Raw genomic sequence first — 143,862 nt, 5'->3', positions numbered from 1 at the left:
CTTCAATGGTCATTTTGCGCCCATAACGATGCTTTTACTTAATTGGTATGGTGTGAAAATGACTTATAAAACAATATCTTTTAAAAACGAAAAAAAGCTGTTTGGAATCAAGAAAGGAAGAACTGTCCCCGAGCACATCGCTAACCGCCAGGGGCGAAGCCTGCGGACCAAAGTGACGTCGTCGTTCTTCGATGAGGCACGGGCATGATACCATGACATGATGGACAGTGAGAACCACACGGCGCCACACTGCTGGCATAGGGGTCTGTCGGCTCCATGCAACAGCTGACGGTGTGTGGCATACATATGCCCAATACGCAACCCGCATAAAGCCACTTCTTCCCATCGCAAACTGTGAGAGCATGACGACCACAAGCCCAACTCGGTTTTTATCGCCCTGAGCTTATTGCCGCCCACCTGGTCCCAACAACGCTGCAATTTGCTTCTCAGGAAGGTCTTGACTGCCGGGTAGAAATCTCTAGCAGGGATAGGCTAAAACCGGGTACCTGGTGCGACCGCTGCTCGCTCAGCAGCGGCATCAGCCAACTCGTTGCCCACGATACCGACGTGACTGGGGATCCAGCACAGGGCAATTCTCTTTCCAACTCGATTCGACTGTGTCAGACGTGATAAAATGTCCTGTATGAGGGGACATGATGGATAAAAAGACTTCAGTGCAGAGAGACTGCTCAGTAAATCAGTAAAAATGGCGTGGGACGATTCTTCACCCACTTCTATGAAACACATCGCCTTGGTGATTGCAAATAATTCCGCTGTGAAAACTGACGAGTGGGCCAGTAGCGAGAACGATTGAGTGACAGAACCGCTGACGAAAGCACAACCCACGTCATCCGAGGTTATGGATCCGTCTGTTGGATCCTTCGTAACACGCCAGAAGCATAAGTGCCCTGGATCCCACTAGGTGTGGTGTGATGCCTTTTTTCCTAAATTCCGTAAGCGAGGCGTCAATGAAGGATGTGGTCACTTGCCAAGAAGGAGAAGCCAGGTGGCTTACTTGCTTTACACCTCGAAGAGGAATTCCACTCTCGAGCAATAAGGTTCTCATTCGGAAACCAAAAGTTAAAGCGTGCTGCTGCGGCCCATGACAAAGGGAACTTACGGCAAACCGTGAAAATATTGCAGAATATGTCGGATGAAGTGGAAACTGCCGCAGCTTCAAGGCATAACGTATGCCAAGCATTTTTCTCCTCGTCGAAAGTGGTGGCTCGTGTGCCTCCGTTAAAAGGCTGACGGAAGGTGATGTGCGGAACGCCCCAGTAGCAATACGAATGGCAGTATGGTGGACGGTGTCAAGAACACGCTTGCTGGATTCAGACGCGCCATCATACACAAAGCATGCATAATCCAGTTTGGAGCGGACGAGGGAACGATATAAAAGCATAAGCGTGCTTCTGTCTGCCCCATATGATGTGCGAGACATACACTTTAGTATGTTGAGAGATTTAAAGCAGCAATCGCGTAAGGTGTGCGTTATATGTAAGGCGGCGGCCAAAGTGTATCCCAAGGTACCTGGCCACGGCCTTACTTGGAATAGAGCGACCATATAGACGGATGTTCAGGTCATCACATCGCTGGCGACGACAAAAATGCATCGCAACGGTCTTGTCGCCTGAAAAACGAACCCATTCATGTCACCCCATCTTTCAACGCGGTCCACAGCCAGCTGGAGACGTCGCTCCATCGATGGCGCCTCGCTGCACTGGTCCAGATAGTAAAATCATCAACAAAAAGGGCACGTCCGATCGACTGAGGGAGCACATCACAAATATTATTTATCATAGCTGCGAACAGCGCTAAACTTAACACGCCGCCATGGGGCACGCCGTTTATTTGTTCGTACCTATCGGAGAGGACGTTGCCGACCCGAAGACGAAAATATCGTTTGGTTAAAAACCTTTGGAGAAAAGTACCCATATGGCCACGTATACCATCTTTAAAAAGCTTTTGAAGAATACCATGGCGCCATTTGGTGTCATAGGCGGCTTCAATGTCAAAGAATACTGTCCCCATATGCGCTTTTCCTTGAAAAGACTTACGAACTGTAGTGTCCAGAGCTAAAAGGTGGTCCACCGTACTACGGTTTTTCCTAAACCCGCACTGCTAATTACTAAAAACATCGTTGTTCTCTAAGAACCAAGTGAGTCGCACGTTTACCATCTTTTCCATGAGCTTGGACAGTGAAGACGTCAGTGAAATGGGTCGGTAATGAAGGGGGTCCATCCCATTCTTTCCCGGTTTTAGGATAGGCACCACAACAACTGCCCGCCAAGCCGGAGGGAACTCACCCCTTGATCACACACTGTTGAAGGCCGCCAATAGTACACGACGCGCACACGGTGGCAGATGTCGGAGCATCTCATGGTGGATATCATCAGGACCTTCCGATACATTACGAAGTTTTGCGATTGCCGACTTCAACTCCACCAAAGTGAAGGGCTCATTGTGCGCCTGTGGTTGCCTTGTGAAAAAGCTCACCACGATTTTTTTCGGATTGTGCTCTTTGCTGTAAAACTGTGGATTCGTGTTTGCACCTTCGCTACGGTGGGAGAGTGTTCGGGCGATCTCGTTAGCCACATCCAACGGATGAGTCACCACCTGGCCGTTAATACGTAGCACAGGAAGTGGCACGGATGAAAACTGCCCAGAGATGCGTTTGATCCGAGCCCAAACCTGTGAAGTTGGCGTGAATCGGTTAAGCGTGCTTATATACACACGCCAGGATTCACGTTTCGCTTCTTCTATCTTGCGACGGGCGAAAGCTCTCGCCTTCTTAAAAGCTACTAAATTCTCCAAGCTACTTCTGACGTCAAATGCCTGGAAAGCACGTTTGCGAACGCGAAATGCGTCACGACACTTCTCTGTCCACCACGGCACAGGAGTACGACGGGGAAACCCAGAAGTGCACGGGATGTAATCGTTAGCGCAATCTAAAAGTCGGTGAGTAAAATCCTCCATAGAGGGTGCCGCCCCTCTCACCTCCGGTTTAACATAATGTGTCCAGTCGAGCCTCAAACTCACTCCAGTCAGCCTTTTTTAAAATTCCAACTTCGTGGTCTTGCACCCAACGTTCCTCTTATCTGGAATCGAAGCCACACTGGGAAATGATCGCTGCCCATTGGATCATCTGCCACAGACCACTCGAGGTTCTCCACCAGCTCGGGACTAGAAAGACTCAGGTCAAGCGCGGAAGTCTGACTAGACGGGAGTGTGAAATGAGTACGAGTCCCTGTGTTTAAAATACAAATTGACGAGTCATGGATAAACGATCGCAAATCCTTCCACGGGTGTTCGTGCTATCACAGCCCCACGCAGTGTGATGAGCGTTAAAGTCGCGCAAAAGAAGACATGGTGAAGGCAACTCGTGCACTAAACGTTTCATCTCTTCCAATGGAAAAGCGACGCCAGTTGGAAGATATAAAGAACATAGCGTGATGTAACGGTGATTAAAATGTAGGAGTGCGGCTACAGCCTGTAACGTAGACCGCAGGTTAAACCTCCTGGCTGGCACGCTGTGGTGGACTGCAAAAAGGACACCGCCATGTGCGATACCGTCGGTTAACACATCGTTGCGAAACAGGGCATATCCCTTCAGTGCGCAGTGGTGACTAGAAGCCAGCTTGGTCTCTTGCAGCGCCACGGCTACAGGACAGTGCCTGCTGACGACAGCCTGGAGATCGAGGGCATTCGCCCTTATTCCTCTACAGTTCCACTGTAAAAAAGGCCTGTAAAGGGGGTGTGTTAAAAAGGCGGTTGGAGGTCACATACTAAAACCGGACACGTCCTAAAAGAACTGGGCTGCGCCAGTTGCAGCAGCAGACGTTTCACACTGAGAGCTACGGTTCGGTTCTGCAGGAACGTGCCCCACTCTGGGACGAATTCTGGGGTTCCTCCCTCCGTGAGATGGAGACGGGGGACCGGCTGGGGCACGCTTCACGCCAGTGTACCCAGTCCGGGGTGGGGGAGGGCCCATCGGCGGGCCTCTGCCGGGCGTCTGGGGGTCAGCAGGGGCCTCCACTGGCCTTCTCGGCGATGGCGTACCACTGCGAGGGGCGGGCTCCTTGCTTGCAACGGACAAACGATTGGCCGCCTTAGCCCTCCCCAACTCCGCCAGGCGGGCCCGCTTGGCGTCGCGGGCGCGCCTGTCCGCCTCATGCCGTTCCATCGTTTCCGCTGCTCGTCCACACACACTCGCCAGCGTCGCCGGAGGCGACGAGGCCAGCGGAGTGACAGACGGCGAGGAAGGCCGAGCCCGCGGACCATGGCCGCGCTTGACCACCGTCTCTCCCTCCTCCCCCGCTTGCGACCCCGACGACACCTGAGGGGTCGGCGGTACAGCGTTGGTCGAGCAGAACGGAGCTGAAGGACCCGGAGGATCCGACTGGGCGGGAGTCGCCCGTCCCGCCGGCACCACAGACAAACCAGAGGATCGCAGGAGCGCGATGAGTTGGACCGCTGACATGCGGGTGATGCTGGTGGACTGTAGTACAGAGGTTTTTGGATTTTTCGGTATAAGATACTTTGGGGTGATGAGCCTCATACTGTTCATGCGCCTCGCGGAAAGAGATGCTCTTTATGGTTTTGAGTGATATAATTTCTTTTTCCTTCATGAAGGCTGGACAACCTTGATCGAAAGTTGTTTGCGGTACCTGCCCCGTACCACAGTTCACGCACCAGGGCTGCACAGAAGTACACTGGTCTCCCGAATGCTCGAAAGGTGCACACTCCCCACAGACAGATCGATGGCGGCAGTGTGGTTTTGTATGATCAAAGCGCTGGCATTGGCATCAAAGCGCTGGCAAACATGGCATCGGATTCGGAACGAAGACTCTGACAACTGCGTAGCCAATGCGAATATCAGACGGTAGATCAGGCCGGTTGAATGTCAGTATAATGTTGTTTGTAGGGATTTGGCCATCACCCTTCCCGGTCGTAATCCTGCGTGTTGCCGTGACCCCAAAGATTCCCAACTCTTCGATGATTTCCTCCTTGCTGATGTCACGAAGGTCATAGCAGTTTATGATGCCTTTTGATAAATTTTTGATGTGGTGCGGTGTGACCGTGACTGGCAGGCTCATGTCTCGCTTTGCACCCTCCGTTCTCGCGACATACACAAATTCAGTGACTGTCAAAACTCGAGTCGCATCAGTGCCGTCTGCGAATTCCACCTCGATCGCGCCGTCTCTCAGCTTGTTACAGCGGGTGACTTTTCCCAACCTGTCGCATCCATTTCGGCGCTGAAACGGTGAAAGCGTCGCCAGGTTCTTCACATCACTCCGGAAGACAAGAACGCGTGGGGCAGGTGGAACCGACTCCTCGCTGCGCCCTAAGTTCATCGCAGTCCGTCCCCCTCTCGGGGGAGGGGGGGGGGGAAGGCGGGTGTTTTGGGGTTTGTAGATGCCATGCAGTGTTGTTCTTAATTTCGGCACCGGGGCTCCCCACCCACCTCGGAGCCCAACTGGGGGACGGCCCACTCACCCAGGGGGTGGTGGTGCCGCTAGGGCTACCTCGGTGCTATACGAGGCGAACGACGCCTCCCACACGTCCAGGTGTAACCGGGGAAACCCCTCCCCGTCCTGACCGTGGTTCAGCGCCGCCGCCCCTTGACCCCTTAAGCCGCTGCACACGGTCAGGCGCTCCAAGCGGAGAACCGCACGGAGCACCCAGCCGCAGCGCGAGCGACAAACCGCTAGACCCGTGTGGGGCCCCACGGGCCCCCCGAGTCCCCGGATATTCTGGCCAAAGTGGAGTGTTGGGACGCGCTGTGACTAATCCGCACGACGCGCCCCTCATTCACCAGGATCCGATCAACCCGGGGACGTGGGCGAGTGGGCACGGTGACCCCGATAAAACGAGGATGAGGATTGGTGATAGGGCCGGATTCGCGAGTGCGGGTAATGTGGAGGGAGCGGGCGGGACAAGGAGCAGGAGCTCACGTACCGGCAGGGCCGCTATGCCATGAGAGGAACAGCTTGCGCTGTCCACCCGTTAACGGAACTGGGACTCGACGGGGCGCTAGTCCCCTACGCCGGGCGAAGCCGGTGCCCCTGCAGGAGAATTTTCATGCCCCTTCTTTTCGCTGGCTGCCTTTGAAGAGATAAGACTTGTCGCAGCATTTTAGGGGGAAGCCAATTCTGGAGCTCGAAACTACTAGAAACAATAACACAAGCCATATTCTGGAGGTTCTCTTTTAAGAATCAAGCCACATAATGAGACCCATGTGCCACATGTTCCTTATCTGGGCCCTGCTCCTGTCCGCCGTCAGTGGCAACTGTCCTGACTCGGATGTCTCCCGCATGGCTGACTGCCAACTGATCGTATGGCTGCTTTGTTGCATACTTTTGGATCAGCGTTACATGGTGTATGAAACATGTGGTGGACACCTGCAACAGGATCTTTTCCGAATTATCCTCCCTCACACCACACCATCGCAGAAAAATAGCCTCCGGGAAGCTGTCTGCCTTAGGTATGACTTGGCCCAACGGACACTTCACTGCCCATCATGCGACGCATGCGACTTGATCTGCTTTTGTGTGTAGGCAGGGGCGTAGCCAGAGCCTTACCAAGGCTGACAAAAGGTGATCTTATCTTATGTTGACCCTTCCCCAAAAATCCCCTGATATAGTTAACTTGTTAACAAGTGACACCGTTTTCTTCGTTTCATTGTTATTTTTTACTCTGTAACCAGCACAGAGACCAAGAGCTACCGTGAGCTCAATTCTGTTTGTATTTTGAGGTCAATAATTTACAGAAATCAAGCGTTGAACGACTGAATGGAATAAATAACCGGCGCCCTTCATTTACAACGATTAGTTGAATCTTTCCAAACCGATAAAATTCAGAAGCCTTGTCAAAATTTTTTGTCTGGTTTCGAAATACATTGAGGACATTGTGAAGTTAGATTGTAGATCGATATGTTTGATCCAAATTTGAAGACAAAAATTTGATTGCAGATCGATTGATCAACAATGTGTATTAACATGGTCAAGCCATGTTTGTCTGAAGATGTTCACCATTCAGTCAAAATCGATTAGTGACACAAATTATGTAACATGCTTTTTAACATGCGCCCTCGCAAATCTTCGCATCAAAAACCTCGAACCCAAACGTTGCAGTCTCCTTAGTCCGCGAAGCGTCAGCCCAGTAGCTAACATTTAGCCGTGGCCCACCGGTGGAAGGAAATGATGACGCTTCTGACATGATCACATTTAAACACTGTAATCGACTAGTGATACAAGTTATGTGATGTGATTTTAAGCGTGCGTAGTCGAAACTTAGAAACACAAGCCTCGACCCCAGGCGTTGCAGTCTCCGTAGGGCGCGCTACGTCGGTCTAGCAGTTAATTTTTAGTTGTGGCCAACGTGTGGACGAAATGACGACGCTCCTGAAAATTATCCTTGAAGGCTTCATGATATCATCTCTTACATTTGGAAGGCAGTCTGAGCGCATATTTCACGTGTGCAATTTTTAGACTGACGAAAAGAACGGGTTGGCCCTTAAAGCACGCGAAGTGGGGCTGGAATCTGGGGGTTGTACTGGAAGAGTGAAGGTAGAATCCCCATTTTTCGTGTTTTTGCAGCTGTTTATCTATCCAGAATATGGATCAACACGGCGCCCACCGTCTGGTGCTCGAAACTTTTCGGTTTTACGAAAGCTGCAACCCAGACCATCCTTGTTCTTGCAGTTGAGGTTGCGGGCGGGCATGCTCAAGCCTTTTAATGTAAAAATGCGTTCTGAAAAATGAACGTTTTCAGGCAAACGTGGCATGACCTTGCTCGTTTTTAAGCACATTTCGACCCACCCTGTTCAACAATAATGAGATACCCTTTTACTCAACAATAATGAGAGCCCCTTTTCATTCCGGGCAAGGGACCTCTTGAGTAGAACACCAGGGGTACATTACCGGTTCCGGTCAAGGGCTGAAGGGCCATTCCGTTCCATCGCAAAGTGTCTTCTAGCTATCATTCTGGTGGCACGGAGGGGATCTCCTGGTCGATCCGGAAGCCATTAGAAATATGTATCATATCACGTTGTTCCCATCCCTGACACAGGGGGGCCTTCTGACCCGCGCACCTGGCCCCGGACCAACACAGGAGCCCTCATTGGCGCCACAACATCCCTGATCACTGCAGGTAGTCCGTTGGTTGTCAAATAGACTCCAGTTCCCTGTTTTTCTGTGCTCTTCAGAGATATGGATTTATCCCTGATTGTAGATTGTAGATGAAATGATATTTTTAAATTGTATCAACATGGCTAACTCATGTTTGTCTTTAAATGCTCAAGATCCTGCCAGAGCGGATCACTGATGAGAAAACCATGTAATATGGTCATGGACACGCGAGCTCACAAGTCACAGCAATAGCAGCCTCGACGCCAGGCGCTGCAGTCTCCACGTCGTGCGGCGCAGACCTTGCAGCAGTAACAGTAAGCGATGGCCAATGAACAAACGAAAAAGATGACGCATTTTAAGGGAGATGGCTGGTGAACTAGGTAAATCGGCATGCATGTTTAATGTAGTGCAAAAGTAAGCCAAAATGCAACCTTAATCTGAAGGGGGGGGGGGCAGTTAACATTGCTGCCCCCCTTAAAAAAGAGGGACATGGTCCCCTTGCCCCCCCCCCCCCCCCCCTGTTCCTACGCCCATGACCACCACTGCATTTATTTCCTTGAGACACCAAATGCAAGTGGGCGATTGCAAGAACAATTGAAGGTGGTCCAAAACTTCCCCATCGAGAGGCACCGGAATATAGGGGGCACAACAATTCCCTTGTCGTACACTCTGACGAAATCCAGGTTTGGCACCTTCGTTGGAAGGCATCAGGAAGCTTGCTTCCTGGGCATGATAACATTTTTTGTCATGAACACCCAGTTTAAATTGGAACAACACAACCAGCCGAAACATTCATTTTAAAACGATGCAAAATTCCAGGGACCACTTAAAATGGCCCCTAAAACTATATTTTCACGAGGAACCAATTTCAACACGACTCCCGCCCACCCCACCTCTTAAGCTGTGAGAGTCTCATGGGTCCCAAGGGTCCTTGCTTGGTCCATTGGGGCCGAAAATCAGGGGCCCGATTAAAGGGTCCGAAGGGCAGGACAGAGGTCGTATGGAGGGATATAGCCCGAAGGCCGGACCCTAAAATGTCAGAGTAGCTTTAACACTGATCGGAGGCCCAGTGCGACTGTCTGTATTTGGTACAGCTGACTGAGAACAGCAATATCGAACAGTCTGTTCCGCGCCATTCTGGGGCCGAGGGGTTATTTCCCGAGCAGGGACAGGGCCAATATCCCTAAATGTCAACCTGAAGGCACCCTACATTGGTCGGGACACCTGAAACAATGAAGGACACACATTTTTGGTCAGTGACCACAGTCCCTTGCAGGAGACCAGGTGTCGGCGATGAGCCTCAGGTCGGCCAGGAGCACATTTGCTGAATAGAGATGATGATGGGACGCCATTTGGGAAAGGGCCTATTGTACTGGTCTGGACCCTCCTGACAATGAAACGATTCATGGGAAATGACAAAAAAGCTCCACATGTACAGTGATACAGTGGTGGGGCCTGTGCCAGTCAGGGACACCAGTGCCGGACGAGGGATCGTCCGCACCATTTCAACCAGGGGCCGATAAGGCAAATAAGTGTCTTGGTACCAATTATTGGACGTCCTGTGCCGGTAAAGAGTCCGTTTGCATCAGCAAAGGCCGAGGGCCCTCACTGATGCAAACGGACTCGGCCCGATCCTCCGGCCCGATCCTCGACGCCTAAAGTGTCGACGATCGGACCGGTTCGTGATGCATCCTTATGAGGGTCTGCACACGGTCCTGGGGGCTATCACCAGAACAAAAGCCGCTGAGAATCCCAGGATTGGACGGAATGCCCTTCAGCTGCTGACCAGAACGTTTTACCAATGTAATTCAGTTGGCTGACCAGTTGATTCTCTGAGCGGATTCAGCAGTTGCACATTGCGAGCAAGAGAGATTGCGCCATTGCGCCTTCCCATTGCACCTTCCCGTAATCCGTCCCGACTACCATTCTAAAAATGCACTAGTGAAACATCCGGCCCGGGAAACCTTTTATGCGCTTTCCCATGGACTTCACAAAGCGTTGGAAAGTACCAATTTCGATACGTGGTTATTTTCAGCCGTCTGTTGACCGCTGCCAGGTGTGGCTGCAAGGTTAGATGGCGTATGTACAACAATGGCGTAACTACAACATTTTTGTTCCGACGTCTCACAGAGCACCTCATGGAGGGTGCGCCCAGAAATCACGTACAGCCTGACCGCAATACGCTGCTCGCGCGTCGAGCGCTTACACAAAACACTGCAATTCTTTCATCTACACACAACACAGTTAAACTCAACATTCTGGATCTATTACTCATCATGACCATAAGCGACTTCTAAGCAGACACTTATGAGTCAAACTACTGAATTATCCCTTTGGAGCAGCATCACAAACATATCACTTGCACCAGGAACCAGACAGCGATGAATGGCACGGGTATTTGGTGATTGGCATGCAGTGTTGTGATTTGCTGTGTTGATTGTGTTATTTACAGTGTGTGGTACTAATGATGTCTTCTGAACGGCTAAATAGTTGTTTGTTCTTGCCAAGGCAGAACGGCAGTGAGTGCTGTGCTATGAAAAGTTTATTTTTGGTTTGCATGCTCGTGTTTTCTGCTCCGATTCAAAGTGTTTAAAGTGCCGAAATGAAATGAAGAGCCAGATATACAGAGAAGTCGGTCGCCAGTCACATACCGTGCAAATTCTGTGAGCTTCGTGTGTAAGCCGTCATAACAGTGTATATATATATATATATATATATATATATATATATATGCATAAATAGATAAACATACATACACACACGCACACACACACACACATATATATATATATATATATCTATATCTATATCTATATTATTAAACCCTCTGTGCGATTCGGGCAAAAACACCGGCCAGAACTAACACCACACCATATCGGAGTGACTGGAAGCAGTAAACTTCACGGTAACTAAATCTCCACATACGTGCACTGCGAAATGCTAGAAGACTCCTTACTGTGTAAGCTCATTAGAGTTCAGGGTTCTATCCACCAAAAATCCTCGTATTCCGGCCATTAAGTTTAAATATTCTTATGTATGCAGTTTGCATACAGGGGCCTAGCTTACTCCGCACAGCCCTAGAAAACTAGGCTTGCTTCGTATGCAAATACATGGAGCTTGTTCATTTTCGTCGGATCATGGTGGGTCCTGTCGTTTCAGGCTAAGTATTTCGGAGAAAACATGGCAACATACACTTAGACCGTCTTCCAGATACCACCAGAATCAATCACAAGATTAATTCCTAGCTTATACATGGTTAGCCGGGTAGTTGATGAGATCAACTGATGGCTGAGGACTAATACGGAGTTTTTGCTTTGTCTGTTGCGAGGGAATACAGAATATCTAACTCTTCAAAATGCATTAAAACGTAACGCGCAAGTATAATAATCGTCACAAATTCAATAAACAACGGAAATAAAATGCACGACGTCGGCGCCGTATAAAATTATGTTCGACAATGACAGGAACAAATTAATCGGCGTGATCGGCATAACCGCGAATTCAGCCACCGATAAGAAGTAAAGCCCTAATAAAAATGATGAATATTTAGGTCCCCGTCCACGGCGTAGGCCCTCCTACAATATGGAAAACTCGAGACCGATAAGGGCGGCACCTGAGCAATCGAAACTACCGTGGCAGGCCAACAAAGAGGCTCTAGAAAACAGTGAAGGGTCCTCATAACAAGCGAGGAGAACCTAACACAAATATGGTGGGACCCCTGAACGATCGGGAACACCCCGGCAGGCTAACTTATAGGGTCTGGCTGGAGTGCTGGATCCTCTGAACAAACGGCAATAACTGAAGATCAGAGTACATGAATTAACGGCCCTGTGTGATCCTGTCTGATGTGATGTGATCCTGTGACCCTGTGTGATTTGAGTGCCCGGGCAGGTTAACAGAGAGAGCTCTGACAAGTGAAGGGTCCTCAGAAAATCAGCCAAAAAGGGAAAGAGCCATAGGTCAATGAAGAGGGCCTCTTAGCATCGAGTGCCCCGGAGCATTGCCTTTTATGGGGCCCCAACAACAGCACAGGGTCCTCCAAATAACTGAAAAGAGCCCGATGCCAATATGAAGGGCCCCTGAGCAACCGAGTGCACCCGGCAATTGGGGCCCAGGCAGCAGCGGCGAGGCGGGAGATCCCGATTACTCCGCGGGCGCGGCGGCCCCTGCCGAGAACCCGCCGCCCGCCGCGTCTCCGACCGCGCCGCCGCTCGGCGCGTCTGCGCCAAGTTCGCTGGTGAGCCCCGGAGCGCGGCCGCGCCCAGGCCGGACACGGTCGTCAGGCGTCTAGGTAATTTATAGTACTTGACTGTACGCATCACGTGATTATCAGTGGAACGCCAGGTTGACTGTGCCATCTGTTGACAGAAGAGGGAAATAGCGGCAGGACTCAAAGATGCTTCTGTAGTGTTATCTAGCGGCAGGAATCCAAACTAGCCTGGTTGCCATGGATACTGGACGCTTCGAACACTGGACTTCACGTCTCTGGATTGTGCGACTGTGGACGTTGCGTCCCTGGACCTTATGGACGCCCCCAATGGGCACGGAACTGGACATTTTCTGGACGTTATGAACGCTGGATGCTACGATCCTGGACGATATGAACACTGGACGCTGCGATCCTGGACGTTTTGATGGCTCCCCGATTTGTATCGCCTTTTCATGCAACCTCAACTTATCTGATACATGGTGCTCTTTCCCGATATTTCCTTGAATTTGTACATTTGGTGAATTAAGAAGGTAGAACATCCATATTGGTTGCAATAATCCAATCAGTGTTGAAATGGTCATTTTCGAAGTAGTCGTCTAATTTGGTTCGTAATTGTTCTTTTTGGATACTTCAAGTTTATTTTTGATAATCGGTTTGTAGAGGCAGGGCTTCTAGGTAAGGCTACGCAGATGTGACGTCACCATGTGAGTAAAATTCGGTAGCCCGCAGTATGGTTTTTGATTAATACTACGAAAAGGTTGGTAAATATTAGTCGCGTGATAAAAAGCAATGACTTCGCCATTGAACTGAACGACAACCCTTTTCTACATATTCATTTTAATTTTATGTGAATGGATCTAATAATTTGGCATTTTAAGCATTCTAAAGAACAGTCAATAGTAGGACCTGATTGCAAAAATAAATTTTCTAAGCCACGCTTTCTAGTTGCAGCACCCACGCCATATTTGTCGAGGCTACAGCGCGTGGCTGCGCGTATACACTCTCCAAAACAGAGGGTGATAACGCACCGGGCTTATATACCCTCTAAAATGGAGGGTGGCTACGCACCGGGCTTACACACCCTCCAAAAAACAGAATCCCGCGCGAAAAGTTTGCTCTGCGTGATAGGCATCAAACGATCACGAAATCTATTAACTTACTCGGAACAAGTCCTATTCTGATCACAAATTTTCGTCAACCGGGCCCGCATCTCAAATGGATGGATGGTTAGCATGCTGGTCTCGCAGGCGATCGCTTAAAGATCATTACGTCGGGTCCGTATCATATTGTCCAAGGTACAGAATGTCCAAAGGTACAGAATATCCAAAGTACAAAATGTCCAAGGTACACAATGTCCAAAATGAGAAATAACTTCCAAAATGGCGCAGAGTGGAAGGGGACCGTTTCATAATGCCCAATGTACAGAATGTCCAAGGTACAGAATGTCCAAAGTACAGAATGTCCAATGTACGTATTGTCCAAGGTACAGAATGTCCAAAGACCAAAGCCTCCAAACTAGTTCCTACAGCGGCCGCCAGGGTATGAATGATCGCCCTTATTGGCAGGCAGCGTTGCCCCGCCCAGCGCCGGCCGCGCGCATACAGTCGACACCATTACGAAGAACGCGCGCGTGAGGCTGGCCGGCCGGATTACTAGCTTAATAACAGATCCATGTCCGCTCCACGACGCGATGGAGCCGGCTGGAGGCGCCGCGCCGAGCATTGGTCGCTGATTGTCAAAGTTGAGCCCGGTGAGGTTTGCCTGCGTTTTGGGCTGCTAAAAAAAACATCGATAGCAGGTGGAATATGAAACGGAATTATAGCCGCACCATGCCCGAAAATATAATTGTCGAAATCGACACCAGCAGTGGGCAATTCTGGATGCCGATCTTGTCTGCTCAATTCTCAGTATAATGCAGACATCATAAGTTCGGGTTAAGAAGTTCAAACAAGTTCAGATAACAAATAAGCTCGAGTTGACCGCTTCTGGCATCATACATTAGCATTGTGGTTTTGTAGCATTGTAGCATAGCACTATGGGATGGGTTTTCAGCAATAGCAAGCTAGCATCAAAAATGTTTCGTGGTCAGTAGTGAGTATCGTTGAATGAGGGTGGAGAATCTTCAATATGGTATTAAAAAAACACCCCATATCCAGCACGTGCGGAAAGCTGATCGAAACGCGGAAGGTTAAATTTGAAGTAACAGATGACCAGCACCAAGAATTAGGTCAAGGTGTTCAAGACAATGACTAAAGCACCATTTCTAGATGCACTTCACATGAAAAACGCTGCTCATGTGACGTCCCAGGATGATGCATGCTTACTTGCCTCGATTAAAGTTGACGATTGCGCGCAACAATTCAAATATATGCATGCTTGTCTCCTGGCGTTAAAATGTCTTCTTTACGACTAGTGTTTCTTATGCAATGCTGCATCTATCAAACTACGCACGCGATGCGATTACTTAATTCGACATTAGGTATACTTAACTTGTTTACCTGCCACGTTTTCCTCGCAACGATGTGCGCACCATCTGTATGTGCGCCACTGAGGTGTCCAATGAACCGGTCTGAAATCTTACGCTTCGATTATCCTACCTGAACTGTCCCTGTTCCTGGAGATTTGATGTCTTATCCCATTTTTTTCATTTTATTTTCAATCCTTTGGTGCATACGTGAGGAACTTTTGCCCCCAACGGGACACTAGGGTTTCCTGGAGCGGTCGACTAAAATGAAATTAGGATGAGGACTGCTGGTCATGCTACCCTAAGGTCATGCATATTGCTTGCGTGAGCCCCGTATTTATTAGTACATACATACATATAAAATGTATATAAATGCACATTTATGCAGAAAATAAATAATTGAAGTATTGGAACCCATGTTATGCTGCGCAGCCCTTAGAAAACGAGGGCTAAAAAAGCAAAAAAGGCTTAAAGCCATCACTAGTTTGGCTACAAAGCTAGGGATGCAAGATACATATCCTTTTTATCTCAAAATTTGACGACAGAATTTGCTTGGATGGAGAGGAACCCAAACTCTAGGGGGCACCACAATGTTGCGTGCTCCCACCCCCCCACCCCCCCTCCTCACGACATACTGGACCCGCCCCTGTTTACAGTCATTTCGCTGTGCAGTGGTAACGCGGTATATCCCTGTTCTCACATTACGTCATCTATGAAGACGTGTTCCACACATGAATAATGCGTTTATTTCACCTTTTTACGGCTTCTTTTTGGGCCTGATGAGGAATTACATAGAGGAGGCGCAATGCAGGCGGCACTGGATTCCCGTTTTTACGGGTATATATTGTCGTGGAAAAAGAGAAGAACTTCCCATTTAATTTAATTTCAAACACATTATGCTCACACGACTGAAGACCAGAAGAAACGCGCAACACTCTTAATATTTGCGATTTCATGGCTGCTTGTTGGTTAGTCATGGGCGTGCCGACGCGAAGTGTAGTATAATCGGGGCACCATGGGCTTGAAGCTATGGTTTGGGTCCCATCTAGCAGTATTACAAATCAGGTGTCGAGGAAGCAATCAACTTTATTGAGCGCTCTGCACCAGTTTGACAGGCATGTTGGGATAGCGTTTCTAATTTTAGCAAAGAAATCTAATCAGTCAGTCTCCTAGGCTCCGATGTAACAAATTTTGTCAGTATATTTGATGTACAACCTTGATTTAAGCCTCATTTCGAAAGAGAGATGAAAGAAAACAAACACTAGAGCTAGGGAGGTACACGGCTATTGCATATAGTTATACGTTCAAGTCATGCACTGAGATTGCGAAGAACACCAGGCTATTGTCAAATATGTAAGATGGTTCTTGGAAACAGTCAGGAAGCACTCAGTTAGTGCGATACCGAAGAATGATATGCTATCAAGTTTTCTTCGATAATGCTCATATTCATTCTGTAAACGGAGTATTCCTACAAGTTGTTGCATTCTTGGTGACGTTTAGTGTTTTCGCGTGTAGTGATAGTATCTGAACTATAATCCTGCTAGCCTTTATTATCTATGCTATGTCTGAATTCATCTTTTCTCCCAGTTGTATGACATATACGACCATGATGGCACATGCGACACGCCGATGACACTTGCGCGTTTTGGTTCATGGAACTAGCTCATGCCAGGCTTCTTTGCCGAAATCGAAAGAAAAAGGACTGTCATAAAAACCTCATCAAGCTTGTCATATACGCCTCAATCAAAGGCGTAGGAACGTTTCAAAAGGTGGGGGCCAAGCTCAGGGTGTACCTCAGCAATTTTTTTTCTGGAAAGCAAGCCCGATGACTGGCGGGAGGGGGTAGAGATGGAGGTTGTCACCGTTCTTTATTCAAATGTCATGCCTGCTACGCTAGATATGCATCTAGAGCTGGTTCTCACTGGTGCACAATATTGCCTATTCGACTCATCTGTCATTTGGCAAATAAGGCTATCCGGCTCCCCGAGATCATTCGTCCATTTAAACATTATCCCTCCTGGGGAAGCAAAATTGCACGAGCGGGTAGGCATTTTAGGTCATTGAGGAGGCATCTACCTCCGCAGTGTAAATGCCAAACTACGGCCTGGAGACTAAACTAGACTAGTTTGAATTTTGAAAGTGGATCGATGGCTCACAATGCTTTTAAGAACCAAGCCACAAAGCCCATCTGCTATATGTTCCTCGTCTGGGCCCTGCTCCTGTCCGCCGTCGGTGGTCACTGCCCTGGACCAGATGCCTCCCGCACGACTGACTGCGAGCTGATCGTGTGGCTACTTTGTTGCATACTTTTGGATCAGCGCTACTACTACATGGTGAAACATGTGCTGGACACCTGCAACAGTATTTTTCCGAATAACCTTCCCTTATACCATACCATCGCAGAAAAATGGCCTCCGCGAAGCTGTCTGCCTTAGGTATGGATTGGCCCAACGGACACTTCATCGTCCATCATGCAACGTACGCAACTTGAGCTGCTTTTGTGTGTCGGCAGGGGCGTAGCCAGAGTGTTGCCAGGGGGGAACACATGGTTGACAAAAGCCCATCTAATGGTGATCCCCCAAAATCCCCGGATATAGCTTACTGGTTAACAAGGGACACGGTTTTCTTCGTTTTATTGTTATTTTTACCTTGTAACCCGCACAGAAACCAGGAGCTACCGCGAGCTGAATTATGTTTGTATTTTGAGGTCAATAAACTGCGGAAATCAGCCGTTGAACAACTGCATGGAATAAATCACCGGAGCTCTCAATTTACAATGGTTTAGCTGACTCTTTCTAAGCCGATAGAATTCAGAAGCCTTGTCAGAATTTTCAGCTTGGTTCTACGGACATTTAGGACACCACGAAGGTAGATTGTAGATCGATGTGTTCGATCCAAATTCGAGGATGAAAATTTGCAGATCGAGTGGTCAACAATGTGTATTAATATGACCAGGCCATGTTCGTCTGGAAGTGTACACCATTCAGTTAGAATCTATTAGTGATATAATTTATGTAACATGCTTTTTAACATGAGCGCTCGCAAATCTAAGCAACAAAAACCTCACCACCAGGCGTTGCAGCCTTCAATATCTGCGGAGCTTTAGCCCAGTGGCTAACTTTTAACCGTGACCCACCGGTGGACGAAAATGATGACGGTTCTGAAATGATTACATTTTAACAATGTAATCGACTATCAATACAAGTTATGTGACGTAGTTTTAAGCATGCGCACTCCAAACTCTTAAAAAATACAACCCTCGACACCAAGTGTTGCAGCCTCCATAGGCTGCGCAACGTCGGCCTAGCAGCTGATACTAAGCTGTGGCCAACGGGTGGACGAAAATGACGGCGCTCCTGAAAAGGTATTCTAAAATATTGTAAAGTATAGTAAAAGTATTGAGCGCATATTTCACGTGTGCAATTTTTTGACTGATGAAAAGAACGGATTTGCGCTTAAAGCACCGTGAAGTGGGGCTGGAATCTGGTGATTGAACTGGAACAGTGAAGGTAGGATCTCTATTTTTCGTTTTTTTTTTGCAAGTATTTATCCATCCAGAAGACAGATTAACACGGCACCCGCCGTCTGGCGGCACTTGCAATGACCGAAACTTTTTGGTTTTACGGAAGCTGCAGCCCAGACCATACTTGCTCTCGAGGTTGCTGGCGGGTATGCTCAAGCCTTTTGATGGAATTTGCTTCACTAATACGTTCTGAAAAAGTAGCGTTCTCAGGCAAACATGGCATGAACTTGCTCGTTTTTAAGCTGATTTCGACCCATCCTATTCAGCAATAATGAAATCCCACTCTTCTCAACAATAATGGGACACCTTTTTCCTTCCGGGTAAGGGCCCCTTGAGAAGAACATCAGGGGTACATCACCGTTTCCGGTCAAGGGCTGAAGGGCCATTCCGTTCTATCGCGAAGTGTCTTCCGGCTATCATTCTGGCGACACGGGGTGGGATCGCTTGGTCGATCCGGAGGCCATTAGAAGGATATAGCATACCACATTGTTCCCACCCCTGACACGGGAGGCCTTCTGACCCGCGCAGGTAGCCCCGGATCAGCACAGGAACCCTCATTGACGCAACAGCACCCCTGATCACCGCAGATAGTCCAAGAATTGTCACATAGACTCTAGTTCCGTGTTTTTCTGTGTTCTTCGAAGATATTGAGTTCTCCCGGATGGTAGATTGTAGATGAAATGGGGTTCCTAATTTCCATCAACATGGCTAACCCATGTTCGTCTTAATATGCTCAAGATCCTGTCATAACCTATTACTGATAAGAAAACTACGTAATATGATCTTAAACATGCGCCCTCCCAAGTCATAGCAACAACAACCTCGACGCCCGGCGTTTCAGTCTCCACCCCGCGCGGCGCCGGCCTTGCGGCTGTAACACTAAGCGACGGCCAATGAGCACACGAAAAAGATGGCGCATCTTAAAGGCAATGTCTGGTGAACTAGGTAGATCGGCACGCATGTTATATGTAGTGTAAAAGTAAGCCAAATGCAAGCTTAATCTGAAAAGTGGAGGAGGGCAGTTAACATTGCAAGCCCCCACCTTGAAAAGTGGGGGATCCATGGTCCCCTGGCCCCCCGTTCCTACACCGATGGTCTCAATGGACCGAAAGTAAAATGCACAGAATAGAGCAGAATACACAATACATGGTATATGGTTCTGTACGCACAGGGTGTACACAAAATGTCTTGTAATCTTTTTTCAGTGAAATTGTATGTGAGAAGAATAATGCATGACACTCAGGCTTGTTTAATGAACACCTGGGGACACATATCTACGGAGAGCGTACGCTCACAATTAGGGGAGGAAGTAGTCGACATACATGCACCAATGGCACACATTATACCATACTTAAACTTTTAGGTGCACATTTCAGCAACGGCATAAGACAATGCGGACCAAGGATATAAGAATCGCTACGTGTCGGTAAACGTTGACAGCGGATAAACTCGCGAGCACCATCGCGAAATACTGATTGTTAGCGCTGCTGTTCACATAAGGTACGTTCAGGAATACTTGTGTGCTGATTGATTTTGACACTGATTTCCTGTAGCGAATTGCCTTCTGATCTGTGATACAGTCCATCAAAACCTTCCGGCCTAACCATTGATGTCCCGTGCAAGCCTTATCATAGTGCCGGGTGCCTTGCATTAGGATATCGAAGCTTGCATGCTTGATTATTTTAATACTTCTCTTGTCAGGATCTGCACAAATTTACAAGAGTTACGACCATTCACAGGCTTTTGAGATTGCGCGTTATGCGTTAACCTTTTCACAGATGACCACGTGCACTACCTGGAACTGTTGATTTGTCATAATATTTTGGAAATATTGGCATAAAATCTTGGCGTAGCCACGGGTCTCCCGGTATACTGACGAACCTGTGTTTTAGCATGGATGTCAAAATTGTGGGGAAAAATCGTGCGTGCGTGCGTGCGTGCGTGCGTGCGTGCGTGCGTGTGTGTGTGCGCGCGTGTGTGTGTAACGGTACTGTTTTAAACACTAACGGTTAACACACGTGTAAGCATTGCCTTTTTCTTTTAACGAGTGATAGATTTCTGGGTTTGCTCCCATGCGATGAACAGAGGCAGTGTCACCGACTTCCCTTGTAGGGCGAACATATCTAAAAAACCGAAGTTGTCCTCATATTTCGCCCATTTTGCAGACTTACTTTCTACATGAAACTAAGAACAGCCACTTCTCAGCCCAGCGGGATCGCATGACTTGTTAATCAGTGCCTCCTATTGGGCTGGTGGGACTTTTAGTAGCAGAAACGCCGCCATAGCTCAATCAGTTAGTGCGTGCTGCCCATGCCACATGTGACGGTGTGGGTAGGTTTGAGTCCCCCGTTATTCGCTCTCAGCGCTCCACATTCGCTATTTGCCCCATTTCCTTTTAGAGTCTCATCTGGGGGAGTATCTGGTTCTTCCGAAGTCTCCTGAGCGTGAGCAATCCGAGTGTGGGTATTCCACGTATAGATCTCCTGGGCATTGAGCCTTCCGAACATAGTTTTTCTGGCCCTCATCTTCCCCAGCTCGGGAGACAAGCTCACCGTTGCTGCTTCGTCAACGGCGACATTGTTTCGTTGCTTTATGAGTTACTGGCTCGGGGGGCGAATGAACAGCCATGGAGGGCAACAGCCATGTTTTGACAATTTGCACGTATTTTTATGCGTTTGGCCCTCCATTTAGGGTTACTAGTTCACGACTTGATCGGTGCCACGTCCACGCAATGAAACTAGACTTCAACACAGTTAAACATTTACGCACTCCCCTACTCTGGCTTTTTCTTGTCGACATTGATTTACATGAATATTAATGCATGATCCAGTTCAATGAGGACCCACATGTCACATTCCTCGGTGCCCGCTTCAAAAGGACCAGGCCTGGAAGCCCCCCCCCCCCTTCTGAAAAGAGACCTCATGTTGGTCAGGAAGTCCTCTGGAAACGCCTCTCCTCAACTTATATCTCCTGGCGCCGCCCCTGACAGACCCCATAAATTGATGTGGGGAATCCACATCAATGAAAAGTCTCCACCAATCTGCTGATGCACCTATCATGTGAAGTATCTTGACCACAAATGGCTATTCATTGAACCATATCCTATGATTTGTAATGTAGCGTGCTTTGAAACATGTTACATCTCTGACCTGATCCCAGTGACAAATGATCAGAAACAGGCTATTAATCCGATAGGAAGCATACATTATTGATGCCCATACTTTACCCTTTCTTGCAAGGTTTGCTCCTTTGGGCGCTGTAGGCTAATTGTGGTGAAAACGTGACAGCGATCGCTAAAAATACAAAGTAGTTGCAACAAGAGGGTCTAGTTTCATAAAGTTATGACCAAACAGCGAACACGCCCCCGGTCAGACACAGAACAAGTTCAACGCCGGCTAAGGGCAACGCTGCGACACTTTCACGGCAGCTCCGCGCGTGTCCAACGCCCCACTCCATGGTACTCGTCTCGCACTCAACGATCACTTGCAAGTCGGGCGCGGCCCCGCCGGCCAACAGCATCCGACACCATCTCTGCACCAGCGTGGGAAATGAATCCGTTGCTATGCGACCCCCCGACCGCATGCTTGCAGTGTTCGCGCTGGCGTCGACCGTATGCCCTCGGCCGACGCTGGGCGAAGCAACGCTGCCTACTAATAAGGACGATATTCACACCCTGGCGGCCGCTCCAAGAACTATTTTGGAAGCTCTGGCTGTTGGACATTCTGTACCTTGGACAATACGTACATTGGACATTTTGTTCTTTGGACATTCTGTACCTTGGACATTCTGTACATTGGGCAGTATGAAACGGGCTCCTTCCACCTTGCGCCACTTTGGAAGTTATTTCTCATCTTGGACATTGTGTGCCTTGGACATTCTGTACTTTGGACTTTCTGTACCTTTGGACATTCTGTACCTTGGACAATATGAACGCCTCCCATTACGTCCCAGCCCGGGGTGTCTAATAGCTGCCATTCTGGCGACATGGAGGCGGGTTCGCCTGATGGGTTCATCCGGAGACCCTCACAGATGTACGTCATACATTGGTACCCTCCCTGGCGCGGAAGGCCCTTTGGCGGCTTCTGGGCGGGCATTTGATCTGGAATAGGCGCAAGAGCCCTCATTGGGGCAACAAGATATCTGATAACCGCAGGTGTTCCAATAACTGGCACAGATACCTATGTTCGGCCAACGATTCCTTGGCTAAGACGGGGTGAAGAGCCCCGCAGGGGTCCCGGGCACATCTGGCCGACTCGGGACTCCTTCCGTCACAGGACCCACTGTTGGACACTGGAGGCCTGACCGTCAAAAGACCACTTATTGTTGTAGGGACTCCGACCAACGCAAATTGCAGGCCTCGGTCTCGTTCCTGCTAGAGAAATGGGGCCGCAGGGCTCAGAACAACACGGACTCAACTATTCGGTGTAGTGGTCTCTGGCCGAAAGAGGTGCCCGCACTGTCCCAGGGGTCCACAATCGGCGAAAGAGGCATATTGGCTGACATTTGGGATCACAGCCATACAGGCCAGGATGACCTGCAGCCTTTCAACCCTTACAGCCATTCAGCCTTCCCATCGGCCCGTTTATCGTCAGTCTTGAAGGGCACATCGGTCCATCTTCAGGCACCTTCGCACACGTCCTGACCAACTCGGGGGCCCTTGTCAACACCGGACCTCCGGTTAGGCGCTGTGTGCTCCTGGCCGACACAGGGGCCCCTCACTGGCTCGGGGTGCGCTGACCAATGTAAATCGCGGGTCCTGACCTTGTCCCTGCTTAGGAAACGGGCTCCCAGGCCCAGGCCGGGGCCAATCGGTGCAACGGGCCCTCTGGCTGGTATTTGAGGGCCCGACCCCGCGCCCCCTTTAACCAGTCCTTCGGGTCCCTTATCGGATTTACAGTTCTCCCATTTGGGATTTCGTCGTGGTCATCTGAATGACACTTCAGGCTTAGGATCAATCACTTTCACCCCACGACAATCCGACATCAAGGGCAAACTGAGTTCGGGGAGGGGCAAAAAAGTGAAAATAACAAAAGTATCATCCAAAACGTCCGGTAACAAGCAGGGCCGGATCCAGAGGGGGGGGGGGGGGCTACGGGCCCCCCTTGGGCCCGGGGAGGCTCCGGGGGCCGATAGCCGGCCGAACAGGTGCAGTCTTTTAACACAAAACGTAACAAAACTGGGTATCTCTGGACTTTCAGGCCGCCAATAAGTTGTAAGCGAAAGTGAGGGGCCTATGAGAAGTTCCAAAAATTACTCAATGATTGGACAAGTTGTGAACTGGAAATTTTAAACCCCATTACACCGTCTAGGGCCCCATGCTGTTTCCGGGGAACCTATACGCCCCTTGCACGTCCCTTTCGGTCGTTTAGGAGCATTCCACGTTGTCCTTCATTTCTTTGCATTTGCTCTGAGGGCCCTGCCCTGTTGTTGGGGCCCTTCCTGTTAGCGTGCCTTTTGTCAATCACGGGCCCTTCCACGGATTATTTCCATTCGCCAGAAAGGCCCCGTGGGCGGTAGCCAGGGTCCCATACCTTAACCTGCCGGGGTATTCTCGGTTGTTCAGGGGTCCTTTACGTGGATATCGGTTAACCTGCTGACACACTTGCGATATGCCCACGGGTCCTCTACATTGGTCTAGGACGTTTCCAATTCTGTCACTTGCTTAGGGCCCTACACCCTTACCGAGGGCCCGTTTAATAGGCTGCCTGGGCACACTCAGTCGTTTGATTGTTGCATACACGCTCAGTGCAGAACGATGGGAGTTTACTGGCTGGGCAGGCTTTCAGGCACAATGCGATACACCTGGTTTGGCGCGTCGCAATCCACTCGTAATTTGGCTATATTTCCAAACGGCGCAACGGAACATGTTGAAACACTGCCGTAACTCACTGCGCTACAATACCACAACTCCTCCAGTCTTGGCAAAAACTAGCTTAACGGTACATACTATAAGTCCAGGCGAACTGGCGGGCGCTGGTTGCGTACCGGACGAGCAGGCGGCGGAGCCAGATCGGCTGTTTGGGTCGTTTGGGGGGGGGGGGGCACTGGGGTGCGGGAGGCTGGTTTCAGATTTCGCGGATGAAGCGGAGGTCGCTGACTGGTTGACAGCTTCCGCGGACGGAGCGAACGTCGCTGGCTTGCTGTCAGTCGGCTGTAGTGCTGTCACGTTCCTGGGCGCAGCCACGAACGGCTGTGAGGTTAGGCTACCAGATGCGAAGTGCTTCTCTGTTTCGAGCAGTCCATCCTCTCCAAACGTATAACGGGGACGGATGTGATCGAAGTGACGACGGAACTGACGGCCATCTTGCAACAGAGCCTGGCAAGATAGTCCGCAGACATCTAGCACGGTTCCTGGGAGCCACTTATAGGCCGAACCAGTCACTTCTGTGATGAAAACTGGGTCCCCCGTACGGAACGACCTGTTGACAAAACCACTCGCTGCGCCGCTGCGGTACTGTCTCTCCTCCGACGGGTGGAGCTGCGTCAGGTGAGTTCTTGGAGCGCGTTTGAACAGCATCTCTGCTGAGGCTTTCCCTGTTGCTGTATGTGGCGTATTCCTGTACTGGAACAACCACCTCTGGAGCTTCGTGAGCAGAGGAGCGGGGCGCTGCTTCTTGATTCCGATTCTCACGACCTTCACCATGTTTTCCGCTTGACCATTAGACGCAGGGTGAAGCGGAGGGGTAAAGACATGGCGGATGCCGTTGGCACTCGTGAAGTCGCTAAATTCTTCACTGGTGAAGCAGCCAACGCTGTCGCTCACGATCACTGTGGGGATCCCATGCGTGGAGAAGGTAATCCGTAAGTGGTCTACGGTCGTTCTTGTGCTGACGTCGTTGGTTATCCAGACGTCTGGCCACTTGCTACACGCATCCACCACGATCAGTAGCATCTTGCCTCTACAGGGCCAGCGTAGTCATCATGTACTCTATCCCACGGAGCGTCTGGGTACCTCCATGGCTGAGAGGGCGCTTTAGGCGCTGCTTTCTGGTGTAGCTGGCATGCATCACAGACTTTGGTGAGTTCGGCAAGGTCTGAGTCCATCCCAGGCTACCAGATCTGACTGCTAGCACGGTGTTTCGTAGAGCAAATGCCGGGATGCCCTTTATGAAGGAACTTGTGCCGTTTGGCGGTACCATGGTGGTATCACCACTCGGCATCCCCAGAGCAAGCAGCCGCCCTGGATACTCAGTCCGGCATTTCGGCACTGGCACGGCAGGAGAGCTGGCGACACCACTGGCGACTTGGGCCATCAGTACCGGGTGTAGTGCAGAACTTCAGAGAGAACGGCATCTCTTCTGGTCCCTTCTCGAACAGCGTCCACAGTTACCAGTTACCAGTTACCAGTCCATTAACAGCTTCAAACATCTGGATGTCTTCCATGAGCAGAGCTACTACAGCCTCTGCCACCGTTTCAGAGGTTGGGAGGCGGCTGAGGGCGTCTGCTGCTGCATGCCGTTCTACATTGCCGGGGACGTGTACAAGCTGGTGCTGGTAGGCGCCCCGCGTGACCTTCCATCTCACCATGCGTGGTGGGACGGCTTCTGGCAGGTTCTTGGTTTTCCCGAGGAGCCCCAGGAGCGGCTTGTGGTCGATTCTGAGCGTGAAGGGTCTTCCACACACGAAGCTGTGGAACCGCTCGACGGCGAAGACCACAGCCAGACTTTCACGGTCGATCCGACTGTAAGTCTTTTCCAGCTTGGTTCAGAGTACAGGAGGCGAAGGCGATTGGGCGTTCTCCTTCTGGTGTCATCTGACACAGCACCTCCTAGGCCATAGGAGCTGGCATCTGCTGACGTGATGACTGGTGCATTACCGTCGAAGTGTGCAAGACAGGGAGCCTCTGAGAGAAGAACCTTCGCTGCCCTGAAGGCGTCCCGCTGCTCTGCGCCCCATCGCCACTCCACGTCCTTCCTCGGGAGTGCATACAACGGTGCGGCAACCGCACTCAGCTTCGGGCAGAGGCGGCTGTAGTGGTTCAGCATATCGAAATACGTCCTCAGTTGTCCGAGACGTTTTCAGGATCTAGGGCGTCTCGCACAGCTGCCACCTTCTGTTCTGTTGGGTGCAGACCTTCCTTGTCAATCCGCAGCCCGAGGTAGGAGACCTCTGGCAGGAACCACCAGCATTTTCTTGGGTTGATTCTCACGTTCTCCTGATCCAGTCGTCTTGTGCTTCCTCCAGGTTAGCGAGATGTGCGGCGTCGTTCGGACCTGTGACACAAATGTCATCAAGAAACGCCGTGGTTTGGGATGCCAGCTAGCAGGGTTTCGATGTGGCGCTGGAAGATAGCAGGACCACTGCTAACTCCATGCACCAGCCTGGGCGTTGGAAGATAGCAGGACCACTGCTAACTCCATACACCAGCCTGGTCGCTTAAAAAATTGTGCGTGTTGGCCACCGTGTAGTCTTGGCTTGACTCTGACAACGGAATCTGCAAGTACGCCTGTTCCAGGTCGATTATTGTGAACTTTTGACTTCCAGCAAGTTGGTTGAGAAGCTCCTCCATATTGGGCAGTGGATATTACTCCAAGTGACTGGCTCTGTTTACAGCTAGGTTGTAGCTACCACAGAGTCTCACTTTGCCATCCAGCTTCAACACTGTCACCAGGGGTGCAGCCTATTGTACTGACTTGCAGGGCTTCAGGATTCCGGCTTTGATTTGACGATCCAGCTCCTCTTCCACCAATCGTCGCAGAGCCAGGGGCACCGGTCGCAGTTCGCAGAACACCGGTTTGACATTCAAACTTATCTCCAGGTGGGCTTCAGTGTTGGCTTTCCCCAACTCGGGCTTCATCAGATTTGGAAACTGTTTCAGCATCTCTTGTGCTGTTTCCTCCAGTGAGGCCTTCAAGTGGAAGATTGCATTCCAGTTGAGTTTCACCTTGGAGAACCTATTTCTACCCAGTAGTGGCTTGCTAGATCCACACACTACAATCAGGGGTAGCTGGACTCTTGTGTTACTTTCTTGCAGCAATCACCTTGACTTCCTCTACCACAGAGATAGATTCACCTGTGTAGGTTTTCAGTCTCTGTCTGGATTCCTCCAATATCCTGTTTGGCCACAGCTTGCGGAACAGCTGTTCCCACATCAATGACACTGTTGCACCAGTATCAACTTCCCACTGCACTGGCTTTCCATCCACTTGCACTGTTGTCTCAACTGGACAGGTTTCACTTGCTGTTGTCTCCTGTGTAGACTTCTTGATCCTCAGGAGGTACTCCTCAGGTGGGCTTTCATGCTGAGCTTGCAGATTTTGTGCTTGGTCCAACTGTCTGACTTTGGTAAATGTTCCATGCCATATATAGGTACCGTATAGTGAGCTTTTATTTAGCCGCCATGTTCTCATTTTCCTTTACATTCCCCACCGAATCCCCCTGGAATCGATCGTCCCGTTGGCGTCGAGGATCAAATTTCATGGATTCTTGTTACCTTGGCCCCGTACATTTCTATGGTTCTTGATGCTGCTTGATGCGCAGTAATGTTGTGACCGCGCACGGTAATGGCGCCGGTGTCGCGGCTGCTGTGTGTTTGCGGCGGTCGGATGTTCGGTATCGTAATTAGTGAAGTTCCAAGGTAAGAGTAAAGATTACCTATTTTACAATTAATTATGATATGTTCAGCTTTTAAAGCAACGATTGATGTAGAATGCTCTTTTGTAACATGAGGTAGGAAAGTACCTGTTTTGTTGAGGTAGGAAAGTACCCTGACCTGTTTTTGCACTACACCTTGTGCCTGGACATTTGCCTGTAGCCCGGCAAATCTGTTTGAATGGCATGCTTCAATGGCACCGGCTTGGGCTCTGACTTACTCCAAGCCTCTTGCAAGTGAGTGCAATTCTTCGAATGTCATTTTCTGTTGCAGGGCCTTTTCCCACACCCTGGGATCTCTGACTCTCATGATCATCTGCTGGTGAGTTTCCCGGGCAGAATCGGTGAAATCATAAGTACTGGCGGGGTGCCTGGGGCGAGCCACAAATGCGTCAGTGGACTCACCTTCCATTTGCATCGTTTGGCGGAACACATCGCACTCGTCTATATTTTTCTGCGGAACAAAATATGACCCGAGCTGCCTGCACATCTTTTTGTATACATCATCTGCGGCTTCTCCCGCGACAGGCGGGGGCTGTGGCAGAGTTTCTTGCAGATCAAACACTGCAGGGCCAGCAAAATGGAGCAAGTAGGTTTTTCCAGGCAGGATCTTCTACTCCCATCGCCAGACACATGCTTACCAGTCGACGGAGCCATTTAGGCTACTGATCGGGGTGCGTTACATAAAACTGCGGCAGTGCCAGCGTCGACAATGCCTGTTCATGTGGGATTGAAGACTTATGGCGGGCAATTGAACGTGAAAATAACAAATCAAAATTAATATCCTTATCGCCAATCTTGTTGAATACACGCTCAGTGCAGAACGACGGGACTCTATTGGCTGGGCGTCACGGGCTGGGTATGCTTTCAGGCCAAGGCCATGTAGTAGGCCATGTTTGTTTGGCCCTTGTTACAAGTCTGTCACAGTCACAAGGGCACAAGTCTGTCAATCTAGCAGCAGATTGATATCCAATTGCCAGTTGGATATTGCGAGGCGTCTCGATTGCCTTGGAATTTGTTGTACAGGGCCTTCTCAACATGCTGATTCCGAAAATCACTGCCTTTGGGGTGGAATTATGCGTAATTTCCGAGTTATACGCCGCGTAACAACCCAATGTGATATTGCGGAGCGTCTCGATTGCCTTGAAATTTGGTGTGCAGGGCCTTCTCAACACGCTGATTCCGAAAATCACTGCCTTTGGGGTGGAATTTTGCGTAGCTCCCGAGTTATACGACGCGTGACACCTCAGATGCGCTCTGGAATATGTGTCTTGGAATTCGCCTTTGGGCCTGTCCGTATCAGTTCACTGGAGAAGGTCAGTTCGCGAAATGTGATTGATAACCGTGTGGTATGTGATATCATTGACTTGGTGGTATCGCCCAGTGGCATCCCTCTCAGCTTTGTTTCGTTTCTGACCTTTAAGGTGGTTGAGTAATAGTCCGATGTAGCCACGAGCATTGTTTGTCCTGACCAAAAACAAACTGACAAGATGTCTCTAATGACCAAACAAATCGTGCTTCACCGTTGGAGCCTGAAGATTTGGGTGATGTCACCGTCTGTCTTATCTCCCAAGAACGCTGGTGACGCTGGTGGAATAGGGCATGCTACTTGTGCACGCCATGCCCATGTTGTTGGCTGGCCGGCAACATCAGCCCGCTGCTGCTGGCCATGGTGGAGACGCTGCACTTCGCGAGCCTGCCGGATGGCGGTGGCGACACCCCGGTGGTCAGGGGGCCCGCCAGCTGATAGCCGGCCGGACGGCGGCGTCGACACACCGGTGGTCAGCGGACCCGCCAGCTGATAGCCGGCCGGCCGGCGGCGTCGACACACCGGTGGTCAGCGTGTTGAGAAGGCACTGCGCACCAAATTTGGAGGCAATCGAGACGCCCCGCAATATCACATTGGGATGTTGCGTAGCGTATAACTCGAAAACTACGCAAAATTCCACCCCAAAGGCAGTGATTTTCGGAATCAGCGTGTTGAGAAGACCCTGCACACCAAATTTGGAGGCAATCGAGACGCCCCGCAATATCACATTGGGATGTTGCGCAGCGTATAACCCGAAAATTAGACAAAATCACACCCCAAAGGCGGTGATTTTCGGTATCAGCGTGTTGAGAAGGCCCTGCACACCAGATTTGGAGGCAATCGAGACGTCCCGCAATATAACATTGGGATGTTACGCAGCGCATAACTAAAAAATTACGCAAAATTCCTCCCAAAGGGAGTGATTTTCGGAATCAGGGTGTTGAGAAGGCCCTGCACACCAAATTTCAAGGCAATCGAAACGCCCCGCAATATCCAACTGGCAATTGGATATCAATCTGCTGCTAGATTGACAGACGTGCACAAGTGCGACACACGCGGCTTGGCGCGTCGCAATTTGTCGCAATCCACTCGTGACTTAGTTATATTTGCAGACGGCGCAGCGGAACATGTTGAAACACTGCCGTAATTCGCTGCGCTACAATACCAGTGATCGTGTGATGTCTATCACGCGTAGAGGCGACTTTTCGCACGGAATTCTGCATTTTTGCACTTTCTTTCCTCCTAGACTGCCAATCCGCATATGCTTGACACGTTCAACCATCTGAAAGATTTTTGGACGGTGTATAAGCCTGGTGCGTAACCGCCCTCCGTTTTTGAGGGTGTATGCACACTGCCAAAGCGCGTGATATCTTTATGTTATGCGTTTTTGTAAAAAGAATATTCATATGTAAACAAATATCATGTAATGCTTACATTGAATTAATCGGCAATGGCTGCCAATACGTTTTCGCACTGCAGTACCAAAATGGAGCGAAATGTGAAAATAAGGTAAGGTGAGGAGGGCAGGTGCCAACAATTTCACTGTTGCTGTGCTATGATCTTCCTAGGCGTCGGTTAACTTGGAAATGTATAATGTTGGATGGATAAGATAAAAATGGTGCGCAGAGAATAATACCACCACTACCCTAAAATATCCATATTAGACTTTTTCGGAGCCGAGATATGGGCCTCAACTCTGTGACTGGCAGACATTGCAACACTTGCCAGAAATCGGCCCATTTTGTAGGAAAATTGTTAGTTTGAACTGAAATGGCGCGCACTCTATTTCAGCCCATGGGGGTTAAGCACACATTTGCAACAATTCACCCTCGTGACCTGCGTTCTTCTTTTCACTATTGTCCACCAGGGAACCGGCGTGAAAAGGTTGACTATATTCGGTCGTAGTGCGCTCGCGTCGTAAACTTATACAGCGTCGTGACCCTGGTCGTGGTCCTTCCGCATCTGCACCTCGTCTCACACTAGCCTGGGCCTTCTAGCTCTCTGTCAGCCGCCCACTACGCAGTATGGGTCAGTTTATATACCGCGGGGCCGCTGGGCGGCGCTGGCGGGCGGGCTCCAAACACAGAGGATGGGGCGTTCTAGAACCTTCGACGGTGCGCAATTCTAGGTGCTCATGTGAGCCCTAACGAAGCAGGAGAAGCCTAACGAGGCAGCAGAGGCGGGCTATGCCACAATCAATTGCATAAATCAGCTACGGATACCAACATCCGGCTTATGTAATAATGAGCACAGAAAAGGAATAAACAAGTGAGCGCATCACACACGCATTCCATCTTCGTTAGCGCTTGGATAGCGTCCCGCTGACGTGTTACACACTTCCCCATAGCGGTTGGCCAACCCTGCACCCACCCTAACCACGCTCCCCCTTAGCCTACAGGATGGACATTCCAATTTCTGCATGCGCGTCCCAGGGTGCTGCGAGCCCGTCTGGCCCGCGGTATCTCATTTCCATTCTATGTTGTCGTTGTTGCTGCATGTCGTACTCTTTTACACAGACTGTTTCTAAGCACATCCGGCATGAGTTCCTTGGGACAAATCACTGGTGAATGGGTAACTGCTGGGGGCATACCGGAAGCGTATTTCAGCAATAAATTTGTAGCCCTGCTGCAAACCGACGTTAGTCAACAGCTGAGATTGTTTCATCAAGTGTGCTAGGTCGAAAAGGTTCGGCTTATGGACATATCTTTGTTTAAATTAGCCCGCAAAGAGCAGCGCTTTCACGCCGCCATAGCATTGGTGCCATATGACTCAGTCCTATGATGACGTCAGAGTAGCTACCCAGAGCTACCCAGAGCTACCAGAGCTACCCAGAATGCAGCAATGCGGCGGCTTGAATAGAGCCCATTTTGGCGGTTGTTTCCAAAAGCGCATGGGAGCTGGGATTGGGAGAGTTGGCCGCGCGTGTATCGTATTTTGGCAGGTTATCGGCAATAAGGTGGCGTATTGTTCTACCTCTTCGGTCCAGAGATCAACGTAAGGTGAGTTTGTCATGACGGATGACGACAGCCATGTGCTGTCGTCATCCTTAGCCTTTGTGCCTTCGCACAAAGGCTAAATAATTACATTTTCACCTTTGTCGCGTACGATTATCACGGACGATGCGTTCGGACAATTGCAACCATGGTGGTCAGGATGTACTTTCCTACCTAACGTTAGAAAAAATCATTGCACACCATTCGTCGTGTTTAAGGCAGGAAATGTAGTAAATAATCACAAAACAGGTAGATTCATGGTCTTACCGTCGAATTTTTCACAATTACGATGGCGAACTCCCGAGCGCCGCACACGCACAGCAGCCGCGACGCCGGCACCATTACTGCGCGCGGTCACAACATTACTGCGCATCAAGCAGCATCAAGAACCATAGAAATGTATGGGGCCAAGGTAACAAGAATCCATGAAATTTGATGTGTTATCCTAAACATGTCTGGCAGCAGCAATGTATTGGCCAAGACAGCTATTTCAGCTCATAGTTATTTAAATCAGAGCACTTTGTGTTTAGTGCATGATCATCACCAATTACAGTGCATGTAGCCAATGTACTTACAGAGTCATTATGCTTAAAGGTAATTCCAGTCAAAAGTACCCCACACAAATCAGTAAATGGCTAGCTGAAAATTCTGTGCAAATTGGCCTAGCCTCAGTGAGATGCACACATGTTTGAAGTTTAGTGCATTAATGCTATATATGTGTCTAGTGCATTGATATTTTTTGCAGACTGCCATATCAGTCACGAGTTGTAAAGCACCTAAGCCTTTCACAAAACTTGCTTAGATAGGGGGTGTAAAGGTTACTGCTTGACATCTACATACGTGCATGATCCAGTTCACATCTGGGTAAAACAATGCATTGCATACCAAATGTCTAAAAAGCCCTGCGCGGGCAAGGGTTGAACAAGCTGCTGATGGCAATTGGATTGTCTTTTCAGGTAAGGAAAGAGAAACAGTTTGTTTAATTGAGGTGGATGGCATGCATGAATATGGTATATTTTAAGAGTTCTTGCACATTTATGAACAGCTCATACCTTTATATTATACTTCATTCTACTTACTGTTACTGTTATCATTGTACTTATATTCTGCTTCTATCTTGCATCCATTATTCACATTTTGTGTTGATTTATTGCCACAATATAGCAAACACAAACAATATTTGTAATAAATGTTATCTGCAAATGGCATAACTCATGTCATAGCTAAGTGAATTGACACAAAACATTTTATTGTTTTGTAAAACATGCATAATGAATATGAGATCAGCTTTGCAGAACTTGAAACCATTGCCAGTGGCATAGCCAGGATTTTACCCAGGAATGTAGGGTGTCAATAGGGGGTATGAGGGGGGGGGGGGCTCCTGCCAAGCCCCAAGGGGCGATGTTCATTGCTTAGTAGCCCTGTTTTTGCATTGCGTATGCCCTTTGAGACCTATATAGTCCCATGTTGCCATCTTAGGTTTCCCATTTTTTGATGATTTAGAAGGCCCAGGGGATCTGAAAACTGCCTAATAAGTATTCAGGTCACTTGCCCCTGCCACATCTAAAGGGCAGTTGGGAGCATTGCTCCTAGAGTGCTTTGCCATTGGTCATCATTTTTGTTTTGTTCTGGTCTGGGAAAAGCTGCTCAGTTCAGAACCATCTCCATTGTCCAGTGAGATGCATGCAAGGTTTTTGCCCAAAGTTTTGCCCTTTGCCTGCAGGCAAAGTTTTCAGTTGGTGAATTCAGGTTGGCATTGCCCCACAATCATGTGGTATCTGAGCACCATTCCACCTTTTTGAACATACCTGTATCTGCGTCACCAATAATTGTCAAGCTAGCTTATAACTGCACCTCAGAGTGACTACATAGACACATAAAATTAAGTAATGTGATCCTAGACAGACATACAAGATCAAGCTATGCTATAACACTGGAGCGTATGAAATGCTTGATGGACATTTGAACATGAACAACAATGCGCATCATGCACTGCTGTTTGGGTGTTTGCAACCATCTGTGCAGTGGGGTGGTTGTCATCACAACACTTTGAAGTCATTTGCATTAGACAAGAGTCCTTTGTGATCTGTACAGCGCAGATACGCGGCGAGCATTACCAGCCTCAGCTTGATTTGCTATGATTATCATGTGATTGATGCTCATCAAGGCGGTTGATGCTCTTGGCAGTCATGAACATGTATATATGAGGTGCCAATAGTGCAGTGTTAACCACTGCCCACGTAGGAATCAGAGGTTCGGGGTTCGATTCCCCGCGGTGTCAGACCGTCCTGCCAGGGTGAAAGGCGGGCGACGCCGTACGGCCTCGACAGCTGGGTGCGTCGTAAAGCCCCTATGGCAACAACATGTATAGGTGAATTAAGAGGGGCATTTTCCAAAGCTGATCACGGTTGCAAACAGACATAATTTAAGTCTGGTTGTGATGCCAAAAGTTGTGGAAAATGACATAACATTCTTGTATAGTTTTGTCTTTTACTGTTGTCTTTTTTCTTTTGCTGTTTACTTCCACTATTTTAATGTTGTACACTAGCAGCCAACCCTTTGCATTGTTAACTTATAATTGAAATCACCCTAGGTGGAAGACCTCTGCCTGCACTAAGTCTGCATATTGGGTATTACCGCTATTGCCATCCCCAGCATCTGATGTGTTGCCTCTGTCTCCAACCAGAGGCTGAGTCCGCGGCAGCCAGCCCATGGATAGCTATACGGTTGTGGTGTGGACGGGTCCGGCGGCGGCAGCTGGGCCCGCGCTGCGGCTCGGCGTCGCCGACACACTCCGCCAGCTTAAGGACGAGCCGGCCGGGGCCACGGGCCGGGCGTTCGTCGCGCTGGCCGCCGGCTCGGCCGGCCGACCGGCGTGGCGCCGGCTGGACGTCGTGTCCGACGTCGCCGATCTGGAGCAGAGCTGTGACAAAGGCGGCGGCGCGGCTGAGGCGCTGGACCGCCTGGCCGACCAGCTGCCTGATCACGACCCGACAGTGAGCGTGGTGTGGCTGTACGGCGCCGGCGAGCGGCCAGCTGGCGACGGCCGCCTGCTGGCCGCACTACTCCGCTGGCGGCTCTGGCACGGCGCCGTGCTGCGACTGCGGCCAACCGCGCCCCACGGCGCCGCATCGCTGCCCCACTTGGCCGCCTGGCGCCGCCTGCTCGGCTCGGACGAGACGGCGTCGCTGCGGCCGACGCTGCGCGCCAGCCTCCGCCTTCAGCCGGACGGGCCGCCGGCGGCCCGGCTCTGCCTGCAGGCCGCCTGCGGCGCCGATAGCTGGGAGCGTTTGACGGCCGCCGCCGCGGCGGCGCACGGCCGCGCCGCCTCCGAAGCTCGCCAGGTGGCGTTCTGTCTGCACGAAGGCGCTGACGCAGTGGCCGAGGTGGCGCTCGGATCCGTGCCGGCTGCCGCGCTCACAGCCTGCTCGCTGCGGGTGTCACTCCTCGGTGCCGGTGGCCGGCGGTCGAGCTGGGGCGACGGCCACACCGCGTTTCTGGTGCGCGTGCTGCACGCGCCGCGCCCGACGGAGCGGCGCGACTCGACCGACTGGGCGCGTGAGGCGCGGCTGCTAGTGGACGGCCGGGCACCCGTCCGCCGTCAGCCGCCGCCAGGCAGTCGTCTCCTGCACTTCCTCATCACAGCCGATAGCGAGGACGCAGACAGCGGCTGCATGACGCTTCTAGCATCTAACGCCGCCAACGTGCTGCCGCCGGAGCCAGCGCTGCCAGAGCTCAGCCTGGCCGAGCTGCAGGCGCTGGCCGCGCAGGCCCAGGCCAGCCAGGACCCATGGCGGGCCGTCATTGAGCGCCTGGCGCGGCCGATACGGTCGTGCGAGGAGCCGAGTGTCTGGCCGGAGCGTCGCGGGCTGGTGTTCTGGCAGACGCTGCACCGGCTGGCCGCGGCTGGGCGCGACGGCCGGTCGGTGGTCGATTTGCTCGTCCTGGACGCCGACGGCATTTTGGGCGCGTTGGCCGGCGCCGCGGCGCTCGAGCCGTCGGCGGCCGGCGACGGCGACCACAGCTGGATGGAGGAGGTAACGCGGCTGGCCTGGCCCGACGCGGCCGCCCTCACCGCGCCCGGCGTGCACTACAACACATCGCTGGCGGCCGAGCGGCGCGAGGGGCGCGGCACCCAGCTGAAGGAGCGCTGTGTTGCTAACGAGACGGCCTGCACGTGCTCCGTGTGGCGTTCCGACGCTGTGTCGGTGACGACGGGCGTGCGCGGCGCGCCGCCTTTGGGCACGCTCCGCTCGCCGCGCCGGCGCCGCGCGGCTGCGGTTGTCGACGCCGGCCGAGCCGAGCGGCGGCCGCCAGCTGCCGACACCCGGCCTGCCGCCGACTTCAAGCAGCGTCTGAGCAAGGCCGTCGTCGCGGCGCTCTCTGAGCGCGGTGTCAGCAGCCGGGACCCTGTGTTTCGTGGTTGCGCGCGCAAACTGTCCACCATCGTGCGCGCATACGTGGAGGACGTGAAGGTGGCCGGCGGACCCACCACGCGCCAGATGCTGCAGTTCGCCCGAGTGCACGTGCGCCACGTGATACAGGTCCAGCAGGAGCTACAGGCTGGCAGTGACTCGTGAAGTGATGCATGGGTTCCACTTTTTCTGCTTGTTTGCGGGTTGTTGACGACTATTACCATAGATGCAGACCTGCAACGTTCTTCAAAGTTGTCGCCAAGCTGTCAGGAAAAATGAAATCGATTTTATCTGATGCATTGCGTTAGATATTCGTCCCGTTGCTGACAACTCGGAAGTCGACACGTCATGTACAAGTCTGTTAAGAAGTCCGTGTATGTGCTATCCATGCCGCGGTGAAGTATTCGCCGGGACATTTGCGTGAGGTGGCGCTGTGCCGTTTTGAAAAGCTCCATAGTTGGCTGATAGCCTGGCGTTTCATGTTGCTGCTATGAATACACTATTTTACTACTACTAGTGTTATCAATGTATTACTATGACGCATAGTTTCTCGCGTCTCTGATGTGCCATGTTACGCCCTACCTTTTAGCCGCTTCATTCCTCACTGGAGGTCTATAGAAAATGCTCGTAAGACGTAATCGATATATCCGGATCATGTTGGGCGTGGGACGTGAACACGTAACGTGAGAATGGGAATTTGGATCTTGAATTTTCTGATGGGAGTTGACCTTTGCCGACCAGGTCAGACCAAGCTTTTATTTCCGTTTCCATATGCCGAGTGACAAGACGAAGCTTGTGCTTGGAGGCATTACAGTCTCCTAGCAAAATCGACGTTCAAGAGGCAGGCCGCATTCGGTGGCATATGTTTGTTACTAAAACAAAAGATTCCCCTCTCAAGTTGGAATCATGGAAAGTTTCCCAGTTTTGTTACTTTCTGCGGGATTGTAGCTGCATGGGTATATGCCTGCCACGCATATTCTGGAAATGCCATCTATTTTGGGTGATGACATGGTGCTGTAGTCTTAGAAACGGACGGGTTAAGCAGTGGGGTACGGGCGAAAGATTCAGTCATAAACGCCCAAAAATCTTGCAAAATTCAGCTCTCCTCCGCGTCACCATGCCGTCACCCTGTACAACAAAACTGCCTTGACGTTACTTGGGAGAATGGACGCGGTTAATATAGGCACATCAGTTCATGTGTAACAACAAGTTAAATGAAAAGGACGTCACATTGATTATGACACTCTGTATAGCTTGGTCTCGAGTGTAATAAGTACCAGCATACGGCCGGGCGAGATCGCTTGACCTGCTCAGTTGTGCGATATACTAACGCGTGAGGTTGGTGTCTGGTTTGGGTACCAAGCGTTCCCCTGTACGACACAACGCTGGCCAACTGCGGATTCTGGGCAATGCTCCTGGAGACCCACGCGACCGGCTTCGGCGCCTTAGACACGATTCTAGACAAGGTTGGCGCGTAGGACGTGTGCAACGCTATGCACTGCCATCGTGCAGGAGGAGGGGGGGGGGGGGGGGGGGAGGAGGGCACGGCATGTGCCAGAGGCCATGACGTCATGAAGTCTATGGCTGATAGTGTGACACCGGCTGACGGGCAACACCCAACAAGGCCTTGCAACTGAAGCGCTGGTGCCGACGGATGGGACGACGTGCGTGAACGCTTGTGAAAGCATCACTGGAGGTCGTATGGCGGCGGATTTTTTTTGCGGTGTGCGCTTTTGCGGTACTTCTTGCCAAGTGTGAACTGTGAATCATAGCTGTGTGGTTTGTGTGCGATTTTGAGCATAGAAATCGTTAATTTACTTATTTCGTTGGAATGAGTTGCATGCGTTTATTTACTGACTGAGCCAGCCGTAAAACCAAAATTTTGCCATCGGAAGCAAATTACCAATGTCGCCCCAACTCCTGCAAATTTGCACTAAATTCTTATGAAGCCTCCCAGTATGTCGTGTAAACCGCTTGGTTCGGGGGGAGGGGCATAGTCGCTTAGTCTTCCCCCTTAACTACGTTTCAGGACCGAACAAATGTCTGCATCGTCATGCAAAAGTCGTTTCGTTTCTGCGCTTCCCTATTTAACTGGACCATGACGAGGTAAGGAAACAACGTAGTATGCATAAGCGCATGCACACGACCCCACCAACTAGCGAATGGCGCGATCCCCGCAGCAGAGTAAGATACATTGGTAGTATTTGGCTCCCCGCTCCTAAAAAATGACTACGCACGGGGAATGAATTTTTGGGTGAGGGCGAGAAACCGCGACGGGTCATGAGGCTTTTTACCGCCACGGTCGGATTGTCTGCCCGATTGTGCGATATCGTATCGTGCCGCACCAGCGTGACTCATCCCTAGCGTGACGCGTTGCGCCCGTCCGTGCCGCCAGGTGTGAGCTGCTGCTGGGCGCCATGTCGGCCGAGGACGACTCGCTCTCCTCGTCGGTGGATGTTATCCCAGCGTCACCGGAGCCGGAACGGCCGGCGGCGGGCGTCAGCCGCCTGCTGGCCTGGCGCTCACCGGCGCCGCCGCCTGGCCGCAGCACCAGCCCGCTCCTCATCTCATCCGACGAGTCGGAGGAGTCGTACGGGTCGGAAAAGTTGCACGGGTCGGAAAAGTCGGAAGGGTCAGACGAGGTGGAAAGGTCCGACGAGCCGGAAAAGTCGGACGAGGTGGAAGAGTCGGATGAGTCGGCCGTGTTGGAGAAGTCGGGCAAGTCGGACGATTTAGACAAGTCGGACAAGTTGGACAAGTGGGACGATTCAGAAGAGTCGGACGCCACGACGCCGGAGTCCCCCGCCCGCCGCTCGCTGTCGCCTGACATCATCGAGGAGTCGTTCGAGGAGACAGAGCACCCCGCGTTGAATGAGCTCTGGCGGGCCGCGCCGCCGCATCGTCGTGACGTGTCCAGCGAGTTTTCGGTGCCCGACTCCGGGCGTCCGTCTTCGAATGACGTCACGCCGCCGTCGCTCGTGTCGGAGGGTGCGACGAGGCGCATTACCGGTGACTCAAGCGGCTGCGCGTCGACTAAGCAGAGCCCTCAGGGGTGGGCAGGCACCAGAAATGTGGGCCGAGGCGGCAGCTCACGCCGCAATGTCGCCGACGGGGAGGACGCCAGAGGTCGTGCGCAGCGCCTGTACAGCCAGTACGTCGTCAAGAAGCGGGCCTGTCCGCCCCCGGAGCAGACCAGCGGCGAATCAGGTGGTGCTCAGGCCGACGGCGCGCCGGGCGCCGGCACCGGCCGAGCGTCCGACGAGAGTCGCACCAGTTGGGGACACGACGGCCGTGACCGTCTCACTGCCAGCACATCGCCCGACCCGTCCTGCCTCGACGTGCTGTCCCTCGCAGAACTGGAGCAGCAGCTGCGACAGAAGGAGGTCAGTTGCCCATCTTGCAGACAGGTGCGTTCGGGAGGTGCAGAAATTCGCCTTCGTTTCGCGGACTGGCTATGAATACCCGCTGTTGTGCCGCGTGCAGAAGACCAGCGTGTCTGTCATTGCTTAATTGTGTATAACTTGCACGCGTGTGGTACACACATGCACAGACACACACACACGCACACACACGCGCATGCGCACACGTGCACGCGCATGCACACGCAAGCACGCACGCACGCACGCACGCACGCACGCACGCACGCACGCACGCACGCACGCACGCACGCACGCACGCACGCACGCACGCACGCACATACTCACGCACACGAAGAAGTTGTCGAAATGGCTCCACTAGCTTCCTCGTCGAAGAATGTTCGTCCAGTGAAAGCTCTGCTCGGCTTTGCTTCACCACCAGACAAGACAAATATGTTGGGCCCCATTTCGGGAGCTCGTTGAAGGTCGCAATAAACGGTTTAATGCTGGGAGCCGAATAGAGTTGTTGCCTTATTTTTGTTGTGTTGCGTTGTGGTCAGCGACGTGGCGCCTTACCCCTTAGACGGTACCTTGTGTGCTCAAAGTTCCCTGGTGTGCGCATGTCAGCCTCGCGGCGTCCTCCCCAGATGGTGCGCCGCGTGTCCAACACGTCAGCACTGCCGGACGGCGGCCGCCGGCTGCAGGCGCAGATCCGCCAGCTGCGCGAAGCGCTGGTCCGCAGACGGGCCAGCGCTCCGGCCAGCGCTCTGACCAGCGCTCCGGCCAGCGCTCCGAACAACGCTCCGACGGTCAGCGCGCGACACGACCCGAACCAAGTGCAGCAGCTCTTGGCTCAGATCCAGCGGAAAAGGGTAGGTACCATCGCCTTGGCCAAAGTCGACAGTGATGAAGCTCGGCTTCGCAAGTTTTTGTTTCAGGCCGTTTGGCGCGCTGCTTATGCGGAAAATGGTGTCCACGAGCGGCAATTGAAGTACGTGTATTGCTGCCTCCACCGAGCTGGCTGGAACCAGTCAACAGGCGGCTGGAATTTCGTTAGTCTAGCCGGTTATGAACTGCGTTCGGTTTAAGACGTAGAGAAGAAACAATGTTTCCCGATATGGTGCATTGTAAGTGAGCATTACTGGAACGTCATGACATAGTATGACATAAAACACTCTTTCTCATAGCGCCTGGTTGCTGGTGTTAGAACAGCAGGGACGTGCGCCTGGGATTACAGATATGGATGCAGGTGGAGACAATGGACACCGTGCCCCCGCAGTGTCCAGCGCGGCGCGCTGAATGCGGCTCATGGGGAGAGTTCCGGGCGTGTACGCAGCAAACAGGGGGCCAGCGCAAGGAAAACCACCAGGACTGACGTAGTGACTTACTACAACATCAGTTGGGTACGATAACTTGACAAGGTCCCGATTTTGTTGCGTTGGTTAATAAAACTGGGGGTGACATGCGCCTTTTGCAACGCATCACCTTCACACCACCAGACGACGCAAAAGCACCCTGCACCGACTTAAATGAGTATTTTTCACATTTGGTTGGTTTGGTGCCAGTTTACTTGTGTCTCGTTAATCAAGGGCGTGGTAGGAGGGGGGAGGGGGGGGGGGGACAATGCGATCTCACCACTAAGGTTTTTTTAGGCTTGTGCCCCTGTGCCTCTCATACTGGCCGCTGTGTCCCTGTTCCTCTCATACTGGCCACTCTGTCCCTGTGCCTCTCATACTGGCTGTGATGCCCCTGTGCCTCTCATACTAGCCGCTATGGCGCTGTGCCTCTCATACTGGATGTTGTGGCCCTGTGCCTCTCATACTGGCCGCTATGCCACTGTGCCTCTCATACTGGATGTTATGGCCCTGTGCCTCTCATACTGGCTGTGATGCCCCTGTGCCTCTCATACTGGTCGCTATGGCCCTGTGCCTCTCATGCTGGATGTTGTGGCCCCGTGTCTCTCATACTGGCCGTGATGCCCCTGTGCCTCTCATACTGGCTGCTATGCCCCTGCGCCTCTCATACTGGACATTGTGGCCCCGTGTCTCTCATACTGGCCGTGGTGTCCCTGTGCCTCTCACCCTGCCGCTCGCCGCCCAGCCTTGCGTGCCGTGTCCGTCAGATGCAGTACAGCACCACGTCGTCTCGGTCTGAGCCGGGGCGGCTGGCCCAGCTGCAGCGAGACATCATCCGGCTGGAGGCGGAGATGATGCGGCTCCAGATGCGCACCGCCGCTGCCAGCAACGGTGCGGTATCAGCGCGCCCGGCGGTGCTGCCCAATAGGACCTTCGCGTCGGCCCCCCCTCCCCCCCCCTCACCCGTTCTGTTGACGCGACCTGACGGAGAGTTGTGTGTCTGGCAACTTAGTCTATATTCCGTGCCCCCAGGCGCGAGTTGTTGTCGGCAGCTTGCTGGTTATGCTGTGCTTCGAGTCCTGAATGGTTTTTCACATTTCCTTGGCCAAGATATCTTTTTTAAGGATCCCCCCCCCCCTCAACCTAAGAAACTGTCAGCCTGTCTGTTGTTGGAAACACTTGGCTTCGAACTCTTCATTGCGAACAATTCAATGTTGAAGTGGTGATATTGCTTCCCACTTGTAACAACAGCATGGTTGATCTGATTAACTTTTATGAGCAAACAGAATAACGTCTCACGATGCCATCATCACCGGACGTCATCTCAGAAACGATCGAGATCCTTCACTGGAGCTCCCGTTTCCTAGTGTGACTACGCGCGAATCCAGGTGCATCTGAGATGTCGTTCTGTTGATTACGGGACGCCCTTGTGTCTTCAGTTAGCGTCGGGAAGAATCCGTTCAAACCGTTCAGCGTAACCGGCCGACCTGCGCCCCTCAACAAGCCGCGAGATGCCGCCCGGCAGGCGGCAGCCGCCAGCCGGCAGACGGTCAGTGCGCCGCCTGACGCTGACGTGGTCTGGTGGGCCTTCAGTCTGACGTTGGTGCGGTCCGGTGGGCCTTCAGCCTGACACTGGCGCCGTCCGGTGGGCCTTCAGTCTGACGCTGGCGCGGTCCGGTGGGCCTTCAGCCTGACACTGGCGCCGTCCGGTGGGCCTTCAGTCTGACGCTGGCGCCGTCCGATGGGCCTTCAGCCTGACGCTGGCGCCGTCCGATGGGCCTTCAGTCTGACGCTGGCGCGGTCCGGTGGGCCTTCAGCCTGACGCTGGCGCCGTCCGGTGGGCCTTCAGCCTGACGCCGGCGCCGTCCGGTGGGCCTTCAGCCTGACGCTGGCGCCGTCCGATGGGCCTTCAGCCTGACGCTGGCGCGGTCCGATGGGCCTTCAGTCTGACGCTGGCGCCGTCCGGTGGGCCTTCAGCCTGACGCTGGCGCGGTCCGATGGGCCTTCAGTCTGACGCTGGCGCCGTCCGGTGGGCCTTCTCCCTGACGCTGGTGCCGTCCGGTGGGCCTTCAGCCTGACGCTGGCGCGGTCCGGCGAACCTTGTGCCCGACACGTGCCGTCCGTTGGCTCGCCCAGGTGTGACCTGTTGAACCCCAGCGACCGCTCAACGCCGAGCTCGCCTGACCACTAGACGCGTCGTGACCCGCCTACTGACCGCACGTGACCTGGACTGACCTTACCCTGCGCATGCTGACCACCGCTCTGGCTGTCCGCGTCCGGCAGACATCGCTGGAGGCGTCGCTGAGGCGTGGCGAGCCGACGACGGCGGTGGTGACGGACAGGCAGCGCCGCCTGGAGGCCGAGGCCCGCGAGTCACTACTCGATTTCGGCAACATCCGGCCAGAGCTGGCCGCCGCGCTCATGGCCTCCAATCCGGAGCTGGGCCGACTGTACGGCGGCCGCATGACCGAGGGTGAGCATTCTGACGAGGTTCACCAGGCGGGGGTGGGAGTGCGCGTGAGCGAGGGTGAGCATTCTGACGAGGTTCACCAGGCGGGGGTGGGAGTGTGCATGACCGAGGGTGAGCATTCTGGCGGGGTTCACCAGGCGGGGGTGGGAGTGCGCGTGAGCGAGGGTGAGCATTCTGGCGGGGTTCACCAGGCGGGGGTGGGAGTGCGCGTGAGCGAGGGTGAGCATTCTGACGAGGTTCACCAGGCGGGGGTGGGAGTGTGCATGACCGAGGGTGAGCATTCTGGCGGGGTTCGCCAGGCGGGGGTGGGAGTGCGCGTGAGCGAGGGTGAGCATTCTGACGAGGTTCACCAGGCGGGGGTGGGAGTGCGCGTGAGCGAGGGTGAGCATTCTGGCGGGGTTCACCAGGCGGGGGTGGGAGTGTGCATGACCGAGGGTGAGCATTCTGGCGGGGTTCACCAGGCGGGGGTGGGAGTGCGCGTGAGCGAGGGTGAGCATTCTGGCGGGGTTCACCAGGCGGGGGTGGGAGTGCGCGTGAGCGAGGGTGAGCATTCTGGCGGGGTTCACCAGGCGGGGGTGGGAGTGCGCGTGAGCGAGGGTGAGCATTCTAGCGGGGTTCACCAGGCGGGGGTGGGAGTGCGCGTGAGCGAGGGTGAGCATTCTGGCGGGGTTCACCAGGCGGGGGTGGGAGTGCGCGTGAGCGAGGGTGAGCATTCTGGCGGGGTTCACCAGGCGGGGGTGGGAGTGCGCGTGAGCGAGGGTGCGCATTCTGGTGGGGTTCACCAGGCGGGGGTGGGAGTGCGCGTGAGCGAGGGTGAGCATTCTGGCGGGGTTCACCAGGCGGGGGTGGGAGTGCGCGTGAGCGAGGGTGAGCATTCCGGGGTTCACCAGGCGGGGGTGGGAGTGCGCGTGAGCGAGGGTGAGCATTCTGGCGGGGTTCACCAGGCGGGGGTGGGAGTGCGCGTGAGCGAGGGTGAGCATTCTGGCGGGGTTCACCAGGCGGGGGTGGGAGTGTGCATGACCGGCGGTGAGCATTCTGGCGGGGTTCACCAGGCGGTGGTGGGAGTGTGCATGACCGGCGGTGAGCATTCTGGCGGGGTTCACCAGGCGGGGGTGGGAGTGTTTATGACCGAGGGTGAGCATTCTGACGAGATTCACCAGGCGAGGCTGTGGACACGGGGTGGGGCACGTGGCCGTTGTAGGGGTCCCTAACAGGAAATATCGACGATCATGGGAGCCGGGTCAGGATGAACACGAGATCGAGTTGAAGGTCGTCTCGGAGCGACGGACGGCTTCGTCACAAAACGCCGGACTTCTGTCGGTCCTACTTCCGGTAGCGTGGGGCTGCATTATATCCATCCCATGATATCTAAGCGCTGCTTTGTTCATTGTATTGGCGCAAGGTCTCGTCAATGCCCGTTTCCGGCTGCGCGTCACTGTGAACGTTGGGGAAGGTCTGACGGGACGGCTCGCTCTCGTGGTGTCCATGCTGAAAGCTGCAGCACCGGCCTGCAGGCGGACCGCACTCAGCTGTCAGAATTTGGCGCTTTACATAGACTGTAAGGTTAGCGAATCGGACGAAGTCACTTCGCCTCGTCTCATGGCTTGGTTCGATCTGGATTGGAGCAGTTTCTGCCGGTATTGACCATTCCAGGGGCGTAGGATGAAAGGGAGGGAGTAATATTGGGTAAAACTACACACACCTGGAGGTTGTCCTCCAAGGCTTAGCCAGCACAGGGACCCTTACGCGCACCTGGAGGTTGTCCGCCAAGGCCTAGCCCGCATAGGGACCCTCACACGGGCCATGCGCCTGGCGCTCGGACGAGCCCCGCCAGGAAGCACTTTAGCCCATCGTGGACCGCTGCATGTGGCCTGCTTCTGATGGACGGCATGTTAGGACGCAGGATACAGTGACAACGAGGAAACAAGGGCGGGTGCGGTGGTGGCATGCAGGACTGAAAACATTGGATAGCTCTGGCCCGGAAAAGGTGTATCCACGTTTTGAATAGGGGTAATACGGCATTAAAACGCCAAGACGCAGGCACTTTGTTGTGACTATAAACACAGGAGTCTTATGCCCATGACAGACTCAAGAACATTCTAAAAACCTTGGACAGACACGAGGTTTATTGTGAGCTCAATTTTACGTCATTCTGCTGATGACGGCATTGTCCACCAGTGAGCTGCCCTACATAACACGTTGCGCCCGCAGCACGGCACCGGGAGGCGTGCAACGTGACGACGGAGGTGCTGGAGCGTCTGCACCGATCGCTAGAGTCGCGTCCGCCGCCGACGTCCACGGAGCCGGCGCCGGCCTGCCTGAACGTGCCGCTGATGGAGCACCAGCAGTACGCCCTCTCATGGCTGCGCTGGCGCGAGAGCCAGCTGCCCTGTGGGGGCATACTAGGTACGCCGCGCCCATCCACCCGTGACCTGCCGCTGCCCGTGCGCCGTCCGGCAACGGGACGGAAGGGGGGGGGGGGGGGGCAGGAGCAATCACCGATGCTGCTCCGATCAGTGTCTGTGCTGTGTCTCCCCCGAACTCGACTGGGTCGAGCCCTGCCAGTCTGATCGATCGGGGGTCGGTGTTACGGCAAGCCGTCGCCGCGCTCAATTCAGTCGTTCATCACGGGATTCCGCTCGTTCTAGGATGTGATGGGAATATATGATTCAGTGGTGCATGTGGTGAGCTGCAGGCTGCCGACCGGGGCGTGGGTCCGCTGCGTCTCTCGTGCCCGGGGCACCTTCCCTCCGGGCGTGGGTCCGCTGCGTCTCTCGTGACCGGGGCACCTTCCCTCCGGGCGTGGGTCCGCTGCGTCTCTCGTGACCGGGGCACCTTCCCTCCGGGCGTGGGTCCGCTGCGCCTCTCGTGACCGGGGCACCTTCCCTCCGGGCGTGGGTCCGCTGCGCCTCTCGTGACCGGGGCACCTCCCCTCCGCAGCCGATGACATGGGCCTCGGCAAGACGCTGACGATGATCTCACACTGCCTGAGAGTGCAGGAGCTAGAGAAGGCCGCAGCCGCCGCCGCCGCCGAGGCCAAGAACGAGAAGGCGGCTAACATAGAGAAGGACGAGAAAGAGCGGGATGACTTTGCTGGGGAGAGCAAGAGAGCTTCCCAGAAAGGCGATGCTGTGTGGCTTTCTAAAGCCAAACAACAAGAAGGTAATAACGAACACACGCTTCTGTATTGTGAAATGCTATTGCTGTAGGTTGTGCGAGTAAGTGGATGCAGGAACCTTTATGCATGCGTATAATGTAACAGTCGAACATTGTGAGAGATGACTGAGTACATGTTGATACAATTACGCATATGAAGTGAATCAGACACTTTCGTCCAATGATATCTACATTGTCACCGGTTCTGAAACATTACAACCGTATGTCTTCCGCTAGCCAGCATTGGCGTTTGGCGTCCACGAGCCGTGCCGGTGTCTGTGTAGTAGACGCGGCCCACCACGCTGTGCTGTTTCCTCTGGTCGACCGGCGGCCGCCGCCTGGCATCAGCGGCAATTGTCGCGGTCGACACCGGTCGGTGCCCCTCCCCTCCTCCCCTCCTCCGCCTCGCGCCGCTGCCGAACGCTGTGCTGTGCTCGCCCGCCCAGCCGGTACATGGAGTGTGTGCGCTGCTCCGGCAGCCGACGCCGGCGCGGTGCCGTCCAACGCCACGCTGGTGGTGTGTCCGGCGTCGGTGCTGCTCCAGTGGGAGGCCGAGGTGAAGCGACGCACCAGCGGCCGCGTCGCCGTCATCGTCTACCACGGGCCGAACCGCAAGACCGATCTGCAGCGGTGAGCGAGCGCCGTCGCCGGACGCTCGCGGGAGCCCATGCTGACCGGCGCGGCGGTGTTCGGGTCTGACCGAAGCGCCTGAGTTATGACAGTGGTGTAGAGGGCGATACAGTCGGTGCAGTCCGTAGACCCATACACAGGCCCGCCAGACAGGGGTCGGGAGAATGCCTGGCGCCCCGGGCGGCGGACCGTACGGTCTCAGACTGAAACCCTACCGCTGATCAGCAGTCGAGCACTGGCATGACATGAGACATTCTTAAACTAATTGTGCCTGCAGTTGATGTATTTTGAGGTATATATTGGTTATAAGCGGCTTAATTGTTTTATTATTATTTTTATTTATTATACTATTTTAGGTATTGATATAATATGTGACGCCTATAATAACTAGGTATTGTGCCATATCTGACTCACATGCAAAGGATGCGTCTTCGCTCTGCTTACTGCACCAGTGTATATCAATATCACCCGTTCTTTGACGCTTTCTTTGCTTCCAGGCTTAAAAAAGCTGATTTTGTGCTCACCACTTACGATCTCGTTCGCCAAGAGGTCGGAAAAGATAACCTTGTCGGAGCAAAGAAGGTAAAGAGTGGCTACTGACCACAAACATTAGTACAGGTGCATTGGATGCGTGAGGCATAAAATCCGAGGGATAGCTTTGCGACATGGGCTTTACCAGTAAACGCGTGCCTGGTCCCAGCAAGGTTGTCGCTGTTGCAAGTACTCACATGTTTGCGCTGTGCTATTTTATAGTCTCACTGTCAGGGATGAGATACTCATCCTGCCTGGTTTCCAGTTCCATTGCTTGGCGCGGTCTTTCAGGCGGCATTTGGGAGCATTATACCTCCACTTTATCACCTAAGCGCCGAACCGTCGCGGTGCATTTTGTGCTGGGCGTGTAACCGGACGTTGGACATCTGACAGATTTCCAATCTTAGTCCCCTCAACGGATCTTATTGAAGACATAAACAGCGCTTCAGGCAATTGTTTGGTAAGGGCGCCAATTGTCAGATTTTTTATGTTGCTGTTCCATATAAGTTAGTCCTTTAGCTCTGCTTTTCGGCATTATGAGATCAGGGTGGTTCAGACCTGTGATTATCAGACCTAGTTCGAAACGTGGAGTGTTGACATTGCAACCAGTGTTTTCCCTATAACGTGCTTAAATCTCCTGGTGTATTGAAGGTCGAAAAGTCGTACAAATCTGAACGTTTAGTTTTTGTTGTTGAATGATTTCTCGTGACTAGTGCTTTGGGTATGGAACTAATGGGCGAACATGGGCTAGTGCTTTGGATATGGAACTAATGGGAAAGCATTGGGGGTGGGGAGGAACCCCCCCCCCCCCCCCGGAGGGATTCAGAACCCCTCACAGGACCAATGGCACCGCTAATGAACGCCATATTTCTCTCACAGCATGTCGAGAAAGCAAGTCGAAAGAGCGCGTATTCATCACGCGCACAATATGTTCCCGTGCTCCTGTTCTGCACGGAATAAGCCCGTCCAGTGCTGTCCGGCCGAGCCGCTAAGCCTCTGCCGCGTTCGCAGGCGCCCCGCTCTCCGCTGGTGGCCATCACCTGGACACGGGTCATTCTGGACGAGGCGCACCAGATCCGCAACCGCAACACCAAGGCAGCCAAGGCCATGTGCGAGTTGCAGGCGCCGCGCCGCTGGCTGCTCTCCGGCACGCCCATCCAGAACAGCCGCGAAGACCTCTACAGCCTGATGCGCTTCCTGCGCGCCGCCCCCTTCCACGAGTACGAGGTACGGCGCCGCCGTCTGTACCCGGAGGTGCGGCGACTGGGGGGCAAGCACGAGGTGTGTTAGTCGTCAGCCGGGGGTGTGAGATACGGCTACTGTCTGATGCGGGCACGAGGTGTGGAAGCCGCCAAGCGGGGGTGTAAGATGCGGCTACTGTCTGACATTGGCACGAGGTGTGGTAGTCGTCAGCCGGGGGTGTGAGATGCGGCTACTGTCTGACATTGGCACGAGGTGTGGTAGTCGTCAGCCGGGGGTGTGAGATACGGCTACTGTCTGATACTGGCACGAGGTGTGGTAGTCAGTCAGCCGGGGGTGTGAGATACGGCTACTGTCTGATACTGGCACGAGGTGTGGTAGTCGTCAGCCGGGGGTGTGAGATACGGCTACTGTCTGATACTGGCACGAGGTGTGGTAGTCGTCAGCCGGGGGTGTGAGATACGGCTACTGTCTGGTGCGGGCACGAGGTGTGGTAGTCGTCAGCCGGGGGTGTGAGATGCGGCTACTGTCTGATACTGGCACGAGGTGTGGTAGTCGTCAGCCGGGGGTGTGAGATACGGCTACTGTCTGATACTGGCACGAGGTGTGGTAGTCGTCAGCCGGGGGTGTGAGATACGGCTACTGTCTGATACTGGCACGAGGTGTGGTAGTCGTCAGCCGGGGGTGTGAGATACGGCTACTGTCTGATACTGGCACGAGGTGTGGTAGTCGTTAGCCGAGGGTGTGAGATGCGGCTACCGTCTGGTGCGGGCACGAGGTGTGGTAGTCGTCAGCCGGGGGTGTGAGATGCGGCTACTGTCTGATGTTGGCACGAGGTGTGGTAGTCGTCAGCCGGGGGTGTGAGATACGGCTACTGTCTGATACTGGCACGAGGTGTGGTAGTCCTCAGCCGGGGGTGTGAGATACGGCTACTGTCTGATACTGGCACGAGGTGTGGTAGTCGTCAGCCGGGGGTGTGAGATACGGCTACTGTCTGATACTGGCACGAGGTGTGGTAGTCGTCAGCCGGGGGTGTGAGATACGGCTACTGTCTGATACTGGCACGAGGTGTGGTAGTCGTCAGCCGGGGGTGTGAGATACGGCTACTGTCTGGTGCGGGCACGAGGTGTGGTAGTCGTCAGCCGGGGGTGTGAGATGCGGCTACTGTCTGATACTGGCACGAGGTGTGGTAGTCGTCAGCCGGGGGTGTGAGATACGGCTACTGTCTGATACTGGCACGAGGTGTGGTAGTCGTCAGCCGGGGGTGTGAGATACGGCTACTGTCTGATACTGGCACGAGGTGTGGTAGTCGTCAGCCGGGGGTGTGAGATACGGCTACTGTCTGATACTGGCACGAGGTGTGGTAGTCGTTAGCCGAGGGTGTGAGATGCGGCTACCGTCTGGTGCGGGCACGAGGTGTGGTAGTCGTCAGCCGGGGGTGTGAGATGCGGCTACTGTCTGATGTTGGCACGAGGTGTGGTAGTCGTCAGCCGGGGGTGTGAGATACGGCTACTGTCTGATACTGGCACGAGGTGTGGTAGTCCTCAGCCGGGGGTGTGAGATACGGCTACTGTCTGATGCTGGCACGAGGTGTGGTAGTCCTCAGCCGGGGGTGTGAGATGCGGCTACTGTCTGATGCTGGCACGAGGTGTGGTAGTCGTCAGCCGGGGGTGTGAGATGCGGCTACTGTCTGATGTTGGCACGAGGTGTGGTAGTCGTCAGCCGGGGGTGTGAGATGCGGCTACTGTCTGATGTTGGCACGAGGTGTGGTAGTCGTCAGCCGGGGGTGTGAGATTCGGCTACTGTCTGATGTTGGCACGAGGTGTGGTAGTCGTCAGCCGGGGGTGTGAGATGCGGCTACTGTCTGATGTTGGCACGAGGTGTGGTAGTCGTCAGCCGGGGGTGTGAGATGCGGCTACTGTCTGATGCTGGCACGAGGTGTGGTAGTCGTCAGCCGGGGGTGTGAGATACGGCTACTGGCTGATGCGAGCACGAGGTGTGGTAGTCGTCAGCCGGGGTGTGAGATGCGGCTACTGTCTGATGCTGGCACGAGGTGTGGTAGTCGTCAGCCGGGGGTGTGAGATGCGGCTACTGTCTGATGCTGGCACGAGGTGTGGTAGTCGTCAGCCGGGGGTGTGAGATGCGGCTACTGTCTGGTGCGGGCACGAGGTGTGGTAGTCGTCAGCCGGGGGTGTGAGATACGGCTACTGTCTGATGCGGGCACGAGGTGTGGTAGTCGTCAGCCGGGGGTGTGAGATGCGGCTACTGTCTGATGCGGGCACGAGGTGTGGTAGTCGTCAGCCGGGGGTGTGAGATGCGGCTGCTGTCTGGTGCGGGCACGAGGTGTGGTAGTCGTCAGCCGGGGGTGTGAGATGCGGCTACTGTCTGGTGCGGGCACGAGGCATTATACGACTGCGGTATACTCTGAATGTGAGGTACATCGGTCACTCGGAATGTCAGGGGTACGGTTAGGCTTAAGGGTAAGGGTTAAGGCGTGAGGATAAAGCCTGGGGTTGCGCTGGTGCTCTATGCATTGTAGGCCCCTGGTGAAGAGTGGCCGTGGTTTGATTTGATTCACGCGGGCCTGCCGCTGTGAAGATGGTGTTGCAATGTCTCGCACCATGCGTGGCCCAGGAAGCGTAACAGGTGAGAATGTGTCTGGAACTCACGACCGGTCGGTCAACCCGTAGACACTCTTGCGCTGCACTTCGACATGCCCGGCACACTGGTACAGCGTCATTTACCCCGTTGGCAGGTCCTCGCTCTAGCAAATGCGCCAGTTCTGGAGTGGCTAGCGTCATTTAGGCCCAACTTCGTTGTTTAATACAGAGTAGGAGCTCCGTAAAGGGCATGCCATGTCTCTTGGTATTCATTTCATGCATGTTTGCTGCTGTCAGGTGTGGAAACGGTGGATCGACAATAGCCCGAAAGGCGACGAACGTCTTAGTCTGATTGTGAAGGCTATGGTTTTGCGTCGCACCAAGGATGAAGTCTCGTCCGTGACAGGTACAAGCTACTGCAATGTTTACGTTTCTCTTCCCCGATGTGGTAAATGTTCCTAGGTGATAATCACTCCCATTAACTGAGCATGAAGCGGAGACTCCTAGCTTGCAACCGCCGATAAACATGGCGGTGTGATGACCTCGAAACGCTAGCACACATTCATATAGTCAAAACATCACTTCCCCGTAAAGCCTTATCGTCAGAATTTACGCACATTGCGAGTGGTCATTTGTGGTGGCCTTTCGCTGTCGTGGCCGCCCGGCTCCGGGACCGGAGGTGGCCTGGCTGCCGGCGGTCTGTTCTGGCCCGGAGTGACCCGGCCCGCCCAGGCCGGTCAGTATATCCGGGCTTTGTGTGTGACGAGGCCTGACCCGGCCTTGAGCTGATCTTGTGACCCGCGCGTGGCCGGCCAGGGGAGCCGCTGGTAGCGCTGCCCAACAAACAGAAGCTGCGCCACACCGTCGAGCTGGATGAGCGCGAGCGCGAGGTCTACGACAAGGTGTTTGCCTTTTGCCGGTACGTGCAGCCCCGACGCCCGGCATCGCCCCGTGTCGCACCCCCCGCGTGGCGAAGTTCGGGAACTGCCGACTGTGACGATGTTAGAAGTAAATGGAGCAGGTGTGAATGTAATCCGCTCCCCAAAATACGCCTCCTGGGCGTACCGTCCTCCCGTTCGTGCATGTGTGTGTGTGTGTGTGCATACCGGACCTTGTGCTCGGTGACGGTTGACGGCGGACGGCTGCCGTCGGATGTTCCGCGCACCCGTTGTTGGCTACCCGTCGCCGAAAGGTCCGCTGGTTTCGCGTGGGGCTGCCTGCAGGCTACGTCTGCGCCTCCCCCAGCTCATCACGCTCGACCGGCGGCCTCCCGCTGTGAAGGCGAGGGAGGACTGACCTGGCCCACCCTGCCATACGTTCTACAGAGTGACCTCATCGCATGGTGGCAGTTAAGCATGTGGGAATGTGCGGCTCGTTTGGCCGGCACGCGTGCTCAGTGTCCGTCACTGATGACTGTTGAGACACGGACCTACGGACTGACGTCGCCCGCCCCTTGGGTCGGCAGGTCCTCCCTGCAGGAGTTCATCAAGCTGCAGGAGCAGCGGGAGTACGAGAAAGAGCTGCGCACCAACCCTTACGCCCGCCCCCTGTCACCACAGGTGGTCACCACCCACCTGTCGACCACAGGTCAGTCCAGCACACTCCTCACGCCACACCACGTGACAGTCGGGCCGGCCTGTCCTCGGAAGGAAGTTTGCTGTGTGGACGCCACGTATGTCGTCGCGAACCCTTGTGCGGAGCGCCGGTGGTGCGCCGCCAGGACGGGCGGGGGCAACCGAGATTGAAACTGATACCGAGAGTTGTAATGCATACATGCGGCATGCATGCGAATCGAGAAGATTACGAGTTGCGGTAATGCGAAGAGATGAGCCATAACGGCGTTCTTTATTTGGGCTGTTAGCACGACTTGTATCAAGGTATGCTTCCATTTCTGCGCTACAGCTTATAACGGGATTGCAATACAAATAACAGTCGAAGCTCATATGCGTCGTACAAGTGGAAGATTGCTATTATGTGCATGCATTTTCATAGGCATCTGAACTTGACTTAGAATGCATGAAGCTTCTGTGCACATGCGTTAAACTCAAACGCACCGCTCAGTGTGTTTTTTTTTACTTCTTTCTTTTTTGGGGGCTGTGGCTCAAGATCTAACGGCATTCAGTGTCGACAATTCTCACGCCGATCGCTGCCGTGGGAGGCGGGAGGGGGGGGGGGGAGATGGGTTTCTCGGCCGGTAGCCGAAGGGGGACTGATCTCTCGGTCGGAAACCGCGGGGACGACATTCTCGTTCGGCAGCCGGGGGGGGGGGGGGGGGGGGAGACGGGGACGGAACTCCCGTTCGGAAGCGGGGGAGGGGGACGGGACGCTCGTTCGGGAGCCGGGGGGGGGGGGGGGGGCGGCACTCCCGTTGGGTAGCCGAGGGGGGGACGCAACTCTCATCCGGAAGGTGCGGGATGTTACGGAATTCATCCAAAAGCTAGGTTTGAATCCCATGACTTTCCGCTCGTGGTCACCGGGCGAAAGCTCCCTGCACTGAGCTACCCCATCCTAAACGTGCCGCTCAGCAATTGCTTGCAATCTGCACTGATGTACAGGCTGCGATAAATGCTGTAGCGTAAACGAGATGCTTGTTGATGTGCTGAGTGGTTAAAATGTTGGATGGAACTTTTTATTTATAGTACACAACCACATTACTGGAAGTAATCTGAGTGAAACAAGGAGCCGTTGTTTTGCTTTCCGGTGGCTTCAAAAAGACTGTTACGGCGCGTTACACTCATTTTTGTAGGTTGTATATTTTGTTCGTGCTACCGACAGCCTCGGTGAAGTGAACACACAAAAGGATGCGAGAAACATGGCATACGATGCGGCGCCGGACAGCTCTGCCGGCTGATGGGCCGCCGCTGTGGTTGAGTCACCTCAGGCGTTTGGTGAAACGGTGCTGCGACGAGGCGGGTGCCAGGCGCGCCGCCCTATTTGTCGTCGAAATCGTAGCGGTCGTCGTCATCCGTATCGTACGCGTCGTCGCGGTCTCGGAAGCGGTGCACGCGGTGCGATCCAAAGCCGAAGAAGTTGAACGGCGTGGAGGCGTAGACCTGCGCGTGCTCTGGCCGGAGGCCAGCGGTGGCGGCCGGCTGCACGCGCGCCCCCGCCGCCGTGCGGTACCGGCCGTCATCGTCGTCGTCGTCGATCTCGAAGCAGTCGTCGTGGTCGTCGTTGTCGTACAGGTCGTCGAGGTCGATGCGCGCGCAGCGGGCGACGGGGAGTGCGCGGAAACGACGCCGCCAGCGGCACTGGAGGCCGGCGCCGCAGGGCGGGCTGCAGGCCGGCGCCGGGCAACGGCAGCGCGTGCCGCACGCGCCCGGGCAGCAGAACAGCACGCCGCCGCAGTCGGCGTCCGCCCGGCACCGGTCGTAGCGCGGGCAAGTCAGTAGGCCCGGCAGCGGCGGCGACGGCGGGCACGAGTCCGGCTCGGCGCCCGAGCCTGCAACACGGACGTGGGTCAGACCCGGCGGCGACGGCGAGCACAAGCCTGCAACACGGGGGTGGGTCAGACCCGGCACCGACGGCGAGCACGAGCCTGCAACACGGGCACGGTTCAGACCCGGCGGCGACGGCGGACACGAGTCCGGCTCGGCGCCCGAGCTTGCAACACGGGCACGGGTCAGACCAGGCGGCGACGGCGGACACGAGTCCGGCTCGGCGCCCGAGCTTGCAACACGGGCACGGGTCAGACCCGGCGGCGACGCGCACTCCCGTGTGGAGTTGTGAGGAGTGACCAGAGCCTGCCGGTGTTGGCCGAGGCTCCAATAGGGAACAGGCTCGGCTGCTGACATTTCACAGGACGGCGGTCAGTGATGCGGGCTTTCGGGCTATGTATGCAATGATTCGAAAGTGTGGTCTTAGGCCGGGGACCTGTGGCGTGGGAAAGCAACCTGAACTGGTGCTGGGAAGCATCAACATGGTCAGTTTACAGGACATCAAAATCACAAACATACACAAACATCCTTTGCTAGGAAACATGACATTTTCGAGAAAGCACGGCGAAATTTGCGAACGCGTGTGACAAAGCGGTGACCATAAGTATTGCGGTCATCCTTCAACCTTTTACATGAGGCCCTGGTGACAGCGCACCATTCGGCACGTCTCGGTAAACTGAGTTCGAGTGTGTTTTTAACAAAGAAATTATAAATTTGGGACCGCTTAAGGTGTTTCAATTATACGCTGTCAGACCGAAATTCTCTTTTGCGATACATTGCTGAGTTTTAACGAAACGAATTCCTCAAGTGGTTTGACATTGATTCCTTGCGCATTTGTGGGCTGTTCATGTCTCACCTGATTGTGGCATGTGTATGGACTGTCAAAAAAAAAAAAAATCAGGGTCCCTTATCTTGTGCGACTTCGTGTATTTATGGCGTGGATAACCGAAGTACTGGAGGGCTTATCCTTATCATAGGTAATATATAGATTACAACAATAATGTACAAACAATAATACAATAGCAAATAAAGCTGATAAAAGTGCACTTGGTGGTACCCAAAATGGGTCACGATTCAATATGGGGTCTTTTGAATTTTTCGAACGTACGAGATTAACTGGCCTGTTTTCAAAATGGGGCTGGGTGTAAGGGATTATAACGTAATCTGATATTAGCCGCCTTAATCATGTCATATCGCGGGTTCAAAGGGCACTTTCAAACTCAAGTCATTGACCCAACTGTGTCGAATGGTACTCCCAAGCAAAGTTCCAAACACAATCAATGATGGAGCAACTATGTGGACATGCCGTACTGCGCTATCAGAGTGCCGCGTTTAGAGGGTGGGTTGCTGTTGATGTATTTACGTCGCGTGGCTACACGTCTGTGCTGCAGTTTTACCTAGGTGGTGTGTTTTAATAGCTGCTGGCTAAGCGGGAGCATGGCAAATGACTGCATGAAAACGGGACTTGCGGTCATATTCCGTCCCCTGTAGCTCGCTCGAAGTTCGATATGACCAGATTTCGAGTTTTATTCATGGTCGACTGGCGTGCGCATATACTTTTTCATCTAGCATATGCCGCTATACTTAAGTGGGAAGTATAACTATATGGGTGTGAGACATGTTGTAGGGGATGCCAAAACCCCTATATCAGAATATAAGGATTGACAGCAGAGTCTAGGACTGCGCTGGATCTTAGCGTGTTGCTTTATTTGTTCGCGTTTTGTGAACGTGTGGCCGACCAGCAATCTCTCCGCATTAGCGCGTCAAAATCCAACATTATTTCATCACATCCATGCCGCCATGCGTTCAGGGATTTACCTTCACTGACTGACGCCGGGAGGTGTCCGGTGTCGGCGCGGGCCGGGCCGCCGTCGACCGCACCGGCGTCGGCCGACACGCATGTCACGGTTAGCTGGGACTGACCTGGCGGCGGGGCGGCAGGCTGGGACGCCACCTGCGCGCCCAGCAGCGGACACAGCGTCAGCAGCACCAGCACTCGCATCGCGGCCGACTGTGCGCTGCCGGCGGCGGCCACCGCTTTTATGCCGGCGGCGGCGGCGGCGGCCCAGGGACTCCGGCCAGCCGTAAAAAGCGGTCCGGTTTGTTTGACCGGACGCGGTTCGTCGTCGCGCGTCGCACCCCCCCCCCCCCCCCCCCGGAGACATCAGCCACTCACCCGTCCCCTGTCCGCCGTGTCCAGTAACCCGGACTGTCCACAGCTTATGGACGCTTGTTAGATACTGCCGGGTGGCTGAGAACAGCACCAGTAGATGATTGGGTACACCTTGAAGGGAATGCTCCACAGTTGATGATATAGAAGCAAGCATCATATATGATGAAATACGCTTACTTACAGCTGTTGGTGGGCGGGTAAGTGGACTAGACTGCTCCAGGCAACAAAATCTCTTTTCAGTAAATATTCTCCCCATTACATGACTTGGTTGTGTCATGAAACGTTCGTATGACAACACTGGCTTCCTCAATCTCGCCAGACACGGCAGCACGGACTGGAAGTGTTTGCTGAACCAAATATCGTTTTGTGCTCATGTCTTGGATCTTTTTTGTGGTTTTCTTGCACACTTATCCGTGAGTTTAAGATATTAACTTGTATTCACATGCTGGGTTATAAAACGATTCTTAACTTATTCGATCGCAGGTCTATTTCCGTAGCAACTGGGAAGAATGCATAACTTCTTGTGTTATGTAGCAAAAAACGTCATCCGTGTTAGTGTCTTGCTTGGCTTGCGCAACACTGGCTGAGTGTCATTTGACGGCCGCTGTACCTGAGAATCGTGAGTACGAACGCCAAGTATGAACGACTCGACAATTCTTTTGTATCGTGACCTTGAGGGCTGTAAGACCAATGAAATGACAAGGACAGCGTTTCATTTCAACTGCTGTATTATTGGTAGACGAACACAAGCCCCGCCCACTCGAATGCTAGGCTGTTTCATACCAGCTACTGACTACTGGAATGCGATACATTAGCTGCGCATCTGTGACCATCAAATTTGGGAAGAAAAATAAGTTTGTGAGTGGGCGGCAGCGTGACGGCAGTCAAAACATTCTTGTAGATGAAGATATAAGTAACGGGAAAGTTCTTGTGTGCTTGTCATTCATACTCAAAAGACGTACACGGGAATGGAAGCATTCATCTGTGATGAATTACAGAGAGAAGTTGCCCCAGTGGCTCCATTAGGCGACGACCCACTTGAAATCATCCATTACCACGATCTACACGGGTGAGTTGCATCAGATATGATAAATGATAATGCCAGGGGTGCAGTTTCGGAAAATACTTTCCCGCTTTCCATCAGACTTGAGGGGAGGTGAAGCCCAAGTTGGGGGTGGGTGGGCTGAAGACCCCCCCCCCCCCTCCCAGCGGAACAGGAGCTGCACCCTTGGATTAGGATTTGATGAACTCTAAGCCATGCGTTTTTGCTGCTCTGGACAAGCTTGTGTGATAACATTGGGTGGTGAGAATGTCCATTGGCTTCTGCCTAAAATATTGAACATGGCGTTTCTGTTGGTGATACTTTCCTGATGCTTTCCTGGCGTATGTCTGCAGACCTTACCTGCTCCTACTGGTGTTAATTTTCCAATCTAACAACACTCCACATGTTGCAGGGAAGTTAAGGGCCGAAGGAGTTTGGAAAAAATGAAGACTTTTATGAAAAAAACAGTGCCACTACTAACGGACAAGCAGTACGTGGAACAGTTCAGACTGAACAGGGGCATGGTCAGGAGGATTGTTGGACTCTTGGGTGAAAGGGATGAAAATCCATGTGGACAGGGGCGGGAACCTTGTCCCAGAGAGAAACAAGTACTCATCACTCTTTGGTACCTGGGAAGCATCATCAGCTTCAGAAAAGTGGCAATGCCCTGTGGTTTGACAACATGCACTGCTTGGGGGTTTGTGGATGAAGTTATTGAAGACCTGGTTGCAATGAGGGATTTGTTCATCAACATACCTCCTTTGGAAGGCATGGCACGAGTGATGGAGGGGTTCAGGTCGCTGAAGCGGGCCCCCAATGTGTGTGGTGCTCTGGATGGGTGTCATGTAGGAATACTACAGCCTCATAATCATCCTGAGGCATACATCAACAGAAGGGGCTTCTTCTCAGTTGATCTGATGGCCCTCTGGAATTCATCCCACAAGTTCATGGACATCTGTGTGGGGTGGCCAGGGTCAGTTCATGACTCGCGTGTGTTTAGCAAGAGTACCCTGGGTAGGAGGCTGGCAGACCCCATCACTAGACATGCAATCCTGCCACAAAATGGTTTCATCTTTGGTGATTCTGCCTTTGAACTACAGAGATAGCTCAAGACACCGTTTCGGGAAAATCAAGTGGCAGAAAATAGGGAAAAGAAAGAGAAGTATAACTATCTTATCTCAAGCACACGTGTGGTAGTGGAGAAAACCTTTGGCACTCTGAAGGCAGGATTTCGGCGTCTCTCCTGTTTGGAAGCCCAGTCAGTTCACAAAGTTGTAAAGCTCATAGTGGCAGCCTGTGTACTTCACAACATTTCACTTCAGGAGCATGACTTTTGGAAGGAGGGTGGTGAAAATGAGGTCACTGAAAGCGTATATGCCCATGAAGAGATGCGACTGAGAGCTGGAGGACTGCGGGAGCGTACGAATCCGGTACTCGTTGAACCATCCGCTGTCGTGGTGCGTAATGAGCTAGTGGAAAGGCTTTGGGTGCTGTAGCAAGGCTGATGGTGCTGCTGGATGATCACTGGCTGTGTTGCAGTGTCTATGGTATTTCCGTTATGGCGTTCGCTGTAGGTCAGCGTGATGTAGATTTTGCAATGCTGTGGAAGTCTGAAGGGCAGTGAACAAAGTGCTTTTTGCTGGCAGGAAATGCAACATTTGTGTGATCTATGTGTGTTCCAAACTAAGTCCATACTGCAGTGACTGAAACTGCTTCCAAGTGAAATGTTACAATGAGAACAGGGGTCATCCAGAGACAGGTTAGAGTACGGTTCTCTGGGGGCACATATATGCACACACATTGATGACTGGAGTTAAGGCATTGCATGAGCATTAGAAACACATCATATTCATATCACATTGTACCACAACTCACTCCTTTCTGTGTTAAATAGGCTTCACCTTTGTTGGGACACCCGCAAAGCTTATTGCACAGACATCCAGCTGATGCTTTAAATGATAAAGGGCACTGCATGAACACCATGTTTGCACGGTGCTGGGTTCCTGGCTGAATGTTATACCCTCAGCAGGTCTTAAAAACAAAATGTCTGAACTTCTCCACAGGAAATACAGCTAAAACACTTCACTTCTTGATGTTGACTTCCATCACATCCACCAATTGGGCAAGTAGTTCCAGCCTTTTCTCTTCAGCAGCAACCCTCCTCTCTTCTATCGTCAGCCTGTACCTCTCAGGATCATTTCCCTCCATCAGGTATTCGCCAGTGCTGGCCTCCTTGAAGCACCCCTTTCGCCCACGGTGGTCACGGCCCTGGTCTCCACTGCTACTGCTATCACTGGCGATTGGTGACATGGGGATTCTGGGGGATTGGTGGGTGCACTCCTCAACACAATGCTCATATGTTACCTGAAGTCTTTCAATATTACCCAGGCATTTATTCAAGTGGGTAGTGACAAAATTTTAAAGGCCTGCTAGTGCTCCCTTGAATACACAATTAGGTGTATTACAAACATTTACTTAGGAATATAGATGGTAACACAAAGATCACTGATAAATGAATGTTATTCTGCTCTATATCCCCAAGTGGGATGAAATTTCAGGGACTAGGTCATCATAAGATCGGGCCAAATTCATGAAACTGGGGGAGGAGACCCACTTCTGAGGGAAACCTTGGCATGCAAATGATATTTCTCAATGATGGGTTTAATACATGTACTCAGCAGCACCAATTCAGAGGTACATCAGACATCATCTGTTAAGACATTGGGGCATATCCCCCACCTCACTAAGATAATACTTATCACTGTACTCTTAACCAATTTTTTAGACAAATGGTCGTGCTTGGCTGCCCAGCAGCCCGGTCCCAGCAACAAAGCGAACACAGCATTGTCAGCTTATATTCGGCTGGCCTCGATGAGCCCTAGGGACCATTTTTCAGCCCCCCCCCCCCCCCCCTCTTAGAAGCAGTCAATTGTCATCAAGTCACAAGCTTAAAAAAATAATGTCCCGCTGAATCCCTAGTAGCCCGCACATTAACTAAAAGATCCAAAGCACTAACGCGATGTCGCCCGCACTGCGCGCCGCCATGTTCGTGGACGCCCCGCCGGCTACCGAGATGTTAAAAGGTTTTGCCAGTCCAGTAGTCGACAAGTGTGACGTCACACCCTCTATGTTACGAATCCATCACGGCCGCCCGACCAGTCATAGAGCAAGATTTCGACTATTGATAGTACGATAGTTAAGGTGGAACGCGCCCAAGATTTGAATGGCGTTATTACGGCGCAATGGATGCTTCGGCAACCTTGAAATAGTGTGGACACCTGGGTCTTAGAAGTGCAGGGATGCGAACTGCCCTGAATGGTCTTCAAAATGGATGTTTCAGTTCAAAACCCCATATAAATGTGAAACACTCCTTTTAACCGTAAAAGGTTGTTAAGATGCCAGTAACGTTCTCGTGCGGTATCATAACATTACAGTTATTGGCCTCTTGTGAGCCGCACCAGCCGATGTCAGTAAGGTTGTTATACATGACGCTACAGTTATGGGGCTGTTGGAAGCCAGGGAGGTGCTTTGTACTTTTTCAGCCACTACCCAACAATCAACGAATCTTAGTCCTGAATCGCGTACAACGAATTGGGACTACAATCTATTCTGATACTGGGCATTCTCAACTGCTGGATTACATGCACACAGTAACTAATCATACGAGCACGCTTTTCGTGGGTTAACGTATGGGTTTTTTAAACTGAAATAGCCATATTGGAAATCATTCGGTGCAGTTCACAGCCCTGCCCTTCTTAAGACCTAAACTCCTCTAGTTTTTTAGCTCACGCCCGCAAAGTTGTGCAGACTATTTCGGGAAGTATTTTTCAAGGTCACCGAGGTATCCATGACGCCATAATAACGTCATTCAAATCCCACCGTTCCATTGGCCATTGACGATCAAGGCCAAACAAAACATATTGTCGGGCGTGCATATCTGGCGTTCGTGAGCACGCTTTCCAGGTATAACGGTCGTTAATTGGCTCTCAATCAATGTGCAAGGTGCGATGGCGTAATCAGAGAACGAGTCATTGGGGAGCATATTTACAAAGTAGAGAAGCTGCGTTGTTTAGCGCAGTGTTTTCCGCGTAAAAGTATACTCAAACTTATAAGTGGGCTCATTTCATCAAATCTAATGCTTGCTTCAGTGTCTTCAAATGTCCTCTTATACGGCTATCTATAGAAGTCCTCTTATACGGCTCATCACGATATGACATGGTCTTGCGGCTTTTGCGGCTCATGACGATATGACATGGTCTTGCGGCTCTTGCGGCTCATGTTGTGCCTGCCACAGAGGTCGCTTACGCTGGGCTCTGGACTACTGCGTCGATGGGAGACGGCAGCTGCCAACCTAAATGGTCGCATATGCTCTGGGACAGGTGTCAGCGTCCAGCCCGCTGTCAGAATTCTCTGGACGTGCGCTGGGCGGTGTCTGCGGTGGGATGGTCTTGCGTAAGGCGCTGCCGAATGTTTAATGATTTCAGTGTGTTTTTCCCTGTGGTCTTGCATTGCACGAGTCAAGCAGAGCTTGCGGTGCTCCATCAGGCTGGTGACAGCAAACGGCCCTAGCGAGTGTGTTAGGATTTTCCCGAAACAACAGTCACCCCCTTTACGCCGGCAAAGCAAGGGTTGCTAACCATTGGCACCTATTCCACTGTTGTGGCACCAGTGTAGGTGGACGTAGCAGTTTCAGAAAAATATTTCAGATCGTGAGATTTAACCGTCAAACTAGGAGTACCGGTCCGTGCATTTAGTCGCACATGCTGGTAGGACGGCCTTGCAGAGGCCCTTATAGTATAGCGATTACGTTGCGCGTCTGGGAAACTGGAGGCACGGGGTTCTTCACGGTGTCCGACCTTCCTGCCAAGGTGAGGGCAGGCGATATATATATATATATATATATATATATATATATCTATATATCTATATAAATTATATATATATATATATATATATATATATATATATATATACGTATACATATCCGATTCAAGAAACACTATTAAATTCTTTTTCCATGTCAAATTTCCATTTTGGAACAGCAGGGCTACCGAATTGCAACGTCTACATATTGTCAAGGCAATGCAAAAAACACACGCTGTCTTCGTCTTATTTTAATCAGCGCTGAATTTTTTCCACCATAAAATTTCTTCTGAATTTCTTCCACTACACACGTCATTACCAGCGTGCGATTAAATGAACAGCAGGTATCAACACATACTGTAACATTTACTGTTCTTACTTCCGATCGGCCCACAGTATCAGCATGATGCTTAACTAAAGCTATGTGATCAGAGCTGGGGAGAGGCGCATAAATAAACGTAGCCTTAAGAGGCATCAGCTTCCTGGCGTCGTCGCATGTTGCCAAGGTGATATTTTTAGTGAGATGTTCTCTTCTGATGACAGTGCGAAGCTGTTGGTGCATATGGTCGTGCATATAGTGGGCACCTTCCTTCAGATGCATCGCCGACTGTCGAGATAGCGTAGTGGTGGTGGTGGTGCCGATGCCCACGGAATAAGGCTTGTATTCTCCGCGGTGGCATGGGCATTGGTACACCATATGACTGTGTTTTAGGTCATTATTCTTGACACGCGCCCGGGTGGCCGGTTAGATGCCCTGCGTTGGGGTGGGATGGGGGAGTTTGATCCCCTGATATCTCAAAAATAAGAGAACTAGAAACACCAAATTTACAGGGTGTGCTAGTCTGTGCGTGAACTCACTTCGGTCAAAGTTTGATGTTCCTAGGTCTGACCTTCGGGTCAAATAGCGACAAACTGCAGGTTGGTGTCCAACATGCCCGCGGAACCTAAATACCTGTCGCAAGTAGAAGGTCGCATGCTCTTTTAAGGTCAGTGACCATTTTCGACCTCTCGAATGTTATGGTTACCAAAATCATTCAAGACTGCTGTGAATTTTGTGTTTGAATAAGCGACAAAGATTACGCTTGACAGTATGTTCCGAAAACAAAATGTTGACCTGGGTCGTCGTAGGTCAGTGACCTGTTGTGATCTTTGAGAAGTCCATGGAAGATGTATAATGCGGTACCTATTATTGATAAATTCGAAATGAACACCAAAAACTATTTCATGCAGCAATCCCTAGAGTGATAAAACAGTCAAGTTTTGATTTTGGTCTGATCTTCACACATGACTAGGTCAATGCACTTTGTTCATTTAATTGTGGTACTATCAAGAAAGTATCTCAGAGATTAATACACTCCGTTGTTGCGTCACATTGGGCGATTCCCTAGAAATTGTCTTCGCTGAATCCATGACCTGGCTTTGACCTACTGTAGGTCAGCGACCTCACAAGGCACATCTAATTGTTTGATGCCAAACGATCCGATATGCAATTGTCTACAACTACGCAAAATTTGACTGCGCCGCGCTGTTCGGAAATCATTCCGGTTAAAACATTTGGGGAGCGGGCAAATTGTCCCTCACCCGAATGCGTGTGAAGGGTTTGTTTTCTTTTTTTGACAATGGCGCGCATCGTGTTCCTGTAATATATGGTTAGTCTTGATTGTTGGTTGTTATCAGTGCAGTTGACATGTGCGGATATAATATCACGTTGCGCTCTTTCATCGACTTGATGCGCGTAGTTCATCCGGCTTTTCTGGAAGAGGATGATGTCTGTAACCTTGGTATGGTTGGTTTGTTCGCTGAACTGTCGATCCAACTGTGGGCGATTTTCTTTACCTACTTCGTTGTTTGAACAGTCATGATTGACTAGGATCCTCTGAAGTCTTAAAAACTCGTTGTGGATGGATTTCCAGGTGGAGCCAGTAATGGTGGTCCATTCAACAAAGGCGTTGACAACGTTACCTTTGTGGCGACCCGGGCACTTACGGACCACGTTTATGTGTATTGCACGATTGGTGAGCTCGGTGAGAGGTTTTACTCGCCATTTCATTATTGCATTTTTGAAATTTGGTCATTTGGATTTCTATGCAAAGCCTTGAAAACATGCACATTTATGTGGTTGATACTTGACAGTTAAATTTAATTGAAAATCCAGCCCCGGCTATTCACTTCACATTTATCAAAGAACAACCCATGTGCCTTGCTTTAAAAAGTAGATGTTTTGTGTTTCGCTTCGCCCACCTGTCCCACTTCGCCCACCTGTCTCCCTGTATCCACCGGTGTCATTCAGCTACCTGTGTCACTGTACCCACCTGTCTTATTGTACCCACCTGTCTCGCTGTACTCACCTGTGTCGCTGCAGCTACCTGTCTCATAGTACCCACCTGACTAACTGCACCCACGTGTCTGACGGCACCCCATTTTATGGTAATAATCATCAGGTACCTTTGCTGAAACAGCGCTTCAAAAGATGAGCTGGATGACGCCACGTTGTGCAAACGCCGCAACACAAAATCCATGGCCAGCCTAGTCATAATGGCCTTGTGTTCTCGTTTTCCGTTTCGTTTTCCTCGTTTCCCCATGCTGAAGTTGTATTCTTAAAGGAAATGTTCCACATTTGAAGATATTGAAGCAAACATCAGATGTGCTGAAAGAAGCTCACGTAGAACTGTCGACAAATTTTTAAGTAGAAAAAACTTCTCTAGACAACACGATTTCTTTATTTAATAAACATGCCCCTCAATACGACATTGTTTGATTGCGTCATCGCAGCCGGCACAGCATTGATTGGGAGCCAATTACGGCGGTTTTACATGGAAATCGTGCTCACAAACGCCAGATATGAACAAATCGACAATCATACTTTTCTTGGCCTTGGATCGCCGCATGGCCAGTGGAACGGCAAACTTTGAATGACGTTATTAAGGTGTCATGGATGCCTGGGTGACCTTGGACAGTTTGCACGAAAAAGCACATCTTCGCGATTGCGTGGCGCAGAAACTAGAAGCGTTTAGGTCTTAAGAAGGCAGCGCTGTGAACTGCACCAAACAATCTTCAAGATGGCCAATTCCAGAGGTCAGAAAAGCTTACGCCTGTCTTTCACGAATGCAAATCGTCTGATCTGTCTTCTTAACCCTCACCCTGATTCACTGTTTTTCATAACGCCGACTGATAAACGGGAGTGGATGATGTGACCCCCGCCACCTGGCGTTTCCAAAGTAATGAAGATAGAGCTTAGCAGAGAACACCAGTGGATTGATCTGAACGAGATCTCACGATTGGCGCTGGCTTTTATGTTGTTAGCTAAAACAATTCCATAAATGCTTTTCGAATTCCATGACGCCTCGAATTCCCTGAAGCCCCAGCTGTTTGTGGTCTTACGAAGAACAAGTCCACAGCCGCCATTTGCTTAGGAGTGTCGTCTCATTCCTCATGCCATTTAGTTAGAACCAAATTCTACTAGCACTTTATAAAGTAGCGGGGCTTCCGAAATTTGCGAACATGCGTGTAAAAAGCGCTAGGCGAAACCACCTGCTTTCAGGTCACAGCCCTACATCCCAGGCATTAAACTCCAAAACGAGTTTTGGTAGGCCGGGAGAATGATGGTGCCTAACGATCAACAATTTTGGGTCAAATGGGCGGAAAGTTGCGCTGTACTCCGATGTTCCCGTGGGTCGGTTTCCTTCGTGAAGAGTTTCATGTGAACGCCGTGATCATTACGTAACATTTTGCCCTTAGCGTGGGTTGTGGGAGGTGAATATGCGTTTTTCGTTCGTGATGATGTCATTTTGCGGTCAGGTCACGGTAACGGTGTGGCGTAACCGCGGAAAATGAAGTTTAAAGTGCAAATTTTTCAGGTGTTCTGATCTTGGAGTGTGAAAACTGCCCTTGGAAATCATTAGTTCTCACTCGTTCTTGGAAAAAACATGGCAAATTTGGAGATACACATAATCTGTCCGAAGGGCACATGAAAACGTAGGCTCCTTTCGCTTCCTCAGTAAGTCCCGATGTCTGACGCCCAGCCCGGTGAGTTTTCACCTTTCCATATGTCGCTAAGCAATTTCATAAACGGATCAGAGTCATATCTGACAGTCATATTTGAAGTGCTACTTCCCTACACGGATTATCGTCATTCGTCGAGGCAAAAGGCAACGCCCCGTTCACCAGTGTGGATTGTGTTAATGAATATCCGATTATACATTCCACATCGCTCCTTGAGCCGAGTGTCACAGCTTGTTCACAGAACAGACTATCAAGTAACGGGTCAGATGGCCCACATCTCCAAGACTGTCAAACCTTTCTCCCGTGACCGGGTTCTTCACTGATACGGGCAGCCAGTCTGTGAGGGGGCTGAGCACTGCGTGGTGACCGGTGGTGACCGCTTTGCGTGTGGCGGACAGTGCCAAACCCGCTCCTCCGCCGGTGGACGGAGCGATCCGGCCGGCCGCCCGACCTGTCCGGGTCGTCGGCCTGGAATGTGACGGCCGCTGCTGTTTGCCGCCGGTGGCGAGACACTCGAGATAGGAGCGTGGCCGGCGCGAGGCTGGGCTAGTCAGAGCACCGGGGCTGCGCTCGGACGACCCGAGAAAAAGGCGGCCGATTCGGTCGGCCGGCAGGGTCGTGACCCCGCCAGTAATCGGCCTCCGTAACGGGGCTTATTAAACTAGTGTATATGAGCCACCTTGCTTCGAATATATCGCCAATGCGAAGCGTAGTCGCGGCAACTGCGCCCATGTAATTGTCTGAGTTTCCTCAGTTTATTTGAATAAAGCAAACTCGCAACGATTCTTTCAAGAAGGATCACTTGATCAAGCATCAAAGTTGAGACTCTAAACACGCCGCCCCCTGACGGGTGGAGGTTGTTGATTCAAATGTTGAATCAAATTCAAACGAGGCCGTGTCCTCTAATCATGGGTCGCATTCCTCTTGTGCTGCCTGGGGAATAGGATTTTGGTCGCACCTCTTAAGTTTTCACGGTCATATTTACGTGTCAAATTTTGCATTTGAATTTGCTTGAGCCCATGCAGACTAATGATTTGGCACAGCTCATGCAAGAGAACTACATTTGGGTGACCAGGGCAAAGCTCAGCAAATTTTCAATGCTCTAGGCATAATTTATCTTGCGCGAAGCTGTTGTAATCAAGTAAGCTGCGGCAGATGAGAATAATGACAATGTAAGCTGCATTAGCTTAGAATAGTCTAAATTTGAAACAGCAATGTACTTAACGTCGCCACGGGCCAATTCTGCGTGGGATAATGTTGATTTATGGTGTTTTGCACATTCAGTATTTCGTAACGTCGAGCTGCTGAATGCTGAATGCAAACTCTGAGGGTTACAGAGTGTTTCGAAAGTAACGCCTCCACGCCTTCACATTTACGTAGGCTGACCGTCCGCCGGACCGAAATCCTTAGTTCTATGAGGTACCAAGACAAACAGGCGCGAGTATGGTTGAAGCACTTCCATTCAATTAAGATGAGAAATATACAGTTTTCAAATATCGGAAAAAACCGAAGAGCGGGTCGAGAGCGGGCCTACATTTCGATGCGCAGGGTCGCATCGACACCATACCAATCGGTTCTGGCGGATGAGCGAACTTACAATTACATGAGTGTTTGTCGATTAGAAAGAGTGTCAGCCGTTTGACGTAGACGGGTCGATTAGACAAGAGTGTTAGCCGTTTGATGCAGACGGGTCGATTAGACGGGAGTGTCAGCCGTTTGATGCAGACGGGTCGATTAGACAGGAGTGCCAGCCGTTTGATGCAGAAGGGTCGATTAGGCGGGAGTGTCAGCCGTTTGATGCAGTGATGCAGAAGGGTCGCGCACTCTCGCGCGCAAACCATGGCCTCACCCGTTTTTTTCAATTGTTTTTAACGACTGATGTCATATTTCGGCAAACAGAGCACATAGAGACGTGAAATGAAATGCACGGTGTTGGGAAATGTACGGGTTGTAACTCCCAACAAATATCAGAACTACAGCCTTGTTCGACGTACAGCTTGGCCAGTAGCGACCGGAAAGCGGCGGGTGTCACCTGTTCCGAGACTGATCTGATGTAGAAGACACTGCCCTAAACAGACGTAGGTTGGGCCATGACAGCTACATGGCGTATAGCCTTTGCTATTGTGTAACCATGCAAGCCATTGTTATTGTAACCGATGCTCACCCAGACTGTCTCCTTTTTCGCAGTACATTGGGCAAGCAGGTAAAAGTCTTAAAAGCCATAAGGGCGCGTTTGGTTAGTGTAGCATGGCATGGAGGCCACAGCAGTGGATTTTTAAACGTTGTGCAGAGCCGACCAGTTTCGTTTCTAGAGTGCATCTTGCCGACAGTCAAAGCAAAAGTTGTACAGAGCCCACCAGTTTCATTTCTAGAGTGCACCTTGCCGACATTCATACCAAAAGTCGTACATAGCCCACCAGTTTCGTTTCTAGAGTGCATCTTGCCGACAGTCATACCAAAGTCGTGCAGAGCCCACCAGTTTTGTTTCTAGAGTGCATCTTGCCGACAGTCATACCAAAAGTCGTACATAGCCCACCAGTTTCGTTTCTAGAGTGCATCTTGCCGACAGTCATACCAAAAGTCGTACATAGCCCACCAGTTTCGTTTCTAGAGTGCATCTTGCCGACAGTCATACCAAACGTTCAACAAAGGCCGGTGGCCTATGAGGACCTCAAAATGTCACTCGCATGCAAAGAGATATTCCTGTTGGGATGTAAAGCGAAAGGGCGAAGGAATGTCTATGATGAGATGTTTTAATCACGCCAAATACGGTGTTGAAACAAGCGTCGACGAACATGACTTGCGCTGAGATACGTCATTGGCCTGAGTTGACCTTGTACAAAATGTGGTAGATTAACTGCAGGCTGATGTGACATGAGGCACCAAAGCTTCTTATTTTCCGCCCCTGCTTGTCAGTTACTTGCAGTGCCTTTATTCGGTTTCACTTATCCGCAGTAGGTTGGGTTCTAGTCGCTTTAATTGCTCGCTATTCGCCTCTGGCTGTAATGCCTGCAGCCGGTGGCAGAGGCTGCGTTTATGGTTAGGTGACGTCAGAGGGCAGGATGCACCATTGCGCCTTGTCGAACCTTTGCCACAACATTCTGCCGTTGACGTGGAATCGGATGGCGAGGCCAGAGCTTGTTGGACAGGCCCTGCTCAGCGTGGGCTCTGTTCTCAGAAATCCAGCCAATTAGAAGATGCGGACTAAATTTGAGAAAAAGTTTCTGCACCTCCGCCGACAAAATGTCAGGAATGGCGGGATGCTCAGCCAGCCTTGTCATGACAAGAGCTAAGTACACAAACCATGCGAACAGTACACGAACACGAACAGTACACGAACCATGCGAACGAAGCAGAGCCGTTTAGGCTTACCCAGTCTACGCCATGCTTAAACACTGCCACGCTGGCAATATCAGGGCTTGTCCGTGCAGGTCCGCGCTCAGTATCTGTCTGGTTGAGATTGCAAAGATATAAGGTTTTTGGTGGATGTGTTTGCCAACTGTCCAGCTGAGATTCGAAGTGGTCACTCATCTCGAGAGGGTACAACTATCTTGATGCTCTCATTCCTGTGAGATCGTCTGTGTTTGTACCAGCATCAGGCGGCGGGCATAGGAGGGTCGAAAAAATAAAGGAGACTTCAACTCTGAAACAAACGTTTTCCTCGAAATCTGGACCTCAATGTCTTCCAAGTGATCATCACATTTTTGTTCGATGCTCGGCGAAATCTTATTCTTATGCGACATGAGGAGTTGAAATGCCACCGCACATTTCATTTTCAAGACAACTTCGGAAGTGGATCGGTCTTCTAAGCAGTGATAGCGGCACTCATCAATCTGGAACTGGTGTACCTTCGTGGTCATTGCCTTCAACGTCTGCCTTGAACTGATGCCTTTTTGTTCCTGCTAACGTCAATCAAAATAAAATGGTTCCGTCACCAGGCCTCTATTTTTGGCCCCTACAAAAACTGGCCCGGGGAGGGGAATGCTTACACGTGTATCGCTTGTAACCCAGAGGCTGGTCATCGGGAGCTGGCAGATGGGCCGTCGCCTGTCTGTCCCATTCCCAGCGCGTTTTTCGTGCCATCCTTTGTGGAGCGGCGCCCGTCGAGGTTGCGATGTGAGAGGAGGACCGACGTCCGTCCATGGCGTGACGGCCTTGGCGTGTTGATTGTTTTAGGGCCCGGACCGCGGCCGTCGGCGCGTAACATCAATGTCAAAAACGGCCGCGGCCAGCCGACCGAAACACACACACACACACACACACACACACACACACACACACACACACACACACACACACACACACGCACACGCACACGCACACGCACACGCACACGCACACGCACACGCACACGCACACGCACACGCACACGCGCACGCGCACGCGCACGCGCACGCACACACGCACACACGCACACACGCACACACGCACACACGCACACACACGCACACACGCACACACACCCACACACACATGCTGTCCACGCGGATAATTGGATAATTGGCATCCACCTTTTGTCGCGCCAGTGCCGGCTTGATGGATCTCGACAATTCGGTTACGCTAAGCAGCGTTCTGTATGCTGTCGCCGTCTCGTCCACCTGCCGGGCTGGTCTGTGGTCGCTTCCGCAGAAGTGAAGTGGCCCGATAGTTCGTGTTTTAGGTTTGACAGGGCGCCCGGGAAGCCGCGAATCTCATGGGAGGCGTGGCTAAAATTGGGGGCAGCAGTGACTGGCCGCACGATATAGGGCGCAGCATTTTGGTGTTTTACCCGCTCACCAGCTGATCCCTGGGTGTGTGGTGTCCACTTCTCTCATAAAACCATTCCAGACCATTGTGTGGTGGTGCACTTGGATGCCCTCGATTATTTACATGCACTGGCTTATTCACGTTTTTAACATGGATTACAAGACAAAACGCTATTGGAGCTACTCGCTGGCGGCATTTTATTACCTGTGGGCGTAATTCAGGGTTATGAAAGAGGTCACGAAGGACGCAAGCGAATCGAATATTGATTTGTCCTAGAAGGTGACCCTTGTGACCGGCGACCCTCCTGACCCTCAAAGTTAACGACAGCCGGAATACCAACAGACCTGCGGAAAAAGTGAGGCTCCTGGTGTGTTACATTCATTACTAATCTGATTCGGAAGCAGCGAAACCTTAGGGCGAGGGAGTCCTACTTGAGCCATGTGAAGAATGCCACTGCAGCTCAGATTCTTCCGGCTCTGCCTGTCGCCATGGTTTTAAAGACGTATCTTCAATTAATCAACCAACCCCCTGCATTTGTACCTGTCATCCAAAGCGTAAAACTTGCAGATTGCGAAAAAAACGTACATCCTGGTTGGAAACCACGCCCAGAGCTCTACAGCCGACGTTGGCAGCGGCACGCAACCAACACTATTCTACCGGAAGGGGGACCGCAGCAACGCAGACTGCTGGGCACCGCTAGTGGCAGGTCGCGCGCAGTGGAGCCCAAGGCGTGGATCAGCCGGCTTCGGGCGCGTGTTAGTGGCAGTTTCAGTAACAGGAACAGTTCAGGATTCAAAAGCGGGTGCGCGATGTAGTTGGCTGTACGGTCAACAGTGCCCCTACTGCGACCAGACCATTGGCCAGTCGCGAGTTGGCCGTCAAAGATGAGCCTCATAAACACAGTTGCTGGGTATCGACATACTTTAACATACAACGCATTGCTCTCCACACACAAGCATTAAGGCACAACGCTTAGGCTAGAGTCGCGAAACAGAAACCAGCGGTGAGTCTGATGTGTAAGGAACCAAAAGCTACCGGCTCGATGCGATCCATTCAGGTCGACGAATCATCTTCCAGGTACGATCATTGGTAACTCTTGACAACAAAAATAAGAAAAGTCATGACTCTGGGACATTGACGAGCCATTTTCATTGCAAATAGACAAAACGTCGTGTTCGGAATCATATGTACGGCAAACAGTGGTGTAGGACAGATGTTAGGTAAACAAGTAAACATACGTAATTTACCAGCTGATTTCGACGCTGTGACCCGTCATTGACCTAGCCGAAAAGCCGCTTGACCACTGTATAAGGACCATCACTCTGCACTGCTTGCATGCTCAAAGCTGTTATTTTTTCCAGTGGACAGCAAAATAGCCAATAGTTGTACCGGCGTTTTGCATGCTCTCAGAGATACCATAGCTTAGTGACGTGACGTGGAATATTTTATCCTGCAAAATATGTGTGACGAGTGTGTCCTCACCTCGTATAAACGAAATGTCTAATTTGAGCTATTGGTGCAGGCGTGCGTTACTTTTAGGCGCACACGTCCGTATAAAGGTGCCTGGTCTCGCTCTTGGGGATCACTGGACTGCTTATACACCCTAATGTGGTGAAGACATGTGTTTAACTCCAGGATGTTTGACATTATTGTTTGACCTATCATTAAACATCAACTATATGATGTAGCTTACTCGTAACTCCGTTTATTTTAATGATTAAGTAGTCATTCAAGAAAGAGAGAGCGTAGGGTCGTTTCAATTTTTAGCCCTCGGCTCCCCAAGTTCCAGCTCGCCCCCCCCCCCCTCCACCCCTCCGCCCCCGAACTTCGCAGAGGGCCCTTGTTTCCTCAAATACCGGACCATAAAAACCCAGCGAAAGCAAAAGCAAACCAAGCCATGACCGATATTCGAATTTTTCCAGGTGTGGGAGTACGGTGGACTCGGTCTGATGAGAAAGTAGCGTTTGGGGCGATATTGCTTATTGCGGTGGTCCGGTAGATGGCGGGTGGAGTGTGACAGATGTCGCCGGCGTAGGGGTGGGTACGGGCCCATCTGAGCCTTTACCAACAGCCAGATTTGGTGAGGCGCCGACAGATGTGCCCGGTTAACAGTGAAGCTCATTCAAGTCGTCCACCTATTAAAAGCAAGCAAAATAAGATTTACTGAGAGTGTGCCCAGGGCGTTTTAGCACATAAAACACCTTGTCCGGGTCGCAGAAGTAATAGATCGTAGTTATAGTAGATTGTAGCTTATTTACGTTGTGCTTTTTGGATGCATCAGTTTCTAAAGGCGTGCATGGGTGGCTTTGAGCTCCGAGGACCTGTTAAGTAGAGCTCGTTACAAGCACCCTGAGCCTCGCCTCGCCACTCGCACTGCGCGGCTGTCTCCTGCATTTTATCAGGGCAGAACTGCGGACGATTCTGCGCGCCGGGCAGCACTACGACACGGCTGCCACAACTGTTACGCCACGTCTAATGGCGTTACGTTCGCTGCCAGCTAAAGAGCATTTTCGTGTCAGGTTGTCACATCTCTGCTAGCGGCCAAAAAGGCGGGTCGTCGTCAGGCTCCTTCGGCCTGTCCAGATCCGCGCCATTAGATTGAGCTAAGATGCCATTACAGTTGAGTCATGCTGTAACAGGTCCGTACTTACCGTGGACGTTGAGCTATAGCTGGTAGGAAATCCGGTTGGGTTTTTGTCAGGTCCCTCGGGTGCTCAGGACTGCACCGAGGCGCGAGACGACCCGACACGGAATACCGCCAGGAGCTCCAGCTGTAGTGCATTCCTGCTGTGTTGTTTTGGTTGATCGGGTTTGAGTGCGGCGTATTGAGATGTGCAGGGACGCTGAACCGAACCAAGTGGCCAAGAAGAAGAATGCAATGTTTGTTTGGTGTATGCCAAACGTGTGTAAGCTGCGTGTCTGGAGTGACCACGCCGAGTCGCTTGTGCCCTTGGCCAGACGCCTGGGGCCAGCCGCCCATGGCCAGACGCCGGGCCCCGACTCTGACCTCCACTCCAGCCCTTGTCAGGATGCACCACGCCAGAGCAGATTTGGGGGACGTCAAGAGAGTGTGTCTAGGACCGGTCGGCCTCGGCCGTAGCTCAGCTTGAAGGGGGGGGGGAGGGGGCGGTACGGCGCCGCTGGCGATCGCCGTCGCCCACAGTACGGTCTGATAGAGCCGGGACGGTCTGACAGAGCCGGGACGGTCCAACAGAGCCGGGACGGTCCAACAGAGCCGGGACGGTCTGACAGAGCCGGGACGGTCCAACAGAGCCGGGACGGTCCGACAGAGCCGGGACGGTCCAACAGAGCCGGGACGGGGACGGTCTGACAGAGCCGGGACGGTCCAACAGGGCCGGGACGGTCCAACATAGCCGGGACGGTCCGGCAGAGCCGGGACGGTCCGACACGGGACTGCCTTCCCGAGTCGGGACGGTCTGGCAGAGCCTGATGGTCCAACAGAACCAGGACGGCGCGACAGAGCCGGAACGCAGAGCCTGGGCGGCGGTCATATCCGAATGACAACGGTGGTAGACTGCGGAACGTGCTTGGTCGGATGGGTCTCCCCATCGGTTGAAAGCCTTGCTGAAAGCGAGTGGTTTGTGTGGAGGTTTGTGGTTTGTGTGTGGTTATTTGTTCTAATCAATGTATGGTGTGAGTATTGTAGCACGTGTGAGCTGACTTTGCTGAGGCCGACGGCCGTAAGCTGCGCAGTTGTAGAGCCCTGTCCAGATGCATGCAAGCCAAGCACGTTTAATAATACTGCAAACACTTTATCTTCCTGATCATCAAGTTGAAATGCCTCTACTAAATAACATTCAACGTCTTCAGTTTATAGCCAATAGGAGCCTATGTTTTGAAGCTACGGTTTATAGGTTTTTCTTTGGTCGGGCATATGCTCTGTTACATAACGTTGTATGACTGCACTCTTTGGTTGTGAATGACACCACGTGTAGCCGAACATGCTATCTGGAACATCTTCATGCATTTCACTGTCTCGCGTATTGCCATGTAAAAACCTCATCACTTCGCGCACGTTATCGCTGCTGCCGAAGTTGGACTCCAAAGTGCGGAAATGTCGCCGCCGCCTTGGCCTGCCGCGCGGCGCGTTGCTTATCCGTTGGCGGTGGCGTCGGCGCCAGCTCCGGTCCTGCCGCAGTGCCGTTTGGGCAGTGGGGGCGGAGCCAGCTCCGGTCCTGCCGCAGTGCCGTTGGGCGGTGGGGACGGCGGCAACTCCGGTCCTGCCGCAGTGCCGTTGGGCGGTGGGGGCGGTGCCAGCTCCGGTCCTGCCGCAGTGCCGTTTGGGCGGTGGGGTCGGCGCCGGCTCCGGTCCTGCCGCAGTGCCGTTTGGGCGGTGGGGGCGGCGCCTGCTCCGGTCCTGCCGTAGTGTTTATGTGCGCCGGCCATGGCTGGGTGCCGGGTCTGGCGCTGGGCCGCGCCGGGACGGCGGTGACCGGGCGCGGCCCGCCCCGCTCGCGCCTCAACCCTTCGGGGAGGCTGACGCTGTCGGGAAGTCCGGACCGGCGGCCCGTCGACGAGCTCGCCGCTCCGGGCCGCCGCCGGCTCCCGCAGCGGGCGGCTCTTGCGGTGGGCTCTTGTGGTCACCTCCCACGCCAGCCCAGGGAAGTGAGGGCTTTCATGGAAAGTCTAGCTCAACTTATTGTAGATGACGCTACGTGCAAAAACTGACCAACACCACCCGTCCAGCTTGCCCCATATAATGCATGTCACTCAAGGCAGGAGCTCCATGACCTGAAAAGGCACCTGACATTGAAGACGAATAGATAGGCCAAAATGATACTCAAGAAATATTTGTGTTTAATCCACATCCTCATTGGCCACGTTAGTCGTGACTCACTCACGGCCTTGGCTTTACCAATGGATCTTCTAAGTTACGTCTGACGTCTGCTGCGGCCAGTACTTACCTAAGCGTGTTCTGTGGGGAGCAAGAATGGCGGGGTGCTGTATCTCATGCCACAGGACTCCATGAAGAAAGGAGAAGGACGGCGCGATATTCTCGCGAAGAAAACAAAAGGTAAAAAGGAAACTTGTTGGAAGCTATGTCGGTAATTTCACTGGTAGATTCCCCTTAAAAAACGTTGCGGTGACGTAATAGTTCCACGTCGTCACACGTGTCCATGGGCGCCGCCAAAGGGGGAAACCCCTTAAACCCGCATTTTATCTTAGCACCTTGAATGGCCTAACAAAACGGTGAAAATCGGCGCGGTGAGTTCTCAATGAGGTCCGCTCTTTCCCTCAAGAAAATCTTGGCGTTGCTTCATGCACGTGCCTCTCCTGAAAATGGAACGCATGTGTCGTATGTCATGCTACGCTTTCTTATGTACTGTGTGTTATGTCATCTTTTCCATAGCAGATAGCATACTCCCGTAGCAGCAGTGGCCATGGTTCTCTTATGCATGAGTGGAAAAGTCTTGAAACAGTGACGTCATCACCATGTTCTGCAGTGAAGTTTGGGAACTTATCACGCAGAGGCACCTAGCGAGAGTTACTCGCGGGATTGTCCAATTGAACCCGGTTTTGTGACTTTGATTGAGATAACAGTTTGCTCACATTTAACGCATCCATGTGTCATCAACTTATGTCATTGCGGGGGGTGGGGCGAAGGTAAGTTGCCATAGCCAGGTGGGTTCCGAGTCAACACAAAACGCCTTATGACGCCTTTAGGTATTTCATAGACGACATGCGTTATTCGACATTATCGCTGCCATCGGTAGTCTGATTGACCCCTTTGCCCTCAAGGTTCCCTCGCGATGTCGCGGTTTTCTAAAATATTCGCCGCGAGCACGGCCAGCCTTGCCGTGCGCATAAATATTTATGAGCCCGATTAGCTTTGTCGGGACCGGTTTTGCGATGTGTCGTGGCATCCTCGCAGCAAAGCGCTCACGGCTGGGCTGCTCTAGGCGTGATGGTACAGGCCGACCATTGGCTGCCAGGGATAGGACGGAGTTACTGGTCTGCGGCCGCTCCTTTCCGCTGGCCGTTCTCTTGGGATTGACGCCCGTCTAGACCTAGGCGCAACGTTTATGATGGCGTTGAACATAATCGGATTTGAAGCGTTCTTTGGCTGTAGGATCACGTTCCACCTGGTGACGATGTGTGTTAACTAGTCGGCATCGCCACATGCACGCGTGCATGGCTATGTGCCTGCATACACGCTCGTAAGCATACATACATGCATACGAGCACACGCATGTACGCATACGCGAGTATTGGTGTAGATACTAAAATCTAGGCTTGTGAGTTCCAAGCGCGGCAACATCAAGGTGAGGGAGGACTGCCTCTGTCCATTTCCAGTCCAGCGGGCCACTGTTGACAGCGGGAAGGACTCCCGCTGCCACTGTTGACAGCGGAGAGGACTCCCGCTGCCCGACCGGTCACTGCCGAGCTAACGCGACCGCCTTAATTTGGCGTCGCTTTACGTAACGCCAGTGGTGCAAAACACCTCGCAGGGATGCTTGACAACCACATTCCAATGCCCTTTGGGGTCAGGACCTGCGCGTAAACAAGGGGCGGATGGTGGAAACTGGGTCATCCGATGGTTATTGGAACTACTATGCGCGGCGGACATGCAGATAATACCAAATGTTTGGCGTTGCTCGTTCAGGAATGTGTAAATACCGGTAGTTCAGCCAACACTCCTGGAGGGTCTGGGTAAACATCAGCGCGGTGTGAATACCAGTACGTCAGCCCACACCCCTGGAGTGTCTGGGTAAACATCAGCGCGGTGTGAATACCAGTACGTCAGCCCACACCCCTGGAGTGTCTGGGTAAACATCAATGCGGTGTGAATACCAGTACGTCAGCCCATACTCCTGGAGTGTCGGGGTAAACATCAGCGCGGTGTGAATACCGATACTTCAGCCCACACTCCTGGAGTGTCAGGGTAAACACGCACGCGGTGTGAATGTCGGTACTACAGCTGGCACTTCTCAAGTGTCTGTGTAAACATGAGCGCAGCGGACGAGGATCGTTTTGTCGCGCTCCCTCCTGATTGGCGGGAAATTAGTCGAATGATTTGTCAACTTGGAGTCACAATCAAGTGCTTTGCATAAAAGACATAAGTGATCCTCCCATGATGACCAAACGGACCGCCAAGATGCCTTCCACGGACTCTTGTATCCACGCTTGTCACGCAAGCGACGGGTCGGACTTGCCTCGAAGCGAAACAAATGGTACCAGGTGACGTCTGTAATCGACGTCTGTAATCGCTCCGCGTAAATGCAGCGGGTCATGTTATTGGTGAAGCTCATCAAAAGCTATCGCAGATGCATTCCTTGCGAGGGTACAAATGCTGCAGGATATCGACGTTCCGCCTGTGTAGTGCACCTCTTGTTTATGTCGCCGTATCAGCACGTTTTCCAGAAACAGACAGTTCTGTCGGCATAACTATATTATGGCAACATGTAATACAGACACATGGTACAGAGTGGCTCCTCACTCACTATGTCAACAAAGGACAAAGGCGAGCAGCTCGCTGCCCGACACCGTTCTGAGTTCGGAACAAATTTACCCGACCCCTTCCATGGTCCGTCACCGTCGGAAGGGACTATCCCGTCTAGAACGGCCTACAGACGACCGCCGTAACGTGAACGCTCTGTCTAGGTTAGAAGAGATATGGCGGTCGCAGGTGCCCGTCACGGTCAGCTAGACCCGCGTAGGACAGGCCTGACGTGCCTGCACTCTGGCGCGCCCCGTCGGGGGGACCAGCTGCGCAAATGCCATAGTCGTGTGGGTGGGGAGGCGCTAGTCGCGTATGTCACGTGGTCGTGTGTTTGGGGCGGGGGGGAGGCACCAATCGCGCGTGCCACGTCACGGAGGAGAGCGGCGGCCCGTCGGCGCTGGCGCGAGTGACGGGGCCAGCCGGCCGGCGCCGGTCGCGGAGCCCGGTCAGTGCGGGATGGGCCAGCAGACCGGCGTGTCGGGCCGGCCCGGCAGCAGCTTACACTCGCGGTCGGGCCGGCAGCCCTTGGGACACACGGGGCGGCACTGGCGCTGGCAGCCGTGCAGGCAGCACCGCGTCGAGCTCGGGCAGTCGCTGTCCTCGCGGCACTGGTCGACCGAGCCGTTGTCGAAGCAGATGGCCGACTGCACCTGCGGGTCGTTGACGGGACAGGAACCGGCGCGCGCCGGGGGACGGGCACCGCCGCCGACACCGCCGCCGCCGCCGCCGAAGCTGCCGGGACGTGACGCTCCACCGGGACGAGCGTTGGCTGCAGCGTCGCCGGCACCAGCGACGGAAACGCTGGTAGTGGGACGACCGGCGTCGCCGAAGGGCGGGCGAGAGACTTTATCTTCCGGGAGCTGCTGCTGATTCTTGGGCGGGGGCCTGGGCGGGAATCTCTCGCGGTTAGCCTCGTTCGGTCGGAGCGGCGGCAGGACGGTATCCTCCGACTCCTCCGGCTCGGCCGCCAGACACTGCGCTACCTTGGGGCAAGGGGAGCCGATGCAGCGCACCTCGACCAGGCGGCACTCCTCGCCAGCGGCACAGCCGCGCCGGCACGTCGGCAGGCAGGTGTTACCGCAGCCACGCTGGCAACAGTGCCGCTTGTCACCACAATCCGAGTGCTGCTGACACTGGTCCAGCCGGTCCGAGCAGAAGGCTGGGCTCGACAGTTTGCGTAGGTCGTCCAGTGGACAGACGTCACGGTTGCCGGCGCTACCGAACCGCTGGCCCAGCTGCAGACCGAGCCCCAGTACCGGCTCCGGCTGCGGCGCTGCGGTTGGCTCGCTGGACACGCAGGTCGGCTTCAGCGGGCACGGCCCGTGCTCGCACAGCGCCTCTAGCATGCGGCAGACGTGGCCCTGGCCGCACCACGTCACAGAGCAGTCGTCCACGCAGACCGGTATGGTGATGCACTCGCGCTTCTGGCGGCACACGGTGGTCATCATACAGGCGGAGGCCGGCCGGCATGGGTTGGCGTCAGCCGGGCAGGCGTCCCGCACGGCCCGCGCCGCCGGCTGCCGGCGCGCCGTTACCAGCTGGTGGCTGGGCACGCACACGTGCTGCTCGCGGCACGGCGGCGTCCGGCACGGCTGCACGTGGCTCATGCAGAGTTCGTCGGGCAGGCAGCGGCCGCGGCAGGCGTCGGGCGCCCGCCGGCAGCGCGGCTGCAGCGGGCACGGCTCGCGCACGCAAGGCACCACCTCCATCCGACACTCGGCGCCGGCCGGACACGGCAGAGGGCAGTCGATGGGGCGGCACTCTCCGATGCGTGGGCACGGGCCTGCCTCGCAGACCACGTCGTGCACCACGCACTGCTCGCCTCGCGGGCACTCGTGGAACTGGCACGGGTTGCTCGGTCCTGCGGAACGGGACGGCCCGGTCAGTCACGGCCGCCGACGAGCTGGCGCACGGCTGCTGCGGAGACGGGCCGCCGCACACTGCACAACGTAGCTCAATCTCAGCAGTCGTGACAATTAACCACCGCCGGTGCCACACGAGCGAAGCAGTCGTAGGAATGCAAGTCAGTTCCGGTTATGTCCAAATGACAACGCTTAAACGTCAATGTATCGCTGGTTCGCCCAAGCGGCCTAAGCTGACCTTGGCCCGTCACGGCGGGGGGGGGGGGGGTAGCGTTCTCACGGGTGCTCGAGCTTGCACGGGGGGGGGGGCGTTTCATTGGTACGCTGTGATCTTTAATGCATATATGTTTGCTACATGTGTATTTTTACATTATTTATTATTGAGGACGTCAGGTTTCATTTTTTCAGCGTATTGGCTTATTTATTTACATATTAATTGTACTTTATTGTATTTTTTGATTATTACTTTAGGCTTAGTAGTGGTTCCATAGGTGACTTGCTGTACGGTTAGCAAAACCTCTGGATCTTCTTGCACTCGCCCTAGGTTTTCTTGAAACCCATGGGTATTCTGCGCTTTTGTGGATGTATGCGTGTGTGCGTGTGTATATGTTGTTTAATCATCGCCGATGATAGGCCAGAGTGAACATCACAGATCTCAAAGGAAGCTAATGTATGCATTTGCACCTGTGGGGCATTGTCCCGTGTGCGTCTAGACCGCACCGTAATCCCACAATGAGGCTCATGACACCCGAGGACGTGGCGAGTTGTCGAGTTGTCCGTCCCGTGGTGTGAACTCCCGGTGCATGACGCCCGAGGACGTGGCGAGTTGTCGAGTTGTCCGCCCCGCGGTGTGAATTCCCGGTGCAATTAAACTTGGATTATTCCGTTCTCCACCAGCTATTTCGGCTTTATTATTAGTGCCGATCATCAACACAGGCGACACCTCCTCAGTTCGGCTGCTTTATATTGCCGAACGGGGTTTGAACGGAACAATGCGTCGAACGGGAGCGGGGCCAAACGAGCTGAGTACCACTCGACAAATGCAGAAATGCAGGGCTATGTAGGACGACATGCATAGACGAGAGCCATCTTGACTCGACAAGGCCATCAGCAGGGTTTTGCAATCTTTGGCCATACGATGATTACTACATACGGCCATACGATGATTACATACGATGATGATTGGGTCAAGAGAGAGTGATTACTGTATTGCATAGACAGAGAATGCAACGAATTACCCGAGAAGCTTCGTTGTCAGTCGGAACACCGCTTAATGCGACGGGGAGTTCCGCCGGCCTACCAGCCCTGAGTCTCACCGCCATCCCGGTGACCCCAGTCAACCGATACAGATCACCAGCTGCGACAGCGGTGGCGGGACGGTCCCGGTGACTGATCGGACTTCCCGTCGACCAGCGGGCGGTCCACAGGGCCCGGTTACGGCACGTGGCGAGGCGCTGGTGCCGCACCTCCGCCAGAGCCGGCGGCTGTTGACGTGTCCGGGCGCAGTGGGAGCGCCAAGGCCGCGACGGTCCGGCGCTCCGGCGCTCCGGCGCTCCGGCGGCCGGCGGCGCCGCTTAACGGGACTGGCATTGGTGTGATACCATGCTGCACCGGCGAGGCTTTTGTGAGGGCCACCCATGCATCTCCGCCCGGATAGCCAGTATCGCAAGCCCCTACGGCTGCTGGTGGATGTAGCTTACGATCCAGCATCGCCGTGTTCCACGCTGAGAGTGGCTTGGTGCGAGGCATATCTGCGATGGCTCGAGCTGTCCGTGGCTGAGAGACACATGAACGCCGCGCTCAGTGGCCGCATTAACTGATCACTTTGTGAGCTACGGGTGTGTCCATCGCCCAGCTCACGCCATAGCTCCATCAATCCTAGGCATGACTCAGATGAGGTGCGACCAGGCGAACAACTTGGGGCCGAGCGCCGACTGGCATCCCGCGGAGTTATCCATTTAGTAGGTAACACACACTTGCGAAAGATCATGTCTGCGAAAAGCGTTCTGACTGCTCGATCGTACTATCAAGATGTGGGTGGTCTCCGTCCGACAAAGAAGTAGGCTGAACCGCTGAGATGGAGACTGCGCGCCAGACAGTGGAAGCTTGCCTAGTGGGTCGTCCGGCCTGGTGATGTCTTTACACGGGCGGAAGGTGCTGATCTGAATTGACTATCAAACAATGCTGAGCAAGCTGTGCAAGCTCCAGTTACTGAGCACGTGATGTGCTGCATGATGTAAGAAGTTGGATGTGGCTTCTTCACTCGCTAGTTTTTACGGAAATAAAACTAGTTATCGAGTTCCTCAAGAATTACTCCATAGCCGAGTATGTAAGTACAAGCAAACGTGACGAACTTTCAGATCAATATGCAAGAACATCCGGAGACAGGGCCAAAGCATGAGCACACAACGATATCTGGCCCAGCGAATACGTCCAGCCCGTGCTACCATCTCTTGACGAGAGTCAAGTCCGAAGTTTCAGTAAGTGGCAGTTTGGCAGCACGGCTAGTTTGGCAGCACTGCAACGTCATACCAGCGTTACCGAGCGCAGCGTCATACCAGCGTTACCGAGCGACGCAATCACATAATGGCATTGAGGAGCATATTTTCTAAATAAGGATACGTTGTTGTTTAAAGCAGTCTTTCCTGCTTAAAAGTACACCAATAGTTATAAGCAAGTGTACTTCATTATACCTGATGTTTGCTTCAAGGTCTTTATATGTGGAACATTCCCTTCAAGTACGTGTGCCGCATACGTGGCTGAACATCGTCCAGCCCTTCCGTAAGACAGGAATGATGAGTCATCAACAACGAGCGGTTGCTCACCAGGGGCGTTTACCTTGGTAAGGGGAACTCTGTGGGATGAATATCGTGGAAATCCGCAACTCGCGCAATTACAGTAAGCCGTGTGGTCTTCCTAGTAACTCGTCGCTGAGAGTATGGCTCGGTGCGCTGCGAGGAAGCCCGCGACGGAGCCGCGTGACGAATAACCGTATTGGCCTTCCTTGCAAACCGTTGACTGAGGATATGATCCGGCCGTGCCTTTTTGGATAATCCGGAATAGACCTTAACTCCAAAGGCAGCTTATTAGGGATTTGGAGGCAACGCTGGAGGTCCCAACACTTTCTTTGGCATTTTCATAGTTGGGAAATAGTTGGGAAATATTAATACTATTTTTCCCAACTATGTAAAATAGTCATTTTACATAGTTGGGAAATGTGGGTTACATTTTCCCAACATCTCCTTACATGCTGGTGACTTCTATGAATGTTAACACTTTTTTTACTCAGCTTTCAAACAACGTTTCCCGCACCGGATTGGTAGTTTGTTGTCGGTTAGTCAATTGTGGTACACCTTTTATTATAAGGGTGGACTACGTGACGTAATTCCGGCTGGTATCGCCATCGGTACTTACTACGATTACGAATGTGATTTTTGTGCAATGCTGATGTTTCCTATGAATCGTTATATCGTTGTCCGTCAGATAGAAACATTGCACATACGTTAAAAGAAATGTTCCACATACGAAGCAATCATCAGACATGACAAAATAAGCTCACTTAAAACTATTGATATACTTTTGAATGGGATATACTGCTCCAGAAACAAAATTGCTGTGTTAAGTAAACATGCTTCTCAATACGTCATTGCTTGATTGCGTTATGGAACCTTTCTACGGCGTTCAGGTGATCCCGAATCAGCCGCGCGAAATTGCCACCCGAGCACTCCCTTTTAGTACTTCAATCTCCCGAGAGGTGGCCGTGGCGGTACCGAAGGTGTTCGCTGAACCAATTATGGTTATGTGCTCGTGCTTACGCTTTTCCTCGTGCCGTTCTTGCATATTTATGTAAGTTTAAGATGCTTACTTGTATTCGCGTACTCGATCGTAGCGTAATTCTCAAGTTATTGGATTACAAGCCTTATTTCTGTAATAACTAGTGCCCATATCTAAGTTTGTATCATGTAGCACAAAATACGATTCGCGGTTGAGACTTCCGCAGCCTGCGTAGCGTTAATTGAAAGCCAATTGACGTCCAGTATGCATGGGAATCATGCTAATGAAGACCAGATATGAACGGCTCTACGATTATATTCTTTTCGGCCTTGAGCACCGCGCGGTCGATGGAGTGACAGGATTTGAGTGACATTGCTTTGGCGTCATGCGTGCATGAATGACCTTGAATAGTCTGCACGAAATAGTCTGCGCACCTTTGCAGGTGTGTAGCTGACAAACTAGAGGGTTTTTGGTCTTAAGTGGGTGAGGGCTGTGAACTGCACCGAATGATCTTCAAAATGGCTATTTCGATTCAAGACCCCATACAACTGTCTTCTTAACACTCCCAACTAGCGAAAATGTGTTTTCCTGCCCCATCCCCTGCGGGGAAAATGACAAGTCAGGACACGTGTCTGGACGGGATGTCTCAATTCAATGCTGTTCCACCAGCATTCGAGAACCAACACTTCTCAGACTGTTGGCAGGACCGTGATTCACCTGCCAGATCTGCCAAGGCTACGAGCTAGCTCCGACGCCCGTTAATCCAAGATTGTGTGGCGTTGCAGTCAAACTCACCGGGGTAGTATGCAGCCATAACTCCAAGGCACTTAAGCCTCAGTCCCATATGGTTGGCAGCGAAGACATTTGGCAACAGTGAGCACTATCATAGAAACAAATGTCCGTTATAAAGGCGAGTCAAAACTAACACCAACTGACAATAAACTAGGATCACCGTGTCCGGTTCTCCCTGTGGTTCACCGCCGGGACCCGCCATTCTCCTTTCCCCATTCCCCAATTCTAACTCTCGCTATGCCCCGTAGGCGAGTAAAAAGGAAATAGAGGGACACGATGATACAGTCGTTTTCAATGACTGTATGATCTTTATAAAATACTATTGCAAACTTTCTTGGCGTACACTGATGGCACATGCATATTGTGGAGAACCAGGTTTCTTCATCCTTCAGTTTTTAGTTGTGTTTTGGAGGTCTGCAAAGCTTTTGACAATCGGCGACGTCATGTTTAGAAACAGCCCAGGCAACAGTTACTAAGTACCTCGGTCCCAAGTGGGTTACATTTTGCCACCGATAACATCTAAACCACAATATCTATTCTCGCTCAGTCGGGATAGATTCAGTTCGGCGATTCCGAAGCAACGGCGCACGGTCACAACCCTACAGCTCAGACTTAAACAGGCGGGCAGTCGGGCGGCCTCCGGGGTCCGGACCCGAAGCTGGATTCGCCGTCAGCCGTTCTGCTGTCCCTCGCTTCAGCCGGCGTCGGATCTCACAAAGCTGTTGACCACTTGACAGCGGTTACAAAGTCGATAGCCAGCCAGGACCTGGTTGCCGGCCGAGGCACACTGAGGCTCGCTTCAGTCGTCGGTACCCCTCACCTCTGGCGACGCCGCGGCGTGACGAGGCATCGGCGGCGGTGGTGGTCGCCAGCAGCACGGCCCACAGTACAACCATCGCCCCCATGCTGGCCGGTCCGGGCGGCTGGACGGGCACTACTGCCGTCTCCCGGCGCCCGCGCGCCAAGGTCACCTGCCCGGCCGCCCGAACCTCACCGTCAGGGGCCGCGCGGCTGGAAACCCCGTGCCCGCTGCCGCCGGGCGGCCGGCGGCGCTTCCGAGGCGTCGCGCTGCCCCGCGCCGCCGCTGTCCGGCGCCCGTGCTCTGCGCGGCTGACGTCAGCTGGCGCGGGAATTCCCAGCCGGCGTCGGTGAGAGCGCAGGTCACGGAATTCCGCGTGCGGTGGAAGAGCCAAGGAGCGGTGGGCAACGTCATGCGGTTCACTCACAGCCCGTGCTCTGCTACACTGGGCTGCACGCGGTTTGTGGCTGGACTTTCCACCATCGACCGAAATCCAGTCCTTCACCATTCAGTTTTGGTCCCAATGACGCACACGGTGCTAATTGGCACTCTGAATTTCGCTGTGCGATCTTCAGCTAAATCGACATTACGGTGGCCGTGTTGTAGCACTGGGCACTCGCAGCAGGTGGAGTGACCGTGCGGTGGCCGTATTAGCCGCGTGATTGCCTCAGGTAATCTACAGCTGATGCGGAAACGTGTGGAGTGATTGGAGACGTGGTTTCGTTAAACTGCAGTGCAGTTTGCCGTGCAGTGCAGTGCAGTCAAAACGTGCATTGAGCCGATAGATCGTTTCCACTCTTCGAACCTTTACTTTGAGCCTAGAATTGAAAGTAATCTGATAGCTTGACATGGTGAAAAGTTGTGGATGACCTTTTCGTTACGCCTATTCACAAATATACCGATGACGCGCCTGCATAATACTCCTGTCTCGGGTTTTAATCGAAATGTGCTGTTATTCACGGATTATGTAGTGCTGTCAACCCAGCCTTGCAAATTTTAGCTCGATCAAAGCTTTCTCATATCATCGTAATTCAGAACAGAGCATCTGTTCTTTTCAATGAGAGAATTTAGCATTACCTCGCTTGCATGACACGAATTTATTGCACGCAACTTTCCAATTTTGTATATTTACTCCTCGTTTTCAGGTCATCGATTCCCCGCAGGGGCACCGGCTTCGGCCGGTGTAGGGGACTAGCGCCCCCCCAGGTCCCAGCTCCTGTAACGGGCGGACAGCGCAAGCTGCTCCTCTCAGGGCGTAGCGACCCTGCCGGTACGTGAACTCGCGCTCCTTGTCCCGCCCGCTCCCTCCACATTACCCGCACTCCCGCATCCCGCCCTATCACCACTCCTCATCCTTTTATCGGGGTCGCCGTGCCCCCTCTCCCACGTCCCCGGGTTGATCGGATCCTGGTGGCTGAGGGGCGTGTCGTGTGGGTCAGTCACGGCGCGTCCCAACACTCCACTTTGGCCAGAATATCCGGGGGCGTGGGGGGCCCGTGGGGCCCCACGCGGGTCTAGCGGCTTGTCGCTCGCGTTGCGGTTGGGTGCTCCTCGCGGGTTTCCGCTTGGGACGCCTGGCCGCGCGCAGCGGCTTAAGGGGTCAAGGGGCGGTGGCGCTGAACCACGGTCAGGACGGGGAGAGGTCTCCCCGGTTACACCTGGCCGTGTGGGAGGCGTCGTTCGCCCCGTATAGCACCGGGGTAGCCCTGGCGGTGACCACCTCCCGAGGGAGTGTTGGCCGTCCCCTTGTTGGGCTCCGAGATGGGTGGGGAGCCCCGGTGCCGAAATGAAAACCACCCTTTATGGCTTTTTCTCACCTTAAAAACATCCGTCCTCCGAGAGGGGACGGACCTCGATAGCCCCAGGGTGCAGAGAAGAATTTGTGCTCCCGGTCCACGGATCCTGATCTTCGGTAGTGATGAGATTAAGCTTGCTTCCCTCTCACCGTTTCAGAGGCGGAATGGCTGCGACAGGTTTGGAAAAATCTCCAGATGTGATAACCTCAGGGATGGGAAAACAGAAGTAGAGTTTGCTAGTGGTCTGGAGGCAAGCAGGGCCATGGCAGCCAATGAATTTACGTATACTGTTCGTGATGAGATTGGCAAGCATGAAAGGACCGTGTCAATATGAGCAACATCACATTAAACCAAAAATTCATCTGGGGGCGTACTCAATTGTTTCGATCTTCGTGACGTCGCCGAGGACGAGATGGTCGAAGAGCTCTCAGAGTTTGGTGTGACGAGCGCTCGCTGGACTCTCATCAGAGTCCTGCTGCCCACCAACAACCTCATTCTGTCGTTTAGTTCCACCGATTTTCCGGCCGAGATACGTGTTGGATACGCTCGAGTGAAGGTTCGCCCCTATGTGCCTACCCCATGCGGTGCTACCAGTGCCAGCGATTCGGCCATACCAAGCTCCACTGTCGTAACCGCCCAGCATGTGGTAAATGTACGTCATTCGAGCACACGAGCGAAGTTTGCACCTGTGTCGAACCCCATTGCGTCAACTGCGGCAAGGACCAAATCCCACACACGACGTACAACCGTACGTGCCCGGCCTACGCGAAAGAAAAAGAGATTATATCGATCAAAAGCTCTACAAATGTCTCTTTTCGTGAAGCTCGTGAACTTCACGACAGTCATCCAAAAACATCGTATGCGTCCAAAGTGAAAACTTCGTTGCCCCAAAGTAATGCCATCGAGCACATGACGGCCGCTCAGTTCGTGGAACTTCCGAGGTCGTTTGGCCTGTCGGTTGTTCCCTCGGTCCGAACGCCCGACTCCCAGTCGGCACTCCAAGCTCCTTCTCCGCCGATCGAGCCGACGGCTCGGCGTGGTCGGAGTCCCCGCGCGCCGCCGGCCGTGCCTTCGTCTGCGACCCAACCGGTCCCTTCCCTACATACACCTCCTGCCAGTGCCTGTGAGCGTGTGGCAGAGACGCTGGAGCGTCAGGAAGTTGATAGGCGCGCTCGCGAGGCCAAGCAAGCGCGCTTGACCGAACTGGAGCGCGCTAAGGCGGCAAGCCGTCTGTCCGGGGCAGGCAAAGAACCCGTCCCCCGAAACAGCACTCCATCGCCACGGAAGTCGGTGGGGGCCCCCGCTGGTCCCTCGAACCCCGGTAGAGGCCCACCGATGGGCCCTCTTCCGCCTCCACCCCGGACTGGGTATGCTGGCGTAAAGCGTGCCCCACCCCTTCTCCATTTGACGGACGGAGCCCAAGAATTCGTCCCAGGGTGGGGCACGGCCCCCCAGACCCCCCAGAGTTAAGCCGTGGCTCTCGGTCTGAGGCGTCTGGACATACAACTGGCGCAGCCGAGTTCCTTTCAGCCGGGACTTGTTTTGGCTTTTCACATCTTATCGCTTTTTTAATGCACCCTTTTACAAGCGTTTTTACAGTGGAACTGTAGAGGAGTAAGGGCGAACGCCCTCGATCTCGACGCTGTCGTCAGCAGGGTCTCTCCTGCAGCCGCGGCACTGCAGGAGACCAAGCTAGCCCCCGAGCATTTCTGCTCTTTGAAAGGATATGCGATCTTTCACAACGACGTGTTGACGGAGAGCACTGCTCAGGGTGGCGTCCTCCTGGCAGTTCATCATAGCGTGCCAGCGAAGAGGTTAAGCTTGCGGTCCACACTTCAGTTTGTGGCCGTGCGGCTTTATTTAAACCATCATCACATCACTGTTTGTTCACTTTGCCTTCCACCAGGCATCGCTTTTCCGTTGGTGCACCTTAGATGCCTGCTGGCTGAACTGCCTCCACCACTTCTTCTTCTAGGCGATTTTAATGTGCATCACACCGCATGGGGATGTGACGTTACCAATGCTCGTGGGAGGCTGTGTGAGAATTGTATCCACGGTGCTTCACTATGGATTTTAAACACAGTAACTCGTACGCATTTTACAATGCCGTCCGGTCAGACGTCAGCGCTAGACTTAAGCCTCTCCAGTCCCCAGCTTGTCCAACACCTCGAGTGGAGTGTCGGAGATGACCCCATGGGAAGTGACCACTTCCCAGTGTGGGTCCGGTTTAAGAGAGGTGGAGCGTTGAGTGTTAGACCACAACGCTGAAATTTTAAGAAAGCGGACTGGTGCGAATTTGAGACTCGGCTCGACGAATCGTTTGTGTGGGCGCCAAATGACCACCGCAGTCGGCGCGCCCTAAAACACCAATTAACAACAACAACGAATCGTTTGTAACAAAGCCTGAGAGGACGGTACCCTCTATTGAGGATTTTACTCACAGACTTTTAGTGTGCCAACAGTCGTATCCCACGCACGTCTGGCGCTCCCCGACGTACTCCTGTTCCGTGGTGGACGGAAGAGTGTCGGAGCGCCATCCGGGTGCGTAAACGTGCGCCTCGGGCCTTTGACGCCAGGAGCAGTGTAGAAAATCTCATAGCCTTTAAGGAAGCGAGAGCTTTTGCTCGGTGCACTGTAAGCGAGGCAAAGCGTGCTTCCTGGCGCGCGTACGCGAGCACGCTAAACCGGTTTACGCCGACATCGCAGATCTGGGCCCGGATCAAGCGTGTTTCGGGTCAGTTTTCACCAATAGCTCTGCCGGTGCTGTGTGTTAATGGCCAGGCTGTGACGCGCCCGTTGAATGTCGCGAATGAGGCTGCCCGGGCCCTGGCCCAACGCAGCGTAGGTGGTAACACAAACCCACAGTTTGTGCGGCATATAATGCGATGTGAGCAATCTGCAGTGGACTTTTCGACGAGTGAATTTCTTACATATAATGGCCCTTTCACGCTGGTCGAGTTAGAATCGGCCATCGCCAGGCTTCGCAGCATGTCAGAAGGCCCGGCCACTGTGCACAGTGATATGCTTAAGCATTTGCCGCGTCGCGTGCTTCGCGTTTTATTAGCGATCTTTAATTCGCCTTGGATCAGAGGCGAGTTCCCAGCTTCTTGGCGAGAAGCTATTGTCGTGCCTGTCTTGAAGCCGGGTAAAAGCGGACTAGATGGTTCACATTATAGACCTATTTCTCTCACTTCATCGCTCTCTTAGTTGATGGAAAAGATGGTTTATGTCCGTTTAAGTTGGTTTTTAGAACATCACGGCGTTTTTACAAACGCCCGGTGTGGCTTGAGAAAGAATCGCAGCACAGTGGACAATCTTTTAGTTCTTCACACTACGATTCGTATGGGATTTAAAGCAAACCGATACATAGGCGCAGTGTTCTTTGACATAGAGGGCGCCTATGACACCACATTACATCGGGGCATTCTTCTCAAGCGATACAGGCATGGTATAAGCGGCAATATGGGCACCTTTCTTCAAAACTTTCTAGTTGACCGCTCTTTTCTTGTCTGTATTGGAAACGCGCTCTCTGAGAGGCATCTTCAAGCTAACGGTGTGCCCCAAGGCGGCGTTCTCAGCGAAGCTTTGTTTGCCGTTGTGATTAACGACATCGGGATGGGGCTGCCGCAGTCTGTAGGTCGTGCCCTTTTTTTTGATGATTTTGCTATTTGGACCAGCGTAGCAAAAGCGCCATCGATGGAGCGCTAACTCCAGTTGGCTGTGGACCGTGTTGAGAAGTGGGGTACCATGAACGGGTTCAGGTTTTCAAGTAGCAAGACTGTAGCCATGCAGTTTTGTCGTGGCCCGAAATCCGGTGTCCTGTCGATCCGTCTGTATGGACAATACATTCCAACTGAGCCTGTGGCTATATACATTGGGGTATACTTTGATCGCCGGCTTACATATAAGGCACATCTTAAGACGCTACGTGAACGCTGTTTTAAATCATGGAGCGTATTAAAATGTGTTTCGCGCACATCGTATGGCGGAGATCGGAGCACGCTTTTGCTGCTGTATCGGGCCATTATACGCTCTAATCTGGACTGTGCATGCTTTATTTATGACAGCGCGTTTGATTCCACCAAACGGATCATTGACACCATCTATTACACCGCTATACGTGTCATCACAGGGGCGTTCCGTATATCTCTAACCCGAAGCCTCTTGATAGAATCGCACGAGCAGCCGTGGTCAGAGGGGAGGAAAATGCTCGCATTGCGCTGCCACTTAATGCCACTTAAGCTGCGACAGTTCCCGTGGCATCCCGCATACCACGCAGTCTTTCCGCGGCCTGCTATGCCATTTGTTCGCAATGCACCTCGGGCGCATGCTGTGACCTTTGGTTCCCGGATACAAGCCTTACTGCGGGAAAACGAAATTCCCATTACAAAGGTGAAGCGATCAGATCATCTGTGCACTGCTCCCTGCCATTTGATCTCACCCTTCACAGACATATTTCTGACAGATTTGAAAAAAAAAATGTCCCGCTGCCAGATATAATGAGGTCCAGAGCGCTTGAGCGTTTAGCGCTATATCAGGGCTACACGCATACTTACACGGACAGCTCTAAAACTTTTGATGGTGTAGGCTGTGCGTTTGTGAGCGGCGGCGTCATCCGGTCGTCTTCATTGCCTCCAAGCGCTTCGGTGTTCACATCGGAGCTCATAACAATCACTAAGGCACTATGTTTTATTGAAGTCGGCGACGAACCTTTACATGCCATTTTGACGGACTCTCTGAGCAGTGTTCTGAGCTTGAAATCTTTTTATCCGTCATGTCCCCTTATACAGGACGTTTTATTACGTTTGACTCAACTGGATCAGGTCGGAAAGAAAGTTATGCTATGTTGGGTTTCTAGTCACGTTGGAATGGCGGGCAACGAGTTGGCTGATGCGACTGCCAGGCGAGCAGCGCTGGCTCCATGTGTTCGCTCTTTTTATATTCCTGCCAGACTTTTACCCTGCAATAAAAACCTTCCTGCATAACAAGTGGCAGCGTTGTTGGGATCAGATGGAAGGTAATAAGCTTAAAGAGATAAAACCTAAGCGGGGTCAGTGGTTCTCGTGTTTCCGCTACATGAGGCGAGAAGAGGTGATCCTCTGCTGACTACGTATCGGAGACATGTACGCAACCCACGGCTATATGTTGGAGGAAGCCGATAAACCTATCTGCCATCGATGCGGCGCTGTCCTCACCGTTCGTCATGTCCTTATATCTTGTCCGCGCCTCGTGGAAGAACGCCAACGTTACTTTGGACAGCGTGACTCGCCCCTTACCCTCAGTGATATGATAGGAGACAACTCACAATTTCTTGGAGCTCAACAGATCTTTTTATTTCTCAAACACATCAACTTTGGAACCATTCATGCTGCTCATTAGATAGGTAACACAAAACTCGTTACGGGCGCCAAATGACCTCCGCAGTCGGCGCGCCCCCAAACTTTAATAAACAACAACAAAATCAGGTCACCGATTGATAAATAACATTTACGTGGTTTGTCAATATTAAAGCGTGACCGCTCAATCCTTTTAGGGAGTTCCCCATATATTTATGTAACACATAAACGTTTTCAGGAAGAGCTCGTCCGATGTATTTCGTCATTTCGTAATTTTTCCAATTCCTTCAACATGACAACAGACACGTTCCTTACGCGCATGACGTTAGGAACGGCACTCGTTACATTAGGAATAAGTTATGACAGTCGCAGGCGTCACGCGATGAGCGCGCGTGAGCGAACACGCGGTAACAGCGCGAACAGCGGACTCCAGACCTGATGACGGCGCGCTGTCGGTCTGCGGCGTGTCGCGGGTGTGTTCCACACCGCCCCGACGCGCAGAGGTCGGTGCTGTCTGGACGGCGGCCCACGCCTTCACCGAGCGGAGCTGAGGATAACCGGGTCCGGGTCAGGGTTGTCCGGAGTCCGCGGCCGGACAAGGTCACTGAGCTCACCTGGATCGGCCCGTCGGGGTCAGGGGGTCTGCGGTCGGGCAGGGTCACTGAGCTGATCTGGATCGGCCCGCCGGGGTCATGGGGTTCGCGGTCGGGCAAGGTCACTGAGCTGATCTGCTAGCCCGTCGGGGTCAAGAGCGGTCCGCGTCCGCGGTCACTGAGCTGGCCTGGATCGACCCGTCCGATCCGCCCCTCTTATCCTCTATCTTGCTTCATCCTGCATCCTCGCGACACCCCGCTTGTCCGGGGCAGGCTGCATGCGTCAGCCACGAGTGGGTCGGAAGCCCCATGGGAAGGGGGACCCTGGCCGGGTACCCAGCGCGCATGCGCGGGTGAAAGCCCGGTGGTTGGCCCCCCATGCGGGCGTATGCGAGTCGGCTCCACTGTTAGCCATTTTCCTTCATCCCATAGCCCTGAAATTATCATTTCTGGTCGAAAGGGCTCTAATCCAAAAAACAATTAAGATCGACCCGTCCGGATCATGGCGGACCGGGGTCCTCGGTCGGGCAGGGTTACTGAACTGACCGGGATCGGTCTATCCGGGTTCAGGGCGGTCCAGGGCCCGCGAACGGGCAGAGCCCCGTCCCAGGGCCCTCTCCATAGGCAGGGAGAGTGGCATCTGGATGGTGAGAGCTCTGCACAACTGGACGACGAATTAGTTCCCGTTTAGTTATTCGGAGCCTAAGCGTGGCCACCTCAAAACTGAGGTCACTGCGTGAGGCACTTTTGACATTGATGACATAAATGATGTTTGGTCATTTGGACGTTGATGATTTTGCGCATAAGCGCTTAATGACCACTCGTCTGCCTTGTTGCTAGAAAAGGGAACAAACTACATGCCAGGGCCGCTTACGGCTCAGTGTTAGTAATGAATACCTACCCCGATGCACGAATGAGCTGTAGCAGCTATCTTGTCGGAGAAGCATGAGAAAATCGAGATAGTTTTTTCAGTTCCCCTGCTGTCATCCAACGTCTGCTGTCATGTCATACGCATACGCAAACGCATACGCAAACGTACACCCACATGCAACACCAGCACACTTTTGTGTCCACACGCAACCGCGATGTCTGTTCTTATCATTTCTGGCGCGCTGGGGCACGTCAAGCTGGCTCCAGTGAACTAACAGACAAGGAACGGAGTCATCACAACAATGTCTGACACACGGGCGCTCGCGCCTACGCGGCATCAGTTTCGAAGACCGTTGTCCGTACGGAGACTGCGTCGCCCAGTGAGGCGCCAGCTGCCCGGTATTGTTATCAACACAGACGTTCGGCAAATATCTCAGTTGGGTCTTATGTGTATTGCGAGTGCATGAATCCCCTCCGGAAGACGCTTTACAGTGGCGTGGTGCTGTGTCACACCATGCCAATGAATAAACGCCTTAGTTACATAACGCCCGGCTATGTTACTAGGACCTTTGCTCTGTGTACCACCGCGTGTGCCCGGCAGCTTTTTGCATTGCGCAGTTTGTTCGCAGCCTTTCCCTCCCGGTTCATTTGCATGGTCGTCTTCCCCAGCTGCAGACGTCGCCGAGCCGTCCGGCCTGGGCCACAAGGGCACCATCAAGCAGCACCACCTGCTGGTGCAGCTACTGCGCCTCCGCCAGATCTGCTGCCACCCGGGCCTTGCCAAAACGGTCCGTCCGCCGTCATCGCGGCCGGGGTGGCACGTGCTCATGCCGGGGCCACAGTTGTAGCACGCTCGGCAGTCATACTTTTCTCCCGGTGTCCCGCTGTGACATGAATGGAAACAGGCTGCTTGATTCGCTGCTCCTGTCGGGTTGACTTTAAGTTAACATTGTTGTAGAAGTCTAACTGTGTCATCCAAATCCTTGTCATTCGTTTAAGGTCTTTGCATTGCAGGTTTCCGTTTACCTTCGTCTCGCTTGTTCGCTGACTTCAAAGTCTTCCTCAAGGGGTGTACAGCAGCAATGTCTTACGTTCATGACGCATGCTACAAATCCATCGCATCATTTGTTTTCTGACGCCGATCGTAGCGAAGGAAAACTGGGCCTTAGCCAATGTCCTCCCCACACGTCCTCGCAACTTGGATTGCCACTCCGCCACGCAGCGCCTGCTCCGGCAGCCACTCGCCGTCGCTTCCTCATCCCACCACCAGCGGGCGACTGTCGGCAGGTGATGACGTCAGCGGACCGTGAGGCGGCCGGCGCGGACCCGAACGCCGAGGCGGACGAGCTGGGCGCCCAGCTGCTGGGCCTCACGCTGGACGAGTCGGCCAACCAGCAGCCAGTGGCCGACCAGCAGCGGCCGAGCGTGCTTGCCGCTGACAACCCCGTCTTCAGTCAGGACTGGTGTAGCTCCAAGGTAGCGTGGGCCGCAGCGGCGAACCGGTGCCATTAGTGCTGCTTCGCGAGGTACTGCCACGCGACCGGGAGATGGCGTTTAGTTTCTCCCGTCGTTTTCCATTTAGTTCTGCCAGATAAACGGTGTAGTAAGCATCGTGGCCCTCTGACAGACGAAAGCGAGTCCTCGGTAGTTCGCTAGGCTTTGGATCGAAAAGAGCATCGCCCTCGATAGCCTTGAAGACCACCGCGCACTGCTGGGCGCACGCGGCGTCACTGCCATGAGCCTGACGCCTGGCTCCGGCCTCAGATGGTGCGCCTGCTGAAGGAGATAAACAAGATCATGCGTTCGGGCGCCGACAAGTTGGTAGTCGTGTCCCAGTGGACGTCGATGCTGGACATCGTGCGGGCGCACCTGGGCCGAGCGCGCGTGCCCTCCTGCACCATCTCCGGCTCCGTACGCATGGCCGACCGACAGGCCGTCATCGAAGCGTTCAACAGGTCCGGTGGCGGGCCGCGGGTGCGTGTCGAGTCGTTCGGAGCCTGACTTGCGCCCGTGGTCGGCTCGGCTACCAGCCGACACGGTCCGCGACCACGATCAACACCTTACTGAACGTTGTGCTCGGCAGATTACTGTCGAACTGCCGTCGTGCCGTGCTACTTACGTTCTTCATCTCGCCACGTTTTGTGTGCTTTCACAAATGCAGGTTGAACTGAAGGTTTACAATGCTGTGCGCTTTAGCCCCCCCCCCCCCCCCGCTGTGAGCCTGGCTGATCCGGGCTGACATGCTGATCAGGTGATGCTGCTCTCTCTGCTGGCGGGAGGCGTTGGTCTGAACCTGGTCGGGGGCAACCACCTGTTCATTATGGACCCGCACTGGAACCCACAGCTGGAGGAGCAGGCGGGAGACCGTATCTACCGCGTCGGCCAGCGCAAGGACGTCTTCATTCACCGGTCAGTTGCTGATTCATAGGATTTTTGCGGCATGTTTACGTGATAATGTATGAAGTCGCCGCTGCTGGAGGACTCCAGGCGTCTCTCTGTTTTTCGCTGGATGATTCATGTCAATGTTCCCAGTCCAGCGCTCAATATTTTCGAATAATTGCTCATAGAAAAACCGAGCTGTCTTCCAAATGCAGGTCACAGAGCCTGGAAGCTCTCACACTGCTTAAGGTTCGCCACCACTGCCTCTACTGGACGCGACCCATCGAGGTCGCGTACGGCTCACACCCGATGCCGCCGTCGCAGGTTTGTTTGCAAGGACACGCTGGAGGAGCGCATCGTAGAGCTGCAGGAGAAGAAGCTGCGGATCGCTTGCGGCGTGCTGGCTGGCGACAAGCAACAGGCCTCCAACCGCCTGACGCTCAGCGACCTGAAGACGTTGTTTGGCGTCGCCTGAACACGGGTCGCTCAGCGCGGTACATGACGCTGGCAGCGACGAGTGCAAGATGCGGCGAGTGGATGTGGCGCTTACTTGCGCTACGAGGTACGGAAGGAAGGCCACGTGGTGCTGAACGATGACGTCGATTTCACGCAGCGGCTGAATAATACGCGCTGCCGACTGGCATGGGCATGTCCTGATGACCTTTGCCCTGACCTTTGCCCTCGCTTCGTCCGGCTTCACTTCCCTTCGCGCAGCTTCGCCTCCCTTTGCCGTGCTGAGTATCCCCGCACAGCTCTGGTCGCATAGATCGGACATGTCCAATAAACATTTTATGCCGAAGCGTGTGTGCATGCGCTCCAGAAACAAGTGGTCGAATTTCAGTTATCAACGTCAATCGACAATGCCCGCGTCACTGCACGGGCGCGGAGGCCTCAGATCAATCTTTTCAACTGAGGCCTGTTCACGTATCCTCTCATTTGATGCTACGCAGGCGCCTTCCGTTAGATACTTCGGGACAGGTGCACCGCCGGCCAGCGAGATCGCCCCGGACGACGCACGTACTCGAACTGGCCGCACCTTTCCCAATTGCCCTCGGCGATCAGTGAAGCGGCATGTACTGCTTTGGCTTTGATCTGGATTGGCGGGCCCGTTTTGGGCACAGCACAGTCCGCGAAGCACTTAAATATCTCACGGGGCTCGCCGAACAGCCATAGCAACCCCTAAGGTTGCGCGCCCGGGGCGAGGCACGTCCCGCGATGTCGAGCAGCCCTGTGAGGGCATTCCATGCGATGCCCGATGAGTGCCAGCGAAGCCAGCGCGGTAGACCATCCCTCGAGGTCCCCGTCGCAGGCTCCCGGGGCGCTCCTGTTCCGACTGAGCTCGGAATCACGTCAAGTCATCGAGTGTTAGCCCGCATGCATCGCGGCGTAGCATGAGCCTTCAGGATTTGCAGAGACAGGTTGAAACAGCATGGATCACTAATCAAACATGCCCGGTTACCAAGGACCGCGAGAGATCCTTCACTAGTTGGGCAGCTGTCGTTTTGGGGCGGCGGTCGGCTTTACTTCGGCCGCCCTACCCGGCTTGTATCGTGTAGTGTTCGTTTAAAGATGGATTCGAATGTATATATTGTGGCCTGGGCTCGATGACTCCGCGATAGTCCACAAACACCATTTGGCGTGCGTAATTTCTGACGTTTGCAGTCACCCTTGCCGTGAGACTGATGTTTGCGAGGCAGGGGTGCAAGGCCTTTCAGGCCCTTTTTAACCGAACGCTTAGACCCAAGGCGGGGCCTTTCGCGGCGCATGTTCAGCCACGGCACTGGAGGTGCAGGGAAGCCGTGTGCAATCTCAACGGCAACCTTCAGGTCAATAGACCGCAAAGACGCCGCAACTCTAAGTGCTGCATCTGTGTGGAGATGTAACCCGTTCCGCTCCGCAGCAACTGTTAACGTCAAACTGTATGCATCTGTCGATCACTTATACAGTGGTATCAGAGCGGTTCAATCCAAATACAACGGGCCCGGCACTGTCACCGTCCACTGTGTCTCAGCTCTGCCAGGACCTCCTGAACCGCGCATAAGCCCTGCCTGCGTCCCGGTGGCTCCAGATCACGCCGCCCTGATGCTGCCAGCGCAGCAGGGCGCCCGCCGCCCCTTCAGAGTACCGGCGACCCTGCTCGTTCTCCGAGCTCTCCGAGCTCTCAGACTCCTCGCCCCAGTCCTCGCGCGCCCTCTTCCTCGGCGTGTCCTGTGGGGCGGATCCGTGGTCCCTCTTCCTGCCGCTGCCGCGCCCAGCCGGCGGGCGCTGGCGCTCCTGCCACCCGTGGGTGGCAGGAGCCCGGAGCTCGAGGAGCTCGGCGCAGCCCGGCCCGGTCGCGCTCCAGCCGTTCTGGGCGGGAGCTGGCGCCGGTGCCGGTGCCGGTGCCGGTGCCGGTGCCGGTGCCGGTGCCGCCGCCGCCGCCTCCGCCACCTCGTCGATAGTATTCAGCTGGCGCTGGCACATGCCGCAGTGTGGCGCCCTCTTGGCGTTTGCCAGCATGGTCCTGTACATCTGATCAAGCTCGGGGAAGTGTCCACAGCGCGCCCTCAGCGTCATCATGCTCGGCAGGGGAATCTTCAACTGTTGCCGCACGTACTTTAACACTTTCTCCGAGCTCATCATGCCCAGCTCGAGCGCGCGACGCAAGTCCTCCTCCTGCCACTGCACCAACTTCTTCTTCTCTGCACTGTTCGACGAGTAGTCCCGAACGATGGCTCTGATCTGAGACGGAGTGAGCACTTTGCTGAAGGCCTCTTCCATGACTAGCAGCTCCTGCAGTCGCTTTCGTTTCACCCCCAGGGCGTAGGTCTTCTCTAGGTGGTTCTGTGTGGCCTCGTCCCTCAAGTCGGTCTCCTCTGTTTTTGATAGCCCACCGAACGACGTCGGTCTTCAGGGCCAGGTTCTCGGCTCGCAACCGGTGAATAACGTCCAGAGCCTCCCGCCGACTGGCCGGCGCCAGCGTCTCCACCTGGTCGGCCAGCCTGTGTTTGCGCAGTTTGGCGATGACGCCGAGCGTCGCGGGGGGGGGGGGGGGGGGGGCGGCGCAGCACAGTCAGCAGCGACGGCTCGCCGTCGCTGCCGCCGGTCTCCTGCTTGGCGCCCTCCGGCCGGCAGCCGGTGCCCTGCGAGCCGGGGAGAGAGCAGCCGCTTGTAGCGCTCCTCCAGCCTCACCAGCTTGTTGCGCCGCCGCAGCTCCCTGGAGCGGGTCACGATCGGCGTCTCGCCTATGGCAAAAGTTGTCAGCGTTACGATGGGAAATTGCCAGCTGTTGTCTGTGCACTGTACACATGACATCAAAAGTCAGAATGTACATCGGCGTAGCCGCAACATTCCGTTTAAGACAGCTTTGTGACCGTCATTTTAGGGTTCCGTTCCTAAAACAAACACGTTGATATACGAATCACCAACTTCCTATGTTGGCGCATACTGGTGGCCGGGGACTTCCTGAAAATATTGGCTCTATGGGCGTTTCTGAACGATATCCCGGTATCACAATCACATTCATTATTACAGCACATAACACTACCATGACAAGTGTCGCTTACTCTTTTTCTCTATAATTCCTATACCCTTCCCTAAACGGAATACGCTTAGTGAACAACTTTTGTGAATTACATGCCCAAAAAATTCGGGAATCCACCTCTGAATCCGAGTAGCCCATTTGTTCGTCAATCGCTCAGTTCTTGCGCTGCAATCTACTCGCAGTCTTCTTTCAACATTGGATGTATAACATCCGGTACAACACGGGGAAATTCGCAATGTCCCACAGCTCACTTCTCTGGAATTCAAACCAGGAGCCAATGGACAGAATGTCACAACTATTTTATCCCCGTCGCCACAGGTGCACCACGGTAAACCGTCAATTAATACGAAACCGACATCGCGTGCTTCTAGTCTAACCTTTGTGCGACTGTTTCATTAAGCCCTGTAAAATGTTCAAAATCGCGTCATGCCCATTCGGGCGCTGAATAACTCCACTAGTAGGAGGGATCGGTCACATCTTCGGATGCTCCTGATCGCAGTGCAACAACTCACGGGTGGCCGGGACCAAGGTGCGGTACGGGTCAGCTAGCTGACTGTCCAGGCCCGCCTGCGAGAACACCGCTCGCAGGTGGGACAGGGGCGGACTCTTACGCGTGTGCGGCGTTTCGGGCTCGGCGCTCGGCTGCCGCCGCCTGCTGCCGGCCCCGCCCTCTCCGGCCGAGCGCCCGTCCTCCGCCGGCAGAGCTCGCTTCGGCGCTGCCCCGCCCTGCGCATGGCCGACAGGCCGCGGCGGATGCTCGTCCGCGCCCTGTGTCCGCCCCGGGATCTCTCTGGACGAGGTGCCGGCGTTGGCTGCCCGGGCACCACTGGAAGCTGTGGCAGCAGCCGGCAGGGCCCGTACTGGGCCAACAGACACAGATGGCCGCGGACCCCCGACTACCGCCGACGCGGCTGCTTCCCGACGATACGCAGCAGCCAGAATGGCTTGCTCGGGCCGTATCGCGGCTACGGGCCAATGCGGCTGCAAACCGGGCCGCGTGGGAGAAGAGGTGGCGGTTTGGATCGCATGTTGAGTCGACGGAACGGCGCAGCCGGCAGCCGGTGCCGTCCCTGCCGCAGCGTTCAGCGTCAAGCCGGCCGGCGACATACCGCTTAGTCGAGGTCGTGTTGACTAGTGAGGAATGCACGCCGACTGGACGGTAGACAGTACTGAAATCAGAGTCTGCGCACCAGTCCTGCGCGGACTTGACCGCAGCGCTTGATTGCGTCAGCGCTGTGGCGATGGACGCAGAGTTCCGAGACGGTTCGTCGTCTCCTGAGGTTAAGAAGTTAACGACATCTTCAGCGTCTTCATCATCCGACTCCATTAGCTCACCGCCAGACCGCTCATCGCCCGCAGCTGGCTTTGTCTTCCGCTGTGGCTGCAATCCTGTCGCGGGCGTCGCTTCTTGGCTCTCGGCATCCTCGAATGTGACCACGATGTCCTGCGCCGGCGACGCCGGCTGCGCGTCTGGACGCAGCACAGTGATGATGACGGGCCGTTCAGCCGCGTCCTGCACCGGCGGCGCCGTCTGTGCGTCAGGACCCAGCACAGTGATGATAGGCCGGTCAGCTGTGGCCCGGCCACCGGCCTCCGTCTGGTGTTCCACCCTCAGAGAGTTTGTCTCCTGATCAGCTGCCAGCCGTGCCCGGGCTGTCCTCCGCTTCCTCGTCTGACCGTCTGTCGTCTGGCCGGCCCTCTTTAATCCCAGCGCGCTTCGCCAGACCGTCTGGCACACGGCTCGGCTCCGCCGCACCGGCACCAGCCACGAGCCTGAAATGCCGCGCAGATGGCTGGTAAAAGTAGCTCAACGACACGCGGCGGCTCGCGTACGTCCAGCGTCTCATACAAACGTCCGCACAAGGCGAAGCATGTGCTACCACCGCACAGCTGTTCAAGGGGGTTACAGATCCTCGGACAAACCCTTGATATGCGCATACCTGAAGCGCACCGCTCTTGGTGCAGATCTGTGTCGCTTCGTTTCGAAACGCCATTTGGCACAATACTAACTTGTCAGCAACATTGCGAAATAACACGGGCGCGAGACGTGGGGTTATAAACTTGAAGTCGGGGCTGAACAGACCTCTGAGTGCGTGCCATTTCACACCCAGTACCTGCCGATTTCGGGTACGGGATGCGCCTGCCTCACCTGGCGGTATCGTCGATCCTCTGCCTTCGGAGAAGCTCGTCCACCATGTTCTGCCTGTGCCGCCTGTCCTGTCTGCTCTTCCTGGCCAGAGTTTTCACCACCGCGCTGGAAGGGCCGACTGATCATATATGAACGCCAGTGAGCACAATCTTGGCACTGGCAGCCGAGCTCTGGGGTGCACGCAAACAACAATCAAAACCCACAAGTGGAGAAGCTGACCATGGCCAGATGTATAACTTCGTAAAATAGCCGCGCTCCACTAGCTGCTCGCCTTGCCGAAGACGGGGCTTCAACGCAAGGAGGCATCGGCGATGGGACATTGATACAATGCACATGCAGCGTAATCCCCATCCTACACACCCAGCCACTTTGCGAGGTCAAGTGTGAACATGGCCGTTATGGTTCAACTGAAGTGTACTATTCAATGCACCAAATCCGTGCAAAGAAAACAGCTAGACGTTTATTTACCATTTGATTTCAGTCGAATCACCGACGGCTTTTCATGCAACTTAGTAAAAAAGGGAACATATGTCAAACAGCCGTCTGTACCAGCAAAAAAAAAAAAAACACTTACGGGTTGGCCGCGTTTGACGCAAGATTGACAGATGGAATCACGCCTTCCTTGAGGTGAATATTTTATTTTTTTAAACCCAAGGAAGCTTTGACCATACACGATTCAACATAATCCTCTAAATTGAAATGAAAGCTACACACTTTTGCTTTTTCGACCCTGTCAGGAGGCGTGTTAGTGGGACAGCAACAGGCAATCCAGCCCTTCTTCAGCCCTGGATCTTTAGGAAACCGGTAATAATGCACTTCATCCGAAAGACCCCCACGCCGGCGGTGCTTTGATATCTTGTTTGGACATCCTTTCACCACACCGCACGAGGCTGAAAAACGAAATGTGATCAAGATACTGCCACTTTGCCAATCTCCCACGTGCACACACAGACATCTACGTAAAATAACACACTGCGTGAGCACAGCGCACCATGACACACTGTGCGGGCACCTCCAAAGGCACACTGCCACGCTATAACACGCTGTGCCGAGACACCTCCAAAGGCACACTGTCACACTATAACACGCTATGCCGAGGCACCTCCAAAGGCACACTGTCACACTATAACACGCTATGCCGAGGCACCTCTTCTAAAAGTAATGCTTCCTCACTAGAACTATAAGATTTGAGCAACGCGCATTTCTTTTCACCACCTCCTAGTGCAGGGCATGGACCGCCTCGTTTCCGGCCCGTGCCAGCGGCCGATGCTCAGCTCGCCGCCTCTGGGTCGGCAGGCAGCCCGGCGCCCGGCCCAAAGTGGCGTTTTGGATTCCAGCGCGTGCCGACTGTACCGGGCCAGGACACCTCAATTCGCTCCCGGCGCGCTGTGGTCACGCATCATCTAAGTGTGCACGGAGTTGCAATACAAAGGCGAGACGCCAGCTTTTTAAAAGATTCATTCTAAACTTTTTCAAACGAATGGATTTCTGGGCCAGTGCCCACGACAAGCATTGCTTGTTGTGTCGCAATGCTCGGCACGGTCCGTGCTGCCCGCTAACCCTTCAGCGCGACAGCCGCCACCGGCCGCTGGCCATCCCTGTCCAGAACAAATGGCGAGCGCCTTAAGCAGCTCGAACTCACCCCGCCAGGGGTGGGTGGATCGGAGCACAGGCGCTCTCATCAGTTCAGCTACCGGGGCGGACAACATCTGCATGTCCGTCCAGACATGACATGTTCTATCTATCGTCCGTCATCTATATCTTCCACAGCTATATCGTCCTATGGTTGCGTCTTTCATTAAGTTAGTTCAGTTTCCATTAAGTGCGAAACAAACCCTCACATATGTAACAGGAATAATTCACTCGCGAGAGCCATCGGCGACCAAAGTATTGCAATTTTAGAAAGAAAGGATGAAGCAACGTCACGCCGAGCAGAACACGGCACCGCACCCAGCCAGCCCGCGAGCGGCGACGGCAGCGGGCGGCCAAACTGTGGGCCGCTGCCGTTCACGCGGTAGTCTCCAGTGAAGTGGGAGCTTCATGACATTGTACAACCTGTCGGTAAATCGCATGCAAGCTGAGCAGCCAGGGCGGTGTATGTATTTAACGGAGACACGTGACATATCGGGAGCATCTCCCTGTGAATCACACACCGGCTATCTCAGTTGAAACGCCACACACGCCTGCCAAAGTGTCACGCATGCAAACTAGCTAGCATACGCTATATTGGAAACTGAAGTCGGAATCAACTGCATTCAAACTGAATTCGACTTCCATTAGTACTGTATCTTCACTTATCTCTCCGGATTTCAGTTACCACCCACGTTCGCCGACCAATGACACATGACAAATTTGTTTGGGGTTAATTTGCGTTGATGACTCCTTGTCTTTCCAGCCAGGCTGCCGGGATAGACAACACAGGCAGCTACCCTCATTTCTGTTACGCTCAGGCGCCGGAATGAGCCCCCTGGTCCCACCCCCCGCTGTAATGCGTTGCGACAGGACCTTGACACAGGTGAAGAAATGCAATACGTCTCAACAGTGGTGTTGCCAGGATTTAAGGAGTGAATGAAGGGCGGGGGGGGGGGGGGGGGTTCGGTCCATCAATAGCCACTGGAGTATTTCCAGCCCGATCTCTCCATCTGTCCTGCAGTCCGCGGCGTAAGTTATCGCGCCGGCATTTACCTCGGTAGAAGCATGCTTTGTTTCCTTCGACTTCCACTCTGGACAGTAGACATGCAAGACAGGCAGACAGTAGACATGCAAGACGTCAAAGCCTGGCAGGATTAGACCCTTTTCTTAAAAAATACGATCACCCTTTTATCACCGTCCTGTGAAATACGATCACCCTCAATTACTTCAACAACACAACATCTCTAGAATCTGATAGCATGCGGCATGAAACAATCATTATCAGTATTACATTCAGCAAATGTCCGATGGTTATTTTTGTGTGTGCAGCCCCCACCAACACATACGCATAGTCTGTTTACCTCCCTGCGAGCGGACGTAAACGCTGTTAAGGCTTGTCTTTTGTTCCAGCCGCAGAGAGAGGTGTTCTCCTCGAACCGATGCGAAGTATTGACACATCGGCGAGAGCCTGTCTGAAAACGATGGGGTAGTTGTCCGCGGTTGCCGGCTCGTTATCCAGCTCACTCTCCGTGGAGTTGTGCTCGCCACTCGCCATGACCGCGGCTGGGGAAGACGCCAGAAAGAGCGCGCCAGATTGTATGCTGGTCGGGACTGTCCGCTGATATCGAGAACGTTGCCACGAGCTGTCAACTCGGCCAGCGGGAACTCCCTCTCCCGGCAGAAAGGAACTACCATCCACTATAAGTCAGCTGAGGGACCATTTCGGCATCTCGACCTAGACTTTGCAGAACACGCTGGATGTTGGGACCTGATCGCCGATTATGTTTTCTCCGGATAGCGATTTATCAAGTCACTGGGAAACATCGCTCCAACAAGAGGGTGATGATGATCATTGGGGTTCAGGGCGCGCCGACTACGAAGGTTATCCTGCGCCAACCAATGGGAACTAATCTCTGTGATGAGGGAACTACCTTGTCACGTCGGGGTGCCTGGAGCGATCTTATCTGACGGAGGTCCCCAGTTACGTCTGTCGGGTCCTGTAGTTTCCTCCGTCGTACAGGCGCGGTGCATCGTGGGATGTCACATCACCCCCAATCCAACGGAAGGGCCACATCATCTTGTTTGGCCGGCCCATGCGAGGCCTGATTCGAGCCCAATGGATGAGTGTCGCCCCCCCCCCCCCCTCGGAGTGGCAGCTGACTGCTGACATCGCAGAGGTACGGCGGACCCGGCAGCAGGAGGAGGCGGACAAGACACGTGCAACTGCCGAGCACAGGGCCTGGCGCCGCTGTCTGTCGCAAAGTAGATCGCCATTCAGGGTGACCGAACCGGCCGCTGGGACCGGCATGGAGTGCGTATGAGGTCGGCCCACATTACGGGTACTACATCCGTCTGTCCAACGGACGGGTGATGATGCGTAACCGCCGACACGTGTGGCGTCGCTATCGGCCTGCCGCGCCTGTATGCTGCTGTCGGGGAGCCGGTGTTTGTTGGCGAGGACCCCAGTGTAGTAGCAGTTCCTGTCTGCATGCAGCCGCGCCGACCAGCGCGGACTCACTGGTGACCCCGAAAACTGATTGAAGAAATGGAAGAACTCTACAAACAGCTGGTCCAATACCTCAGGGTAGGGGAGATATATGGATGACACCTGGCACTACAGGCAGCCAGCCTGCCCGGACCACTGCAGGCCACCGCTGACCCCAGTTGGTTACTGGGCACCACCACCATGGGTTAGGGCAAAAACTGGGGTTGCTGGCCCGCCAGCCAGCGCTGGTGCCTGGTGTGTGCTGGATGTAGATACCCTTGCCCACCCAACAGCATTAAATATATCCTTTCAAAGCACATGGTTTATGTTGAGACCAAGTTGTCAGACCTCATGAAACCTATCTCAACCATCTACAATGAATTTCAAACAGCTGGCAATTCTGGGTAACCTAGCCCTCATTTCTCCTATCATTGTCTTGATGCAGATACCACTCTAAAACTAGCAATGTCAATATTTCATTTATCACACTATAATTATACATTTTTTGGTCTTACTAGCCTACACATATCATACTTGGTCTCTTAACCTTTGTCACTTTCTGTGAACCATTTATAAAAGTGGTCTTCACCAGCCCATTTTCAATGGCTAAAATTTGTGTTTAACATAGAGGGGAACCATGGCTTTGATGAAGCACAAAGCACACTGAAGCCATCATGAGATGTTCTGAAACAAGCACAAAAAACAAATGAAAGCCTAATTTGTCCAGTATAGCAGCAACACTGTGCAAAACTTTCATCACATGCATCCCAAATACCAGGGCAAAGCAAGTGTGGCAAACAATGTCAAGCATGGCAAATACAGAGCCAATATTTCAGGGTATCATAGCACTGCAAAGATGTTTCCAAGGATCAAAAATATTTTACTACAGCTTGAAAAATGTGTCCGAATGGAAGCTTTCAACTGATGATTGATTCATTCATCCCAGGAATGTCATCAGTAGGATGCAGGACACCTGTTATCACAAATACCTCCTTGGCTTTTAATGTTGTCATCATAAATGGCTTGGGAATCCCTGTGTTGTCATGAAAAGTAAAAGAGGTCCAATTTTCACATTTCTACCAATGATGTCTCAGGAGCACAAAACTTGTCATTGGGATCATTTACCCGGCCTGGTAGCGATGCTTCATCAGCTGATTAGCAAAATGCTGACAAAAGATTAGCCGGTCCGCATTAGACCGGGTGCGGCTGAAGCCCTGAACTTGGCTCACCACTCAAGAGCATTTTTAGCATCTTTGTAGAGGTGAAAAATATTATGGGAATAAGGAAGTCTTGTTATGGTTCAATCCTAGCGCACAATCGACGTCCGCCTGCTAGCGATTTCACGTTCCGTTGCTCCAAGTCCTTCGTTGGTCATATTGCCTGTTCTATTATTGTCCGGAGGTTACCGGTGCGTCGACCTAAGATCAGCGAGTTTAGTGTTCTGAGCTGCGGATGGGATAGGTCAAATTCAGGAGCTTTCACAATGTGTGATTCGGAAGATGATTTTGCGTCCGCGATGAACAAAAACGTCGCGGAGTCTCCCGATATGTGAGTACATGCCTGCTGAGTTGTGAGGACACCAAATGAGCTTGGGGACTTCTTGCACCGTGTATACTTAAGAAACAGGTGATGTTTTGAAACATAAAACTTATGAATTACCATGTCTGAGAGTTATCAGCCAGTTTTTATCCAATACGCCCTGAGGCAAGATTTTTGGTGGCCAGTCTACGGACATCTACCCACTGCACCAAATGTGCTTTGTATGCACCCAAAATATTGGCAACTATGTGCCAAACTTGTGACTCAGATTTATTGTGCACATGTACTGAAATGGTTCTGAGGATTTCGCTGTTATGCTTGTATGATAACCTGTATTTTTGAAGCCTGGAGCAAGGCTGTCAACCATCTGAATATTTAATAGTAATCCTACAGGCTTGGGCCATCAAAAATGCTTTAAAGTGCAATTCTTTCCCTAACTTAAGAAAGCTGCTTGGGTCTATGAGTGATTGTTCAGTAAATAATATATTTAACCGGAATGCGCCATTCCAAGTGCACACATGTGCAAGATGCCAAATCTGGTTTCGCTCACAGGAGAGCTTAACCTGCCATGAAAAGGAGCAGCATGCCAAGCCAAAGGTATACCTAGTTTCGCATAAGGTTACCATAAAGGCTTGTGAAAATCCTCATTTAGCTGTGTGTTGAATTGCATGAGTGAGTGCATAGTGTGCTTTGGAAGAACGAAAATGTCGTTTGATCTGTTAAGAATCAAGGTGTAGGCTTGCAACTGATTAGTTCCACAGATGAGGCTCTAAGACATTACCTGCCCATGTTTGCTATGTCATTGGTATTGATGTTCCAAGACAAGCACGGGGATATGCTCCATGAGCAGCTGCCAGTTTGTTTTGAAGTAGATTAGCCCAAGGAGAAAAGTGAATGATGGGGCTGTATCATTTTATTTGGAAAACACTATGCCTGTTTTAAGCATGTAAGTGTAGGAGTTGAGTGCTGAAGGCCAACTCTTGTATATGATCCTGATTTCAGTTCTTCCTTGTCAAGACAATATGAAATATGCAGTGTAGATTGACTTTCATTTTATTCATAAGGCAAGAAAGACAATTTTCTCAAATATGTGATGGAATCGAACCCATTCCGTATGATTACCCATGGGTGTAACCAACCCATGAAATCCTTTTGATCAGCCTGTCTGTAGTTGGAGCATGGGTACAATTGGGAGCAGCAGGTTTTCAGTGCAATTTGAGGAAGTACATGATATGGGCCAAGGGCACATAAAAAACTTGAGTAGGTTTTGAGCAAGGACTAAGTAATGGGAATAGCATAGCTATGAGAAGCAGCCCCATGATCATGGAAACAGATTTAAGAGTGAAAATGCACCAAGGTAAGGCAACATGGAGTTCACCTGGTTATATGTCTGTTTCATCAAGGCCAGTTATGAATGTAGTGAAACTGTGCTGTTCATGATGCTTCTCAATTTTTTTTGGAGTTCTTGCAAGAGACAGTTAATGGACATTGCATTTCAGAAGTTTTCACCATGCCTGTGATTGATATGACAATGTCAGCAAGTGTTCACATATGCTGCCTTACATTTCCCTGTATTTCAGAAACTCCAGTGTCAGTACTGTGATTTCCAAGGCAGCGCATTGGTGGTAGGTGTTCATCGTGTAAGATAACATCCGGAGCACTCTCGTGATGAACAGGTAATCTTACCACAGCAATGCTACACAGGTTTCATCAGTGAAGAGCACCTTTGTTTATTTAGTTTCCACTGTGAGATTTTCTGGATGATTTGATGCAATGTGTTTGATTATGCACTGGTGTCTTGTAAATGTAAAATCGCATCACAATTTTTCAAGTCAAAAGTCAAATACCAGTCCCTTTCATAGCGGTCGAGTCCTGATCCAGGTCTGCACAACCGGGTGCTGGGTGTCGCAGTGACAGGAGACAAACACCTGCTGATGGAGGAGGATGTGGGCAACTGTATCTCCAAGTCCTTTTCCATTGTATTGCGAATATTTCGTCCACTCGAATATTTCGTTCGTTTTTCTCCATTACATGCATTTTGCTTCACATATTAATGTTCGTCGGCCTGTCGCTCTTGTGCGGTATATCACGAAGTGAGGGACATCTTGCTCTAATATGTCATGTTCCTGCCTCACCTTATCGTTGCAGCGTTTCCTCCTATATAGCATTCAAATGTCACACCATTTGGTTCCAAAGACTAAATGACTGAAATGGTAGTGTTTGTCCAAAATCCAACATAATGCCTGTCCGAAGGTAAACATAACCTGTGTCTGAAGATCAGCGTTATATCTGTCCGAAAGTCAACATAATGTCTGTCCGAAGACCACCTATTTTCATTTCTCAAAAGGCGTACTGACACCACCGTGATTTTTCAGAGTTTCAAGCCTGGAAGTACCAGTATGAGGCTGACACCGGAGCGGTGTACAACATCGCTTCCAGCCGACCCCGGAGCGGTACAACCGCCCGCTAATTGTGCTCCCGGTCCGGCGTGTACGCACCGGCGGGGACCGGGAAGAGGCGGCTCAAGTCGCAGGGCACGTGCAAGCTGGGCTGCCGCTGCACGTCGGATGTCATGGCGACTATTCAAGAGGACGGCACGGTGCTGGTGACGGTGCACCATTACGGCCACAGCATGGGTATTAACAACATCCCACACGTCAGGATCCCCAGCCTCCACAAAGCTGCCATTAAGGGTGAGAGTTGAGAAATGGTATGCTGATATAAGGGCGTAGGATTGCTCGCCATGACTTCAGTGTTGTGTGAGAACAACTCATGCAAATTGTAGCTGTTAGAATATAAGCTTGTAAGATTTCTCACACTGTCATTGGGGTTAGGTGCCCAGTACAGTGTCAGCTCGTCAGAAGTCATTCACGCATGCAAGTCGAAGTACTGCCAAAGCACTGATCCAAATGGCGTATAAAGACAAATATTAACGCCGTCGTCTTCGCTTCCAGAAAAGCTGCTGACTGGGGTGTCAATGTCTCGCATCATTAAGGATGTCCGTGAGGCGTTCGGGGCTGAAGCGGCAACAGGCACCAGTTCCAGTCGTCCATATTGGCTCCAGCGGCGCGACCTCCACATGTGTCGGTCTGTCGGTATCACGGCAGCGGATGGCAGTGCAGTGAAGAACCGCAATGAAGTCATCAGTGTGCAGATCTTCGCGGAGGAGATACGATCATCGGATCAGGTAAGCAAATTGGCGAAGATTCGCGTCATTGCACGTAGCTGGCATGTCGACAGTGAACATTTGAATTTCATTAGGCCTGTACCCGCGCGGTTAGGGTCATGGGTTTTGGAGCTTCAGGGTCATGGCTATGGGCATGACAATGCTTCGACCAAAACCAGATCAAGATCCGACTAGGCGTGGCACCTACATATTATCAGCCCATTTCCACTGCGCAGGGCACGAACATTCGCAGCTCATTTATTCGTACGCAGTATTTAACAATAAACAGAACGCTTTCGAAACATTTGTACTCCCATGTGAGGTGTGGGTGGGCTTGTGAAGCTGGCTATGCGCAATTGAACGCAAACCGTCGGTGCACCAAAGTTGAGGCGTTCGTAATGATTGATAAGTCGGCAGTAGGGGGAGCAGAACCGTAAAGCCAACTCTGTGTTGTTTGCAAGTCACTAAGCAATATCAACACCGTTCCACGCACGGTGTTAAATCAATATGTACCGAACACAGGCTTGTTTCCCCCCATGTTTTGACAAATGCGCAATCAACATACCAACGTTTTCGAAATCCTTCCATCGCAGCCGCTGTGGACGTGCGTCAGTTTAAATTTCTTTACTTTCTGAATGGAAATCGCGAAGTTAAGTCAATTTTACTGGAATATCACCGGTAAATCTTAAAGCGAACGTTAGGTCGCCTCGAAGCCCCCCAAAAAACTCCTGGCAGGGGAGCAGCCCGTTGCTTTGAAAACCCCTTCATATGGATTATCAACTGCACTTTTACTCCCTTGTATTTTAGTATCGTTTGCATGACATCACTGACGTCCGCTGTGATTTGGGTCGTCCTGCGTCGCGCAGGGTAACCTGCTGGTGGGTATACGTATTTGCTTCAAGCGTGGTTGTCAAGTGGCATTCGCTCTTTATTATTTCAGCAGCACCTGATGGCCTTCAAACTTCCAGGTGAAGCGGACAGCAACGGCGCGCTCCGAGATGAAGACTTCGTGCTTGCCTTCTGCTCACCATCTCAGCTGGCGAAGTTCGTACAGCACGGTGCAAAGGTTGTGTGCATGGATGGCACGCACGGCACCAGCGGTGATGGTTTATTTGCCCTTCACTCGCTAATGGCGCATCCGTCGTTCATTCACTAATGCTTCGTACTTCCTTAATTAGCATAATGCTACTAATGTCTCGTGTAACTGGAGACGTTTTGGATGGTGACAACTTCTCTCAATGCAGTACACTTTATCTGATAGTTGAGACTACTTTCATAACTGGCCATAGGCTACCAGGGGCGCAATATGCAGATATGACGGAATCAAATAGCAACGAGGCTTCAAAATGCAACAAAGCAACGGTATCGTTATTCGTTGGATGTGTGTAATGAAAGCAACGCTACACCTTGACTGCGCGAACCGCTTTTCGTTCACCTTTACGCTAATTGTAAACGATGATGGATACCATGTGTCAGCAGTAGACCAGATCTCCGCGATGCTGTTGGTTGAACGAAGAATGTAAACAGCATCCGTCAGAAAACATACACTTTGTCAGGAACAACCCGCAAGTGTACAGCGTACCAGTCCTTAGATGTAAGGGAGCGGTGTGCTATTGAGTCTCGTTTATTAATTTTTTTTATTTTTTTCACACTTTTTTAACATCACACATCACACACACACATCACAGATCACACATTTCACACATTTCTTCAAGTGTGCATAGCTATTTTGGTACACTGCAGCACGATGTACGCACGCTGTGTGGAATCTCCAAACATGTGTCACTGGGCGAGTTACAGTGTGCGTATTTTTCCACTCTACAGGTCACGATTTTCATCTAATAACGCTACTGGTGGTGACGGAGACGGGAGCCGACATGCCAGTGGCCTGACCCATCTTGAGCAGAGAGGACGAGCCTGCCATATCATCCATGCTGACTGGCCTGGTCCGCACCTGCGAGGAGCTGGAGCTGCCGTTTCCCACCGTCCGGTTTCTTATGACAGACAAGGCCATGGCCTTTTATAACGCCTGGCTGGCGAGCACACGCCAGCATGACACCCAACACATCCTCGGCGCCTGGCACGTCCTGTAAGCATGGAAGGGCAAGCTGGCGATGGTAACCGTAAGTTGTTCTGTTCGCCACGCGAAATTTGGACTGTAATGCTTCAGGCACGCTTTTTGTGCAGTGGACACGGCCGTGACTCCACGAAGTATTTGTAAACCCCAGAGTTAGATTGTGTGATAGTCCGACAGTCCATGGGGACCAGCACTGTCTTCATAACTTTTGCTCGGTGTTCCCTCAGTCAGTATGTTGCTGCGGTGCCAGGTCGCCGATATCGAGACCTGTTTTCGGCCGGTGTACCTCACCTTTTCCATTTTTACCGAATGGGAAGGTGCAGCAACAGTGAGGCTGCAGCGTTCCACAAGTGTTTGTCCAAATAGCTGTTAGTAGCTCAAATGGCTTATTCATATATTTTGCTGGAAACGACATGACCGTGTGGCCGTAAAATGTTACCAGAAGTGTAGCTGACCGTGGCTAGCGGGACTTCCCGTTCAGCTGAGGTGTTGAGTCGCTTCAAAGCGCTGACATCTCTGAAACGCCCGACCTCGTTCGGAGTAACCTGTAGTGATAAATGGCAAGCTCCCTTACCCGATTAACTATAAAAAACCTGTGGGGATCCGTCATGTGGAGAAAAGAGATCGTCAAAGGTTGATGTGCAATCATACGTGCTTCACGGAATGCATAAGTGTGCTCAGTTCAGTCTGCGTGAATTGCATTTGCCCTAAGCACGTGGGTTCGAATCCCACCTTTGGCAATGCTCTACTAGCCAGAGATCGGCGTGCTTTTGGACAATCGCTATGTACGCGGACATAACTAGTGTTTTATCCACGGCGCTAGACATACACTTATAATGAGCATGTACACATCAATGAACTGGGTCAATATTTATGAATGGATGATTTCTGCAACGTGTGCTGCGCAGACGGAAAATCGTACCGTACCGGTAACGGCCCTCCTCGGATGAAGATAGTGGCATTTTTGATGGGAAGATGTTGACCATGCTTACCATATTTAGGCTACGAGCGATAACCTCTGCCCATTTCATGTCCGTCTCGTTTCGTGCACAGAAACTATTAACTTCCGCTCGCCAGACAGCATTAATTGTTATGCTTCCCGAGTTCTTATACATGATATTGTCAAAACTTAAATTCTAACATCCTAATTCTAAGGTTGTGATATTGTCAAAACTCGACGTTTCAAGCTGTGCTTACCATGGTTTGTGACCCTATGACCGCTCGTGATCGTCTCTGTTCACTGATCTGATCGAGCACCCGTAAGCACTGGTTTCAAGTTATGTGTGTAAAATATGGCAAGACTATCAAAGCACCATGACCAGTAACCCCGCCCCTATTCAGTTAAGATGGAAAATTTTCCATTGCCAATTTGTAACAAAATTTTGAGAGCATAGGTTGAAATCAGATACCGATCTTCACCAACCGGCATCACAGCATCATATCAACGCGTAGAAGTATGGGCACATTAGTGCATCAGGCGACGCGCTCGCGAATAACATGGAACCTGCCCGTTTTGTAGTTTTTTTTAAAATTTGTGTGGCCTTCAGGCAACCAGGTCAGGTGGTATCTTGAAAATAGCCGCACATCGCAGGTGGAGGGGCTTCTAAAATTCGTTTAACGATTTAGAGACGTTATAAAGCATAAGGTGTATTGTAGATCACCGGGAGCAGGGCCAGTACCTGGCGGAGGGCATCTGAGATTAACGTCGGTATGGTCTTCCTTGAATGAATTGATTTAGATTGTTTCACGTTACCGAGACCAGAGAAAAAGAGCTTGCAAACAGTGCGGTGCATAGGGACGCAGACATGTAACATAGAGCGAGCCATTGCCTGTCAGACACATTTAGAGGATACGGCCACTTCTAGGTTCAGTGCACTGATGTAGCCTTCCAAAAGGGTTCCCAAAGGCGATTGGCTGCTTTCGCTTTCACTTGCAGGCCTTCTATAACTTGATGCACTCAACTGTGGAAAGGCGTCTTGCTCCTTGAAGGGTACGACAAAAATCAGCGTCATACTTCAGCGCCAACCGGCACCAGAACCCTATCTCACGGCTCGCCACAGCTCGCCGTGGGCAGGCACCCCGAAGTTGTTTCGTGCCCAGGAGTGATTTTAGGTTAAATGGCAAACATGTCGCTGGCGACGACGTTGCGTTTCATAAGCACATCCTACATGCTATCTTGAGCAACCGTAACCCAGACATGAGACTTGGCCAGCACTGTCCAGCTTACTGCTTTACTGTTCGACGGTTCCGCTTATTATCAAACGGCGTATAACCCAAAAGCAGGGTTTGACCTCACGATTCCTGATTTAAAATGTCAAAAGCTACGGCCATTCCTGGCTCAGGACTGGTGCATTGTGTGGTGTTTCAGGCTGCACGAAATCGTTTTCCGCTTTGGAAAAACGCGAATAGTTTTGAAGCTAAAGGAAGACAAACTTACATGTTGTCCCATTGGCTTGGTCAGGTCCATGAAAGGTCATGCGATGCCCGATGATGGCAATCTGATATAGTTTTACGCGTGCTGCCAGATGACACTTTTTTCTTCATTACTTTGTCGACTTTCAGAAATACCAGGGTGTCTGCAGAGCAGTCTGGCCCGGAAAAAACGAGACTAACTCTGGCCCGTGATGCCCAAATGTCCCGTTGCATAATTTGCAAGCCATTTTCCTGCTTCCCTTCCAAGCTCTGAGACCCGTGTTTTTTCCAGTCCGCATCCTCTAGGATCTGGTCGCTGGTCAAGAAGTTTATGATGCCCTCTGGGGTATCATGCACGAACCGGTGGAGGAGAAGGCGGTGACTGCTGCTCACGAGCTGGCCGACAGCCTGATGACGCACGCCAACACCCGGGCCTTCGGCGAATACCTCCGAAACACCTGGGTCGGCTGCACCCGGAAGTGGGCACGGGGACTCCGGAGCGCAGAAGGCATCTCCACGGACATGCACGTGGAGGCCTTCCACCGGGTCTTGAAGTACCAATATCTCAACGGAAGGATCAACAAGAGAGTTGACAAGTAAGTAGCTTTCAAACATGATGCAGTTTCCTTAGTGCCTGCACACAGCGCTCACAGTCCAAATGAGCGTCAGATATGCAGTCCTTATGAAATAACGCCCCGTTTCGTCATAATACCGTTTAAGGCACGGGAACGACCAATATTTTCACCAGGATTATATGTCTGCCAAATAGCTATATGCATATCTGGAGGCCAGCGAGACACTTGCTATGGGCGTCATTGCCCTCGGCAACATCACTGCAACGCCAGAACGTCGCACGTCCCTAACACCTTAGGTTGTTAGAAAAACTACTAGAGCCCTTCTGTAACACCAGGGACACGTGGAAACCGCTTTTTACGGCACATCAGCCAGCAATTATATTCTTCCGTCACGGAATTGCAGTCGATTTGTGAACAGCTGGTACACATATTTCCTGTGATGCATTCCTATGTGTGCGTTGTCTTGCGTTGGTATACCCGCTCGCAACGTCTTGTATTAAACAATATTAGCAGTTCAACATTTACCACTCGATTCCACGCCCCTCATAATGTTTTCTATACAAGGCCCGGCACCCTTTCTAAGCGGTGTATGGTGTCCAACTCTACCATTAAGCTACATATATTGTTTGCCGTAATTCCAACTTCCATGTGTACTTAACATAACCTGGTAGAAAGCATGACACGTGCCATCCAAGAAACATCCATTCAGTCCAGTCATAGATCATACTTACCGGGATTACCATAGAGTGCTGTCCAAAGGTATTGATCACACGAGCACGAGTGATGAGTTGAGACGACACGATATTAGATTAGTTAGAAAGGAATTACTATGATGAAAATCAGGACAGAAATATAAACATTAGGTAGCTCTGGACAAATCAAATACGCTTCCGCCGCGTTTCTTTGATGAGAGCCGCCCACACTTGCGTCCTTTGCCTCAGGTTTAGGCCACTGGCTGCTTTGTCCGATGGACCATATGGAGAACAAAAATCGACAGAAGCCACAACAGTAGAAGGTGGCCGAGAAAATGAGGCAACGTCATAGCATTACACTGCATTCCAGGTGCATCGCAGCTCTTCGCAAGTTCGAAACCGACCAGATGGTGAAGATGGGCCGCAGGCAGTTGCAGCAAGCTCCAAGCCTGCACGGCGAGCAGATCGCCAAACGGCATGCCACAGCAGCGGCCCTAGTGGATTCCGGCAAACCCAGCGCCGTATCCGTTCCGGCCAGTTTGCTGCCTACCTGGAAGGTCGCCAGCGGCGACGCCACGCCGGACCACTCCGTGAAACTGGAACACCGCCGTTGCGCTGATCAGTCAGTATGCAGCCCACGTTCACATCCTGTCGTCAGAAGCGGCCAAGATCGCAGTCTGCCCAAGTTAGACCCGATGGCGCAACAGCTCGGGCCATCGTGGGCTCTCTGTGCGATGGCGATGTTGGCCGGGAGCAAGTCCACTGTATCCACGTGGATCACGCATACCAGGCGGTCAGCAGGTGATAGATGCCAGCTGTTGGCGTGGGCTGGTGTTTGATATGTGTGTGTATGAAACTTCAAGTGTGGTAATACAATTGGGAGTGTACCCATAACTGACAGGTGCATCAGAGTATCATGACACATTGTCATGGTGAGCTGCGGTGAAGTCATGCCAGAATGCAAATTTATGAAGAACAAAGCCATATATCATGCAGAAACCATGCAGAAACAGTCACAACAATAGCTCACTTATCATTAACAAGCCAGTTATATCAGTTGTTATCACCTAGCACAATGTCACTCAGAGCCAGCATATAGCCAACATATCTTACATGCAACAATCTACAGCTACCAACCTGCCAACAGTCCTTCACCAGTCACTTACCATGCAATTTATACTACCACAATGCATATGTTAGTCTACATCATGTTGTATGCAAATACAAAAAGAGTCCAAAGAGTGGCCAACAGTTTGCAATTTTGGTTGCCATTTTAAGCACATACAAAATAAAAGTTGCATAGGTGATATTATGTAACATGAAAAGTGAATAAATCACACAATGCAGCTACATCATTGCACAGTGGGCCAGGGAAGTGAACAGTCAGAGATAATGACCTGGCAGTTGGTCTGCATGGGTCCTTTAAGGAATGGTGGAAAGTTTTACAAGAAGCTAGATGTACACAATTATCCCAGGACAGCATGTTTACATGTTACATGTTCTATCTTCCTAATCATAGATAGGTATTTAGGACAGTGTGGGAAAAACCTCCGTTTTCTGGTGGATGTGACACCAGGAAATTTTGTACTCCAGGCTCTTGACTGGTAAGAATGACAATTTTTGTACTCCAGACAAACACTGCAGCCGCCCCACAAAGCAGACACCATTGCAAATGTATGAGCCTGAGTATAAGTACCAAGGCAGACAGTTTTGCTTTCTTGATAGCCAGGAGGGTGCATGAACTTTGCTTTCATAAAGTGAGTTATAACTTTTATCTGATTTCCAGGGACCAAACATATGGAGCACCAAGAAATGGAGACAAGCATCTGCAATCCTGCAGGAGCTGGCCAATCCAGGGCGTTCATGTTAATGTCCTTCATCATTGTATTACATGGGTTAGATGCACTTGTACAAGCCTATGCAACTCCTGAATGGTGATGACAACCCATGTGAGTTACTTCTGTGGGAATGAAATAAACTGAACTATGAAATGTGCTTGTTTTAAGTACCTACCGCTGCCACATACCTTGCATGTCATTACCTGTGGGGAAAATATATGGCGCACCTGAGTAAGTAAGAAGACCGCATTCTCCACGACGCACACACCCACCGATAACTTTCAAGAAACGGACAAACATATCACGGCTCTGGCTCCCACCACGCAACGAACCCATCGCCTCCCGTACCCGAAACCAGCGGCAGCCCAGCCTCCTGCAACTGACGAGTTATATGGCGCACCTGAGTAAGACCGCATTTTCCACGACGCACACACCTACCGGTACCTTTCAAGAAACGGACAAACGTATCACGGCTCTGGCTCCCACCACGCGACGAACCCATCGCCTCCCGTACCCGAAACCAGCGGCAGCCCAGCCTCCTGCAACTGACGAGTGCATTTTCGAGCAGTGAAGGTCCGCGTCGCAACAGACACCTACAACAATATTCGTTCGACCAGAAATCACTAGCAGCACCAAAATCACCGCTGGCACATCTTTTTCAACTAGGTCATTCAAAGACTCGCCGAGCAAGAAGTCCAGCATGCCAACTATGCTCTTAACTTACCTCATATTAAGATAACATGTTAGCGATTTTACCAAAGGACGTGCATCTTGCAAAAAGTTTGGTGGGAAAATTTCCAAAGATTCCAGCATTGCACATCCTTTTCAAAGCGCTCGTTTCATTCCTGCTCCTGCCATACCAGCCACCAATCACCATCCAACTTGCAATTAAACTCAAAATCATAGCATTCAAACACACCACATATCGGCACTTTTGAGATAGAATCATGACATTAAATGACACCCAAATATCACGTTTGTGGGCGGCACTTTTGGTGGTAACGGCTTCTTTTGGGTTCTTAAATGTCATCGGGAATTACGTTCCCAAAATGGGAGTTTGTGGCATGCAGCATTCCAAAACTTATTACTATCGTATAAATGATAGTAAGTCAACCACTTTTTCAGAAATCGGTAGGTACCGGTCTTTGAAGATTCGAGGATATCTTACTTATTTAACAAGGGTATCACGTCTCCAGGCTCAACCAGTACCTATACTTGTAAGATAGAGATGGTCCATAACCCGGTGGGAAAAAATCGCAGTACTTGGTTGCCCTTCTCACAATGGGGCCTATAGGGAGACCCGGGGAGAACAAGCCGGAGTACAAGCCGGAGAACAGCAAGTTTTTAGCAAAGTTAGCCAAATTTAATTAAAAAATTGACGTGTTTTGGTATCGTCCAGATACGGGCCTTCCTCAGAGGGTGTTGAAATGGCATGATATGCCTTAGAAGGAGAAATATCTATAGATTTGTAGTACAGGTCCTGCATTATCTCGGCGTTGTCTTGCGCCACCAGAAGATAATATATATTTGTAGGTGGAAAATAGCAACTTTAAATGCATGACTGAAAAGCTCTATGATTTTTCTACCGCAAACTTAACAATTTGTGTTGCTGCAATTGCATAAATGTTTTTTCTTAGACTATTCATCACGGCCTGTCATTTCAGGACCGACCCGTGGTACTTGTACTTGGTTGCCCATTGACGAGTGCTAGAATGCCATCACAATGTCTGTGAATGCGCCAGAACTCCTGTGCATGGTTCGGTTGTTTGTCTTGATGTGGTCGGAGTGAGGAGGGCGGAAGGTGAGTGAAGATGCTTGGGATTATGTGCATCGTAGCTGCGAGTTTGAGGTATTCAGTGAGACAAAGTGGAATTGGTTGTCTTCAGTTTTCACACAGCATGTATCCACACTTCTAAAATTACTTGGGATTTAGTTTTGGACCGCTATTAAGTCATTCCAAAAAAGGTAAATAAACACCGGGGGACTGATCTATAAATGTTTACCACTGCAGGCTGGTGCAGAATCACCTTGGTATAACCTGCTGTACCTACAGCATGGTGGGTAGGTATGTAGGTACTAAGGTATCTACATACAACAAATGCTAGGCTTGGGTTTCCCATGTGGGGTCAAATATGAGGCTGGCCTCTTTTCAGCTTGTGGTTATAATTGCTGGAACCTGACAGGAGGCAATGCTGCTATGTTCCTTGCTGTCAGGCATAAGGTCTTGCAGTGGCAGTATTAAAATTGTCCCTACATAAGATCATAGGGAACTTGGAGAAGAGGAGAGGGATAACAGGAGGTGCAGGAAGAGAGGAGGAGCAGAAGTGGAGGAGGAGTGGAAGGAGAAAAGTGACAGAAAGAGAAGGTGAGGAACTGAAAGAGGAGAAGAGCAGAAAGAGAAGGATAGGAAGAGGAACACTTTTGGTATGTTTATATTAATTATGTAAAGGCCAAAAGGACAACATGTTAGTGATGTCACATACATAAGGCTTTCATAGACAGTTGCATCTGCCTAAGACTCATTAAAAAACCAGGGTGTGATGCACAGTGGTTGTCCGCAACTTAGTTTGTCAGTAAGCAGAGGATGCACCTGATTTATCATTTCGATATTGTGTAAGTTTGCATGTAGATAGATAATGATAAGTAACTGAGCTTTGTATGATGCACCTGTGAATGCATATGTATAAAGTTTTGTTGTTAACCTCTCAACTGTATATTTCTTATTAACATGTACCATTAAGCAATCTTTGCATGTATAGGTGAGCTAGTAGCACTACAGAGATATGGATGGGATCAGTGTGGCACCCTCACTCACAAGAAGTGCTCTGTTCCACGGAAATGCAAAATTGCATGCTGACACTAATTTTTGCCAGAAAAACATTGGGAAAATGTTGAACCATTAAAGGCAGTATGTGATGTACTCCAAGCAAGGCCCATTGTGCAGATGCTCATTCCACACTAGACAGACCTTTGCTTGCAGGCAAATTTGTACTCCGACCACAAAAATTTTTGTACTCCGCCACCAGCAAAAAAAAACTAAATTTCCCACCCTGATTTAGGAGCAATGTGACATTGAAATGCATAAGAGAAACATAGTCACGCATCACCAGCAGAGCCAAACAAATCTTACCATGGTGCAATAAATGCCAAAAATATTCTTAAGACAAGTACAACATACATATGATTCCACAAATCTTTGAAGAAGTAATTGGCATGAAGTATTTGCAAATGGCATACAATGTGAGTACATCACTTGCATATGTTACATAATGCAAGTGATCTTATTCTGAAAAGTCATGTTATTATGTGATATAAATTACCTGACAGCCCTAAGGTACAACAAACAAGTGGTTTTGGGATGCCGCCAGGACTGTCTTAAGGAGGCAGATGACAGTGAGCACACAAAAAAATTGCTTTGCCTTTTGAGAAGCTCAGTCTGTAACAAAACAAAAAAGTGTGGTGCAAGGGGGGAGGGAGGGTATGTCACCCTTCTCAGACCACTCACAGGCACTGACAACACTTATGATCAACTACGCGCATTTTTGCTACTTGGAATTTGAATCAGCTGCCTTGCATCTTTATGCTAAATATATGGCTGAAAAACAGATCAAACGCCAGTCTAGTATCACCAGCACCTAGCCAACCCAATTACGAAAATCGCTCATATACAGCGAATATGCATATTTCAGTTTCACTCCCCGTTGTCCTCTCCTATCTCCATGCATTTGCTGTCTGATGTCTGCCAACCGGACGTGGATTGTGCGCTAGGATTGAACCATTACCAAGACTTCCTTATTTCAATAACATTTTTCACCTTTACAGAGTATTAAAGGGGCTAAAAATGCTCTTGAGTGGTGAGCTAATTTCAGAGCTTCAGCCGCACCCAAACGCTCTTCCCTCAGCAGAGCATCGTCGGCCGGAAGATAAGGAACACCGCTTGGACGGTATTTTTTTTGCTGTGGCACCTGTAGGGCCGACGGAGGAAGGAGCACGCTGCACGGTTTTGACAACTGTTGTTCTGGGGAAATGCTGTGGGGCATCGGCTGACATTGTGACGTCACTGAAAATGGTTTTGCATCGATCGGGATCGGGGCTCTTTTGGACCGACTGAAGGCCATAAGACTTTTGCTAGCGATATGTCACTGGTATTCGGCTGGGTATGTGACGTCACTGGTCGTGAGTTTCTTAGGCTCTTTTGGGTCCACTGAATGCCGTAAGGCATCAGCTGGCGATGTGTCGTCACTGGTATCGATTAAACATCAGGCGCAACAGGCTCCATTTCATCTTTACCTTTCGTACCTGTCTGTTGCCAGCATTTTTGTGCCGAATAAATGTTTAACCGAATCACCTGAATGTGTGATGTCACTAATTATCACTTGATACGAGTGCACTTAGGCCCCACGGCCACGGTGTGTTATGGTCGGCGAAGTATTACCGGATAGCGTGACGTCACTGGTATGCTCATAAATACTGGCCGTGCTTCATTTTTACCCTTGTACCCGTCTACTGCAAGCATTGGCGTGCTGGATGAAAGGTGCCGAACCACCTGAGTGTGTGACGTCACTGGTCATGAGTTTCACCAGCGCTTTTGGGCCAACTGAAGGCCACAAGGTGTCAGCTAACGACGTCACTGCTATATGACTGATTGTAACACGTCAATGGTCGTGGGTTTTCACGGGCCCTTTAGGACCGAAGAAATGCCGTAAGGCATCAGCTGGCGACATGACGTCACTGGTATTCGGTTGAACATCAGGCAACGGCCATGCTCCATCTATACCTTTCGTACATGTCTACTGCAAGTATTGGCGGATTTTTTGCGGCCAACTGAAGACCATAAAGCATCAGCTAACGATGTGACATCACTGGCATTCGGCTGTGCGTGATGTCACTGATCATGATATTTTACGACCTCTTTTGGGCCGACGAAAGGCCATACGGCATTAACTGATGATGTGACGTCACTGGTGTTCGAATAAACTTCAGGCGCGACAGGCCATGTTCCACCTTCACCTTTGGTACCTGTCCATTGCAAGGATTGGCATGATGAACGAAGGCTTTGCCGAATTACCTCAGTGTGTAACGTCACCGACCATGAATTTTTATGGACTGTTTTGAACCCATTATAGGCCATACCACATCAGCTGACCATACGACGTCACTGGTATTCGACTAGACATCATGCGCAACAGGCCATGCTCTATCTTTACTTTTCGTACCTGCAGTACACCAAGGCGATGCTGAATCATCTCAGCGTGTGACGTCACTGGTCACGAGTTTATACTGGTTCACCTGGGCCGCCCACGACCACAAAGCACCATATCCGTGGAGTATCACGGGAAGGTATCACATCACTGGTATTCGGCTTAACATCAAGCGCAACAGGTCATGTTCCATCTTTCCCTTCGGTACCTGTCTCTTGGAAGTATTGGCGTGCTGAATGAAGGCTCTGTGGAATCTCCTGAGTGTGTAACGTCACTGGTCAAGAGCTTTTTACGGGATCTTTTGTACCCCCTATACGGTATAATGCATCAGCTAACGATATGGCCTCACTGGCGTTCGACTAAACATCAGGCGCAACAGGTCATGTTCCATTTTTGCCTTTCGTACCTGTAAAACTATTGGCGAGCTGAATGATGGCTCTGTCGAATCACCTGAATGTGCGACGTCTTGAGTTTTTACAGCTTATTTTTGGCTGAGTGAAAGCCATAAAGCATCAACTAACGATATGTCGTCACTGGTAGTCCACTTACTGTGTGACGTCGCTGGCCATGAGTTTTTACGGGCCTTTTTGGACCGACTTTACACCATTAGGCATCAGATAACAATATGACGTCAATGATATTCAACTAAACGTCAGATGTAATAAGCCATGTTTCGTCTGTGCCTTTCGCACCTATGTACTGCAAGTATTCGCACGACACATACAGGCTCCGCCGAATTACCTGAGCGTATGGTGTAACTAGTTGTGAGTTTACGCGGCTTTACTCGGGTTGAGTTCAGGACATAAAGCATCAGCTGACGATATGACGTCACTGGTATTCGACTAAACTCCAGGCGCGGCACGCCATGTTCCATCTCTACCTTTCGTACCTGTCTATTGCCAGCATTGGCGTGCTGAATGAAGGCTCTGTCGAGTCTCCTGAGTGTGTAACGTCACTGGCCAGGAGTTTTTACGGGCTCATTTCAAGCCCCTATACGGCATAGTGCATCAGCTGACGATACGACGTCACTGGTGTCCGACTTAACACCAGGCGCAACAGGCCGTGTTCTATCTTTACCTTTCGTACCTGTCTATTACAAGTATTAGCGCGCTGAATGACGGCTCTGTCGAGTCTCCTGAGTGTGGGTGAATACTCAGGTGAATCGGCAACGCCTTCATATAGCTCACGATGCTTGCAGTAGCCAGGTACGAAAAGTAAAGATGGAACATGGCCTGTTGCGCCTGAGGTTAAGTCAAATACCAATGACGTAATATCGTCAGCTGATGTCTTTTGCCCTATGGGATGTTCAAAACAACCCGCAAAAACTCACGACAAGTGACGTTACACACTCAAGAGACTTCACAGAGTCTTTCCTCAGCACGCCAATGCGTACAATAGACAGGTACGAAAGGTAAAGACGAGCATGGCCTGCCACGCCTGGTGTTTATTTGAATACCAGTGACGTCACATCGTCAGATGATGCTTGATGTCCTTTAATCAGCCCGAGTAAGCCCGTGTAAACTGATGACCAGCTGCATCACACACTCAGGTGACTGGGCAGAGCCTTTGTGTGGCGCGCGAATACTTACAGTAGATAGATGCGAAAGGTAAAGATGAAACATGGCTTATTACACCTGATGCTTAATTGAATACCAGTGACGTCATATCGCTATATGATGCCTAATGGCCTTAGGTCGGCCCAAAAAGGCCCGTAAAAACTCAAGACCAGGGACGTCACACATTCAGTGGATTACCAGTGACGACATACCGTTAGGTGATGCCGTTTGGCTTTCACTCAGCCAAAAATAGCCTGTAAGAACTCATGACCACACACTCAGGTGATTCGGCAGAGCCATCACTCAGCTCACCAATTGTTCAACAGGCGTGAAAGGCAACGATGGAACACGACCTGTTGCGCCTAATATTAAGTCGAACACCAGTGACGTCGTATCGTCAGCTGATGCATTATACCATATAGCGGGCTGAAAAACCCATAACAACTCTTAACCAGTGACGTTACACACTCAGGAGATTCGACAGAGTCTTCATTCAGCACGCCAACGCTTGTAAAAGACAGGTACGAAAGGTAATGATGTTACATAGAACGTTGCGCTTCCTGTTGAGTGGAATCCTAGTGACGTCATATCATCCCGCGATGCTTCACGGGATATAATGCTTTGTCACATTGGGCGGCCCAAGAGCACCTGCATAAACTCATGACCGGTGACGTCACACACTCAGATGGTTCAGCATCGCCTTGATATAGCACGCCAATGCTTGCAGTAGACAGGTGCGAAAGGTAGAGATAGAACATGGCCTGTTACGCATGATGTCTAGTCGAATACCAGTGACGTCGTGTGGTCAGCTGATGTGGTATGGCCTATAGTGGGTTCAAAACAGTCTATAAAAATGCATGGTCAGTGACGTTACACACTGAGGTAATTCGGCAGAGCCTTCCTTCCGCATGCCAATCCCTGCAATGGACAGGTACCAAAGGTAAAGGTGGAGCATGGCCTGTCGCGCCTGACGTTTATTCGAACACCAGTGATGTCACATCGTCAGTTAACGCCGTATGACCTTTCGCCGGCCAAAAAGAGGCCGTCCAATCTCATGACCAGTGACATCACATACGGTCGAATGCCAGTGACGCCACATCGTTAGCTTATGCTTTATGGCCTTCAGGTGGGCCCAAAAAATCCATGAAAACTCATGACCAGTGACGTCACATATACACAGCCCATTCGGCAGAGCCTCCCTTCAGCACGCCAATGCTTGCAGCAGGCAGGTACGGAAGGTAAAGATGAAGCATGGCCTGTTGCCTGATGTTCAGCCAAATACCCGTGACGTCATATCGCCAGCTGATGCCTTACGGCATTCGGCCGGTCCAAAAGAGCCCGCGAAAACCCACGACCACTGACGTCACACAATCAGTCGTACAGCAGTGACGTCGTTAGCCGATACCATGTGGTCTTCAAATGGGCCCAAAAACACCGGTAAAACTCATGACCAGTGACGTCACACTCAGGCGATTTGACAGTTTTCATTCAGCACGCCAATGCTTGCAGTAGACAGGTACGAAGGTAAATTTCTATATTTTTTTTTTTAGAAATTTGATCCGAACCCTTTGAATGGATGGATTTCTGGTATCAGCGCTCACGCTAAGCAGTGCTTGTTGTGTGAGCCCTGACCCTTACCATCCGATCGCGCAATTCCAGGCAACGACAGAATTTAGTGGCGAAAGCTTAACGTGCTACAATGCTCGGCACGGTCCGCCCTGCCCTCTGACGTCAACTGACCTTCAGTGCGACCGCTGCCACCGGTCGCAGGCCATACCTGTCAAGGGCAAATAGCGAGCGCCTAAAGCGACTCGAACCCACCCCGCCACGGGTGGGTGAATCGGGAGGCAGGCGCTCCAACCAACTGAGCCACCGGGACGGACAAATGAAGCACGAAGCAAGCAAGCAGGCAAAATGAAGCATGGCCTGCTGCGACCAATATTAAGTCGAATATCAGAGACGTCACGTTATCCGATGATACTTCACGGAACATGATGCACCGTGGCCGTGGGGCCTAAGTGCATTCATATCAAGTGATAATTAGTGACATCACACATTCAGGTGATTCGGTCAAACATTTATTCGGCAAAAAAATGTTTGCAACAGACAGGTACAAAAGGTAAAGATGGAATGAGGCCTGTTGCGCCTGATGTTTAATGGAATACCAGTGACGGCATATCGTCAGGTGATGTCCTACGGCATTCATTTGACCCGAAAGAGCCCTAAAACCTCACGACCAGTGACGTCATATACCCAGTCAAATACCAGTGACAGCATATCGCCACCGAATGCCTCATGTCCTTCATTCGGCCCAAAAGAACACTGGTCGATGTAAAACCCTTTTCAGTGACGTCACAATGTCAGCTGACGTCTCACAGCATTTCCCCAGTACGACAGTACAAGAACCCTGCAGCCAGCGTAGCTCTTCCCTCCGCCGGCCGTACAGGTGCCAAAGCAAAAAAAGACGCTTAGACAACATCACACTGCACTTCAGTGCGGTTGGAAACCGTGCTTGCTGTTATAAAATGTTTTAAATCCTTAAAACTGGGTGCTGTTGACTTCCCCTTACGACACGCAGCATGCCCAACCTCCATTCGCACCTCCAGCTCAAGTAAGCTTCAAATAGCAGCCAGCAAAATATGCAAGTCTTGTCTTCGAACCTACAAGGCATCACCTTACCTTACCTTACCTTATGGTGATCGGGAATTGTAAAAGGCCACTAGGCCTGTAGGTCCCGGTCTCGTCAGGCTTCCGGTCCGGTAACCAGTCTCAAATTATGGGAAAATTCAGTGTGGGACGTCGTACATGATTCCAGCCCAGTGCGTATCAAGCCTAGCCTCGAACTGTTCAACTGAGGTCAACGACACGACCGGGTGCGGAAGAGCGTTCCAGTCGTTGACGACCCGCGTGCTGAATGAGTCGCGACGGACGAGAGTCCTAGCTCGAGGTTTTCTGAGCTTCCACTGGTGTCCTCTCGTCACCTCCGAGTTGTGCCTCGTCAGGAACTCCTCTTCCGATAGCGACATGCCTCCATGAAATAGCTGGTACACTGTTACCATGTCTCCCCTGCGACGACGTTAGTACAGTGAGGGCAGCTGAAGGAGTCTGAGCCTCTCAGGGTATGACTGGCGCCTCACTTCATAGACAAGCCGGGTAGCTCGTCGCTGAACTCGTTCCAGCCGTTTCTGGTGCAGTTTGCCGAACGGGCCCCAGATAACGTTGCCATACTCTAAGTACGGACGTACTAAGATCTTAAAAAGCAATGGCAACGTGCGAGCATCGATATTGGCAAAAGACCGCCTCACGACCGCCAGCATCTGGTTGGCCTTGGAGATCGCTTCCGCCGTCTGCACGTGGAACTGGAGCCGGTAATCCACGAAGATTCCGAGGTCCTTCTCGGTGGACTCGACCGCGATTTCGGCACCGTCTAAGAAGTACGTCAGCCTCGGGTTGCAGTTCCCGATGTGCATTACTTTGCACTTTGCTGCACTAAAGGGGAGCAGCCACTCCTTTGACCACTTGGCCAGGGCGTCGAGGCCAGCCTGCAGAGGTGAGTGAGTCAGGGGTCTCGGGACACGACAGTAGACCTTGGTGTCATCCGCAAACATCTTGACCACGCTTCGCACTTGCTCTGGTAGATCGTTCACGAAAATAATGAACAACGTTGGTCCAAGCGCTGACCCTTGCGGGATGCCGCTGACGACGTCGGTCCAGTCCGACTTCGAGCCCTGGACCCGCACTCCCTGCACCCGACGAGTAAGAAAAGCCCTGATCCAGCGTAGCAAATTACCTCTCACACCGTAAGCACGAAGCTTGGAGAGCAGACGGTTATGGGGAACAGAATCAAAGGCTTTGCTAAAGTCCAGGTACGCCACGTCCACCGGTTCTCCATCCTCTACCGCGGCGCTCCAATCCTCCATGACCTCTAACAGCTGGGTGGTACAGGACCGTTTAGGGAGAAACCCATGCTGGGCCGCATGAAGAAGTCCACTCTGAGAAGTGATTAAGTAGAGCATCACGGACGAAAGTTTCAAGTATCTTGGAGGGAATAGCAGTAAGGCTCACTGGGCGGTAGCTCGCTGGAGATTGTCGGTTACCCTTCTTGAAAATCGGGACCACCTCGCCAAGCTTCCACTCCAGAGAGAGCCTTCCGGATGCCAAAGATTTTCGGTAAAGCAGGCTGAGGGGTGCTGCCAGGACATCTGCGGACTCGCGAAGAAGCCTTGGATGGAGATCGTCTGGCCCAGGGGCGCTCGAACACTTCAGAGCGGCCAGTTTCTTTGCCACTGCCTGGGTTGAGATGGCCACGTCATCCAGTAACGGTCCAGTAAAGTTACACGGTGACACAGGCATGGCACTAGTCCCTTCGTCCGTGAAAACGCTGGCGAAGAATTTACAGAGGACGTTTGCCTTCCCTTCGCTACTGCTGGTCAACACTCCATCATCGTCAAGAAGGTCTTCTACCCTGCATCTTGTGCGTAGTCTAGAGTTGGCGTACCTCCAAAAGGCATTGGGGTCTCTTTTGATGTCTGCTAATAATTTAATCTCATACTCTTTCCGAAGGTACCTGGTCAACTTCCGCAGGTCATTGCGACAACGCACAAACCTGGCATGGTCCAGAACATCCTGAGTCCGCGTGTAAGTTCGCCATAGTCTTTCCTTAGCCTTCTTTAGTTGCATAGCCCTTGGGTTCATGTATAAGTTCTTCTTAGCTTTAGCCCTTTTCCTGACGGAGCAAACCTCAGTGACCCTGGCGATTCTTTCCTTGAAGAACTTGTAACCCTCTTCGAGGCTGACGCTCTTCATCAGGGACCAGTCCACTGACCTGAGGGTGTCAGCCAGATGCTCGTAAATTGTGTGTGTCAGCTGGCTGGGACGAGGAGTTTGTAGCCCAGAGTAGCAGACCAAAGTAGACCTGATAACGACATGGTCACTGTTACCTAGCCCTGGCAGGTATTTGATTTAGCTCGCCATGCCCTCCTCATTTGTGAAAATTAGGTCCAGAACACTAGGAGCTTCACCAACCCGGTAGCGTGTTGGCTGCCGGACATGCTGAAACAAGAAACAGCCCTGAATGGTGTCTATCAAAGAGTGGGTTGGGTGACTCTCTGGAGCTGACGACCGCTCTGTTGCCCAGTCGATCCGAGGCAAGTTAAAGTCACTTACAACCATCAAGTGAGAGAACTGGGCTCTGCATGCTTTCTGAAGAAGGTCTTCCAGTTGGCTCACACTGTCCTGGATGTTGCCTGATGGACTTCTGTATATGCAGCCAAGTAACAGGGCATCCTTCCCACTCAAGGCCATCTTCAGCCACACTTGCTCCAGAGGACTTGACCCAAATGAGTGCTCAGCTGCATTTAGTAAGTTGGACACATAGACACATATGCCTCTTCTACCACTAGATCCAAGGTTGGGCTGAGAGAGATTCATGTTTGTGTACAGGGTGTACCCGGAAATTGATAGGAGAGGTGGTGCAAAAGGAAGCTTCTGGGCCTTGGGGAGGGCCTCAGTCAACAGCATGATATCTGGCATATCATCAGAAATGAGCATACATAAATCATCCCTTTTACTAAGGAACTGGTCAGTGTTGGTGTACAATATCTTCAGACCTTGCCTACCCCTGCACTGATGAGCATTATGCAGTCATTGCGGACCGGGAGAACCAGCATCAGCCTGAACTTGAGTATGCTGATTTGCGGATCCATCCCCAGTGACTGAGGTCGCTGTGTTGCTATCACTCCTGTCAGAGCCCCTAGAACCCCCGGGAGCCTGAGCGGGGTGACCCACAATACCCCCACCAGCAGGGTCCAATAAAGGGGAACATCCCGCTTCAGTGCCCCTGGAGTTCTCACTTGGGCTTGTTGTAGGTCCAGAGGCAACCGAAAGAACCATGCTGGTGCCTCTGAGACCATCAGCTTGGCAGACAGCTGGAGCTGTTGACGTTTCATCACTTCGCCGGATACCTGGAGCTGCCGCTGGTATGGTAGAGTGAACCACACTGGTGCCTTTGGGTCCATCAGCCACTTGTAACAATGGGGCACTCTGCTTGATGATTTTCCCCTGCCTGATCAGCAGGTTGAGCTCACCTGCCTCCCTTCTCCTGAAGAGTTCCTCTCTCAGTTTCTTATCCTCCTCCCTCTCTTTGCGGGTTTTGTCCTGAGAAATGAACAACCTACTCCAGTTGCTACTATGCCGCAGGTGCGGGGCAAGCTTCAGGAGCTCAGCTCTGGTCTCTGTGTTTTCAAGTGTTGCTGTCATCAGCCTATGCTTGGCTGGACGCTTCTTTCCAGCCCGGAAGGCCCTGACTACGCGGACATTCAGCTTTAATTCTTGTCTCACAATCTCAGAGAACTTGGCCATATCTTGTTGCGTTCTATCACTAAGGGACTCACCTGCCACTTCTGGAAGGTTATGGACAACTACATTGCATTTCCTTTTTTCCTTATCAATGTAGTTGTCAAACATTCCTGAGATTTCCTGAGCAGCTCTGGACCCAATACTAACAGGTGGCTGCAGAGGAACAGACTCCACTTTTTTACAAACTGACCGAACTACTTGGCCACATGAACCTCTCACAATGTCTGCATAAGTATTCTTCAATTTCTCCTGCTCCTTAAAGGAGCGCTCAATAATCTTTGTCTGCCTGATCACAGCCTCCTCCTGTTCCTTCATGGATCCTTGAACCTGTCTCATGTGCTCCCTGAGAGATGTGTCCAAGCCACTGACTTTGGCTTCCAGTTGAGTGATCCTTTCACTCTGCTGCGAGATCTGGTCACACTGACGGTCCGCTTTGGGCTGCTTAAGGAGGGATATCCTACACTCTGCACACAGCCAAGACAATATTGGGAATTTCTTCAGGGCCTTGTAGGCACCTACTGCCACTGTCTGACAGGATGCATGGAACCAATTTGTGCACTTGTCACACTGGACCCCATTTTCTCCATCTTTCACTGGGTTACCACAAAGCAGAAGCCCCGGGCCCCCTCTGCAACAAGCAGAGTCACTGCCAGCATCACTACCCCACAGTCTATATGCGCTTGCACCTAGTTTGCCAACCTCTTTTGGCCTTCCAGCCGCACTCAGGGACTCAGTTGGCTCCAGTAGGGTAACCTGAGAATGAGGAGACAATCCAAGATCTCTCCCGGACAGGTTCAAAGGCCCAAAAATTCCTGGAGCAGCACTTACATGCTTGGTGACTTCTTCCTGCGTGCTTCCAGTGCTCCCCAACTCACCCTCCGACGATTCGCCTCCTGGATTCCCATCCACCACCTTCCCACTTTCTGACGCCTTCGTCGATCTTTCCGTCTTTTCCGTTGGATTTTCCGTCGTGATGGATTCATGTTGACTGGGCTGCGACGATCGCGACGCTGCCTTACGGCCCCTTTGTTTTCCTGCTTCTTGCCGCTGGACGGGCGGGGAGCGCGCCAACGGCATCTTCAGAGCGTTTTAAATTGGTGCCAATATCCCGGATAAATGCAAGTGTTCGGGGTCGCTCTAGCATACAAACAGCACTCAGCACTCATCACAGCAGCACTCTTGTTCCAGCTTCGACCAGCGGCCACGCGACACGAATATTTGCAGGTCGAAAAATACCCTGCCGTGGCAACTTTCGGATCCCGAGCATATTTTTACAACACAGGAATCCCCGCTTTCATCAACATCAAAACTATAAACTTCCCGTCGACGAAAGGGCGCAAATACAAATCCGCCCGCATTGCGTCCGGCCAAGGCTATCTAACGAGGTAGAACCGTCCGGTCCGAAAAAGTGGCAACATAGAGCTTGCTTGAGAAAAGAGGTAGTTTGGAAGTAAAGCCTGCATGACGTCAAGTATACCATATTTGATGACGTCAGTGGCACGGAAGCCTCCCAATTAGCCAGCTGACTGTTACACAACCCATTAGTTTGAATAGTGGGCATGTCTTGGTAGCGTGCGGCTGGCGGTTCCCCGTTGGACTGAGAAGAAATTATCCATCATTTCGCTATTCGCACACATTTCTGGAATGAGCAGTGAGTCATGGAACAGTTAAGCCTCATCAGAATGTACGATTTTTGCACGTATGATGCTATAACATGGATTTATATGCCATGCGGCGTTTGTGGCGTATTGCATTCCATGACCAGGCTTGTCGTTAGATAGCCGTAGACTTGTCTGTGCCGTTTGTGTCTGGTGGCAGAGTTGAACAGCTCAGCTTGCATAATTTACTTTGCCTATAGGTATGATTATATGACCATTTGCAATACTGATTTGCAATAGCTCTCGCTCTTATCACAGTGATGTGAGTGCAGTAAGGAAAGTACAGTAAAACCCTATGATATTGGCTTTATGATGCTAGTATCAAGTGTTTCTTTACATCAGGGTTTGTACACATATGCATAATAAAATGTTCACAGACCGAGCATTTTAAATGCTGCCAATTGTTAAAGACAAACTGCTCAGGAGATCTCTCGTACGAGGCGTAGTCATTGCAACTGGCCACAACCCACTGATATAAAGAGCCAAGCAACTGCGACACGCGATGCGCTGCAAACGCCGCATGACGTTTAGCCCCTAGTTATGTACACCCCACGGAAGAAATAAAATTCTGATGGGGTCAAACTATTCCGAGATTCAATCTCCCTTCCAGAATTGTGTTTGCATGAAAAAACCGTGGACCACTCATTCAGAGTCCAACCGGGAAGCGCCAGCCGCACGCCCCCAAAACATACTCACCATTCAAACTAGTGGGTTGTGTAGCAGTCAGCTGGCTAATTGAGAGGCTTCCGTGCCACTGACGTCATCAAATATGGTATACTTGACGTCATGCAGGCTTTGCTGCCAAAATACCTGTATTCTCACGTAAGCTCGATGTTGCCACTTTTTGATAGTGTTAACCGATGGGAGCGTGTATATCGACTCATGTGTCGATTTACTGAAAACGGCCCTTCTGTGTAAATCACGTCGGATCCGAGTCGATTTACACACAGCTGCACCATTGTGTAAATCGAGTCAGATTTATGACGTCACGTTTGCGCATGCGCACTCGCCTGCGTTTGCGACCGTGTCCGCACCGAAGCGCGGTTTTGAACGCCGGGCGTGTCGAGGTGCGGGTGAGGGTGGATGTGGTGCGCCACAAATGAGGATTAAGGTATGTGCATATTGTGCGTGCATAAAGGTATGTGCATATCGAATCGAGTCACAGATCAATGAAAGTAATTTCATTAAATAGGTACACTTGGCCAGAGACGAGGCGTAGGTCAAAATCAGGGTGCTTTCAACCAGGGACGACGCAGCAATGGCATAGGGGCTGTCCCCGCCCCCCCCCCCCCCCCTCCCACTGCCGGCAGACGGGTAGATGGCAGCAGTTCCGAATCAGGATTTCCTTAAACTTTGAAGACCCCTTTTGTGGATTGAAAGTATGCTGTTCTTGGTGAGAAAGCCCTTTCACGTGCCAGGAGGCCATGTTGTATGGCAGGACATATCGTAAATAATCACAAAACAGATAGATTCATGATCTTGCCTTCAATTTTTTATAATTACGATGGCGAGCTCCCGAGCGTCGCACACACACAGCACCCGCGACACCGGCGCCATTACTGCGCAGGTCACAACATTACTGCGCATTATATTATTATATATATTATAGTTAGTTATAGTTATAGTTATAGATAGATAGATAGGTAGATATATATATATATATATATATATATATATATATATATATATATATATATATGTATGTATGTATGTAGGAAAGCTGTAGGTGTGGCTGACTGACAAGGATCACGCTGAGGAGTTGACCATCACAGAGGTCTTCCCGGACTGCGACCAGTTTCTATGCAGCTTCCATATGCTAGCAAACATGCTGTCTTTTTCAGTTTGTTTTCATAACCTATCAAGGTTGCAAATTGGATTGACTCTCATCATTGCCCTTGTTTGTCTAATATTATTACTTAATGGCTTGATCATCCTCCACAGTGGTAAAAAAGCTGAATGTGTGCTGAGTGATCCCGGCATTATACATCAGTTGTTGAGCCAAACTGGGCTTTAAACATTTTATGTGGTATACAGCCTTGATAACTTTTTCATATAGCACTAATGGTCTGGCTCTTGTCTCTGCCCCTGATAGTCTAATGTAGTACTCCTGCAATCTGGCACCCTGGCCCCTGATGTTCTAGATCAGAAGGCCCAATGTTGTGTTATGGTGAGCCCTTTGCTGGCTTGGCAGGCTGTGTTACAAGCCAGGTAGCCCTGTACTGGATTAAGAGGCACTCTCTATTCAAGAGGCCCCTTTGATGCATCAGATAGCAGCAGTTCAAGGTCAGGGCTTCCCGACCTGATATTACTGCCCTTGAGAGTCTGGCGAGGTGCTCCTACCTCCTGGTACTCTGGCCCCTGGTGGCCAGACCTGGCACTCCTGCCCCCCATGGTCTGACCTGGTACTACTTCCTTCTGGTGGCCTTTCCCGGTACCACAATGCGCTGTGTGAATTGGTACCAGTGCTCCTGGTAGCATAATACTGCTGTCTCATGGTGATCTGACATGGTACTTGTGCCACATGGTAGAAGGACTTGATACCTCTGCCCCTGATGGTCTTATCTGGTACCCATGTGCTTAGTGGTCAGGCCTGGTATTCCTGCCACCTGATAGGGTACCCCCACTATTGATGGTCTGACCTGACACTGCTGCTGCCAGCTGGTCTGACCTGGTACCCATGCCCCCTGCTTGTTTGGCATGGTGCCTTGTGCCTGATGGTCTGACCTGGTGCTACTGATGATCAGACCATCAGTGTGTGGGGTCACCAGATCAGACTTCTGGAGTTAGAATTACCGGGTCAGGCCACCAGGAGGTGGGTACCAGATCTACCCCTGATGATTTGACCTGGTACCCTGATGATTTGACCTGGTACCATGATGATTTGACCTGTTACCATGATGATTTGACCTGGTACCCCTGATGATCTGACCTCTTACTCCTGATGATCTGATCTGGTACCCCTGATGATCTGACCTGGCACCCCTAATGATCTGACCTGTGACTCATGATCTGACCTGTGAATCCTGATGATCTGACCTGTGACTCCTCATGATCTGACCTGTGACTCCTCATGATCTGACCTGGAATCCCTGCTGGTCTGACCTAATATTCCTGCCTCCTTGTGGTTCTTGGTATGCCAGCTGGCAAACTAGCTGGTTGTGCTTTGTGCATGTCTGTGGACATTACTGGGCAGTGCACTTAGCTAACATACTTCGCTATGTTTCAGACATATAGCATCTCAACAAAAGATAGAAGATGCCTGTGTTGAGGAAAGGTGACTGTTTTCATTCCTTTGATGAGCTAGATGCCCATATCCGTGAATTGGAGGCTGAGACGAATGTGAAGTTTTTCAAGTCGAGCTCTGTCACTCTTGGTAAATTTCTTCGGACAAATCCTGGGCACTTCATTTCAAAGTTGGTCGCTGACCGTGCTGACAAGGAGGCGCTTTTGCAGCAGAAAAAGTACCGTCTCGTTAAATTTTCATGCACTCATGATGGGCACCAGTACGAAAGCAAAGCTGGTGATCGTCGTGTCGAAACACGAGAACCAAAAAAGTCGGCTGTCCCGTAAGCATCCTAGTGTTTCTGGACAAGTCATTGCGTTTGGAGATTAGGGACATCTCACTGGAGCATTCCCACCCGGTGTCGAAGGCAAGCTTTCTGCTGCAGCCAGAAAATCGTCGCCTGCCTGCGTCCTAAAGGCAGCGTCACTACAGTCGTGGGATCAGCAAAGAAATAAGGTAAGCTTGCTTGTTGTGAATTGATACGACCTTTCATTGACAATTGTTGGTAAAACCACGTCTCGAACAGTAATGAGTCGGGAAATATGACGGGCTCATATGCGGTGCGTTTCCGGTCATGACTAACTTGTATCGATCAATAGCACATGGTACGGCGTAAAACTAGGTCATAATGTTTCTGCTCAGTGCGTACCATGTCTTGATGTAAGCTTTCTTAACGTGTTCCTTTTTTTTCTTCAGAGTACTGAACAGCAACGGTGGATGGTGGGAGCGCTGGATTACACCGTCCACGTACTCGGCTTTAAACCCGCCATCAGCATGCACCGCGTGGTCACGGTGTTCCATGAATTTGACATAACTTCGTTCATCGGAAACGCCTAGACTTCCCGGATACCTGTAGAGCTCTTAGGCTTCTTCCACTGTAGAGAACAGGCTCGATATCTAAATTCGTTTGCATGGCATGATGTGAATAGCTAGTTTGCCAAGATACATCTTCATGTACATAGATGAGTATTGCAAGCCCATCCAGAGACTCTGAAAGGCTGAAAGCGTTTCCGACCATCTGTGTTGATAGTTTCCAAACTGGATAAGCTTTGTTAAATAGCACCGTTCACCAAGCAATGGTTGCTTACGTCCAACCTGCTGCGTCCCTGGATGTCCTTGCACTATCTCCTCACTAGTCGAGATGAACGTTGAGCGAGCTTAGATCTGTCGTGTACCTGAACTAAGTAGCAGAAGTGAACTAAGTAGCCTCGTCAAATGTCTGATGCGTTCTTCGTCGACAGTTCCACATATGCGAGAACTGACTGGGTAATTATATACTTGCCCCATGCGAGGAAGACGCATACAAATGTATGTACAATTTTGTTTTGTGTTAGTTTAACCAGTGACCGCTAAGGAGAGTGTGTTTTTAAAAATACCAACATGAGAGCATTGCTTTGGCTACTTATTCAATGTGTCGGGCCGCTGTTATATAATTGCTTAGTGCGTTCAACAATTCTCAGCCATGGTTGTTATTGATGTTTTTTGACACTGGTTGTGCTCGCACGCTTTGAATCTAGTCAAGAAGAACGTCGATGATTGTGCGTAGTGGTGAGTTTCCATGCATCTCAGCACTCAGGGTGTGCCTTTGTTAGTGTACGGGATTTATTGGCATGTGAGAAAGTTTTCCTGACATAACGCGGCATGTCTGGCCGCTCCAATGCGGTAAAATACCTGCGCTGTTGTGACATGGTTGCTACTTCTCATTGCATGCATCTGTGATAAGCTCGTACGGCTGCGTGCCCAGAACTGCATGTCGTGTACCTTCCAAGGCTGTGGTTATCCCAGAGAGGTCATTGACCTCAATACTTTAATACATTTAAAGCTGACCAACTCTGCTGAAGTGATTATAGCGCGTTGTGAAAATGCCACGTATCCACAAATACGCCTGAGGAAATCCATCAAATGTCTTGTGAGTTTCATCGGTACGCGCAAGACCACTGGCAGCTCTAATGACACCTCTCATTGCGAATGCGTGGCTGGGTCATGTTCACGCTCATTTCAATCACAAATTATTCAGACAGGTGGGTTGTTTGACTCGATACGCTTGCAACAGTAGTATCGGTGCAATATTTTTTCAAAAAACGGCGCGACCAGATTCGCACGATATCGATCGTCCCTTCGTTCTAACAACTTGGCCAACAATAAATTATGCATCACAATTTAAGCCGTCAGAATATATCGCGAAGCGGTAAACAAGCAATGATTACACAACAGGGCAGTCTACATCGCTCAGACTGACGCAAAACACATTGTTGGCGTAAGAGATGGTGGTGGTCGGCGGCAGCGAGATGAGGCCGCGTAAATACGAAAAGACCTGCGTGCTGTCGATAGGTGAGGGCTGGCAGACCCAGGGCGCCCACCGCTGCCGCGCGGGTGACACGCTGGCGTAAAGCTGTACGTATGTTGAACAGGGACCGAATCTCCAAAGGAACCCACGAGTCATTAAGGGCCCTGAACACAGCGATGCTGCCACGAGGAATGACTAGGTCACCGCGCCAGCCAAGCGCTTGAACGGTCGCCGCCATTGGATCTTGCTGAGGAGCATCGGTGACGATCCTGGCCCCACGGTTAATCACCCCTTGCACTCTATTTAGGTGATGCGCTGCACCCACACCCCAGACCGAGAGGCAGTACAGAAGATGAGAACATGGGACTGGATGATACATTTACGAACCTCGGGTGACGAATCTGTTGATTGTGGTTTGTGGTGGAATTTGTTCATTGTGATTCGTCACAAACAGCCAATATGGTTGGTTGTGGCGAATTTTATGCAAGCGGAAAAGGATGGGGCTGCGCATTTTAACGTAGGATGTGAGCATCTCCCAAGAAAAGGTACCTGCAATAGGACCCCCAGCACCTTCATGGGCGACGAAGGGCTCAATAGGTGTCACGCACTGCCCAGGTGAAAATATAAGGCTTCCTTTCAGGATTGTGGAGTGCCGGGAAGAATAGCTCTTTTAGTCGGCTTCATTTTAAGAGAGTTAGATGTGAAGAAGGAATTAACTACTTGAATGGTTTCTTCCTGTCGTGATTTCAAAACGGATGGTTGGTCTGGATGTGAAGAGTCCAGCAGTTGGGTGTGGTCGGCACAGGATACTAGATATTCGTGAAGGAGGTAAGATAGAGATTCATTCGTAGAAATACTGAATAGGATAGGGTCAACCAAAGATCGCTAAGGGACACCGTAAATCGACAAAAGAGAAAGATTCCGCTTCTCACCATCCACCTTCGACCAGCGAGGTAACTCCCAAACCAATTCGGATCAATACAATATCACTGCAGCTTTATCGGATCTACGCCATGGTTAATACATTAAAGGCACGGCTGAAGTTTACGAAGGTGACGGCCACGACGTGCTTAACCCCAATCCGAGTACAGCTCACTCAGCGGCATCGTCCAGGGCGTTTTTGGTTGAGTGACCGAGGATCATGGGTACCGAGGTTGGACGACAGCTGCATGCACTCAACTTTATCGTGTGTCTTTTACAAAGCAGGCAAAGCTGATGTGCCTACGAAAATGCCAGCGATTTCACGGAAGACATATTTGTGAAGAGCCGAAGGTAGAAGATAGAAGAGCGAAGAGAATATTTATCGCATTTTATTAGTGGCGGTACCCTCATTAGGTGCCGCCAATGACTGTCTTTAACCGTGAGGTTCTTTCGGCACAGACGTCTGCAAGTGACCTAAACCTAAAAAGCGTTTCCCATAACGTTACACAGAAGTGAAGTTCTTGGTTTTAAGTTAGCACCAAGTTGAGCGACTTCGAATTTACAGACGAAAGACTGATCTGGATGTCAAACACACCCATATTGGTACCGCGTGTGAATCAGTTGAGTAGCTTCAGTTGGGTTACTTCACAGTACTAGGTTCAGTTAAGGTACCGAATTGCATGCACAGTGTAGGTTGCATAGGCATGAACGTACGTACGGCCCAAGTTTGGGTTTGCCGATTTCGGTTTCAATTTGTTTTTGTTTTTTGAGTGAGGACTTAACGAAGTCTTCCATACATTTCTCCAGTTTACCTACCGCGCTATTCAACGTTCAATCATTGCGATTTTCCCGCCCAAGGGAGCGCTACTTAAGTTAGGTTTATTTTTCCAAAGATGACATCAAGTAGTCCCATTCGAAAATATAATGGCTAGGGTCGGGCATTTCTTGCCATTGCCCCTTGAATGCTCGGTATTACAGATGTTAATTACAAGACCCTAGGTTCACCGGAAGTGACCTAACAAGACCTCTAAAATCGAGGATACACTTGCCACATAGAAACTCTGGGCGAAGATGCATTACTGCATGAGGAGATGTAATCACAGCATTGGATTCGGCTTCTAAGACTTAAAGTGCGTGTCCTAAACACTGTTACATAAGTTGCATCACTAATAAATTCTGACAGAACGTTTAACATCCCTAGGCGAACATGGGTTAGCCAAGGTGAAAACATTGCTGACCCCATTTCAATGTTGGGAAGAGTTGGGAATTTTTGGGGTCACGCCAGCACGTAGGATCACGACCAGGAGGGGTGATGACCAAATCCCTACAAACAACATTATATTGACATTCAACCGGCCTGATTTACCGTCCGATATCCGCATTGGCTACGCAGTTGTCAAAGTCAGGGTCTTCGTTCCGAATCCGATGCGATGTTCTCAATGTCAGCGCTTTGGTCATACAAAACCACACTGCCGCAATCGAGCTGTCTGTGGAAAGTGTGCATCTTCCGAGCAATCGGGAGACCAGTGTACCTCTGTGCAGCCCTGGTGCGTGAACTGTGGCACGGGGCAGGTACCGCACACAACATTCGATCGAAGTTGTCCAGCCTTCATGAAGGAAAAGGAAATTATATCACTTAAAACTTCAAAGAACATTTATTTCCACGAGGCGCGTGAACAGCATGAGGCTAAACACCCAAAGCATCTTATGCCGAAAAACCCAAAACCTCTGTACCACAGTCCACCAGCATCAATCACATGTCGACCGAAAATTTTGGGGGGGCCATTTTGTCGAAAAAAATGAAAATTTTCCAAACGCGATTTTTTCATTTCTGAATGAAAGGGCATGGTCCAAAAAGTGTGTAGGCGCCTGCGGCAAGTGATTCTGTGCAGGCAAACAGCTTGTGCAGCAATTGCAAAATCAACATCGAGCGCCGTTTGAGAGAGTTTTTTGGAAATAACTTGCAAAGTATACGTGCGTTAATGTTTTAAGTTATACCATCGTGTTCGCCGTGCGATTGCGCGTCGAATGATATATGGTAAAACGTTAGTGCGTTGCTGGAAACATATAGCATTCTTGATGGCCGCAAATTTCCATGGTTTTGTTTCTGAGAGCCGCTCCGTTTGAAAGCAGCTTGCCGGTGCAGACGATACACAGTGGTGGAACAAGCATTCAGTGGCGTTGTTGTCAACGTGCAAGTGATCGCAAATCTGGCCGCGGCCACTTTGATGCGAAAAACGGCCCATTTCAGAAACGGACGTTTTTTCAACCCATTTGAGGGCCAATATGAAATCCAGCACGCGTACAAATTGGATGCATGTTCAGATTGAAAACAGCCGTTTTTCGGCTAGTAAAATGTTCCAAACTCATATCTAACGAACCAATGAAAATCGAACGGTGCTTTAACTTGCAAACGATGTAAACCGATGTTACCACTTGTTGACAACATTTTTGCTCACCGGGTGCCGACCGAAAATTTTGGGGGGGGGCCATTTTGTCGAAAAAAATGAAAATTTTCCAAACGCGATTTTTTCATTTCTGAATGAAAGGGCATGGTCCAAAAAGTGTGTAGGCGCCGCGGCAAGTGATTCTGTGCAGGCAAACAGCTTGTGCAGCAATTGCAAAATCAACATCGAGCGCCGTTTGAGAGAGT

General features: G+C 51.8%; 2 protein-coding genes and 2 long non-coding RNA genes across 9 annotated transcripts; 2 read left to right on the top strand and 2 right to left on the bottom strand.

Moving 5' to 3' along the window:
- The first annotated feature begins 32,117 nt into the window (after positions 1-32,117).
- On the top strand, positions 32,118-100,185 carry LOC119093786 (transcription termination factor 2). 3 transcript variants are annotated; one of them, XM_037216795.1, is made up of 19 exons: positions 32,118-32,225; positions 39,030-40,017; positions 40,638-40,862; positions 42,113-42,236; positions 42,785-42,894; positions 43,629-43,818; positions 46,027-46,221; positions 46,756-46,977; positions 47,451-47,601; positions 48,099-48,183; positions 49,144-49,359; positions 52,230-52,338; positions 52,749-52,851; positions 53,398-53,519; positions 96,149-96,267; positions 96,767-96,955; positions 97,244-97,453; positions 97,731-97,888; positions 98,183-100,185. In XM_037216795.1, the coding sequence occupies exons 2-19, from the start codon at positions 39,052-39,054 to the stop codon at positions 98,331-98,333; spliced, it is 3,645 nt and encodes a 1,214-aa protein (XP_037072690.1). In that variant the 5' UTR covers positions 32,118-32,225; positions 39,030-39,051; the 3' UTR covers positions 98,334-100,185. The 3 variants fall into 3 exon arrangements, with proteins under 3 accessions (XP_037072690.1, XP_037072691.1, XP_037072692.1); XM_037216796.1 differs by lacking the exon at positions 98,183-100,185 and having other exon boundaries at positions 97,244-97,434; positions 97,731-97,802; XM_037216797.1 differs by lacking the exons at positions 32,118-32,225; positions 39,030-40,017; positions 40,638-40,862 and adding an exon at positions 41,318-41,393.
- LOC119093788 (keratin-associated protein 10-7) lies at positions 79,590-87,070 on the bottom strand. The gene is made up of 2 exons (XM_037216798.1): positions 86,906-87,070; positions 79,590-81,518 (listed from the first exon to the last, which is right to left on the bottom strand). Exons 1-2 carry the CDS (start codon positions 86,988-86,990, stop codon positions 80,104-80,106), a joined length of 1,500 nt encoding a protein of 499 aa, XP_037072693.1. The 5' UTR covers positions 86,991-87,070; the 3' UTR covers positions 79,590-80,103.
- Positions 100,186-100,944: 759 nt separating the features above from the next.
- On the bottom strand, positions 100,945-108,871 carry LOC119093739 (uncharacterized). 4 transcript variants are annotated; one of them, XR_005093665.1, is made up of 6 exons: positions 108,637-108,871; positions 106,524-106,634; positions 104,105-104,420; positions 103,531-103,635; positions 101,993-103,154; positions 100,945-101,082 (listed from the first exon to the last, which is right to left on the bottom strand). It is a non-coding gene; the product is annotated as an uncharacterized LOC119093739 (long non-coding RNA). The 4 variants fall into 4 exon arrangements; XR_005093664.1 differs by having other exon boundaries at positions 108,773-108,871; XR_005093666.1 differs by lacking the exon at positions 106,524-106,634.
- Positions 108,872-109,104: 233 nt separating this feature from the next.
- LOC119093599 (uncharacterized) lies at positions 109,105-119,695 on the top strand. Its single transcript, XR_005093644.1, has 6 exons — positions 109,105-109,195; positions 110,767-110,862; positions 111,562-111,879; positions 112,141-112,373; positions 113,293-117,437; positions 118,479-119,695. It is a non-coding gene; the product is annotated as an uncharacterized LOC119093599 (long non-coding RNA).
- The last annotated feature ends 24,167 nt before the right edge of the window (positions 119,696-143,862 follow it).

The sequence above is a fragment of the Pollicipes pollicipes genome, unplaced genomic scaffold (assembly GCF_011947565.3).
Source record: "Pollicipes pollicipes isolate AB1234 unplaced genomic scaffold, Ppol_2.1 Scaffold_4002;HRSCAF=4701_pilon_pilon_pilon, whole genome shotgun sequence".
Classification (NCBI taxonomy): domain Eukaryota; kingdom Metazoa; phylum Arthropoda; class Thecostraca; order Pollicipedomorpha; family Pollicipedidae; genus Pollicipes; species Pollicipes pollicipes.
The sequence above is the reverse complement of the archived record's forward strand: the minus strand, read 5'-3'. Positions and strand labels throughout refer to the sequence as shown.

What these genes read in the sequence shown, in the direction of transcription:
- LOC119093786 (XM_037216795.1), top strand. Translation starts at nt 39,052, where the DNA reads ATGTCGGCCGAGGACGACTCGCTCTCCTCGTCGGTGGATGTTATCCCA. An exon ending in CACCGCCGCTGCCAGCAACG is followed by an intron (nt 42,237 to 42,784) that starts GTGCGGTATCAG and finishes TTGTGTCTTCAG; the next exon opens with TTAGCGTCGGGAAGAATCCG. An exon ending in CACCCACCTGTCGACCACAG is followed by an intron (nt 53,520 to 96,148) that starts GTCAGTCCAGCA and finishes CGTCTTCCCCAG; the next exon opens with CTGCAGACGTCGCCGAGCCG.
- LOC119093788 (XM_037216798.1), bottom strand. Translation starts at nt 86,990, where the DNA reads ATGGGGGCGATGGTTGTACTGTGGGCCGTGCTGCTGGCGACCACCACC. An exon ending in ACGCCGCGGCGTCGCCAGAG is followed by an intron (nt 81,519 to 86,905) that starts GTGAGGGGTACC and finishes CCCGTTCCGCAG; the next exon opens with GACCGAGCAACCCGTGCCAG.